The following is a 144,179-nucleotide window of genomic DNA, read 5'->3' on the forward strand; positions in this document are numbered from 1 at the left end:
CTACCCCAACACTTCAGTAACATGTGGGAGATATTGCCGGAATTTCAGCCATCAGATTAATATTGGACCCCCACGTGCTAAATTGTAAAAGAATCCTCTTCACAGTATGCCATCCTGTCCAGTGCCCTGCACTCTTATTAGGCAGATTTAATGGGCCAAAATGTACTTATCTGCCAACAAATTCTACGTTTCTTGTAGCCTGTTCTTCACCAACAATCTGAGGACCACGGATGCTGTTACTTAGAAGCTTGGTCTATTTCTTGGTTACAGTTGTTTAGACATGTCAAGACAAATGAAGAGGTTTAGTAAAATAAGCAGAATCCACAGGAATGATTTTAATATGTAAAAAAAATAGAACAAAAATTTCTTAACAGGCTAAACATTAGACTTTTACAAGGGTTGTGTCCTAGGAGACCTGCATGAAATTTTACCTGTTAGCGGGGGAACACAATCAGTAAGCAAAACAGACTGGTCCTGGTGGAGATAGTCTTTGAAAGAAAACTGACAGATGGATTAACCCCACTAACCTGAATAATAAGTGGGATAAGTGGGGTGGTGCGAACAGGACCCAGGGGACAGTGTCAGAGGTGCAGATAGTCTTCAGACCCGCCTCCAGTGCAGTTAAGAGTTCATTAGCATATTGCAAGATTGCGCTATATCTTTGGAAAAGCTGAACAAATTGGAGTAAGGAATACAATGTTTTACTTCGGATCATCCACACTAACCACCTGTATATTCAGTTTAGTGAAGTTCATTCGTTTGTCAGTTTCCCTTTAAAATGGTTTAAAAGGAAAAAAATAAAAAATAAACTTTATTCAGCACTAGTGATGTCCTGATACTGCTGATACAAGTACTTGCACTCGTGCAAATGTTCCCCATACTCACAGATATGCTCGGAGGCCTTTTAATCATCCTCTCCATTATCCAGAGCGGTGCAGGACATGTCACACAATGAAATTATGTCATCAAGCAGTCTGCAGCAGTAGGTCCTGCACCACAAAAAAGAGCAGAGGATGCAGATGCTTCAGCACAGGAGGTTCCCTATCTACCTGACTACTGTAGGCTTCTACCTAAAAGGGGGACTCCCTACCTACCTATCTTCTGGAGGGGTTCTACCTAATAGGGTGGATTCTCTACCTACTGGGGGCTTCTACCTAATTTGGAATTCCCTACCTTCCTATCTTATAGGGCTTCTACCTAATAGGGGGGGGGAATTCCCTCCCTGTCTACTTATCTCAATTATGAATGTCAGCGAGGGCCTCCCTACTCACTCCTTAATTCACCACACGTGAGGTCTACCGCCTAGACTGCTACGTTGGGGGTCACGTCAAGTGCTCATGACTTACTGCAGACAAAAGCTGTCATTTGCCATACATGCAGGAAGAGACCACCAAGGCCGGCAGGGAAGTGGCAGCGGCACTGGGACAGTGGTGCAAATAAAAGTTTATTCTCCCCCCCCCCTCCTTTTTTTGGCTAGTTCCGGTTTGTGCTTAATGAATTGAGTAATACAGTTTTTAAAAATTCCAACAACTATTTTTGCACTTATGGAAACTTCTGACTGTTCTAACTCTATCTTTGTAAAAGTAGTGTAAGTGTGCATAAACAACCATTTCTCCTCTGGGAGGTCAGCACATTCACAGGCTGTCTTTAGGATTGGTGGACTTCCATGATCAGACCTGTATGACAATTAATTGCCTTTTTTTTTTATTACAGTACAACCCCTTTAAGGGAATGCAGTAAAATGCATGCCATCCAGAACCTATTGAATGAAACAGGTGACAAATAATAAAGCATTTCACGTTATGTGATGGGAAGATCTCTCCATTAATTCTTTTTTCATCCAACATAGTGTCCAGTGGCATTCAATATAGATCATCCATCCATAATAGTTGTTGATTTCACAGAATTCAAGTGTTTCTTTATATGTGGCTTGTGCAAAGCAACAGTGATGGAAATAGCACAAGACAAGTTCTGTTATTTCATCGAGGACAGATCTATACACAAGACTTATCCTCATGATACCATTGAGTTTGGCTGTGTATGAATGCACCCAGGACAACAATGTAAGGAGTCATGAATGAACAAGTCGCACTCCACACAGAAGACGCAGTCACATACTGTACAGATGTAAACCTGCAGAAGAATAAAAGCAAAAACACACATTTTAGTAAAGAGACCCTATACATAGAACTCAGTGATACAAATATACAGGGAAATAAATTGTCATGCATGTAACTGGGACAGTCTTTTAGTAATCCTGCAGAAAATACAAGGTTTACTTCCAGTTCCATTTTCAACTGAGGACATGACTTTGCAAATGAGGCAGGGCAAAAGTCAAAATCACAATCCACATCAAAGTGCCACTGTATAAGTAAATAAGAATATGGACATTGATGTGGTTGGTAATTTAAATCTGCTCAGTGTTCCATTTTATTGTACTTCATAAAGACTTACTTGCTGATCATTCAGTTCTCCATCACAGCCTCGACAATACCTTAGAAAAAAGTGAAAAAGAATAATAACTGCTATGCAATATGAAGAGATCTCGGCGGGTCCAAGTGCTGGGGCCCCCTGCACGGGTCCCAGCAGTAGGCTGGAAGGGGCGTGCCGACTGACACGCCCCTCCATGAACCTCATAGAGATACATGGAGGGGGTGTGGGGATCGGATGTCCTGTGGGGATCGAATGTCAGCTTCCGGCAAACTGCCGAGGCCCCGTGCAGGAGAAGTTAGGAGTACAGTGCTCATTTATATTTAAAAGGAGATAAGTTTATAGGTAGGGGGGGAGGAGGGGGTAACACTGCTGGGACCCCAACCAATCATGGACCCCACCAGAATGGAGGTCTCTTGTTGTCCTAGGTAGTGGAGCAGCAACGTGCATGCTTAGCCTCCGCTCCATTCACTCTTTATAAGACTTCCAAACATAAGAGTGTTCACTGCTTGGCTACACTTGAAGTCTAATAGTAAATGAATGGAGCAGCGGCTAAACATGCACACTGTTGCTCCATTCATTTATGGGACAATGGACCACAGAGGTTGGACTCTCACCATTCAGATAAATATACCCCTATCATAATAGATGATTACTTTTAATACTGGAATAGCCCATTTACATGTGTACCTCTTCTTCATTAACCTGTAATACAATGCTGCCCATTCTAAGAAAATATTTCCTTTATTTTCTAAAATACTATAGCACAGAATGCATAAAGTAAAGAAACAGAGACAGTAAAAGGAGCTCTGCAATACAGCGTGCAGTGTATGACTGCAAAATCATGGGATGAAGTAAATGATTATCTGGAAATTAGAAGTGATATTACAATCTCTGAAAATATGAATGTGTGTGTGAGTGTATGTACAATAGGTGATTCAAGACTTCACAAGTTTAACTAAAACATGTATGCAAAAGATAACATATGATGCATGGTGGCTGCAATCTCATATGCAAAAAGTGCTAATACAATTCATAACCATCATTACTCAGTCATAGCTTTACTGGGACAGTATCACAGTGTGAGGAGCAATGCATATGAACACAGTTCTCTGATACAAGCTTATCAGTGATATCATAATCGAAAAATTTTGAATAAAGCTACGATTGAGTCGACATGAAGAATCGTGATTAGTAGCATTAATTGCATATTGTATAAATGAAGCATTGTATAGTTTGTTTGGATAAGAATTAGAAAGCTGGTGGGCTTTAGTAACAAACTGGCTGGAGGTCATGGTGCACTACTGCTGCCATCAGCTGTGCTTTATCCGTCACTATGGACACAGTGGGGGGAGATTCATCAAGTTGCACAGTTGCCCATAGCAACCAATCAGACTACTTCTATCATTTTCCAGAGGCCCTTCCAATACTGAAAGAAGCAATCTGATTGGTTGCTATGGGGAAATCGGCAACTTTTCCTCTGCACAGGTTTTGATTAATCTCCCCCAGTCTGTTCTGACAAACATGCTGGGGGCGGGATTTATCTAAACCTGTGCAGAGGAAAAGTTGTCGAGTTGCCCGTAGCAACCAATCAGATGGCTTCTTTCATTTTTGAAAAAGCCTCTGAAAAACAATAGAAGCAATCAGATTGGTTGCTATGGGCAACTCAGAAACTTTTATGTGGTACATATACTACTACATCAAATACATATAAGAATGATTTCGGAGATTAAGAAAACAAATTACCTCTCCCCTTCATATTCTGCTAGGGTAACTTCTTTAAAAGCATCCAAAGGAAACAAGTGATGATATGAACGAGCCAGGTGAGGAGCAGACACTAATGTAAGGCCTACAAAAGAAACAATGCATAGGTAACTGGCCAAAACATCCATGACACAACAATCAGATATTTTGGATTTTCAGTGTGAATGCTGCAGTACATTCAGTTCCGAAAGCTGTGTGCGCGCTGCGGGGGTTGGCCACGCCCCATTGTGACATCAGGTCACACCCCCTCAATACAAGTCTATGGGAGGGGGGGCGTGATGGCTGCCACGTCCCCTCCCATAGACTTGTATTGATGGGGCGTGGCCTAACAGGACGAGGGGCGTGACCGACCTACGCAGCGCACACAGCGTTCAGAACTAAATGTTCCAAATGCAGCTGGAAGGCTGGCCAGTGGAGTACCCCTTTATAGTGTCCATCACATGACCAGCACAGGGTTTTACCCACTTGAAGTAAATAATGAAGGTTCCTACTGAAAGACTGCAAGTAGAGATCATGAAAACTGGAAGAATCGGATTTGTTTAGAAAAATTGTTTATCATTGTGAATAATTTTAAAAAGTTAATTCACATCTTATAAAGGGATAGCATATGGTTAGCCATCACTGTATGATCAGTAGGAGTCCAAACTCTAGTCCTAAGAATGAAGGGTATTTTAGGATTCTATGCTGGTAGAGTGATGGTACCCCTTCAGTGTTTAGCCCAGCAGCCCTAATCAACTGAATGGGGCCATTCACAGATGGGGGGCTGCAAGTGCTCCTGTATAAGGAAAAACTCACAAGGATGCAGCACTACAACAGTGTTTCCCAACCAGGGTGCCTCCAGCTGTTGCAAAACTACAACTCCCAGCATGCCCGGACAGCCAACGGCTGTCCGGGCAAGCTGGGAGTTGTAGTTTTGCAACAGCTGGAGGTACCCTGGTTGGGAAACACTGCACTCCAAGAAGTGCTATGTCTCCTTCACTCTCACAGTGGCAAGACCCCACTCATTATAATGTAACGGCATATCCTAGTGGTATGGTATCACTTTATGAGACCTGAATACCCCCTTTTACAAACCTCTAACTCTTAAATTATTGTACTAAATTGTAGGGGTAGAGGGAACTGCTCTACGCCTACATATTATTAAAGGGTACCTCTCATCAAATAAACTTTTGATATATTTTAGATTAATGAATGTTGAATAACTTTCCAATAGCATTTTAATGAAAAATATGCTTCTTTTTATTGTATTTTTCCCGATCAGTCCTGTCAGCAAGCATTTCTGACTCATGCTGGAGTCCTAAACACTCAGAGCTGCCAGCCTGCTTTGTTCACAGCCAAACAGGCTGTGAACAAAGCAGGCTGGCAGCTCTGAGTGTTCTCCTTTGTGAACAAAGCAGAATGGCAGCTCGTAGTGTTTAGGACTCCAGCATGAGTCTGAAATGCTTGCTGCCAGGACTGGTAGGGAGACCCCTAGTGGTCATTTCTTCAAAGTGGAAAATTAAATAGAAAGAAGCATATTTTTTAATAACATGCAATTGTGAAGTTATTCTGCATACATTAATCTATAATATATCAAAAGTTTTTTTGATGAGAGGTACCCTAGCTCCAAGGAAGTGATGCCGTGTTTGAACTGGTAATTCTCTTCGCTGAAAAAGAAAAATGAATCAAATAAAGGTATACTTACGGCAAACTTTGCATTCCACAGGAAGTTCAGAGTATTTGGCTTTGCACTGAGGGCAGAAATAGCCACCAAGGGTGAGGCCTGGTTCACTGTTACTATCCAGGTGCCTAGACCAAAGCATTTTAAAATATATTCATCTATAAATATGCATCATTTACTATAAAGAACCAGAGAAGATCACAGCACAGTCTTGGCGGCTGAATATGGGGTTGGTAGTTGTATATATTGAGCCCAGCATTTTGTTACCTACAAAAAGATGCTTTGCTGAGTATCTGACGTCCTGTTATAGCATGTTTCAAGCAAAGTGTCAGGTAAATTTTACACAATTTCTAAAAAAATACACTGTGGGTGCATCAACAAATAAGTATATTAATGGCCCATACAAAAAATATGGAGAAAAACTGTTCCATGTTAACCCCCCCCCCTCCCCCCCAAAGGACGAGGGGGCACTCCCTCCGTCTGGAGAAGAAAAATTTTTGTCCCAAGGGGCGACACGCCTTCTTTACCGTGAGATCTGTGAACTTATGGAACAGTCTACCTCAGGAACTGGTCACAGCAGGAACAATTAACAGCTTTAAAACAGGATTAGATACATTCCTGGAACAAAATAACATTAATGCTTATAAAGAAATATAAAATCCCATCCCTTCCCCAATATCGCGCCACACCCCTACCCTTCAATTCCATGGTTGAACTTGATGGACATATGTCTTTTTTTGACCGTACTAACTATGTAACTATGTAACAACAGAGAGAAATTCTGAGTAAATTAATTTATTCTTACTTTTTCTTTTTTAAAAGGGGTATACCGGTGGAAAACATATATATATTTTTTAAATCAACTGGTACCAGAACGTTAAACAGATTTGTAAATTACTTCTATTAAAAAATCTTCACCTTTCCAGTACTTTTAACCCCTTCAGGACGGAGCCCATTTTGGCCTTAAGGACCGGAGCGTTTTTTGCACATCTGACCACTGTCACTTTAAACATTAATAACTCTGGAATGCTTTTAGTTATCATTCTGATTCCAAGATTGTTTTTTCGTGACATATTCTACTTTAACATAGTGGTAAATTTTTGTCGATACTTGCATCCTTTCTTGGTGAAAAACCCGTAAATTTTATGAAAAATTTGAAAATTTTGCATTTTTCTAACTTTGAAGCTCTCTGCTTGTAAGGAAAATGGATATTACGAATACATTTTTTTTTGGTTCACATATACAATATGTCTACTTTATGTTTGCATCATAAAATTGACGTGTTTTTACTTTTGGAAGGCACCAGAGGGCTTCAACGGTCAGCAGCAATTTTCCGATTTTTCACAAAATTTTCAAACTCAGTATTTTTCAGGGACCAGTTCAGGTTTGAAGTGGATTTGAAGGGTCTTCATATTAGAAATACCCCATAAATGACCCCATTATAAAAACTACACCCCCAAAAGTATTCAAAATGACATTCAGTCAGCGTTTTAACCCTTTAGGTGTTTCACAGGAATAGAAGCAAAGTGAAGGAGAAAATTCACAATCTTCATTTTTTACACTCACATGTTCTTGCAGACCCAATTTTTGAATTTTTACAAGGGGTAAAAGGACAAAATGTTTACTTGTATTTGTAGCCCAATTTCTCTCGACTAAGCACATACCTCATATGTCTATGTAAAGTGTTCGGCGGGCGCAGTAGAGGGCTCAGAAGGGAAGGAGCGACAAGGGGATTTTGGAGAGTACGTTTTTCTGAAATGGTTTTTGGGGGGCATGTTACCTTTAGGAAGCCCTTATGGTGCCAGAACAGCAAAAAAAAAACACATGGCATACCATTTTGGAAACTAGACCCCTCGGGGAATGTAACATGGGATAAAGTGAACCTTAATACCCCACAGGTGTTTCACGACTTTTGCAAATGTAAAAAAAAAAAAAAAAAATTTACCTAAAATGCTTGTTTTCCCCAAAAAATTTTATTTTTAAAAAGGGTAATAGCAGAAAATACCCCTAAAAATTTGAAGCCCAATTTCTCCCGATTCAGAAAACACCCCATATGGGGGTGAAAAGTGCTCTGCTAGCGCACTACAGGTCTCGGAAGAGAAGGAGTCACATTTGGCTTTTTGAACGCAAATTTTTCTCTGGGGGCATGCCGCATTTAGGAAGCCCCTATGGTGCCAGGACAGCAAAAAAAAACCCACATGGCATACCATTTTGGAAACTAGACCCCTCGGGGAACGTAACAAGGGGTTAAGTGAACCTTTATACCCCACAGGTGTTTCACGACTTTTGCATATGTAAAAAAAAAAAAATTACCTAAATTTTACCTAAAATGCTTGTTTTCCCAAAAATTTTACATTTTTAAAAAGGGTAAAAGCAGAAAATACCCCCCAAAATTTGTAACACAATTTCTCCCGAGTACGGCGATACCCCATATGTGACCTTAAACTGTTGCCTTGAAATACGACAGGGCTCCAAAGTGAGAGCGCCATGCGCATTTGAGGCCTAAATTAGGGATTGCATAGGGGTGGACATAGGGGTATTCTACACCAGTGATTCCCAAACAGGGTGCCTCCAGCTGTTGCAAAACTCCCAGCATGCCTGGACAGTCAACGGCTGTCCGACAATACTGGGAGTTGTTTTGCAACAGCTGGAGGCTCCGTTCTGGAAACAGTGGCGTACCAGACGTTTTTCATTTTTATTGGGGAGGGGAGGGGGGCTGTGTAGGGGTATGTGTATACGTAGTGTTTTTTACTTTTTATTTTATTTTTTGTGTTAGTGTAGTGTAGTGTTTTTAGGGTACAGTCACACGGACGGGGGTTCACAGTAGTTTCTCGCTGGCAATTTGAGCTGCAGCAGAAAGTTTGCGGCAGCTCAAACTTGCAGCCAGATACTTACTGTAATCCTCCGCCCATGTGAGTGTACTCTGTACGTTCACATTGGGGGGGGGACATCCAGCTGTTGCATAACTACAACTCCCAGCATGCCCGTTGGCTGTCTGTGACTGCTGAGAGTTGCAGTTTTGCAACAGCTGTAGGCACACTGGTTATGTATCACTGAGTTTGTGACCTAACTCAGTGTTTCACAACCAGTGTGCCTCCAGCTGTTGCAAAACTACAACTCCCAGCATGTACGGTGCATGGTGTACGGTGACTGCTGAGAGTTGTAGTTTGCAACAGCTGGAGGCACACCGGTCGTGAAACACTGAGTTAGGTAAAAAAAAACTCTAAGTTTCACAACCAGTGTGCCTTCAGCTGTTGCAAAACTACAACTCTCAGCAGTCACCGACAGCCAACGGGCATGCTGGGAGTTGTAGTTATGCAACCAGCAGATGCACCACTACAACTCCCAGCATGCACTTTAGCTGTTTGTGCAAGCTGGGAGTTGTAGTTATACAACAGCTGAAGGTACACTTTTCCATAGAAAGAATGTGCCTCCAGCTGTTGCAAAACCATAAGTCCCAGCATGCCCATAAGGGAATGCTGGGAGTTGTGGTGGTCTGCCTCCTGCTGTTGCATAACTACAGCTCCCAGCATGCCCTTTTTGCATGCTGGGAGCTGTTGCTAAGCAACAGCAGGAGGCTGTCACTCACCTCCAACGATCCTCGCCGCACAGGTCAGTCCCTCGTCGTCTCCGCCGCCGCAGCTGCTCCTGGGGCCCCGATCCCAACAGGGGCGCCGGGGATCGGGGTCCCCAGCACCCGGGGTGCACGTCCCGCACCCGCTCACGTCCTCCGGAAGAGGGGCGGAGCGGGTGCGGGAGTGACACCCGCAGCAGGCGCCCTGATTGGTCGGCCGGTAATCCGGCCGACGAATCAGGGTGATCGTGAGGTGGCACCAGTGCCACCTCACCCCTGCAGGCTCTGGCTGTTCGGGGCCGTCAGAGACGGCCCCGAACAGCCAGTAATTCCGGGTCACCGGGTCACTGGAGACCCGATTGACCCGGAATCGCCGCAGATCGCTGGACTGAATTGTCCAGCGATCTGCGGTGATCGCCGACATGGGGGGGCATAATGACCCCCCTGGGCGATATGCCGGGATGCCTGCTGAACGATTTCAGCAGGCATCCGGCTCCGGTCCCCAACCGGCTAGCGGTGGGGGCCGGAATTCCCACGGGCGTATGGATACGCCCTCGGTCCTTAAGGACTCGGGATGCAGGGCGTATCCATAAGCCCTATGTCCTGAAGAGGTTAAGCAGATGTATGCTACAGAGGAAAATATTTATTTTTTTCATTTCTTTTTTGTCTTGTCCACAGTGCTCTCTGCTGACACCTGATGCCCGTATCAGGAACTGTCCAGAGCAGGAGAAAATCCTCACAGCAAACCTATGCTGCTTTGGACAGTTCCTGATACGGACAGAGGTGTCAGTAGAGAGCACTGTGGACAAGACAAAAAAAATTCAAAAAGAAAATAATTTCCTCTGTAGCATACAACTGCTAAAAAGTACTGGAAGGGTAAAGATTTTTTAATAGAAGTAATTTACAAATCTGTTTAACTTTCTGGCACCAGTTGACTTGTTTTCCACTGGAGTACCCCTTTAAGTAGGGTGAGGATATATACTTACGCCATGCTAAATGAAGGCTTTGCATCTTGATCAGAGAGAGAACACACTGTATGCTGAGGGAAGCCTGGTATAAAAGAAAATAATTCTATTAGATCCATGTTTAGGTACGTACTCAGAACACTGTGTTCAGTACAGTGGTGATTGTAGGACAGACATTGATAGTATACTGATAAGAATAATCTCTGTGACCTCCGCTGATGGCTAGAAAGAGGTAACAGTGTGGCTAGGAATGCACAATGCCACTTTGCCTCATAGCCCATTTTCACCTTAAGGACCAGGCCAATTTTATTTTTGCGTTTTCGTTTTTTTCTCCTCGCCTTCTAAAATCCATAACTCTTTTATATTTCCATCTACAGACCCATATAAGGGCTTGTTTTTTGCATGACCATTTGTACTTTGCAATGAAACCTCTCATTTTACCATAAAATGTACGGCCATTACATTTTACATCGCGGATGTCGGCCATTACTGGCTGGTCCCCGGCTGCTGATAGCAGCCAGAACCTGCCGTGTATGACACGAGCATCGCTCTGATGCTCGCGGCCATACACAGGACGCAAATGTACATCCTGGTGCGCGAAGTACCGCCAAACCAGGATGTACATTTACGTCCATGGTCATTAAGGGGTACTTCCCTGGAATTTTTTATTTATTATTATTATTTTTAATTTTATCAACTAGTGCCAGAAAGTTAAACAGATTTGTAAATGACTGCTATTTAAAAATCTTAATCCTTCCAGTACTTATCAGATGCTATATGCTCCAGAGGAAGCTCTTTTCTTTTTGAATTTCCTTTCTGCCTGACCACAGTGCTCTCTACTGACACTTCTGTCCATTTTAGGAACTGTCCAGAGCAAGATAGGTTTGCTATGGGGATTTGTTCCTACTCTGGACAGTTCCTAAAATGGACAGAGGTGTCAGCAAAGAGCACTGTGGTCAGACAGAAACGAAATTCCAAAAGAAAAGAACTTCAAATTCAGGAACATACAGCAGCTGATAAGTACTGGAAGGATTAAGATTTTTAAATAGAAGTAATTTAGAAATCTGTTTAACTTTCTGGCACCAGTTGATTTAAAAAATGCTTTCCAGTGGAGAACCCCTTTAAAGTCCAGCGTTAGTCTACCACCTGTTCTGCAAAGATCGGTATGGAGAGAGAAGCAGCTTTTGCTGGGGGGGGGGGGGACAGTTACCGTTGTACGTGCAAGTTCCGTGCACGGGCCCTGTTCATCAGAAAAGGGATTTTGCTAAGAATTTGTGCACAGAACTATGCCATTAATATTTAGGCAACGTGAAATTTCTATATATACTGTTACAATTTCTTTTTAGGATAATAAACCATATCTATACATTATACAGATTTAGACAGAATTAGACAGATTTCCTAATTGGTCTGGTAAGGTTATGAGGCTACCACTAGGGGGCAATCTGTAACTAGTTTTATACATACCAGTATGACTCCCCCCTAGTGCAGCGTTTCCCAACAAGGGTGCCTCAAGCAGTTGCAAAACTACAACTCTCAGCATGCCCGGACAGCCAAAGGCTGTCCGGGCATGATGAGAGTTGTAGTTTTGCAACAGCTGGAGGCACCCGGGTTGGGGACAAACTACCTCAGCGTTAATAGCTGATAGTCCAGACAAGTATGCATGTAAATGAAGAAGAAACTATAACTTATAAAATAGAAAGCTGTAATATAAAGCTCACTCCCTCTTGAGAGCTGACAACTACACAGTGAAAATGGAAGCAAGAATGACTTCTTATATACACTGATTTAGTTCATTCAATGCTTGCAGGCCAATAATATATAGTATATTGCTTAGTAAGGAGAAGTATTAGTAGACACATACCCATGCGTATAAGGGAGCACTCAGAGCCGTTACTTGCTGGAGGACTGACATGGTGCATCAGAAGCTCTTTATAGTGACTCTCATCCAAAATGACATTATAAGCTCCTGTTACATAAACCATAAAAGTTATTGTACACCTGCAGTTTCACCAATTATAATCCAGGGTGCAAATATTTGAACAGAATTAGGATAATATTACAAGTTACAGATACATAGAATGTGTCGGCCATTTGGCCCATCTAGTCTGCTCAATATGACTAGTCCCTGGCCCTATGGTTTATGAAGGATAGCCTTATGCCTTTCCCATGCATGTTCATAAACTCCTTCAATGTATTTGCAGCTACCACTTCGACAGGAAGGCTATTCCAAGTCATAAGAAGGAAATGTGACTAATAAAAAGATATATATATACATACATATACACACACACACACATTATATCCACTATGGTTGAAAATTAAAAAAGTACTCGAGGGAATGGGAATTAATGGAGAAGTTTGACAAGGTCTTAAAATAAAATTGCATGTAAAATAAATAAATCTAAAAAAAATAAAAATATATATCGTATTTATCGGGGTATACCACGCACCGGCCTATAACACGCACCCTCATTTTACCAAGGATATTTGGGTAAAAAAAGTTTTTTACCCAAATATCCATGGTAAAATGAGGGTGCGTGTGTGTGCGTGTATACCCCGATACACCCCCAGGAAAGGCAGTGGGAGAGAGGCCGTCGGTGCCCGCTTCTCTCCCCCTGCCTTTCCTGAGGTCTAGAGTCCTGCTGCCGGCCCTTCTCTCCCCCTGGCTATTGGCGCCGGCAATGGGGCGCCGGCACCGATAGTCAGGGGGACAGAACGGGCAGCGGCGCCGATAGCCAGGGGAGGGAAGGGCCGGCAGCAGCGCTCTAGACCCCAGGGCAGGCAGGGGGAGAGAAGCCGGCAGCGATGGCCTCTCTCCCCCTGCCTTTCCTGGGGGTGTATCGGCGTATAACACGCACATAGACTTTAGGCTAAAAATTTTAGCCTAAAAAGTGCGTGTTATACGCCGATAAATACGATATATATATATATATATATATATATATATATATATATATACACACACACACACACACAGACATGGCCGTAAATGTTGGCACCCCTGACATTTTTCAAGAAAATGAAGTATTTCTCACAGAAAAGGATTGCAGTAACACATGTTTTTCTATACAAATGTTTATTCCCTTTGTGTGTATTGGAACTAAACTAAAAAAAGGAAGGAAAAAAAGCAAACTGGACATAATGTCACATCAAACTCCAAAAATGGGCTGGACAAAATTATTGGCACCCTTTCAAAATTGTGGAAAAATAAGATTGTTTCAAGCATGTGATGCTCCATTAAACTCACCTGGGGCAAGTAACAGGTGTGGGCAATATAAAAATCACACCTGAAAGCAGATAAAAAGGAGAGAAGTTCACTTAGTCTTTGAATTGTGTGTCTGTGCCACACTAAGCATGGACAACAGAAAGAGGAGAAGAGAACTGTCTGAGGACTTGAGAACCAAAATTGTGGAAGAATATCATCAATCTCAAGGTTACAAGTCCATCTCCAGAGATCTAGATTTGCCTTTGTCCACAGTGCGCAACATTATCAAGAAGTTTGCAACCCATGACACTGTAGCTAATCTCCCTGGGGGTGGACGGAAGAGAAAAATTGATGAAAGGTGTCAACGCAGGATGGTGGATAAGCAGCCCCAAACAAGTTCCAAAGATACACACGCCCCCTGACGAAGCAACAGGGCGAAAACGTGCGTTTGGGGCTGAGGTGAGGTATCTCATTACAGGGTGCACAGTCTGTTATTTACTATTGTATTGCAACTTTGCCTGTATTTTGTGACCTACTAGTGCTTCTACATTCTGCATTTCTACTAACCTTATAGCCATTCCTGCTGATATGCACTATGTCCTACTAATGATTATATCTGTGCCCCATATCCATGGATAGCATCTCTTTGAGTATACCCCTAATTTTTTCTGTTCTGATATTTGCTTGCCTTTTAATACTGTATGTCTATTTTATATATATATATATATATATATATATATATATATATATATATATATATATATATATATTCAATAAAGATTGCATATGTACTTTCTATTTCATGATTACCTTGTGGCCTATTTATTTGGTGGTGATTATTGTGGTGGCCAAGGGTAACTAACTCTAGAGCCTGATTGTGTTTGGTGATTATTTAAGTTCCAAAGATATTAAAGCTGTCCTGCAGGCTCAAGGAGCATCAGTGTCAGCGCAAATTTTCCGTTGACATTTAAATGAAAATGAAACACTATGGCAGGAGACCCAGGAGGACCCCACTCCTGACACAGAGACATAAAAAAGCAAGACTACATTTTGCCAAAATGAACTTGAGTAAGCCAAAATCCTTCTGGGAAAACGTCTGGTGGACAGATGAGACAAAGATAGAGCTTTTTGGTAAAGCACATCATTCTACTGTTTACTGAAAATGGAATGAGGCCTACAAAGAAAAGAACACAGTACCTACAGTGAAATATGGTGGAGGTTCAATGATGTTTTGGGGTTGTTTTGCTGCCTCTGGCACTGGGGGCCTTGAATCTGTGCAAGGATGAGGATTACCAACGGATTTTGGGTCTCACTGTACAGCCCAGTGTCAGAAAGCTGGGTTTGTGTCTGATATCTTGGGTCTTCCAACAGGACAATAACCCCAAACATAGGTCAAAAAGCACCCAGAAATGGATGGCAACAAAGTGCTGGAGAGTTCTGTAGTGGCCAGCAATGAGTCCAGATCTAAATACCATTGAATACCTGTGGAGAGATCTTAAAATTGCTGTTGGGAAAAAGGCGCCTTCCAATAAGAGAGACCTGGAGCAGTTTACAAAGGAAGAGTGGTCCAACATTCCGGCTGAGAGGTGTAAGAAGCTTATTGATGTTTATAGGAAGCGACTGATTTCAGTTACTTTTTTCCAAAGGGTGTGCAACCAAATATTATGTTAAAGGGGTATTCCAGGAAAAAACTTTTTTATATATATCAACTGGCTCCAGAAAGTTAAAGAGATTTGTAAATTACTTCTATTAAAAAATTGTATTCCCTTCAGTACTTATGAGCTTCTGAAGTTAAGATTGTTCTTTTCTGTCTAAGTGCTCTCTGATGACACCTGTCTCGGGAAACGCCCAGTTTAGAAGAGATTTGCTATGGGGATTTGCTTTTAAACTGGGCGTTTCCCGAGACAGGTGTCATCAGAGAGGACTTAGACAGAAAAGAACAACCTTAACTTCAGAAGCTCATAAGTACTGAAAGGAGTAAGATTTTTTAACCCCTTAAGGACACATGACGTACTGGAACGTCATGTGTCCACTCCCGATCTATAACGCGGGGCCACGGCGTGGCCCCGCGTCATAGCGGGTCGGGCCCGGCCTCTAACAACGGCCGGGACCCGTGGCTAATAGCGCGCGGCATTGATCGCTGTGCCGCGCGCTATTAACCCTTTAGACGCGGCGTTCAAAGTTGAACGCCGCGTCTAAAGTGAAACCGAAAGCATCCCGGCTAGCTCAGTGGGCTGTTCGGGATAGCCGCGGTGAAATCGCGGCATCCCGAACAGCTGACAGGACAGCGGGAGGGCCCCTACCTGCCTCCTCGCTGTCCGATCGCCGAATGACTGCTCAGTGCCTGAGATCCAGGCATGAGCAGTCATCCGGCAGAATCGTTGATCACTGGTTTCTTATGAGAAACCAGTGATCAACATAGAAGATCAGTGTGTGCAGTGTTATAGGTCCCTATGGGACCTATAACACTGCAAAAAAAAAGTGAAAAAAAAAAGTGAATAAAGATCATTTAACTCCTCCCCTATTAAAAGTTTGAATCACCCCCCTTTTCCAATAAAAAAAAAAACACAGTGTAAATAAAAATAAAAATAAACATATGTGGTATCACCGCGTGCGGAAATGTCCGAATTATAAAAATATATCATTAATTAAACCGCTCGGTCAATGGCGTGCGCGCAAAAAAATTCCAAAGTCCAAAATAGTGCATTTTTGGTCACTTTTTATATCATTTAAAAATGAATAAAAAGTGATCAATAAGTCCTATCAATGCAAAAATGGTACCGTTAAAAACTTCAGATCACGGCGCAAAAAATGAGCCCTCATACCGCCCCATACACGGAAAAATAAAAAAGTTATAGGGGTCAGAAGATGACAATTTTAAACGTATTAATTTTCCTGCATGTAGTTATGATTTTTTCCAGAAGTCCGACAAAATCAAACCTATATAAGTAGGGTATCATTTTAATCGTATGGACCTACAGAATACATATCAGGTGTCATTTTTACCGAAAAATGTACTACGTAGAAACGGAAGCCCCCAAAAGTTACAAAACAGCGTTTTTTTTTTAAATTTTGTCGCACAATGATTTTTTTTCCCGCTTCACCATAGATTTTTGGGCAAAATGACTGACGTCATTACAAAGTAGAATTGGTGGCGCAAAAAATAAGCCATCATATGGATTTTTAGGTGTAAATTTGAAAGAGTTATGATTTTTTAAAGGCAAGGAGCAAAAAACGAAAATGCAAAAACGGAAAAACCTCCGGTCCTTAAGGGGTTAATAGAAGTAATTTACAAATCTGTTTAACTTTCTGGAGCCAGTTGATATATATATAAAAAAAAAGTTTTTTTCCTGGAATACCCCTTTAACCCCTTAAGGACCCAGACATTTTACACCTCAGGACCCGGCCATTTTTTGCAATTCTGACCACTGTCACTTTAAACATTAATAACTCTGGAATGCTTTTAGTTATCATTCTGATTCCGAGATTGTTTTTTCGTGACATATTCTACTTTAACATAGTGGTAAAATTTTGTGGTAACTTGCATCCTTTCTTGGTGAAAAATCCCAACATTTTATGAAAAATTTGAAAATTTTGCATTTTTTTAACTTTGAAGCTCTCTGCTTGTAAGGAAAATGGATATTCCAAATAAATTTTTTTTTTATTCACATATACAATATGTCTATTTTATGTTTGCATCATAAAATTTACGTGTTTTTACTTTTGGAAGTCACCAGAGGGCTTCAAAGTTCAGCAGCAATTTTCCAATTTTTCACAAAATTTCCAAACTCACAATTTTTCATGGACCAGTTCAGGTTTGAAGTGGATTTGAAGGGTCTTCATATTAGAAATTCCCCACAAATTACCCCATTATAAAAACTGCACCCCCCAGAGTATTCAAAATGACATTCAGTCCGCGTTTTAACCCTTTAGGTGTTTCACAGGAATAACAGCAAAGTGAAGGAGAAAATTCACAATCTCCATTTTTTACACTCGCATGTTCTTGTAGACCCAATTTTTGAATTTTTACAAGGGGAAAAAGGAGAAAATGTATACTTATATTTGTAGCCCAATTTCTCTCGAGTAAGCACATACCTCATATGTCTATGTAAAGTGTTCGGCGGGCGCAGTAGAGGGCTCAGAAGCGAAGGAGCGACAAGGGGATTTCGGAGAGTACGTTTTTTTGAAATGGTTTTGGGAGGCATGTTGCATTTAGGAAGCCCCTATGGTGCCAGAACAGCAAAAATCCCCCACATGGCATACCATTTTGGAAACTAGACCCCTTGAGGTACGTAACAAGGAATAAAGTGAGCCTTAATACCCCACAGGGGTTTCACGACTTTTGCATATGTAAAAAAATAAAAATAAAATTTCACTAAAATGTGTGTTTCCCCCCAAATTTCACATTTTTGCAAGGGTTAATAGCAGAAAATACCCCCCAAACATTGTAACCCCATCTCTTCTGAGTATGGAGGTATCCCATAAGTTGACCTGAGGTGTACTATGAGTGAACTACAATGCTCAGAAGAGAAGGAGTCATATTTGGCTTTTTGAGAGCAAATTTTGCTCGGGGGCATGTCGCATTTAGGAAGCCCCTATGGTGCCAGGACAGCAAAAAAAAAAACACATGGCATACCATTTTGGAAACTAGACCCCTTGTGGAACGTAACAAGAAATAAAGTGAGCCTTAATACCCCACAGGGGTTTCACGACTTTTGCATACGTAAAAAAAAAATAATAAAAAAAATAACTAAAATGTGTGTTTCCCCCCAAATTTCACATTTTTACAAGGGTTAATAGCAGAAAATACCCCCCAAAATTTGTAACCACATCTCTTCTGAGTATGGAGGTACCCCATAAGTTGACCTGAAGTGCACTACGGGCGAACTACAATGCTCAGAAGAGAAGGAGTCATATTTGGCTTTTTGAGAGCAAATTTTGTTCGGGGGGCATGTCGCATTTAGGAAGCCCATATGGTGCCAGGACAGCAAAATAACCCCCACATGGCATACCATTTTGGAAACTAGACCCCTTGAGGAACGTAACAAGGCATAAAATGAGCATTTACCCCCCACTGGTGTCTGTCAAATCTTTGGAACAGTGGGCTGTACAACATTTTTAATTTGCACAGCCCACTGTTCCAAAGATCTGTCAGACACCAGTGGGGTGTAAATTCTCACTGCACCCCTCATTACATTCCGTGAGTGGTCTAGTTTCCGAAATGGGGTCACATGTGGGGTTTTTTTTTTTTTTGCGTTTGTCAAAACCGCTGTAACAATCAGCCACCCCTGTGCAAATCACCTCAAATGTACATGGTGCACTCTCCCTTCTGGGCCTTGTTGTGCGCCCCCAGAGCACTTTGTGCCCACAAATGGGGTATCTCCGTAGTCGGGAGAAATTGTGTTACAAATTTTGTGGGGCTTTTTTCCCCTTTACCTCTTGTCAAAATGAAAAGTATAGGGCAACACCAGCATGTTAGTGTAAAAAGTTTATTTTTTTTACACTAACATGCTGGTGTAGACCCCAACTTCACCTTTTCATAAGGGGTGAAAGGAGAAAAAGACCCCCAAGATTTGTAAGGCAATTTCTCCCGAGTACGGCGATACCCCATATGTGGCCCTAAACTGTTGCCCTGAAATACGACAGGGCTCCAAAGTGAGAGCGCCATGTGCATTTGAGGCCTGAATTAGGGATTTGCATAGGGGTGGACATAGGGGTATTCTACGCCAGTGATTCCCAAACAGGGTGCCTCCAGCTGTTGTAAAACTCCCAGCATGCCTGGACAGTCAACGGCTGTCTGGCAATACTGGGAGTTGTTGTTTTGCAACAGCTGGAGGCTCCATTTTGGAAAGAGTGGCGTACCAGACGTTTTTCATTTTTATTGGGGAGGGAGGGGGGCTGTGTAGGGGTATGTGTATATGTAGTGTTTTTTACTTTTTATTTTATTTTTTGTTAGTGTAGTGTAGTGTTTTTAGGGTACAGTCACACGGGCGGGGGGATTACAGCGAGTTTGAGCTGCCGCGCAAAATTTGCTGCATCGCAAACTTGCAGCCCGATACTCACTGTAAGCCCCTGCCCATGTGAATGTACCCTGTACATTCACAGGGGGGGGGGACCTCCAGCTGTTGCAAAACTACAACTCCCAGCATGCCTGAGAATGTTTGGGAGTTGTGGTTTTGCAACAGCTGGAGGCACACGGGTTGGGAAACACTGAGTTAGGAAACAATGTTTCCCAACCAGTGTGCCTCCAGCTGTTGCAAAACCACAACTCCCAAACATTCTCAGGCATGCTGGGAGTAGTAGTTCGGCAACATCTTTAGAGCCAGATGTTGCCGAACTACAACTCCCAGCATGCTTGGAGTTGTAGTTTTGCAACATCTGGAGGACTACAGTTTGCAGACCACTAATACAGTGGTTCCCAATCTGTGCCCTTCCAGATGTTGCAAAACTACAACTCCCAGTATGCCAAAACTGTCCAGGCATGCTGGGAGTTGTAGTTCTGCAACATCTGAAGGGCCAGATGTTACAGAACTACAACTCCCAGCATGCCTGGACAGTAAGGGCATGCTGAGGATGTGTAGTTTTGCAACATCTGGAAGGGCACAGTGGTCTCCAAACTGTGTACCTCCAGATGTTGCAAAACTGCAACTCCCAGCATGCCCAGACGCCAAGGGCTGTCTGGGCATGCTGGGAGTTGTAGTTTACAGGGTCCTATTACAGCAATGCATGTCGCTTTACGGCGACGTGCATTGCTGTAAAGGGCCCGACCGCGGCTGAAGATCTACTCACCTGTCGCCGCCGCCGCCGCCGCCGTCTTCATCGTCTGGATCCGGGTCTTCAGGGACGAGGTAAGTACCGGGGCCGGTCCCCAGCACTCCCCCGTCCCCCGCCGCGTCCTCCGGTCTTCCTCCCGTCCTCTCCGGACTTTCAGGGGCCGGGCAGGACGGGAGGAAGTAACCGCCCCCCCTCCTGCGATTGGTCGGTTAACTAACCGACAGATCGCAGGGGATCGGAGGAGGTGGCCGGCTTGCCACCTCGCTCCGATACTCCAGCATGGTCCTGGTTGTCTGCAACAGCCGGGATCATGCGAAATTACCGGGCGGTCGGGTCCCAGAGACCCGATCAGCCCGGTATCGCCGCAGATCGCAAGGGCGATTTCCCTTGCGATTTGCGGCGATCATGGCCCCCCTCGGCGTTTGCCCTGGATGCCTGCTGAAGGATTTCAGCAGGCATCCAGTTCCGATCTCTGCCCGGCGAGCGGCAGAGACCGGAAAACGCCATGACGTATGCATACGTCATGGGTCCTTAAGACCCAGGGTGTGAAGACGTATGCATACGTCATGGGTCCTGAACAGGTTAAGGATGCCAATAATTTTGTCCAGACCATTTTTTGGAGTTTGGTGTGACATTATGTCCAATTTGCTTTTACTCCTCCCTTTTTTGGTTTCGTTCCAATACACACAAAGGGAATAAACATGTGTATAGCAAAACATGTGTTACTACAATCCTTTTCTGTGAGAAATACTTCAATTTCTAGAAAAATTTCAGGGGTGGCCAACATTTACGCCCATGACTGTGTGTGTGTGTGTGTGTGTGTGTGTGTGTATATGTATATATATATATATATATATATATATATATATATATATATATATATAATAAAAATCAAATTTTGTCTTTTGCCTCAGACGTGCCTGATCAACCCCAGTTAAAGCTAGTTCAGGTGACACATTTAAGAGGCAAGAAATCCGAAAGAAATCTGTGTCTGAAATCTATTTATTTTTTTTAACACAGATTTTGATGCAAATTTACACATTCATTTACAACGAGAACATCTGCAACGATTCCATGCACAAATGTGAAAATAAGGGACACCGAATAATTTTTTTCAGTGCTGAAAAAAAAAAGCCACAAAGCACAGATTTTTTACATTTCTCATTTAAGGCAATAAAAGATGGATTCCCATGAGGAAACACGCTGATTGGGATGTGGAAACCAGCACAGATGGCATCAAAATCTGCATGGTTTCCATCCATGTGAACATGTCCACTTATCTACTTAGTTGTCGTAGCTGATATGTAAAAAATATTTTTGACAACATATGTGGAGATTAATTCACAAGCATCTTATGACTATCTTCACTGAGGTAAGAAATACACAATAGGAATTCTCAGGATTGGTGCCTACTTAGCGGTAAACAGTGGGATATGAAGGCTACTCGGGGCAAAAGCTACATTTTCAGTTTTTGACTAATGTTTCATATTAATAAAATAAATTTACCAAATAACAGAAAAATGTACAAATATACTATTTTAGAATTAGGCAATATCTCACCTCCAGTCTCCTTAGTAAGCACAGTGCAGACTCGCACCTCTGCAGAAAGCCCGATAACAGACACCCTGATTTTGCTGGCTTTTAGGGACTGCCAGTGAAAGAAGAAAAGAAATACATGAACTAGCTGTAGTGCAGATTACTGGATCTAATATTGAATGGAATAACTCATATCACATACCTTAATAATGTCATATATATTGGATGGATCACATGTTGTCAGGCTGCTAAAAATCACCAAGATTTCACGACTTGTGTGTCCAGGCATGTGTCTGAATACAAATTTATATAAAAATTATCAAATTATTACATAGTTTTCTACAAAAATAGAAGCCAATTACAATAGCAGAATAAACAATCTATTAGAAAACAAACATCATTAAAATCAGACATAGAAGATAAGGCACCAAGGTACACATACACAAAATGGGGGTAAGGATGGTAGCTGATATATTATGGAGTACAGGATGACAATATTGATACAATGGATATACAGTGTGAACAGACGCTGATAGAAGCAGCACTCACAGGGGAAAATCCAGATAGTATCTTGCACACACTGGTAAATGATCACGATATAAAACAGAGATAGAGAAATAGGCAATACTGAGTACTAACAAAACCTCACATAGGCCACATTATAAAAGATTCCTGCCATGCATCCTGCCTGAATCCACCTCACTTCCTTACCCCAAACGTATGTTTTCGCTACTGCTTCATCAGGAGGGAGTTGTAAATGCATATCAAAAATAACCAGCAATAATCCTACAAAGTTGAAACTGCCAAGGGCTATTTCTAGTACCAGAATGCATAAAGATACATTACTCTGTTTCTGGAATCCACAAATTTCTGTTTCTGTGATCCCTCACTTACATGTACTTTTAATGAACAGCTAATTTCTTGTCTTTTTAAAATTGGCTAGTGGCAGGAAATTGCATTAAAAAACATAAATGTACTCAACACTCCCCCCAGGCAGAAGTGCTGTGATGATGTCCCCATACAATGAACAGGTGACGCCGCTGCCACCCACTGGCTTCAGAAGTCATGTGCAGTATATGCTGGAAGAAACCACTGAGGCCAGTATTTCACTGCAGCTTCACCTACATTGTACAGTACATCACTAGTGAACTTCCAGCAATTGATTCCAGGATCTGAGGAATAGTCTTTTTTTTCCACCACATTACCTACCTGCAGCTGACGTAAATGAACATCCTGGATTTGGCGGTACTTTGCGCACTAGGACGTACATTTACGTCCTGTGTATGGCCGCGAGTATCGGAGCGATGCTCGCGTCATACACGGCAAGTTCCGGCTGCTATCAGTAGCCGGGGACCTGCCGGTAATGGCCGACATCCGGTAAAGGCCAAAAATGCTGCTTTTTTATTTTATTGCCAAAAATTTTTTATAAAAAATGATCTAAAAGTTTAATATATGCAATTGTGGTAATGATAAAAAGAACAGATGACAGCGCTAAAAAATTGCCCTCATACCGCCCTATATACAGAAAAAAGTTATAGGTGGTGAAAATAGGGCGATTTTAGATTACTGATTTTGTACAAAAAGTTTTAGATTTTTTTTAAGCGGTACAAAAACATAAAAGTATCTAGCCATGGGTATCATTTTAATTGTATTGACCCACAGAATAAAGAACACATGTAATTTTTACCATAAAGTGTACAGTGTGAAAACAAAAGCCTCCAAAATGTGCAAAATTGAGATTTTTAGTAAAATTTACTCCCTAAAAAAATATATTTTTTGGGGGTTCGCCGTACATTTTATGGTAAAATGAGAGGTTTCATTACAAAGTACAATTGGTCATGCAAAAAACAAGCCCTTATATGGGTCTGTAGATGGAAATATAAAAGAGTTATGGATTTTAGAAGGTGAGGAGGAAAAAACGAACACGCAAGGTCAAAATGGGCTTGGTCCTTAAGGGGTTAATTGGGTTACAAAATGCATCCAAACAAAGACACCAGTCAATAAGGCATAAGAAGAGAAAAATAAAAAATAAATCAGAAAGACACTTGACCATTTTTGTATTGAATAGTACCTGTCCAACAAACATACCTGCCCCATCCACTTCCAGTGCAGTTATACATAGAAGTAGCATCAAAGGCAAAAGTAAGTCAATAACAAGAAAGGTTGATCTAGCTAAAGCCTGAAATGTTCAACCTTTTAACTAAGGAGAACGACTACTCCTTCCTCAGTTTGGAGACTGTCAGCGCATCTTTGTCAGCGCTATTTTCGGGGTGATATGTGGGAGATTTATCAAAACCTGTGAAGAGGAAAAGTTGCCCAGTTGCCCATAGCAGCCAATCAGATCGCTTCTTTCATTTATAAAAAAGGCCTTTGAAAAATAAAAGAAGCGATCTAATTGGTCACTATGGGCAACTGCACTGCTGTTCCTCTACACAGGTTTTGAACAGTCTCCCCCGTGTCTCTTTTTCTAGTAGCACCATTCAGCTATTTTCTTTTTTAGCTTAAAAAGTAACGGATACTGACTTTAGTGTCTGCAGCGCAAGGTTGAGAGAATTGTACAGGGAAGGCTCGCCACTGCAGGTCATGTCTACGGCTTTCTTCAGTGCTGCTATATGCTGCCTGGGGTTACCTGTGGGAATTGAAAGAAGAAAAAATGTGCAGCTTATTGAAAAGTGCAAAGAATAAGTCCAATATCAAACATAATTTCATTGTTGATGTAATGTTTGTTCCTTGGACCGCCAATATATACTTCCGAAAGAAGGCTGCAACACATCTCACTGTAAAGGAAACCGGTCCTCAGAGGGAAGCCCTAATGATGTACCTGTCCATAAAAGCAGAGTTACCAAATATGGACAGTTACATCATCAGACTTTCCCTGGGAATAACAGTGAAGGGATTTCCATGCATTTCTGCCTTAGGAAGTTTCACTATTATTGGTCACTAGCAGAGTACCCAATGTTGCCCGGTCTTTCTACCAAAACCTTGTGGGAGAGAAAAATACAACAATGACATTCTTGTCCTCATATCTCCTCCTTATATCCCATCCTCCACACTGAAAATTCTCTGCACCTGTGGCAGGATGGTTAAAAGGACAGTGAAATGACTGACGCTTCCCAAAGTATCTAAGAGATACTAGTGGGGGATTTCATACTTTATCTGGATCGGTCACTAGTATCTATATGGTTAATGATGTATCTGTTTGTTAACCTAGTTACTATGCAATTCAATACTTCATTTTTTCAGTAAACTGATGTAAACCACTTAGTAGAAGGTCACAAGTACAATCGTCTAGCCTCTGCATATTTTCTACAGTGGATTTTGCTATTCATTGAAGTCAATGGGTAGCAAAATCATAGAAAATCAGCAGCTAAATACACACGTCTGAAAATCCAACTATACATTAACCCCTTGTTGCACGGCAGGGTTATGAAGTGAGCTCAGGAGCTGAGCTCGCATCATACCTGCTATCAGCAGCCAGGACCCGTGGCTAATGCCGGACATTGGCCCTCATTTACTTAGAAAATCGGGTTGTAAGTCTATCTTGCTTTCTTACCAGACTGCTTTTTTCCCCTGGTATTTATTATTATGTCGCATCCTGTTTGTCGCACGTGGGTTTTGTTGGTTTTGGTTTCCAACTCCTCTGAGTTGTCGGGAAAAAATCCACAACAATTCAACAAATTCGGGTTGGAAACCTTTATAAATACGTGGGAAAGCTCAGAAATGTCGGGTTACGCCCCTTTTCGGGTTTGGGAGAATCCACATCGGGTCCGTCGGGTAAAAAATGTTGCATCGTGTTGCAGACTTGTGCACAATGTCTGCGACATGTCGCAGACAAAGATGCGCCAGAAAAAAACGACAAAAAAAGTCGGGTTTAGAATAGTAAATGAGGGCCTTTAACTCTGATCATTACCTTCAACTTTGATCGCCGCATCTAAAGTGAAAGTGAAAGCTTCCTGGCAGCTCAGTCAGACTGATTGGGACCACCGCCGTGAAACCGCAGTGTCCCGATCAGCTAGGACACACGAGGAGGGTCCCTTACCTGCCTCCTCCACGTCCGTTTGCTGAATGACTGCTCCGTACCAGAGATCCAGGCAGGAGCAGTCAAGCGGCGATAACACTGATCAATGCTATGCTATGTCAATTCATTGATCAGTGCCTGCAATGTGTATAATGCATGTTATAGTCCCCTATTGGGGGTATAACACTGCGAAAAAAAAAAAGTTAAAGATGATTTAACCCCTTCCCTAATAAAAGTCAGAATCACCCCCGTTTCCCATAAAAAAAAAAAAAAACAGAGTAAATAAATATAAACATATGTGGTATCGCCGCATATGTAAATGTCTGAACTATAAAAATGTCGTTAATAAAACCACATGGTCAATGGCGTAAGCGCAAAAAAAAAAATCCAAAATAGCGCATTATTTTTAAACGTATTTATTTTCGTGCATGTAGTAATGATTTTAATCATATGGGGGAGATTTATCAAAACCTGTGCAGAGGAAAAGTTGCCCAGTTGCTCATAGCAACCAATCAGATTGCTTCTTTCATTTTTCACAGGCCTTCCTAAAAATGAAAGAAGCGAGCTAATTGGTTGCTATGGGCAACTGGGCAAGTTTTCCTCTGCACAGGTTTTGATAAATCTCCCCCATGGACCTACAGAATAAAGATAAGGTGTAATTTTTACCGAAAAATGTACTGCGTAAAAACGGAAGCCCCCAAAAGTTACAAAATGACATTTTTTCTTCAATTTTGTAGCACAATGATTATTTTTTTTGCTTCGCCATAGATTTTTGGGTAAAATGACTGACGTCATTAGAAAGTAGAATTTGTGGCGCAAAAAATAAGCCATCACATGGATTTTTAGGTGCAAAATTGAAAGGGTTGATTTTTAAAAAGGTAAGGTAGAAAAAACGAAAGTGCAAGAACGGAAAAACACTGTTGGGGAGATTTATCAAAATCTGTCCAGAGGAAAAGTTGCCCAGTTGCCCATAGCAACCAATCAGATCACTTCTTTCATTTTGCAGAGGCCTTGTTAAAAATTTAAGAAGCAATCTGATTGGTTGCTATGGGCAACTGGGCAACTTTTCCTCTGCACAGGTTTTGATAAATCTCCCCTTATGTCCTTAAGGAGTTAAAAAGGTTGTCTGCTTCTAGAAAACTATTTTGCTGGAAGGCTTCCCAAGAATTAACCAATTATAGACTGTCACACTGCAGAAACTTTCAGCAATTTGCAGTAATTTGCGAGGGAACATGGTGGCAAGAGTTCAAAAATAATCATGGTTTTATTTAGGCAACCTGTCAGTATGTTATGGAACATGGAAAAAACTGGAGCACTCAGAAGAATCCCCCGCAAACATGGTGATAACATTTAGGGGTAGATTTTGCAAAACCTGTGCAGAGGAAAAGTTCACCAATCAGACTTCTTTCAATTTTAAAAAGGCTTAGCAAAATAAAAGAAGCAATCTTATTGGTTTCTATGGGCAACAGTGAACTTTTCCTCTGCACCTGTTTTGATAAATCTCCCCACAGACTCTATGCTGATGTTGGCCTTTGTTGAATTTGGACCACGATGCTGCAAAGCAAAAATGACAACCACTGAGCCACTGCTCAATTTTCCTAAACGAGCTTGGTATTGTGCTTCCTTACAGGGGTACTCCGCTGCTCAGCGTTTGGAACAAACTGTTCTGAACGCTGGAGCCGGCGGCTCGTGACATCATAGCCCTGCCCCCTCATGATGTCACGCCCCCTCCCATAAACTTGCATTTAGGGGGCAGGGCATGACATTGTGATGGGGCGGGGCTATGACGTAACGAGCTCCCGGTACCGGCTCCAGCGTTCAGAACAGTTTGTTCCAAATGCTGAGCAGCGGAGTACCCCTTTAAATCGAAGGTCTCTACATATAACATGTGATCATAGCAGGTAAAAAGGGATACGGTAATTTTTTATATATATATACACATACACACTCACACACACATATATACATACACATACTAGCTGATGCAGGTTCCAAAGTGGGGAGCAGAATGGAGGCCAGAAGAAGCGCCTCACTGGTGTGAAAAGGCTGTTGCATGTCCACGCTTCCCCTCTCGGCTTCCACGCTTCATCTATCTGATATTATTCATGTCAAGAAGACTAATAAATTAATTCCCTTAAAGACCTGGTGCATGCTTCACTGTATTCCTTTCTCCACTTCAGTATTTATTGATACCTACTATGGGCAGTTGTTCAGCACCGCTACCTATAGTGATTCCACCAAGCCTGATCCACAGGCAGTCATACTCGCAGCTCCAGAGTTGTTTTGCATGCCCTGGTTTATGCGCTGTGCCTCGGAGTTCTCTGCCTTTTTGCTGCTAATATGGTATTTGACTCTGGGTTTTCAAAATCTGACAACTCCTAAACATTTTAGCCAGCACCATAACAATCCAAGAGGATAAAATATAAATAGATCTTACCAGCAAGCTCGGTCAGCTTTTCAGCTCTTTTATTTCTAGTGACAAGAAGTCCAACCTAAATTAAATTTAAAAAAAAAAGTTAAAAACAACAAACATGAAAGCCAGGGGTCAAGTCCTGGGAAAAAAAGTGTGGGAACTCAGCCAAAATGTCCACTTAAAGGGGTACTCCGCCCCTAGACATCTTATCCCCTATCCAAAGGATAAGGGATAAGATGTTTCATTGCAGGGGGCCCGCCGATGGGGACCCCCGCATTTTCCCTGCTGCACCCGGCATTCTTTTTGAGCGTTGGGTGCAGTGCCAGAGGCTCATGACGTCACGGCCACAGCACCTCAATGCAAGTCTATGGGAGGGGGCATAACGGCCGTCATGCCCCTCCCATAGACTTGCATTGAGGGGGCATTGCCGTGATGTCACCAGCCTCTGCCCCCCTTCGCCAGTCATTCGGCATGGAGCGAAGTTCACTCAATGCACCGGATGTCTGAGGTGCCACAGCCAAGATCGCGGGGGTCCCCAGTGGCGGGATCCCCGCGATTAGACATCTTATCCCCTTTCCTTTGGATAGGGGATAAGATGTCTTGGGGCGGAGTACCCCTTTAAGGGCTGCAGGACTCCAAATGCTTTCTTTATACATGCCTGACCATTATAAGTGTTATACAAACGACATTTATTCTGTGTTAGGATTGCTGAGCAGCCACGTTAACACATTCTGGTGTGCTCACAACGCTGCACACTTCGCAGAAGGAATTACTCTTTCATAACAGATAGCATTTGCTTTTACCATCTCTTTTATACATAAAACAATTGCATATACAGTTGAAAAAAGTTCTGAAAATAAATAAATACCGTAGGTGCAAAAAAATAAAAATAAAATAAATTTATGGAATGAACCAGATAATACAGAATGGAAACCAATATAATAAATATCACATGGGAAGCTAAACAATAGAGTAATTGAATAAAGAAAAACAAAAAGGTATTGAATATATGAAGTATTCAAGTGACTGTTCTTCGTTATTAAAGGGGTATTCCAGGCCAAAACTTTTTTTTTATATATCAACTGGCTCCGGAAAGTTAAACAGATTTGAAAATTACTTCTATTAAAAAATCTTAATCCTTCCAATAGTTATTAGCTTCTGAAGTTGAGTTGTTGTTTTCTGTCTCACTGCTGTCTGATGACTCACGTCCCGGGAGCTGTGCAGTTCCTATGGGGATATTCTCCCATCATGCACAGCTCCCGGGACGTGACATCATCATTGAGCAGTTAGACACAAAACTTCAGAAGCTAATAACTACTGGAAGGATTAAGATTTTTTTAATAGAAGTAATTTACAAATCTGTTTAACTTTCCGGAGCCAGTTGATATATATATATATATATATATAAAAAAAAGGTTTCGCCAGGAATACCCTTTTAACCTTCAACAATTATGCAAAAAAAAACACCACAATTAGGTTAAGGGCATTACACACCTGACTTATAGGGTTTTGATCAAAGTATTCATCCACAAAATATTCCAGCAACTAAAAAAAAAATATAGAAATAAAGAAACTACTATATTGTAAAAACAGTATTATTATATTATTGCACAGCATGTACCATTGGTACCCAAAAGACCACCCTGACTTATAATGGGGTTGGTTGTGGGTTCAGACATATTGATGGGAAGAAGAGCATTACATATTGTTCTATTCTTCCCATTGAATTTGACAGAAGCTACAACACATACAAGTGTGAGCACAGACTTAGGCTAGGTTTCCACTTGTTTTGTTTTTTGACAAAAACGCCAATAAAAACGCCCATTCTGCCGCATGGCGTTTTATTTGTGAAAAAACGCTGAGGCCAGATGTTAGCTGCAAGTCAATAATAAACTGCAAAATGCCAAATCTACTTGGCGTTTTTCAGTTTGGCGTTTTTGAGCTCCTTGGCAGTTTTAAAAAAACGACCTCTTGTCGAGACTTTGGCGTTTTTTCGGGAAAATCTTGGCGTTTTTCTCCCATAGAAGTCTATGGGAGTGAAAAAACACCAAGAAAAACGCCATGTGGGTTTTAAATTTGGCATTTTTTCAGGCGGTTTTTATTCTCTTTTGGACTTTAGCTATTCAAAAAAGTGTTGGAGATACATTTTTTATTAAAATTTAGCAGGGTACCATTAAAAAATAATAATAAAAAAGATACAGTAGTGATGGAAAAAAATTGTATTTAACGAAATGTATCTTTTTTATAACAAAATTTTTATAAATTTTTAAACAGGGATCAATTTATGTGCACGGGTAGGGCACTAAAAATGTAGCAGACAATAATAAAAATGCAGTGTGTGTGTATGTTTCACTTTTTATTTCATTTTTACATTTTTTAGGTAGTACTACTACTCCCAGCATGGAACACACTGTTCCATGATAGGAGTAGTAGTTACCTGTACTAATTGACAGATCGCCGGGGTCCCTTGCGATCCTTCTGTATAATGTATAGATGCGGCCGGGCCACTCTTCTATGGTGCCCTGCACTGCCGTATATATATACAGTACACATATCCATATTTCCCGCAGAGAGCTGTGATTGGTCAGATGGTTCCAGCCAATCCCAACTCTGTGGGAAATAGGAATGTGTGTATATATACGGCAGTGCAGGGGACCATAGAAGAGCAGCCACCTGTATCTATACATTATACAGGAGGATCGCAGCGGGTGTCAGAAGTTACACTCGCTGCGATCTGTCTATTAATGCAGGTACTACAGCTCCCAGCATGGAGCAGAGTGTGCTCCATGTTGGGAGTAGTAGTACCTGCAGTAAGGGACAGATCACACCGGATGTCACTCCTCCTGACACCCGCTACGATCCTCCTGATGTGACTGTCGGGATCAGCTGTTCTCAGGGCTACAGAGCCAGGAGATCAGCTGATCCTGAGCAGTATATATACACACCGTATACATACTGCCCAGCAAGAATTTACAGTGAGCCTGCAATGTGTATACAGTATTCACATTGCTGGCTCACTTAACCAATTGCTGAGCTGTGCGCTAAGCCAGCCCGGCAAGGAAAGAGTTAACTTACACTGCTGGACAGTGTAGGTTAACCCTTTGGGCGGTATACACTATATACAGCTATCTATAGATAGCTGTATATAGTGTATACAGAAGATGGAGAAGTCCCCTTACCTCCATCCAGTCCCCGCATGACCGTGTAGCTCCGCCCCCTGGTGATGATGTAATTAGGGGCGGAGCTACAGACAGGATTCAGGCTAGCCTGAAGCTCTGTTCACATTGTCCGTTGTGAATAATGGGAACAGACCCTTCTGCCAGTGTCTACCCAGACAGGGAGACTCCAGCTGTTGTTACACTACAACTCCCAGCATGCCCAGACAGCCAAAGGCTGTCTGGGCATGCTGGGAGTTGTAGTTTTGCACCAATTGGAGGTTCACTGTTTAGGTAGACATTGCATTATGGGCGCTCTCCCCTGCAGAGAGCGCAAAAAATGTCCTAACCTATTTTTTTTTTGTGTTTTTTTCTTTCTTCTCGTTTCAGATCCGTGTATGCAGAGGATTACGACGGATTTGATGGATTACCACGGATGAACAGGATTTTTTATATTTTAATAAAATGGTTAACGAGGGCTGTGGGGGAGTGTTTTTTAAAATAAAATAATTTTTCCAATGTGTTGTGTTTTCTTTTTTATTGAATTTTCAGGCTTAGTTATGGAGGCTGTCTAATAGACAGAATCCATGACTAAGCTGGGGCTTAGCGCTAACCCCCAATTACCACCCTGGTACCCACCACCACAGGGGTGCCAGGAAGAGCCGGTACCAACAGGCCCGGAGCATCAAAAGTGGCACTCCTGGGCCTAGGCGGTAACAGGCTAGCATTATTTAGGCTGGGGTGGGCCAGTAACAATGGTCCTCGCCCACCCTGGTAACGTCAGGCTGTTGCTGCTTGGTTGGTATCTGGCTGATGCTGAAAATAGGGGGAACCCTATGCGTTTTTTTTTTTGTTTTGTTTTTTTATTTATGGAAAAAAAAAACGCATAGGGTTCCCTGTATATCAGTATCAGCACGATACCAACAAAGCAGCAACAGCCTGAAGTTACCAGAGTGGGCGAGGACCATTGTTACTGGCCCTCCCCAGCCTAAATAACGCCATCCTGTTACCGCCTAGGCCCAGGAGCGCCACTTTTGACACTCGGGGCCTGTTGGTACCGGCTCTTCCTGGCACCCCTGTGGCGGTGGGTACCAGGGTAATAATTGGGGGTTAGCGCCAGCTGTTTTTGGGGCTAATGCTAAGCCCTGACTTAGTAATGGATTCCGTCTATTAGACAGCCTCAATAACTAAGCCTGAATATTCAAATAAAAAAATTCACAACACATTGGAAAAATTATTTTATTTAAAAAAAACTCTCCCACAGCCCTCTTTAACCATTTTATTAAAATGTAAAAAATAAAGTTCATCTGTCGTAATCCTCTGCATAAACGGATCTGAAACAAGAAGGAAAAAAAAAAAAAAAACACAAAAAAAAATAGGTTAGGACATTTTTTGCACTCTTTGCAGGGGAGAGCGCCCATAATGCAATGTCTACCTAAACAGTGAGCCTCCAATTGGTGCAAAACTACAACTCCCAGCATGCCGAGACAGCCTTTGGCTTGGAGTTGTAGTTTAGCAACAGCTGGAGTCTCCCTGTCTGGGTAGACACTGGCAGAAGGGTCTGTTCCCATTATCCAAAACGGACAATGTGAACAGAGCTTCAGACTAGCCTGAATATGTCGTCCCAAGGGGGCGGAGCTACACAGACCGGCGGTGACAGAAACGAGGGAGGTAAGTGGACCTCCTGTTCTGTATACACTATATACAGCTATCTATAGATAGCTGTATATTCTGTATACCGCCCAAAGGGGCTATAGGAGTAGGGAGTCCTGTCAGTCTGGTGACAGGATTCCCGGCGCCTGTATAGTATATACGGGTACACTATGCCCCCTTGTATACTATACTGCCGGGGAGGTGAATAGTGATGCTGTACATCACTCCTCATCTCCTTACACTCTGTGGACCGGGCGCTCAGCATCTGACGCACAGAGTGGTACCTGAAGGCAGTGAAAAACTGCAACAAGGGACAAATTTGGCTGTTTCCACACACCAGGAAAAACGCCAGAAAAACTGCCAAAACTCAGGAGAAACCTGTGGCAGTTTTTCTGGCGTTTTTGCTGGCGTTTTTTTAGGTGTACAAAAAAAAACAAGTGGAAACCTAGCCTTAAAGGGGTATTCCAGGAATTTTTTTATTTGACTATGCTACAAGGGCTGTAAAGTTAGTGTAGTTCATAATATAGTGGCGTAACCTGTGTGTGACTGGTTTCTCACAATTCTTCTGTGATTTCCACCCCAATATTTATTTTTAAAACAGCATACAAAATTACTCATGCTGCGGGATTTCACAGGCTGCAGTGTGTCGAGATTAGGGATCGAGCGATTATCGGTATGGCCGATATTATCGGCCGATAATCACGATTTTGGGCATTATCGGTATCGGCAATTACCTTGCCGATAAGCCGATAACGCCCCGCCCCCTCCGCGACCGCCCGACCCGCCGCACCGCGAACGCCCCCCCCCCCCCAGACCCGCCGCACCGCGTCGCACCCCCCACCGTAGTGCTGGGCGGTATACAAGTATGGATTTTTGCCCATACCGCTATACCGGTCGGGCCCCTCCCCCACCCTCCGAGTCAATAAAAAAAAAAAATAATAAATAAACTTACCCGTAATGGGGGTGGTCCGGGCCATCCATCCTTCCTTCTTGTAGTGTCCGGCGCCATTCCGGGTGGAGGGTGAACCGGTCCATAGACGCTGCATAGACGCCGCTACGCCGTGACGTCAGGTGCGTCACTGCGCAGCGGCGTCTATGCTGCGCTACTAGGCCGGAGCCTGCCCGGAGTGGAGAAGATGACCCCCGGAGAAGAAAGGACAGCTCGGACCGGTGCACCCTCCACCCGGAATGGCGCCGGACACTACAGGAAGGATGGATGGATGGCCCGGACCACCCTGACAGGTAGGGGAGAGAAGCGGGTGGTGGCGCCGGCGGCCTATGGCACCGCAAAAGCCACTGCAGTGCATTGATTTAAAGCGCCCGCTTTAAATCAATGACCTGCAGCGGTGTCGAGGGGGGATAAATAGCCGATAACTTATACCGGAATATCGGTATAAGTTATCGGTTATCGGCCCTAACCTCCACCGATTATCGTTATCGGCCCTAAAAAAACGATATCGGTCGATCCCTAGTCGAGACCCGACATCACTAGTCAGGTGATCAGAGGGAGCCTGTCCTGCTTCAATTTTGCAAGAGCTGTAGGCCCCCTGGTTAGAAAACATTGTGTTTCAATGGATGGGGTGGCTGATGTGTGGGAGGAAGGAAAGTGACCTCAAACTTTCAAGCATGGAACTGCGGGATGTGTCGTTTAGAGAACAAAATCCAACAGGCGATACCCAATTCTGGCAGGTAAGTACTAAAATCCCCTTATGGTGGATAACCACTTTAATTGTTGAGCTAACCCATACAATGTATTTAGCAGATATTGAATATTTAAGTTTTTAATTTTCATAAATTTTTTTTTTTTTGCAGCTGATTTTTGTCATAATCTGCAAAAACGCACTTAAAAGGGGTACTCTGCTGGCAAACATTTTTTCTTTTTTTTTAACTAACTGGTGCCAGAACATTAAACAGATTTGTAAATTATACAAAAAAGAAGGTTGCAGCAGCACTCTTAGAGGCTCTTAGCGCACTTTTTGATCAAAAAGTGTCCCCCATCCATCACGCGGAGGTGGCCTAATTTCGGATCGGACCCTAACAATCATTTCACTCAACTCTGCTGGGCATATGGCCTCTGACTGGATGACATGCTGGGCCCTCTATCAATTTATAAACCCTCCTGTGAAACAGGGAGGGGTGCACAGCTACAGAGGGTGCCACTGCCCCTAAACTAAAATGAGGCCACCTCCGCGTGGTGCATGGGGGACACGTTTTGAGCAAAAAGTGCGCTAAGAGACTCCATTTTTTGACCAAGAGTGCTGCTGCAACCTTCTTTTTTTGTATACTCAGTATTTGCCACAGCAGCATGCACCCATGTATTAGATAGTTGTGCTGGCTATTCTTCTCGTTTTTGCTGTGCAATTTAGGGGGAGTGGCACCCTCTGTAGCCGTGCACCCCTCCCTGTTCACAGGAGGTTTTTTAAATTGATAGAGGATCCAACATGTCACCCAGTCAGAGGCTATATGCCCAGCAGAGGTGAGTGAAATGAGTGTTAGGGTCCCATCCGAAATGAGGCCACCTCCGCGTGGTGGATGGCGGACACGTTTTGATCAAAAAGTGCGCTAAGAGCCTCCATTTTTTGACCAAGAGTGCTGCTGCAACCTTCTTTTTTGTATAATTTACAAATCTCTTTAACGTTCTGGCACCAGTTGATTTAAAAATATAAATAAATAATGTTTTCCAGTGGAGTACCCCTTTTAAGTGCATTTTTGCAGATTATGTCAAAAATCGGCTGCAAAAAAAAAATAATAATAATTTGAAAATTAACTGTCAACCAGATCCATATCTCAAGTACAACAACAAGTGGACAGAATTTAGTAAGTTACCACTCTTTGGACTCCTGGTCACTCACTCTATAACCAGGAGGGTTTTGATACCAGAGGACACCCTTAGAGGGTTTGTTGTGTCCATACCTGGATGGATCAGAGCTGTTCTGGCAACACAAGACAGAGGACGTGGGATTGCAACCAAGAAAGCATGTGCTATGGTGAAAGAACCACACAAAAATTAAGTCCTCACAAGCAGTTTATTCACAAGTGCTTTACAAAGGTTGTATTGGTAAAAGTGCAAAAGTTGCACTTGTAAATAAAATGCTTGTGAGGACTTAAAAGGGGTACCCCTTTAATTTTTGTGTGGTGCTGTAACCATAACACATTCTGCCTTGGTTGCCATCCCATACCTGTCATCATAACACATTCTGCCTTGGTTGCCATCCCATACCTGTCACCATAACACATTCTGCCTTGGTTGCCATCCCATACCTGTCACCATAACACATTCTGCCTTGGTTGCCATCCCATACCTGTCACCATAACACATTCTGCCTTGGTTACCATCCCATACCTGTCACCATAACACATTCTGCCTTGGTTGCCATCCCATACCTGTCACCATAACACATTCTGCCTTGGTTGCCATCCCATACCTGTCACCATAACACATACTACCTTGGTTGCCATCCCATACCTGTCAGCATAACACATTCTGCCTTGGTTGCCATCCCATACCTGTCACCATAACACATTCTACCTTGGTTGCCATCCCATACCTGACAGCATAACACATTCTGCCTTGGTTGCCATCCCATACCTGTCACCATAACACATTCTACCTTGGTTGCCATCCCATACCTGTCACCATAACACATTCTACCTTGGTTGCCATCCCATACCTGTCACCATAACACATTCTGCCTTGGTTTATGTACATGGTGGATATAAGATGGACCAAACCCGCTCAGGAGATGAACAAATGAGACACCCTATAAAAGGTGCTGCTCTTACCTGAAAATTGTATTGCAGTGCAAAAGGGATCTATATAATTCAGGTATTTTTTGGGTTATGGCTGTCTGGTGTATATGGATGATTAATATGAAAAAATATTCATTAAGATTGCTTTCCTGATGAAAAACAGATATTGTATGCCAAAATACAATAAACAGATGTGTATGCTTACTTTTAAAGTGCTAATAAGTCTGTTGGGTTTTAGGTCTTGATCATCCATTGTTCTGGATCCGTCAATTATCACAAACATGTGACGCATCTAGCAAGAAAATCTGCATTAGAATACAAACAGTGCTTTATTTACTTAAAAGTCTGGATTCAAAATCCACCTAGTTCATGCTCACCATTCCCAGGCGGACCTGTCCATGATGTTCAAACACTCTGTAATATCAAGTACACAATGCATATTAAAATAAACACTAAACACCGCTTTTACAGTCACTGGTATAGTGCTATCATATACAGTATCACACTAATCACTGTGCCAAAAAAGGTGTATGCCATCTACTTTTCACTCTTGTACTGCAGTGGATGATGCAGATGCTCTTCATTCAAAGTAATTTAAAGGGGTAGTCCAGCATTTTTTTTCTAATTATTATGGCTGTGCGGCTGGGTCAAAATAGAAAAAAAACTATACTTACCTTGTCCCCTATTTTTTCAATTTTTAACCTGGCCCAAGCACTATATAATTATTTTTTTTTTTAAATCACCGGAAAACCCCTTTAACCCCTTTACTCAATAGCCTGTTTTGACCTTTATGACCAAGGCAAATTTTTAAAATCTGACATGCGTCCACTGATTTGGTAATAACTTTGGAATGCTTTCACTTATGAAAGCGATTCTGAGATAGTTTTTTCGTCACATTGTACTTTACATTAGTGGTAAATTTTGATTGATATATTTAGTGTTTTTAGTAAAAAAAAAAAAAATTCTAGATTTTACATTTTCTGCTTGTACAATAAATATAGTCATGCCGCACCAAATGAATGATTAATTCACATCTACAATATGTCTCCTTTATGTTCCCATCATTTGATAAACATTATTTTACTTTTTTAGAATGTGAGGGTTATAAGTTTAGCAGCAATTTTTCAGATTTTCAAGAAAATTGCAAAATCTGATTTTTCAGGGACCAGTTCAGTTCTGAAGTGGAATTGAGGGGCCTGTATGTTAGATACCCACATAAATCACCCCATTTTATAAACTGCACCCATTAAAGTAGTCAGAATGACAATAAAAGAAGTTTATTAACCCTTTAGGCGTTTCACAGAAATAAAAGCAAGTGGAGGTGGAATTTTAAAATTGTATTTTTATGTAGATTTTTCATTTTAATCAATTTTTTTTTGTAACACAGTAGGTGTTGACAAAAATACAACTCAAGTTTTATTTGCCAAATTCTGACGTATTTAGAAATATCTCATATGTGGCCTTTGTGCGCTACGTGTCTCTAACACAGGCCTCAGACATGAAGTCGTGCTATGTGGATTTTGGGGCATCCTTTTAGTTAAGGATATTTTGTTGGTATCATAAAATTACAGGAGCCTTGGGGTGCAAAAATATTTTTGGGAGACAAGTTGACACTTTCATTGGTACCATTCTGGGGTACATGTGACACTGATCATTTTATATAAAATTTTTTATGAGGTGGTATACATAAAAAAAAAAAATCTATTCTGCGGTTGTTTTTTTTTTTTTTTTTTTTTTTAGGTTGTTCGTCATGTGGTATAAATGACATGTTAACGTTACACTGCAGGGGGATACGATTATGGCAATACCAAATTTATATACTTTTTTATATTTTAGTTCATTTATGGCAGAAAAACTTTTTTAATCATATTTGTAAGTCGCCGTATTCTGTGAGCTGTAACTTTTTTATTTTTTCACTGACGCAATTGTGTGAGGACTCTTTTTTTGCGGGACATGTTGATGTATTTGGGGGACCGCTGCGCTGGCTTCAGGGAGGCTCGGCTGTGCAGCACAGCTGAGCTCAATAAAATGTCACAGTGTCCGGCGGAGCTGTGACAGTTTATTTCCATCAGGTACATGTACGTAGTGATGCGGGAAGTCATCCCTAATCACCACGTACATGTACCTGATTTTGCGTAAAACGGTTAAAGTTTATAACTTTTATATTTGTAGAGTTAACAAAATACTCCAAGAAAAAAAGCCATAGTTCTCTATGGACACATGCACACAGAATATAACTACAGATGCAGAGATGCCGGCTGTGTGAACACCCTCTGTTTATGTCAACAGGGCCTCAATAATAAGCTGAGATTGGTTAAAAGGGGTATTCCAGGATTTTTTTTTATTTGACTATGCTACAGGGGCTGTAAAGTTAGTGTAGTTCATAATATAGTGTCTTTACCTGTGTGTGACAGTTTTCTCACAATTCTTATGTGATTTTCACCCCAATATTTATTTTTAACAGCATACAAAATGACTGCTGTCTCGGAATTTTCCCAGCTTGCAATGCGGCTAAGACCTGACTCACTAGTCAGCTGATGACAGGGGGCCTGTCTGCTTCAATGGGTGGAGGGATCGCTTGGTGGGAGAGAGAGCAATCCACAACTAATGCAACAGCTGTAGGCACCCTGATTGAAAACCACAGGTCTTTGAATGGATGCAGCTCATTTATGTTTCAGTGGGTGGGGTGGCTGATGTGTGGGAGGGAGGAAAATGGAATTGTGGGATTTGTAGTCAAAAAAAGAAAAGTCAAACCGGAAATACAAGTTCACAAACAGCTAGCCACAGTGTTATGGTAATCTCATGACAGCCATTTAGCCCCAAGACCAGCGCAGATCCTTCCTAAGCATGACCATTACTGCCAGCCAGGTACATACTAAAATCACCTCATGGTGGATAACCCCTTTAAAAATAGTACTTGTCACTAAGTAAGCTTTTTTTTTAACTCAGACTATGTTCCCTAACTACACCTAACACCCCCCCCCCCCCCCCCCAGGGCCCCCTTTAGACATAAATTTTTAAGAGCTTTAGAAAGCTCTTTTTCTTACCTATTTTCATGCTCACATAGTGTGAGCTGCTGGCAGTAGGATGTGGGTGTGCCCCAGCAGGTGCTACGTCACTGAAGCCTGCTTGGGGGGGGGCCCACTTCCACATTCACTTCACGCTGGCAGAGTCTGGACCAATAAGGAGCAGCGGAGTAAGAAGCTGCAGGCTGGGAGAAGGTGAGAACTTCTTCCACAGCTCTGTAACCTGTCCCTGTCACCTGTCTCCAGCTGGCGGGCCATGTCCGGAGCATCTGCGGGCACAGCACTCACTCCCGCCTGTCTGATTGACAGGAAGGGAGCAGCGCTGTGCTCCTCACGTGTCCCGGCTGCAGCCTGAGATTTTAGACTCAGGCCAGCATGAGTCCGAAATCTATAACAGACTATCGGCCGGTTCATGTAGGAAGACCCCTAGTGGTGGGTTTCTAAAATGAAATTAAACATGAAAATATAAAAAAAAATAATTATAACATAATTAGGAACTTGTTAAGAATGCCTTACTGTGCAACATATTAAAACTTTTTTTCATGACAGGTACTCTTTAATGTTAGGTGTAGCAATCATTATATTTTACATTAGCATTGCATCTGAGCTGAGTCTTCTGGAAGGCAAACCCCTCTATCTCATTCATCGGCTCTAAGGTACAATACATACAATCATGCCTGACTGGGAGGGTGCGACCAGCACGACTAGAAGAGGCTGCATCTACTCCTCCTCCATGACTAGTTACAGGTCATTAGCATATTGCACAGGGAACAATTTATCAAGCTGTCTTATAGTAAGTTTCGCTTTGTTGCCCATAGCAACAGAGCAGTATGTAATTGGTTGCTATGGACAAAAAAAAAAAAAGAGAATGCTAAATAAAAATAGTTAAATATATCTCCCTCAGTGCCAGAATGTTGTTCTCTACACTTAGAAGGTCCTGGAGTAGTTTGTGGAGCACTATGGATCTGGCAAGTTCACTTCAAGCTACAGAACCAGCCTGTACATCTGTACCACATTATTGAATGAGGGCATGAGGCAATTCACAATGGCTGCAATGTCACAGAGTGTAGTAAAAAAGGACGTTTATTACACTGATGAGTACCATATCCTATGTCACAGGTTCCCTTGCTATGAAATCAACCATTACCTTTTCCTTTTATCCTTGAACAGAATATCATCAATTGTAGCCTTCAGTGATCCAGATTCATCTTCTTTGAGAACCTCCCTGAAGTAGACAAATATGTCAATTGTAAAAAAAATTTTGCAAAAGTAGATATGGTCTGGCACCCTGCACTTCTGGAGGGCTTTGCTACTACGCGGGACTATATGCACATATTAATGGTATTTTGGTGGTGCTCTATTGTGGAAATGTAGATATCACAAAGGCATATGTTAGAGAAAAAGTTAAAACAATAGCGACTCACCAATACCAGTAAATTTAGTCTTTATTCATGCGATTTTCATGTGCCAACCTAAACACTGAGGCGGGGAGCTGCAGAGACGTTTTAGCAGGAGCGAGGAGTCAGCGCGATAGCTGTTTCCTACGTCATCACGTACTTCATCAGGCGTCAGAGACGCCTGATGAAGTACGTGATGACGTAGGAAACAGCTGTCGCGTTGACTCCTCGCTCCTGTTAAAACTTCTCTGCAGCTCCCCGCCTCAGTGTTTAGGTTGATGCATGAATAAAGACTGAATTTACCGGTATTGGTGAGCCAATTGTTTCAACTTTTTTCTCCAACATATGCCTGTAAAAAATTTATGACACAAATAAAAAAAAGAAAACAATTCTGTGAACATCTTACCAAGTTCTCTCATAGCCACCTTCCCATCTCTTAGTTTTTTCTGGTTCTTCATCCATTTTGGCCAAGAAAATGCTGTTGACTTCACTAGGAGAAAAACTTCTGAGCTTGAGTATTTTGTCTGGGCATTAGTATGTTACTAAATCAAAGTGAGCGCTACAAAGGAAAATGAATACAGGTTATTACTTAAGGAGAGGGAACATCATAGCATTTGTTTACCAGCAAGAAAAAAAAATATTTATGGGTTCATCTATAAAACACTAGACCTGCTGAAATAATCAGGACTGGGGACAGCCCCAATGACTTGAAGTCCTATAGGGCACTAGCCCTACTGGGGGCATGTACAGGGCACTAGCCATGCTGGGTTTCTCTATAGAGAACTAGACTTGCTGTAACAATCAGAACTCAAACCGGCCCAATGTCGTGGAGCCCTGTAAAGCACTAGACATGCTGAGTTTGTCTATAGAGCAATAGACCTGCTGTAACAATCAGGGCTGGGAATTGGCACTTAAATTAAACAGGCGATCTTGGCAGAGATGCTGTGTAAACTTTTTATTTCTCAAGGTACAGTGGTAACAAGAGCAATATAAGTTACAGAGGTGCAGGACAACGCGTTTCTAGAGGGGAGTCCTCTCTTCGTCAGATCCATTTATTTAGTGTAAGTTGCAAGTATTTATACCGTGTGGGGGCTTCAAACTTTTCAAATTTTCCCCGTGACCTCAGCTATAAATGCTGAGGGCTTCCGCAGGGTATATCTATAACATTAAGAAATGTTCCCCATTGAAACCAATAGACCTATTTAGGTCTATGGCAGAGCTGGCAGGCATCACGTTGAAGTTGAGCAGCTTTAGGTCTGGCTAAGTCTTGCATGGGAGACCAGAGGAACGCGGTGTTTGAATGGTGTTGCGAGTGTATATTTAACTCTGAGTTACAGCAAAGGTCAATAGGTTAACTAGATAATAGTTGAGATGGAAATAATTAATGTACTTTGTGGTTACATTAGAACAGTCCACGGGCTTAGGTGCAGATCGCAGCAGGTCATTATCCAGAGACCCGCTGCAATCTGCATTTATTAAGTTAACAAGCCATATACACTGTCATAATTCATAATCCCCGCCGCCGGGAGAGGGGAGCTCTGATTGGTGAAAAGCTTTTCACCAATCATAGGTTAACTAGATAATGGTTGAGATGGAAGTAATTCATGTACTTTGTGGTTACTAGGGATGTCCCGATACCATTTTTTTTTTTTTTACGACCGAGTACGAGTACCGATACTTCAATTCAAGTACTCGCCGATACCAAGTACGAGTACTTTTATTTTTAAGGGAATCTGACAGCAGGGTGATGCGGTTTCTGACGCTGTTTACCATACTGATATGTGGGTCCTTGTTGTGTACAATGGGGGCGGCTGCTGTAGTATGAGCCAAGATTTCTCTCTTCTCCATTGGGCAGAACAGGGAATTTGCACTGGCTGTGAAACCGATGACCACATGGTGAGCAGCGGTAGAAACCGGGTCACCTGCATCTACCTATAAATTGAAGTTAGAGCAGGTGACTCTGCTGTAAGATTGCCTTTAATAGTAGGGAGTATCCCCCTTTAGACATTAGCAGGGCCCCCTTTATACATTAGCAGGGCCCCCCCTTTAGATGTTAGCAGCCCCCTCCTCCTTTAGACATTAGCAGCCCCCCTCCCCCCTTTAGACAGCAGGCCCCCCTTTAGACATTAGCAGGCCCCCCCTTTAGACAGCAGGACCCCCCCTTTAGACAGCAGGACCCCCCTTTAGACATTAGCTGCCCCCTCCCCCCTTTAGACAGCAGGGCCCCCTTTAGACTTTAGCAGGGCCTCCTTTAGACGTTAGCAGCCCCCCCCCCCCCCCTTTAGACGTTAGCAGCCCCCCCGGTAGACATTGGCAGGGCCCCTCCCCCCCGGTAGACATTGGCAGGGCCCCCCCTGGTAGACATTGGCAGGGCCCCCCCCCGGTAGACATTAGCAGGGCCCCCCCTTGTAGACATTAGCAGGGCCCCCCCTTGTAGACATTAGCAGGGCCCCCCCTTGTAGACATTAGCAGGGCCCCCCCCTTGTAGACATTAGCAGGGCCCCCCCTTGTAGACATTAGCAGGGCCCCCCCTTGTAGACATTAGCAGGGCCCCCCCTTGTAGACATTAGCAGGGCCCCCCTTGTAGACATTAGCAGGTCCCCCCCTTGTAGTCATTAGCAGGGCCCCCCCTTGTAGACATTAGCAGGGCCCCCCCTTGTAGACATTAGCAGGGCCCCCCCTTGTAGACATTAGCAGGGCCCCCCCTTGTAGACATTAGCAGGGCCCCCCCTTGTAGACATTAGCAGGGCCCCCCCTGTAGACATTAGCAGGGCCCCCCCCTGTAGACATTAGCAGGGCCCCCCCTGTAGACATTAGCAGGGCCCCCCCCCTGTAGTCATTAGCAGGGCCCCCCCCTGTAGTCATTAGCAGGGCCCCCCCCCTGTAGACATTAGCAGGGCCCCCCCCTGTAGTCATTAGCAGGGCCCCCCCCCTGTAGACATTAGCAGGCCCCCCCCCCCCCCCCCTGTAGACATTAGCAGGGCCCCCCCTGTAGACCTTAGCAGGGCCCCCCCCTGTAGACATTAGCAGGGCCCCCCCTGTAGACATAAGCAGGGACCCCCCTTTAGAAAGCTAGCAGGGACCCCCCTTTAGAAAGCTAGCAGGGACCCCCCTTTAGACATTAGTAGGACCCCCCTGTAGACCGCAGCCCTCACCCTTGTAGACAGCTCACCTGGAGCCGTCTGTCCTCTGTCGGCTGCTGCCGCTCCGCTGCTCCGTCCTCTCCCGTCGAATCATGGCGATCTATGGTGGAGCATGTGACATACACGTCACTCTGTTTCCTTCGTAGCGTTACGCTGGGCGCAGGGGAGGAGGAGTGACATGTGTGTCACATGCTCCTCCATCGATCGCCATGATGCAGACGGGAGAACCGGTAGTGAAGATCACAGAAAGCTTCAAGACACAGTTTTCTTCACTACACCAGGCAGCGGAGCGCCAACAGGTATCGGACATGGTATCGGGGACATTGAACGAGTCCCCGATACCATGGAAATGGCCAGTATCGGCCCAGATACCGATACTAGTAATCACATCCACACTTGTGGTTGCATTAGAACGTTCAGTTAATTGTGATTGACAGGTGTGGGAAGTTATTCATAGACTTGTGGCAACAGTAGATTAAAGTAATAAGGGCAGGTTTAGAAGTGATGGAGTTGTAGTGATTTTATTTGACCAGTAGGGGCCATTGTTGTATAAGTGAAATAGTGTGTTTAAATGGGTTTGTGTTGTATTGTGATGGGTATGGGAGGTGGAATATGTAAAGATGTTTTCCATTTTTGTTCTTCGGACGGGAATTTTAGGAATACTACTCCCATCATGGACAGACTATGCCCATGATGGAAGTTATAGTCCATGGGCTTAGGTGCAGATCGCAGCAGGTCATTATCCAGAGACATCAGCATTTATTAACTGTAAAAGCCAGCGGCACATGCGGCTCCACTGCGCTGCCCGCCGGCTCCTGTATACTCTGTCATAATTCATAATCCCCGCCGCCGGGAGAGGGGAGCTCTGATTGGTTAAAAGCTTTTAACCAATCAGAGCTCCCGTGTTCCGGCGGCGGGGATTATGAATTATGACACCGTATACAGTATTCCCCATCGGGAGCGCAGTGGAGCTGCATGTGCCGCTGGCTTTTACAGTTAGTAAATGCTGATCGCAGCACGTCTCTGGATAATGTCCTGCTGCGATCTGCACCTAAGCCCATGGACTATAACTCCCATCATGGACGGAGTCTGTCCATGATGGGAGTAGTAGTCCTAAAATGTGTGTTGGTCCCCCATGTCCCTCGCTGCGCTGTGAAGTATACTTTACAGATAGCGCTGCAAGGGACATATGTATGCGCTCGCTGGGGGTGGGGGGGTGGGGGGACACATATAAGCACTGCTGGGGGCAATATATATAGGTAGTGTAGCGGGGGGCTATATATATGTAGCGCAGCGGGGAGTGTTAGTTAAAGTGGGTGTTAATGTCCTTTTCTGCAGACGTATGCCCTTTCTGTAAGCCAGGTTGGACCTGGAATACATATGTGACTTTTAAACGGAGATGCAACTTTTTTTCTTCGTAAATAGGGACTATCGCATTTGATAAATACATGACCACTGCAAAGCACAAAAAGAAAATTTTATATGTGAGTAGATTTCAGAAATGTGCGTTGGGATGAGCAAAAATCTAAAAATCGCAGCATGTATAGAAAAGTCGTACGTGCGCAAGTATGTGCAACTTTTTTATGCAAAAAAAAAAATCTACTACAGAGCTTGAAAAATCAACTTCTATAAGATTAATAGGATTAGTCTGAAAGAGCACAGCTGCTTAGATTGCATCATATATTGTTGGGGGCATACAAAACGTTTTAAACCTGAGTGGGGGTGCTTTAAAAAATAAATAGCAAATAAACAACTCCCCTACTCTGATGGCTTTTGGTCCTGCTGCCTCTAAGTTTTCAGAAGGAAGACAGCAGGACTGACAGCTAAACATGTTTTTTTTTTTTTTTTTTTTAACCCCTTCATGACCCAGCCCATTTTCACCTTCATGACCTGGGCATTTTTTGAAAATCTGACCACTGTCACTTTAAACATTAATAACTTTGGAATGCTTTTACTTATCATTCTGATTCCGAGATTGTTTTTTCGTGACATATTCTACTTTATTTTATCGGTAAAATTTCACTGATATTTGTATCCTTTCTTGGTAAAAAATCTAAAAATTTCATGAAAATTTTGAAAATTTAGCATTTTTCTAACTTTGAAAGTCTCTGCTTGAAAGGAAAATGGATATTCCAAATAAATTACATATTGATTCACATATACAATATGTCTACTTTGTGTTTGCATTAAAAAATTGACAAGTTTTTACTTTTGGAAGACATCAGAGGGCTTCAAAGTTCCGCAGCAATTTTCCAATTTTTCTCAAGATTTTCAAAATCTTAATTTTTCAGGGCCCAGTTCAGGTTGGAAGTGGATTTTAAGGATCTTCATATTAGAAATACCCCATAAATGACCCCATTATAAAAACTGCACCCCCCAAAGTATTCAAAATGACATTCAGTAAGTGTTTTAACCCTTTAGGTGTTTCACAGGAATAGCAGCAAAGTGAAGGAGAAAATTCTAAATCTTCATTTTTTACACTCGCATTTTCTTGTAGACCCAATTTTTTAATTTTTACAAGGGGTAAAAGGAGAGAAATCACCCTAAAATTTGTAACCCAATTTCTCTCGAGTAAGGAAATACCTCATATGCGTATGTAAAATGTTCGGTGGGCGCAGTAGAGGGCTCAGAAGGGAAGGAGCGACAATGGGATTTTGGAGAGTGAGTTTTTCTGAAAGGGTTTTTGGGGGGCATGTCCCATTTAGGAAGCCCCTATGGTGCCAGAACAGTGGACCCCCCCACATGTGACCCCATTTTGGAAACTATACCCCTCATGGAATGTAATAAGGGGTGCAGTGAGCATTTACACCCCACTGGCGTTTGACAGATATTTGAAACGGTGGACTGTGCAAATCAAAAATTTTATTTTTCATTTTCACAGACCACTGTTCCAAAAATCTGTCATACACCAGTGGGGTGTAAATGCTCACTGCACCCCTTATTACATTCCGTGAGGGGTGTAGTTTCCAAAATGGGGTCACATATGGATATTTATTGTTTTGTGTTTGTCAGAACTGCTGTAACAATCAGCCACCCTTGTGCAAATCGCCTCAAATGTACATGGTGCACTCTCCCTTCTGGGCCTTGTTGTGCGCCCCCAGAGCACTTTGCGCCCACATATGGGGTATCTCCGTACTCAGGAGAAATTGCGTTACAAATTTAGAGGGTCTTTTTTCCCTTTTATCTCTTGTGAAAATGAAAAGTATAGGGCAACACCAGCATGTCAGTGTAAAAAATTTATTTTTTTACACTAACATGCTGGTGTAGACCCCAACTTCACCTTTTCATAAGGGGTTAAAGAAGAAAAAGCCCCCCAAAATTTGTAAGGCAATTTCTCCCGAGTACGGCGATACCCCATATGTGGCCCTAAACTGTTGCCCTGAAATACGACAGGGCTCCAAAGTGAGAGCGCCATGCGCATTTGAGGCCTGAATTAGGGATTTGCATAGGGGTGGACATAGGGGTATTCTACGCCAGTGATTCCCAAACAGGGTGCCTCCAGCTGTTGCAAAACTCCCAGCATGCCTGGACAGTCAATGGCTGTCCGGCAATACTGGGAGTTATTATTTTGCAACAGCTGGAGGCTCCGTTTTGGAAACAGTAGCGTACCAGACGTTTTTCATTTTTTGGGGGGAGGGGGGCTGTGTAGGGGTATGTGTATATGTAGTGTTTTTTACTTTTTATTTTAGGTTAGTGTTAGTGTAGTGTAGTGTTTTTAGGGTACAGTCACATGGGCAGAGGTTCACAGCAAGTTTGCCGCTGGAAGTTTGAGCTGCAGCGCAAAATTTGCGCCATCTCAAACTTGCGGCACTCCGCCCATGTGAGTGTACCCTGTACATTCACATTGGGGGGAGGGGGCAAACATCCAGCTGTTGCAAACTCCGAGCATGCCCTTTGGCTGTCCGTGCATGCTGGGAGTTGTAGTTTTGCAACAGCTGGAGGAACACTGGTTTGGAAACACTAAGTTAAGTAATAAACTTTCAAGTGTTTTGCAACCAAACTTAGTGTTTCCAAACCAGTGTGCCTCCAGCTGTTGCAAAACTACAACTCCCAGCATGCATGGTCTGTCAGTGCATGCTGGGAGTTATAGTTTTGCAACAATTGCAACAGCTGAAGGCACTGAGGTAGGAAACGGACAATGTTTCCCAACTAGTGTGCCTCCAGATGTTGCAAAACTACAACTCCCAGCATGCCCAGACTGCCAAGGCATGCTGGAAGTTGTAGTTCGGCAATATCTGAAGGATCAGATGTTGCTGAACTACAACTTCCAGCATGCTTGGGCAGTCTGGGCATGCTGGGAGTTGTAGTTTTGCAACATCTGGAGGTCCACAGTTTGGAGACCACTGTATAATGGTCTCCAATCTGTGCTCTTCCAGATGTTAGAGAACTACAACTCCCAGCATGCCTGGACAGACTGAGCATGCTGAGATTTGTAGTTTTGCAACATCTGGAAGAGCACAGATTGGAGACCATTATACAGTGGTCTCCAAACTGTGGACCTCCAGATGTTGCAAAACTACAACTCCCAGCATGCCCAGAAAGCCAAAGGCTGTCTGGGCATGCTGGGAGTTGCAGTTTTGAAACTCTCAGAGGCAGCAGTGAGATCGCTTTACGGCGATCTCACTGCTGCCAATGAAGATGCCGCACTGCTGCCGGAAACTCACCTCCGGGACGCAGCGCAGCCGGGACCGCACGGAGGAAGCCGGGACCGCACGGAGGACGCCGGGACCGCTCGGGACACCGCTCCGACGGGTAAGTGACGCCGGGGGACGGGTCAGGGACACTTAGCAGAGCGGTGTGTGTCCCGATCCCCGTGATCGGGACTCACACACCGCGCTGCTAAGTATTTTCATAGCGAAACGCTGCTATCAGCTAGTCAGATTTGACCAGCTGATAGCAGCGATCGCTGGGGGGGGTGGGGGACGAAACCCCCCGTGGTCGCATGGTAAGATGGCTGGCTATCAGTGATAGCCACCATCTTTCCGGGCGCTGCGGGATGCCGCGAGTAGCGGCAGTAATATCCATGACGTACCTGTATGTCATGGGTCGGGAACACCTTGCCACCCATGACGTACAGGTATGTCATAGGTCGGGAAGGGGTTAAACACCCTTAACCCAAGTGTAAAACTTTTTGAATGACAGGTTTTAATAAATCTCCCCCAAGGAGTTTTCCTGTGTAGAGAGGAATAGTGATGCAGTTGCCCATAGCAACCAATCAGATCGCTTCTTTCATTTTTAACAAGACCTCTGTAAGAAGCTATCTAATAGGTTACGATGGGCACCGCTCTTCCTCTACACAGATTTTGATAAATCTCCCCACCTAAGTGTACATTCACATGTACCACCTCTGCCACTTATTTTACACTGTGGGAAATCGGCTGCATAGTTTGCTCCCATTGACCTCAAATTCACAATAGTGGTGTACTCGCCAATTTTCTGGGGGCCCACTGACATTAATGGGTAGCAGAATCTGCAGCGGATATCCCACCGTGTGAGTACAAACTTGGGGTCTATTCACACATACAGTATCCTGTGCATATTTGATGCACAGGATTTGAAGCAGGATCGTGCACAAAAATGTATCACTTATCAAAAAGGATAGGGGTTAAAGGGGTATTCCAAGAAAAAAAAAAACTTTTTTTTATATCAACTGGCTCCAGAAAGTTAAACAGATTTGTAAATTATACAAAAGGTGGAGAGGCTCTTGTGGAAAGTTTCACAAATGACCTGGGCAGCTCAAACTGGCACTTGTACCTAAGGTGTCTGCAAAAGGCTACTAAATGAAAAAGATAATTGAGGCTCAAGGTCTATAGATAAAGTACACACTTGTTTATTGATCATAAAATATTCATTATTAAATATCAAACTGACAATCCGGGATCACAGGGCCCTTGTGTATCCACAGAGTCAGAGAGATTTCAGATTAATAAAGTATATCATATAAAATAATAAAATATATAAGACCACTCTAAATACAATAAATAATATATAATTGATAATAAACAATATATTATATTATATATAGCAGCTTCTTCAGATAGGCACTCCAAATATCAATTTATGTGCCATAGAGCTATTAATCAATGTCCATTAAAGTGCAGTTGCAGTCATAGAAAAATCACAGTTCCTCACACTGATTGTGTCCTTTGCACTGTAACAATTTTGTAAGTTATGTGTCAATCAGGTTTCCCCACATCAAAGATCGCCGGTGCAACAATGTTCCTCAATGAAACAATATCAGGATACTGTGTTTGCTCAGTCATATAATACACCTTGACATGCTCATTTCTAGGATATTACTATATTTTATTTTCATGTCTTACTGCTGTTTTCTATTGGCGTTTTTTATTGGTACTTTTATTGATATCTTATTACTATATCTTACTAATATTTTTATAGATTTACTGATTTATCTTAGTATGTTGTATATAATTTATATTAGAATTTATTGTAGCCCAATTAGATATTTTTAAATTATTGAGGTATACACTATTTAATAATTATATTAAATACTATTATCAGACATCTATCCCTTTTAGGAAGGATTAACACATTTATTTATATATAATCTCTATTTATACATATGTGTTTTTTACCATATTATTCTTCAGGATTTATTCATATTTATATTTAATTTATTCATGTGTACAATTTTATATCAATATAATTTAGTATTAATATAATCTTTATATTATTATTTTCCAACACAGTGCTCTTTTTGGAATCCATTTTTATTCCATTTTTTATTCTTATTTTTAGATATTTCAATTTTTTTTATATAGATATATATTATATATTATTTTTTATTTTTATATACATATTTTTTATATACATAGATCTTATACAGATATTTTAATGGGTTTTTATATAGACATCTATAAACTTTACTATAAGTTCCTGTTGAGTAAGTGTTCCCCTTTATTTGGTTCACTGAAAATTGTCATTCATAAATTAAGACCTACTATAATGTTTACTTTTTTGTGTGATATCATTATTGGGAGGGGCAGAGTATAACCATATATAATTAACCAACTCAGACCCCCAGCACCTATATACTTAAGCTGCTGAAGAAAGCACCTAGTGGGTGCTGAAACGCGTCCAGCGACCCCCCCTTAGAGAATATAAGACCACCTATATGCCTATTACTATCTGCAGTCCATAGAAATCACATACAGAGACTTGCCTCCTGAACGTGCCGTCCGAGACTAGGAACGCGCACTATCTCCACGAGGACGCCACTCAGGAGCATCTGCTTGTGGAAGCGCTGCAGCCCCTGAGAACATTGCCCACCATCCGAAAGCTCCGCAGAATTGGGAGTTGGCCGAGATTCCAGCGGTGCGCTCTCCGGCCAGAGAGTGGGTACAGACGGCTGCTACACATCGTCTCCAGCAAGCACTGAGCGGTCACTACAACATCTTCATCCCACATCTAGATTGGTGAGAGAACTCCAATATTTTTCTATGCGCATAGTTTAAATCAATTGCCGGCATTTATTATTTTAACCAGCGCTATTTGACTGAGCAAACACAGTATCCTGATATTGTTACATTGAGGAAAATTGTTGCACTGGCGATCTTTGATGTGGGGAAACCTGATTGACACATAACTGTTACATAATTGTTACAGTGCAAAGGACACACAATAAGTGTGAGGAACTGTGATTTTTCTATGACTGCAACTGCACTTTAATGGACATTGATTAATAGCTCTATGGCACATAAATTGATATTTGGAGTGCCTATCTGAAGAAGCTGCTATATATAATATAATATATTGTTTATTATCAATTATATATTATTTATTGTATTTAGAGTGGTCTTATATATTTTATTATTTTATATGATATATACTTTATTAATCTGAAATCTCTCTGACTCTGTGGATACACAAGGGCCCTGTGATCCCGGATTGTCAGTTTGATATTTAATAATGAATATTTTATGATCAATAAACAAGTGTGTACTTTATCTATAGACCTTGAGCCTCAATTATCTTTTTTATTTAGTAGATTTGTAAATTAGTGTGAATTCAAGTAGAAAACAGACATGTCGCACATCTACATATTGCATTTTGATCTAATTGCTTCTCATCATAAATTCAAAAACAGGTTGTTAGTATACATTTTGATCAAAAAGTACAAGCCCGCTCGCCACTTCACGGCCACCTATTTAGAGTGGGTCCCTAATGTCCCTAGCATAAAATGGCGTAGCACTGGGCAGTGACCGCCACCGCATCAGTGCCCACAGGGGAAACGACCCACTGGCAGAGCGGCCCCAATGCCACTCAAACCAGTCTCTGGGTCGCACCTCCCTACAGACACTGCGCCACGGCAGCAACGGACGCCGCACAGCACCACACCAGTGTGAACAGGGTGTAAAAGCTCACTTACCATGAGCTCCCAGTCAGACTGGGAGACTGCTAGGAATGAAAAAGGCCCATTTGAAAATTACTTCTATAAAAAAAACTTAATCCTTTCAATAATTATCAGCTGCTGAAGTTGAGTTGTTGTTTTCTGTCTGGCAACAGCGCTCTCTGCTGACAGCTCTGCTTGTCTCGGGAACTGCACAGAGTAGAAGAGGTTTGCTATGGGGATTTGCTTCTCAACTGGGCAGTTCCTGAGACACATGTCATCAGAGAGCACTTAGACAGAAAAGAACAACTCAACTTCAGCAGCTCATAAGTACTGAAAGGATTAAGATTTTTTTTCTAATAGAAGTAATTTACAAATCTGTTTAACTTTCTGGAGCCAGTTGATATTTAAAAAAAAAAAAAAAAAAGTTTTCTCCTGGATAACCCCTTTAAAGGGTACTCTGCCCCTAGACATCCAAAGGATAGTGGATAAGATGTCTGATCGCAGGGGTCCTGCCTTTGGATAACATAAGATGTCTAGGGGCAGAGTACCCCTTTAAGTGGTTATCCAGGATTACGGAGAAAAAAACAGTACCACACCTGTTCTTAGGTTGTGTTTAGTACTGCAGCTCAGTTCTATTAAAGTGAATAGAGCAAATTGTAATACAACACACAACCTGAGGACAGGTGAGGTGCTGTTTTTTTTTGGGGGGGGGGGAACAAAAACAAAAACCCTTGAATTTTTGTATCCATACAAACATCACGTCTACAGCGCTAGGCGGCTACGGGAAGCAGACGGTCAGCAGAAACCGGCGCTCCTGATACCGGAGGCTACAGACAGCTCTAATAAAGTCAGTATTCTCTGCTATGTTACAATAGACATTGGAAATAAATGCACATAGCACTTCTTTTATGACCAGGTGCCCTAACCTAATAGACTAGATAAGTATTCACCAACCAGGGTTGCAAAACTACAACTCCCAGCATGCCCGGACAGCCAAAGGCTGTCCGGGCATGCTGGGAGATGTAGTTTTGAAACAGCTGGAGGCACACTGGTTCGTCAACCCTGGACTATATATATATAACCCCTTTATTGCATCAAAACCTCTTCTCTCTACACCCACAGTATAAAGGCCAACCCTGTATTAGGAACACATACACATTGTGCGTTCAACTCAATGTTTAGTCACCAAATGCTAAAAGGTACAGTAACAATGCTTGGCTAAGAGAGCCCTGCTCTTCCTCACAGCGCTGCTACTCATGACATCACGTCTTATAATGATGACGTCACGAGCACACTACTATCCACAGATCCCCCTGGCCTCCCATATAAACACACTGCACATACCGTACACACAGATACCCGGCACTGCCGCCGCGAGCCTGTCACTTCCACGTGCGTGCAACCAAACAAGACTCCCCCCGGAAACAATAGAGTCGAACACGCGTTCCGGGCTTACGGCTCGCTCTTGTTAGTTTCTGCTGCCAAAATACATTATTGAAGCGTCAAATAGGGTCATTTCTCGCCCCCAAAATGAGTAGAGGCCATGGACTAAGAGCACAGTTCTCCACCCTGTGGACTCTCTGGGTTTTTCAAAACTACGGCATGATGGGAGTTGTAGTTTTGCTAAAGAGCCACAAGGTTGGAAAACACTGCCCTGGATCCTCAGCATAAAATCAAATTGAAGGAGATTTATCAAAACTTGTGTAGAAGAAGAGTTGTGCAGTTGCCCATAGCAACCAGATTGTTTCTTTTATTTTTCACAAGCCTCTTTGAAAATGAAAGAAGTGATCTGATTGGTTGCTAAGGGCAACTGCACCACTCTTCCTCTACACAAGTTTTGATAAAACTTCTCCATGGTGTCTATATAGGGGGAGATTTATCAAAACCTGTCCAGAGGAAAAGTTGCCCAGTTGCCCATAGCAACCAATCAGATCGCTTCTTTCATTTTTCACAGGCCTTGTTAGGAATGTAAGAAGCAAGCTGATTGGTTGCTATGGGCAACTGGGCAACTTTGACTCTGCACAGGTTTTGATAAATCTCCCCCATAGTGTCTATATCAGTGTTTCCCAACCTGAGTTCCTCCAGCTGTTGCATAACTACAACTCCCATCATGCCATGATGAAACAGCTGGAGAGTCACAGGTTAAGGCACAGTTTTCCAACCAGTGTGTCTCCAGCTGTTGCAAAACTACAACTCCCAGCATGCCCGGACAGCCTTTGGAGGAAAAGACCAACTGGTCCATGTAGTCCGCCCTTCTATAACTTTCTATATTGTTTCTTTCCTGGGCTAGGACTTAACAGCGACTTTGACTGCAATATAGATTGTGTGACCAAAGACCACCATGTCACACTGGTTGCTCCATGTCACCTCGCCATTAGTGTTGAGCGGCATAGGCCATATTCGAATTCGCGAATATTCGCGAATATATGGACGAATATTCGTCATATTCGCGAATATTCGCATATTCGTAATGTTCTCTTTTTATTTTCGCATATGCGAATATTCGCGTATGCGAAAATTCACATATGCGAATATTCGTGTATGCGAAAATTAACATATGCGAAAATTTGCATATACAAAAATTAACATAAGCTAAAATTCGCATATGCGAAACCTATCATATGCAAATTTTCGCATATGCGGAAATTCGCACACCAGTCTCACACAGTAGTATTAGAGCCTTCTTACACCACATAAGCTGGAAGCAGAGAGGGATGATCACTGTGATGTGTACTGTGAGAAAAAAAAAAAAAAAAAAAAACGAATATTCGTAATTACGAATATATAGCGCTATATTCGCGAATATTCGCGAATTCGCGAATATGCAATATTCGCGAATAAAATTCGAATTGCGAATATTCGCGAGCAACACTACTCGCCATTAAAAAGTACCTCTCTTCACATTTTTTTTATATATATTATAGTTTAATGTATACAGAATAACTTTCTAATTGCATGTTAGTAAAAAAAAATTAGCTTCTTTCTATTTAATTTCCACTTTGAAGAAATGACCACTAGGGTTCTCCCTACCAGTCCTGGCAGCAAGCATTTCAGACTCATGCTGGAGTCCTAAACACTACGAGCTGCCATTCTGCTTTGTTCACAAAGGAGAACACTCAGAGCTGCCAGCCTGCTTTGTTCACAGCCTGTTTGGCTGTGAACAAAGCAGGCTTGCAGCTCTGAGTGTTTAGGACTCCAACATGAGTCTGAAATGCTTGCTGCCAGGACTGGTAGGGAGACCCCTAGTGGTCATTTTTTCAAAGTGTAAAATTAAATAGAAAGAAGCATATTTTTTAATAACATGCAATTGTAAAGTTATTCTGCAAACAAGAATCTATAATATATCAAAAGTTTTTTTTGATGAGAGGTACCCTTTAAGCTATGTTCACACGGTGGAATTTGCAAGGCAGAACCCATCCCATTGGGATTTCACTCAGAAATGCATTGTGTTCTATTGAGACAGCACATTTTCGAGTGGGCCTAATGTCTGTGGAATATGCAAATGTGCGGAATTTCCGCACATTTTCCGCCGTTTGAACATAGCCTTACCAGTTTCCATTTTTTGTATTTTTTCTCCCTGCCCTCGACTGCCCGTAGATTTTTTTTTATTTTTCAGAGGGCTTGTTTCTTGTAGGACAAGTTGTCCTCTTTTACAGCATCCTTTATTTAAAGGGGTACTCCGGGGGAAAACTTTTTTTTTTTAATCAACTGGTGCCAGAGAGTTAAACAGATTTGAAAATTACTTCTATTAACCCCTTAAGGACCGGGGGTTTTTCCGTTTTTGCATTTTCGTTTTTTTCTCCTTGCCTTTAAAAAATCATAACTCTTTCAAATTTGCACCTAAAAATCGATATGATGGCTTATTTTTTGTGCCACCAATTCTACTTTGTAATGATATCAGTCATTTTGCCCAAAAATCTATGGTGAAGCGGGAAAAAAAATCATTGTGCGACAAAATTGGAAAACAAAACGCCGTTTTGTAACTTTTGGGGGCTTCCGTTTCTACGTAGTAAATTTTTCGGTAAAAATGACACCTGATATGTACTCTGTAGGTCCATACGATTAAAATGATACCCTACTCATATAGGTTTGATTTTGTTGGACTTCTGGAAAAAATCATAACTACATGCAGGAAAATTAATACGTTTAAAATTGTCATCTTCTGACCCCTATAAATTTTTTATTTTTCCGTGTATGGGGCGGTATGAGGGCTCATTTTTTGCGCCGTGATCTGAAGTTTTTAACAGTACCATTTTTGCATTGATAGGACTTATTGATCACTTTTTATTCATTTTTAAATGATATAAAAAGTGACCAAAAATGCACTATTTTGGACTTTGGAATTTTTTTGCGTGCACGCCATTGACCGAGCGGTTTAATTAATGATATATTTTTATAATTCGGACATTTCCGCACGCGGTGATACCATATATGTTTATTTTTTATTTTTATTTACACTGTGTTTTTTTTTATTGGAAAAGGGGGGTGATTCAAACTTTTAATAGGGGAGGAGTTAAATGATCTTTATTCACTTTTTTTTTTTCACTTTTTTTTTGCAGTGTTATAGGTCCCATAGGGACCTATAACACTGCACACACTGATCTTCTATGTTGATCACTGGTTTCTTATAAGAAACCAGTGATCGATGATTCTGCCGCATGACTGCTCATGCCTGGATCTCAGGCACTGAGCAGTCATTCAGCGATTGGACAGCGAGGAGGCAGGAAGGGGCCCTCCCGCTGTCCTGTCAGCTGTTCAGGATGCCGCGATTAGCCGCGGCTATCCCGAACAGCCCGACTGAGCTAGTCGGGAACTTTCACTTTCACTTTTAGCCGCGCGGCTCAGCTCTGAGCGCGCGGCTAAAGGGTTAATAGCGCGCAACGCCGCGATCGGCGCTCCGCGCTATTAGAGGCGGGTCCCGGCTTCACTATGACGCCGGGCCCGCCGTGATATGACGCGGGGTTACTGTGTAACCCCGTGTTATATCAGAAGAGCAGGACCAAGGACGTACCGGTACGTCCTTGGTCCTTTAGGGGTTAAAAAATCTTAACCCTTCCAGTACTTATTAGCTGCTGAATATCTCTGCTGACATCACGAGCACAGTGCTCTCTGCTGACATCTCTGTCCATTTTAGGACCTGTCCAGAGCAGCGTATGTTTTCTATGGGGATTTTCTCCTACTCTGGACAGTTCTTAAAATGGACAAAGATGTCAGCAGAGAGCTCTATATTCCAAAAAGAAAGGAATTTCCCCTGTAGTATTCAGCAGCTAATAAGTACTGGAAGGATTAAGATTTTTTAATGGAAGTAATTTACAAATCTGTTTAACTTTCTGGCACCAGTTGATAAAAAAAAAAAAGTTTTCCACCGGAGTATCCCTTTAATCATATAATCTATTGAGAAGCCCCCACCCCAAAAAAAAAAAAAGAAAAATTATATATATATATATATATATATATATATATATATCTATATATATATATATATGTATATATATCTCGCTTCCCTGTAGCAACCGGTATTGTGGTGCCTAGTGTCCGTAACCCTTCTGTAGTATGGCGGCGGGGTGTGACTTGAAGCTGCAGGACTTGACTTGAGGCTGCAGGACTTGACTTGAGGCTGCAGGACTTGACTTGAGGCTGCAGGACTTGACTTGAGGCTGCAGGACTTGACTTGAGGCTGCAGGACTTGACTTGAGGCTGCAGGACTTGACTTGAAGCTGCAGGACTTGAGGCCGCCACTGCTCACTATAGGCACAACTTGACTGGACTGGACCTCACCACACAAAGAGAGCAGAGCTCAAAGAGAGCGAAGCTAGCTCCACCCCGGGCTTATATGGGGAGACTAGCAGGAACTCCATAGGTCACCTTTGGGTCAGTTGGTCACTAGTACCTCCTGGGTAACAATCACATGGTACATTTATTAAAGGTACAATACACAATATAATACATAACCTATTTACATGGGGGAAACAACTGCAGGGGGCACTGGGGACACTGAGGGACACTGCCTGACAGGGCAGGGAAGGTACGGGGAAACACCATCCTGTACTGGGCCACCACACTTCCCTTCCTGGTTCTGGGGGCAAATACTGTACATTGTCACTTAGCCAACCACTGACTGAGGCGGGACCACTGTGGCCAGTGATTGTCAGTGCAGCATGTCTCACGCCAACCCCATTATCCAATCTCTGTTGAATTTTCCTTCCTGGTGCTGGGGTTGGCAAGAGACATGGCGCTCAGCCAATCACCAGCAATCATGAGCGACAATGTGACATATTAACCCCCAGCACCAGGAAGTGAGCAAAAGGGGACCAAGGAAGATAAGTACCGTTTTTCTATTTTTATTTTTTTATGAAGGCTGTCTGGGGATATTTAAAAATCAATAAATACATGTTACCAAAGTACCTTTTACAGGAATACAAAAGTTACAATTTTTGTTTAGTTTCATCTTTAAAATAAATAAACAAATATGTATACATATAGCTTTCTGATCCATTCTGACCCTTATACCTTTTTTTCATCTACAGAGCTGTGTGAGGGCTCATGATGTTTTTTGCACCATGAGCTATAGTCCGTATAAATCTTCCATCACTTATAAACCCCTGTTATTATGGAGACACGTTGACCAAAAAGCAGAAATTCTGCCATTGGATTGATTTTTTTTTTTTGCTCTGACACTATTCATCATGCAGGAAAAATAATGTTCTATTTTAATTGTAAAGACATTCCTGCATATCCCGATGCTATTACTAATGTATTGCAGTGTACTGTCATTTTAGCATTCTCCTACTACACTCTGCTGCTGGCAGGATGTGATAGGAGTACTGTTATGGCAGGCAGAGGGAGTGGGGGGGCCAATGGGTGCGAAAAAGTAACCCCTTCTTCCGCCCCACTTCTGTCTAACTGCCTAGATGCTACTGACCACAACATTTAGGGGGTTAAACAACTGGGATTGGAGACATCTCTGTAATTCTGTGATTACCTGTAACCATCATCTCCATCCCCTCTTTCCCTTTTTTCCTCCATACTATACAGTTTAAGTTCTTTCCTGATATGTTTTATGCTTAAGACCTTTCACCAATTTTGTAGCTCATCTTTGGACCTGTTTTTTTTTTTCAATATCTTTTTTTGTGGATAAGGACTCCAGTACTGAACATAATATTTCAGATGTGGTCTTACTAGAGCTCTATACAATGGGATCACAATCTCCCTCTTCCTACTGGTTATACCTCTAGCTATGCAGGCAAGCACTTGACTTGCTTTCTTTACCGCCTGGCTGCACTACTGAGTTTTTGTGAGGCTGTGAGAAATTCCCTAAATCCTTCTTTTCTGAAGTTCTGGATCTGTCAGGAGTATTATCAAGACTATGTTTACACCACACAGAGTTCAGGCTGCTCTAAGAACCTTGAGAATTCTAGAATTACAAATCACTGTGTAAGGCCCTGTTCACACTGCGAAGAATCTGCATTTAATTTCCTTGTGGAAGTTTGATTTGCACTGCATGCTTATTGATTTCAATGGGTTTTGTGGTGCCCAGTTTACACGTCGGACGTTTAGCAACTGAACTTCCAACAAGGATTCAGAATCCAGCAGAAGATTGAACATATTCAGTCCTCCGACAAAACCCAACAGTAGGTGCACTCATGCCCTAATACACTGCCCTACATCCCTACATGCTTACATTGGAAGAGATCCCGGAGAAGTATCAGAGCTTGTAATGGGGCTTTTATGATCCTGGAGCTCCTGCCCTTCCCTCTTTGCTGTGGCTGTGCACACATTTCCTGCCCTATCTGGATGTCCCGGGCTGTGCAAGTTCTCCCACTTAAAAAGAGAAGAGAGGCCTGTAATTTTCATCATAGGTATACCTCAAATATGAGAGACATAATGAGAAAAAAAAATCCATAAAATCACATTGTCTGATTTTTAAAGAATTTATTTGCAAATTATAGTGGAACATAAGTATATAGTCACCTACAAACAAGCAAGATTTCTGGCTCTCACAGACCTGTAACTTCTTCTTTAAGAGTCTCCTCTGTCCTCCACTTGTTACCTGTATTTAATGTCACCTGTTTGAACTTGTTATCAGTATAAAAGACACCTGTCCACAACCTCAAACAGTCACACTCTGAACTCCACTATGGCCAAGACCAAAGAGCTGTCCAAGGACACCAGAAACAAAATTGTAGACATGCACCAGGCTGGGAAAACTGAATCTGCAATAGGCAAGCAGCTTGGTGTGAAGAAATCAACTGTGGGAGCAATTATTAGAAAATGGAAGACATACAAGACCACTGATAATCTCCCTTGATCTCACCCCGTGGTGTCAAAATGATCACAAGAACGGTGAGCAAAAATCCAAGAACCACATGGGGGGGATCTAGTGAATGACCTGCAGAGAGCTGGGACCAAAATAACAAAGGCTACCATCAGTAACACACTACACCGCCAGAGATTCAAATCATGCAGTGTCAGAAGTGTCCCCCTGCGTAAGCCAGTACATGTCCGGGCCTGTCTGAAGTTTGCTAGAGAGCATCTGGATGATCCAGAAGAGGATTGGGAGAATGTCATATAGTCAGTAGAAACCAAAGTAGAACTTTTTGGTAAAAAAAATAATAAATCGTTGTGATTGGAAGAGAAAGAATGCTGAGTTGCATCCAAAGAACACCATACCTACTGTGAAGCATGGGGGTGGAAACATCATGCTTTGGGGCTGTTTTTCTGCAAATGGACCAGGACGACTGATCCGTTTAAGAGAAAAGAATGAATGGGGCCATGTATCGGGAGATTTTGAGTGAAAACCTCCTTCCATCAGCAAGGGCATTGAAGATGAAATGTGGCTGGGTCTTTCAGCATGACAATGATTCCAAACACACCGGCCGGGCAACGAAAGAGTGGCTTCGTAAGAAGCATTTCAAGGTCCTGGAGTGGCCTAGCCAGTCTCCAAATCTCAATCTCCTAGAAAACCTTTGGAGGGAGTTGAAAGTCTGTGTTGCCCAGCGACAGCCCCAAAACATCACTGCTCTAGAGGAGATTTACATGGAAGAATGGGCTAAATTCCAGCAACAGTGTATGAAAACCTTGTGAAGACTTACAGAAAACGTTTGACCTCTGTCATTGCCAACAAAGGGTATATAACAAAGTATTGAGATGAACTTTTGTTATTGACTAAATACTTATTTTTCACCACAATTTGCTAATAAGTTCTTTAAAAATCAGACAATGGGATTTTATGGATTTTTTTTTCTCATTATGTCTCTAATAGTTGAGGTATACCTATGATGAAAATTACAGGCCTCTCTCATCTTTTTAAGTGGGAGAACATGCACAATTGGTGGCTGACTAAATACTTTTTTGCCCCACTGTAAGCATTGATCCTGCCTCATTTTAGCTCTAGTACCACAGAGTAGAAAGGGCACAGATTTAACAGTAATTCAGTGAGGAAAATTTTCCTGCAGAATTCTGTAGTGTGAACATACAGATCTGTAGTTAGCTTTTTTTCATCCCAATGCAAGAGCAGAAAATTGTGCCCCCTTAGCCCCTCCAACATACAGTCCTATGTAAAAATCCATCACCCCCTCCAACATACAGTCCTAGGTAAAAATACATCACTCCATCCCCTTAGCCCTTCCAATATACAGTCTCATATAAAAAAAAAATATATCACCCCATTTCCCCTTAGTCCCTCCAACATACAGTCCTATGTATAAATACATCACCCCCTACAACATACAGTCCTATGCAAAAATATGTTATTCCTCCTCACCTCAACAGCCCAGCCTCCGACCTTGTCAGTAGTAGTAGGAGGACTAGTTGCTAGCTATGAAGTGCTGCCTTTTCTGCTGCCCACTTGCATCATATTCGTTTCATTTTTTCGCCAAAAATCCATATTATTTTTCTTCCTTCTTTTCCTCCTCAATTCCTCATCATTTCTTTGTCAAAGCAGATGTGGAGCAGAATTTTAAAGTGCAAAGGCACGATTCCCCACAGAATCATTGTCAAAGAATTGAAACATCATTTATTAAAAGTGTTCCAGGATGACCATTGTAAGGTAAAGGCATTGTAACTTAAAGGGGTTATCCAGGAAAAAACTTTTTTAATATATTAACTGGCTCCAGAAAGTTAAACAGATTTGTAAATGGCTTCTATTAAAAAATCTTAATCCTTTTGGTACTTATGAACTGCTAAAGTTGAGTTGTTCTTTTCTGTCCAAGTGCTCTCTGATGACACCTGTCTCAGGAACTGTCCAGAATAGAAGCAAATCCCCATAGCAAACCTCTTCTACGCTGTGCAGTTCCAGAGCACTGTTGCCAGACAGAAAATAATAACTCAACTTCAGCAACTGATAATTATTGGAAGGATTAAGATTTTTAATAGAAGTAATTTACAAATCTGTTTAACTTTCTGGAGCCAATTGATATATTAAAAAAAAGAATTTCTGAGCGGAATTTGGTGGAGTCCCATTGTTTGCAATTGGATTCTACTGCACTGTGCACACAGCAGAATTTCAGCTAACAAACATTGGGCAATGTAGGTACAAAGACCTTTTTTTTACATCTAATGCCCTAAGTGATGGTGCCTGCAGAAGTAACTAGAGATGAGCGAACTTACAGTAAATTCGATTCGTAACGAACTTCTCGGCTCGGCAGTTGATGACTTATCCTGCATAAATTAGTTCAGCTTTCAGGTGCTCCCGTGGGCTGGAAAAGGTGGATATAGTCCTAGAAGACTCTTTCCTAGGACTGTATCCACCTTTTCCAGCCCACCGGAGCACCTGAAAGCTGAACTAATTTATGCAGGAAAAGTCATCAACTGCCGAGCCGAGAAGTCCGTGATGAATCGAATTTACTGTAAGTTCCCTCCTCTCTAGAAGTAACCATGGGGACTCTCAAAATAAACAATAATAATAACTGCTGGAAGCTGTAAATCACTTTCTATGTAAAAGACATTAACTTCCTCAAAGTCCTGTACAGTACAAAGTGTAACAGAAACCCCTCCCTGATACCAGTATAGGACATATAGAACCGCATTGTGCTGTAGAGGCGGCACTAGACAGACAGTGCACTCTTTTCACTAATACAGGTGTTTTACAGTACCAGTGAAAAGACTGTGCTGATCTTCTTTCAACATGATGCTGAATGTGGTTTCCAATTACAATGGCCTAGAAAAGATCATTGTATGGTGTAAATATTGTAACCTGAGGCCATTGTAACTTGACCACTATGGGGGACATTTATCAAGGGATTTAGAGCTCTTTTTTTGCTTACAAAATAGTCGCACTAGCGTCTAAGCAAATTTGTGTGCGACTTTTAGCTGTAAGCAAAAATCTACACAAGAGCTTACGAAAGTGAATTTCATTTTTCACTTTGCAGTGGTCAGGGATATATCAAGGAAAGTCGCACAAAAAGTCGCAACCCCTCCAAAACACCGTAAATGTAAGCCAGCCCGGACCTGGCTTCCAAAACGGCTTTGGAGAGCAAATTTTTATATTTCCCGCTGGAGTCTGGGCTCTTTTTAACTTACCACAGTGCTGCAGAGTTTTTCTATCCACTCTTGTAATTTCACATTTTACGCTGGGTCCCGTGACTGGCTGGGACCGTGCAGCCAATCACGGGACCCGGCGGTAAATTTGATATTACATTATGGGATAGAAAATCTCTGCGGCACTGTGGTAAGTTAAAAAGAGCCCAGGCTGGCTTCACTGCAGCTGCCCAGGACTCCGTCATGTATTATGGCTGCATGCCGTAGTAAGGAGCCCAGGGTGGCATAACTCTGCAGCCGCCCAGGACTCCGTCATATATTATTCCTGCGGTGCCGTGGTAAGGAGCCCAGGCTGGCATAACTCTGCAGCCGCCCAGGACTCCGTCATATATTATTCCTGCGGTGCCGTGGTAAGGAGCCCAGGCTGGCATAACTCTGCAGCCGCCCAGGACTCCGTGATATATTATCCCTGCGGCGCCATGGTAACGAGCCCGGGCTGGCATAACTCTGCAGCCAACCGGGACTCCCGCAGCCGGGCGGGGAGATGTGCAGGAGCCATCCCTGCCATCCCTCAGCACTGCTGTACACACTGAGAGATGGCAGGGTCTGCTCCTGCACATTTCCCCGTCCACCTGTGGGAGTCCCGGGCGACTGTAGTTTTATGTCAGCCCGTGCTCCCTTTGCTACGGGACCTGGAGGGAAATATGAAATTACAGTAATTTTCTTATCACCCCCGGGAGCGCTTACCGCACCATTCCCTGGCTTGCACTACTACAACTCCCAGCATGCCTTTACAGTAAGGGAATGCTGGAAGTTGTAATTGTGCGGCGGGGGCAGGTGGCAAGCTTGTCAGCTGTCACGCCCCCTCCCATAGGCTTGCGTTGAGGGGGCGGAGCATGATGTCACATGGGGGCGGAGCCGTGACGTCACAATGCTCCGGCCCCGTGATCGACAGTAATCAGACCCGCAGCGAACATGCTCCTGGGACTGATTTTAACGCAGTGCGGCACGCAAGATCACAGGGGTCCCCAGCGGCGGGACTCCCGCGATCAGGCATCTTATCCCCTATCCTTTGGATAGGGGATAAGATGTCTAAGCACCGGAGTACCCCTTTAAGGCCAAAATGGACTGAGTCCTTAAGGGGTTAAAGGAGTAGTCCTGTCCTGAAAAACTTATCCCCTATCCTAAGGATAGGGGATAAGTTTCAGATCGCAGGTGGTCCAACCATTGGGGCCCAGCAGCCCGCGGGATGGGGGCGTGTTGACCACCGCACAAAGCGGCGTTGAGGGGGTGTGTCGGCCATCGGCCATCGCTTTGTGCCATGGTCAACATGCGATCTCTGGCCAGCTAGCCAGGGCCCCATACAGGAGATCGTGGGGGTCCCCAGCGTTCTGAAACTTAGGGCTTGTGGGGGAGTGTTTTTTTTTTGGAATAAAAAGTTTTTTATTTACTTGACAGGCTTAGTAGTGGAAGCTGTCTTATAGACGGAATCCATTACTAAGCCAGGCTTAGCGTTAGCCACAAAATCAGGTAGCGCTAACCCCCAATTGTTACCCCGGTACCCACCGCCACAGGGGTGCTGGAACCAACAGGCCCGGAGCATCAAAAATGTCACTCCTGGGCCTAGGTGGTAACAGGCTGGTGTTATTTAGGATAGGGAATGGTCCTTGCCCACCCTGTTAACATCAGGCTGTTGCTGTTTGGTTGGTATCTGGCTGAGAATAAAAGTAGGGGGAACCCTATGCTTTTTCTTTCTTTAATGTTTAATTATTTATGCAAAGAAAAAAACAATGTGTGGGGCTCCCCATATTTTCATTCTCAGGCAAATACCAACCAAGCAGCAACAGCCTGATGTTACCAGGGTGGGCAAGGACCATTGATACTGGCCCCCCTCAGCCGAAATAACACCAGCCTGTTACAGCCTAGGCCATTTTTGACGCTCCAGTGCTGTTGGTCCCGACTCTTCCCGGCACTCCTGTGGTACCAGGGTAACAATTGGTGGTTAGCCCTAGCTATTTTTGTGGCTAATGCTAAGCCCGGCTTAGTAATGGATTCCGTCTATAAGACAGCTTCCACTACTAAGCCTGTCAAGTAAATAAAAAAATTTAAAAAACACATGTTTAAAAAAAATGTATTCCTAAATAACACTCCCCCCACAAGCCCTCATTAACCATTTTATTAACATTGAACCAAAAATGTATATCACACATTTTTTTCAAAGCTGCAAGGTGGTGTTCTGAAGTCATTTATTGGTTTTTGCTTATGTGTGCTAAAAAAGAAATTCTAAAGCTAAAATTCAAAAGCGATGATGTATTGTTTTTTTTTTTTTTTTTTTGCTTCTGTAAGCCAAATTTATCAATCCCCTGTGATAGTATGATAAATATGTCCCACATAAGCAAAAAAAAAGACTAAAGAACTCGTTTACCTAAGCAACAATGATAAATGTCCCCTTATGTATGTCCCAAGCAATTATTTGCTAGTAGATTAGAGCAGGTATGTGGATGCATGTCATGACTGTGTATGTCAAGCTACATTCACACAACATACTTTATTAGTTTTTCTGGATTTCAGAGGCAAGTACAGTAAAGTGCAATGCAAGTAAATGGGATTATAATAAGCCACATTAACAAGCAATATAAAAATTGGACTGGAATGTAGTCATTGGAATTTTAATTTATTTATTTTTTGCAATGGATTCAATTCATTTACATACAAAAAATAATAAAATAAACACTCTACTCATACTGCATAAAATGCTTCCAGGAAGTTCCTGGTGTATATGTTAAACAGATAGCTCCCACAGATACAATACAGCACCCTTAAAAACTTTTGACATGTCACAGACACATTGTAAAAGTGTCCTCTTCTGGCTCCTTCAGTCAACAAGTTATTTATGTACACAGGATCTCCTTTTCATTCTTTTCCCTATTACACAATTTTCCCTATACTCTCAACAACGTTGAAGACCCCACCAGATTGTCATTTTGAGAAATCCTTAGGCCGGTTAGTATAGCACCGATGACAAGGCCTCACTCCAAGCACTTAGATCAATAGGGTTTCCTATTGTAATGTGAATTCACACTGATCCACAGAAAACTTATCCCCTTAAAGGACAACTGTAGTGCAAGACTTATATATTGCTGTGCCCGGGCCTCAAAAATAAACAAAATAAACTTTAACATACCTTCCTACCTGCCCCGTTTGTCCGGCACATGCCTCACAGTCCAGCGGTGCTAACCTCATTCAACTTCCTAGGGACGGGGATGCCGCACAGCCGTTGGCGTATCACCGACCGCAGCGATGTCTTGCCCCGGCCGTTGATATGCTGAGTGCACTGTCATCTAAGGAGCTCTGGCCGGCTTCTTACATGACAGTGCGCTCAGCCTATCACCGGCCGGGGCGGGACATCGCTGCGGCCGGTGATACGCCAACGGCTCTGTGGCGTCACCCCCTGTCCCCAGAAATTTGAATGAGGTTAACACCGCTGGACCGTGAGGCCTGTGCAGGACCAACGGGGGCAGGTAGGAAGGTATGTTAAAGTTTATTTTGTTTATTTTTGAGGCCCGGGCACACGAATATATAAAAGTCTTGCACTACAGTTGTCCTCTAACTATGAACGGGCAGGGTCACATATAAAGAGTCTTTCTGGGTGTATATAAATAAGTGTACTTTCGAATTATGACTCAGATTAGCCAAGATAAATATATCTTCTTTATGATATAATTTAATGTTCAATACATGAAAGTAAAAAGGGAGTTAATCTGAGCAAAATGAAGGTATGTCAAGAATGTGAACTACCCACATATAAAAGCAAAGCACACAGTCTACAGCTCTGGGAACTGTAAGACAAGGTTTCTATTGTCTAGAGTGAAACAGAACTAGTATCATACTGGTAGTGTATGATTTCTATGCAAATGGAAATATAGCTTCCCTCTCTTCACCTGGAGTACAGGTATAGTGTAGCAACTATGCCCCCAAATAATGGGTCTCTCAGTGTTGGAACTCCCACTATAAACCATTTATGGCAAGTCCTATGGATATGCAGTGCCTTGCAAAAGTATTCACCCCCCTGACTTTTTCGTATTTTGATGCCTCACAACCTGGAATGAACATGGATTGTTTGAGGATTTTGATAATTTAATTTACAGAACATACCCACAACTTTGATTTATTTTATTTTATTTATTGTGAAGCAAAAAACAAATAGGACAAAATAACAGAAAAAGTCAATGTGCATAACTATTCACCCCCCTAAAGTCAACACTTTGTAGAGCCACCTTTTACAGCAATCACAGCTCCAAGTTGCTTTGGATAAGTCTCTATGGGGGAGATTTATCAAAACCTGTGTAGATGAAGATTGGTGCAGTTGCCCATAGAAACCAATCAGCTCTATTCTTTCATTTTTAAAGAGGGCTGTGAAAATGAAAGCAGCGATCTGATTGGTTGCTCTGGGCAACTGCACCGCTCTTCATCTACACAGGTTTTGATAAATCTAAGCCTAAAACCGGCCCTGTCTTAGGGGTAAGAAACTGATGACCATTGCGCTTAAAGCCCCTGAGAATCCACTCCATGGTGCACAGCTATTTCTCTTTCACTCCTTTTCAAATGTGGGATCAGAGCTGGGCTGTTTGCCAGGAGTACGTACACAGAGACCTCCTTCCTTAGTTGCCTGTGCAATCACAGCACATGACCTACTCTATGCCATAACATAGTGCTGGTGAAAGTGCACTGTACTGTGCTGGTCTAATGATTGACACAGAACACTACTATAGGCACTGATTTTGCAATGTGATTAGACATTAAAAGGTGTACTCCGGTGGAAATTATTATTATTATTTTTTTTTAATCAACTGGTGCCAGTAAGTTAAACAGATTTGTAAATTATTAGTTGCTGAAAACTACAGAGGAAATTATTTTCCTTTTTGGAACACAGTGCTGTCTGCTGACATCATGACCACAGTGCTCTCTGCTGACATCTCTGTCCAATTTAGGAACTGTCCAGAGCAGCATATGTTTGCTAGGGTTTTTTTCTTCTACTCTGGACAGTTCTTAAAATGGACAGAGGTGTCAGCAGAGAGCACTGTGCTCGTGATTCAGCAGACAGCACTGTGTTCCAAAAAGGAAAAGAATTTCCTCTTTAGTATTCAGCTAAAAAGTACTAGAAGGATTAAGATTTTTTAATAGAAGTAGTTTACAAATCTGAACAGTAGAAAGAAACCGCACTCACCCGTCAGTTGTGCACCAACACTTTATTCCATGAGAACCATGAGCGTGAACACAGGGTAGCAGGAAACCGGCAGGAACGCCAGGGACACACACACGTGTAGTTACAGCTGTTTCACGGGATTCAGCCCGCTTCGTCAGACTCCACCCTCTGATGACGCCTCGCAGGTTAAATACTCACCTACGTCGTCGTCATCAGGTGGGCGTATACACACAGGTAAGAAAAATCTAAAATCAATAATATCATTAAAAACAATACTCTATGACAATGAACATGTTGATATAACAAATATAAGGACACGTCAGCACAAAATTCAAAGAAAAACACTAAAGTCAAGTTTATCATTCAGCCCAAGCTGTCCCTGGGCGTCCGTACGTAAAATTAACTCCGCCTCTGCCCGTAATAACATTTTCTTTCTGTCTATGCCTTCTCGAGGTAGAATTCTTTTTATCCCAAAAAACCTTAGGGCTGCAGGATCATTATTGTGGGCAGTTTTAAGATGGTCTAGCACTCTGGGACAACGTTTACCGGAACGAACGGAATAGAGATGCTCTCTAAATCTGATATGCAGCGCTCTGATGATGCTACCTATATAGTAGCGCCCACAGTCGCAATGCATACAGTAGACAATGAAATTCCTTTTACAATTAATGAACTTTCACTCTAATTTGTACACCACCTATGACAAAGGTTTTTCCTATTTTCATTTGGGGACACCATTTGCAATTGCCACATCGGAAATTGCCATTTACAGTAGAATTGCTGAGCCAGCCTGTACTCTCTTGTGCAGAGAATTTACTGCTGGTCAGCAAGACAGACAAATTAGGGACCCTTTTGTATGCAATTAGGGGTTTACTGTTGAAGTGTTTTGAGAGCAAGGGATCATTTTGAACTAGATACCAATTTTTATGGATACTTTGATTTTTTCCGCCATAGGACTATGGGTAAAAGTGAAGCAGAATCTCTGATTTTCACTGTTATCCCCCTGTCTGTTTCTTTTTTCAGATGTGCCACTATTCCGCAGCAAAGTGCTTCTCTCTTGTCTATTAGCCCTATCATAGGCTGTCTTCAGGACATAGGGCGGATACCCTCTCTCCAGAAGACGCAAGGTGAGCTCTTGAGCCTGTTTCTCAAAGCTGTCCTGTGTATCATTTATCCTTCGCAGGCGGAGGAACTGTCCATATGGTATGGTGGTCTTCACATGATGTGGGTGGTAGCTGTTATAGTGTAACAGGGAGTTACCCGCTGTGGGTTTGCGGTAACCCTCTGTACATAGTCTCCCATTAAATCCCATTAACCTCTTTAGGACATAGGACGTTCTGGAACGTCCCCGCTACCTGGGCTTTAATGCCCAAGGACGTTAGAGAACGTCCTGTTCTATTTCCGGTCTCTGCCGCGCCGGGCAGAGATCGGAACTGCATGTCTGCTGAAATCTTTCATGAGGCATGCCGTGCAAATGCCGAGGGGGGTCCCACAACCCCCGCATGTCGGCGATCACAGAAAATCGCTTGTCAATTCAGACATGCGATTTTCTGCTATCCCGGGCTGATCGGGTCTCTGGTGATCCGATCACCCGGAAAATAGGGATGCTCGGACCTGCAGGGTAGGAGTGAAGTCGCAATGCTGCGATCTCCTCCCATCCCCTGCCATTGGTCAGAACTGATTCTGACCAATGGCAGAGCAGGACGGTGGGTTGCCATGGAAACCCCCCGTTCTGCCCACCCCTGGATGTCAGGCAGAACGGGGGGAGAACATGGAGGCCGGTACCTGGAGGAGAAGACTCGTGGGGCCCGGCAATCATTGCAGATATTCACCGGAGATCCCGGCTCAAGTAGGGAATCGACGGTGGGGGGGGGGGGGGAGAAATGAAACTGAAAGTAAAGTGATTTTTACTGTGGCAACCACTAGGAAGGCCGAACTGCAACTCCCAGCATGCCCAGACAGCCAAAGGCTGTCTGGGCATGCTGGGAGTTGTAGTTTTGCAACATCTGGAGGGTCACAGTTTGGGGACCACTGTTACAGTGGTGCCCAAACTGTAGCCCTCCAGATGTTGCCAAACTACAACTCTCAGCATGCCTAGACTGCCCAGGCATGCTGGAAGTTGTAGTTCTGTAACATCTGTCCCTTCAGATTTTGCAATTTTCATGAAATTTTTGAAAATTGCTGCTCTACTTTGAAAAATAAAATGTATTTGGAATATCCATTTTCCTTACAAGCAGAGAGCTTCAAAGTTAGAAAAATGCTAAATTTTCAAAATTTTCATGAAATTTTGGAATTTTTCACAAAAAAAGGATGCACGTAACGCCGAAAATTTACAACCAAAATAAAGTAGAATATGTCACGAAAAAACAATCTCAGAATCAGAATATTCGGTTAAAGCATCTTAGAGTTATTAATGCTTAAAGTGACGGTGGTCAGATGTGCAAAAAACGCTCTGGTCCTAAGGTGTAAAATGGCCTGGTCCTTAAATGGGCACTGTCATGAAGTAAAAAAATTGATATGTTGTAGTACTTAAGTACTACAACATATCTCTAATATACTTTAATTAAAAAAAGGGATTTTAAACAAGTTTAAAATCACTTTTAAATTCGGCCACTAGGGTTCGCCCTCCTAGTGGCCGAATGCATTCAGCAGTGACGTCACCACTGAATTTCGACTCATTTCAGCCTGGCAATGAGTCGAAATTCAGGCACTGCTGTGCTCGCTCCCGCCTGTCAATCAAACAGGAAAGAGCGAGCACGCTGATAGCTGGGGCTGCGCGCATTGGCCAGCTCCACTGGCCTCGCGCGCGGCCCCGCCCGCCCCCGTTACCCGACCCTGCGAGGGAGAACAATCTGACGATCGAGGGACAGAGGAGACCTGTCCCACCGAGAGAAAATTGCCAGTTGAAGAGGGTGGTAAAGAAACTGGGCAAAGGGTACGGCCTCCATAGATGCCACCATCCGACCCAGGACTTCCATACAAGTGTGGATGGAGACTAAGACCTGGGTCCGAATGGAGCGGACCCCCGACAGAAGTGCCAGACGTTTGTCCGGCAGGAGGCAAATTCGGGCAGAGGCTGTGTAGAAGCGAAGTCCCAAGAAGGTTAGAGACTGGGAAGGATAGAGGACTTGTCCCGGTTGATCATCCACCCGAAGCGATCCAGAGTGTGGAGAGTGATGTCCACATTCTCCAGAGTCTGGGCTCTGGTTGGAGCCTTGATGAGAAGGTCGTCCAGGTAGGGTATCTGAAGACTCAATGGAAGAGTCAGACGAGGCACCCCTAGTACGCTTGTGAGAGCGTGAAGTATGTGGAGACGAGGAGCAGGCCCTCTCAGAGGCCCTGCGCAGGGTAGACCCCTTCAAGGCGGACCCCACTTCCCGGGAAGCCTCAGCCACCGAACGGGAGACTTGGGTCAAGTCAGCCATATACTGGGTCAGGGAAGAAACCCAGGCTGGTGGAGCGGCTGAATCCACCGGAACCGAAAGGGCATCAGGGGGTACCAGGGGGTCTGGGGGAGCAGTGGAGCAGGCAGGGCAAGTGGGTTCAGTAGAGCCAGGCATCTTGGTATTACAGTGCTTACAGACAAAATAAGTCACTCACGTTCCAGGTTTCTGTTTGGAGGGAGGAACAGCTCTGGGTACGGACATTATGAGAAAAAAGACAGGAACTTTCTCACCCTAGTCTGTGACCCTTGGCAGCTGCAGTGAGGAGAACTCGGCTCCATGCAGCTAGAGTGTAAGAAACAGGCCAGCCAATAGTAGAGAGGGGCGTGCCTGAAGCAGAGGCACTAACTAATTGGCCCCTTCTAACTGAAAATCGCACCCACGGCGCTGATTGGAGGCTACTTTGCGCCTCTGAAGAGCTCCGACAGCCCTGTGGGCGGAGCTATAGACTGGCCGAGAAGAAGCTGTAATGGCGCCCGCTCCTTGTCCAGAGCACACATGTCAGCCGCCTATGCGCTCGGGGGGAATAGAGCGGGCGGCCTATATGCCGGCAGAGACTGCCGGAGAAAGTGAAAGTAAGCCGGCGCTCAGAGCGCCCGGCCCATACAAGCGCCGCGGCTGTCAGCCGCATATAAGGCGCTGCGGTCATAGTCGCAAGTAACCACACACACACACAGTGTAAAACAGATTGAATTCGAGTAGAATACAGACATAGCGCACATCTACAATCTTGTATAATGATCTGATTGCTTCTCAGCACAATATCAAAAACGAACAGGTTGTTAGTATACATTTTTGATCAAAAAGTACAAGCCCACTCGCCACGTCAAGGCCACCTATTCAGAGTGGGTCCCTAACGTCCCTAGCATAAAATGGCGTGGCACCGGGCGGCGACCACCACCGCCACGACACAGGTGCCCACGGGGGGGGAGCGACCCACTGGCAGAGCGGCCCCAATGCCTCTCAAACCAGTCTATAGGCCGCACCCGCCCGCAGACACAGCAGCAACGGACGCCACCCCACACCACACCAGTGTGAACAAGGTGTAATGGCTCACTTACCTTGCTCTCCCAGTCAGACTGGGAGGCTGCTAGGAGTGAAATGGCCCTAGTGTGGCTAATTACCACCTATATAGGTTTGGACTGAGGGGGTGGAGAAGAGTGCAGCACATGTTCAAAAAAAAATAAAAAATAAAAAAAGAAAGGATAGAAATCACAATATGAATTCGAGTAGAATACAGACATCTACAATCTTGTATAATGATCTGATTGCTTCTCAGCACAATATCAAAAACTAACAGGTTGTTAGTATACATTTTTGATCAAAAAGTACAAGCCCACTCACCACGTCAAGGCCACCTATTCAGAGTGGGTCCCTAACGTCCCTAGCATAAAATGGCGTAGCACCGGGCGGCGACCACCACCGCCGCGACACAGGTGCCCACGGGGGGGGAGCGACCCACTGGCAGAGCGGCCCCAATGCCTCTCAAACCAGTCTATAGGCCGCACCCGCCCGCAGACACAGCGCCACGGCAGCGACGGACGCCGCCCCGCACCACACCAGTGTGAACAAGGTGGCCTTGACGTGACGAGTGGGCTTGTACTTTTTGATCAAAAATCTATACTACCAACCTGTTAGTTTTTGATATTTTGCTGAGAAGCAATCAGATCATTATACAAGATCATTATACAAGATTGTAGATGTGCAACATGTCTGTTTTCTACCCGAATAAAACATAGATTACATGCCCCCTAAGATGTCACTGCTCCCCCAGAATAAAAGTCCAGCCCCTGTATAAGCCAGCCCCATAACCTGAAAAGGTGGGCCAAAAACAGGGGGTCTCCAGAGGTTGCAAGTCCACACCTAAGGAGAAAAGGGGAAAGTACTTACCTCAGTCAGAAGAACTTACCTATTGGAGTCTTCAGTGAAGTCTTCAGTCAGCTTTTGTCACCTGCATCACGCCTGGCTGCTATGCGCGAGTGAGGCGAGCAGGAAAATAGGGGGACCCGGACCCATGAGGTTCCAACCCAGGCGCTGACCGTTGGCGAGGGGGGGTGAACAGCGCATATACGCAATGTCTGTGCCCCCTTACTCGCAATGGGGAAAGAGGGAACCGGAGTCCCTGAGTCCCCACCTGAAAACAGGAAAGAAAAAGGAATAAAAAACTAACATGTCCCTATACTAGGAAAAGGTCTTCAAAATAGGGGATTTTAAACATACTAATTTGGTTAAAAAGTTTGCAATTTTTTTTTCCAGCGCAACAGTAATAGAAATGTACGTTATCATGGGTATCATTTTAATCGTATTGACCCAAAGAATAAAGAACACATGTCATTTTTATCGTAAATTGTACGGCGTGAAAACAAAACCTTCCAAAATTAGCAAAATTGCGGTTTTCTTTTTAATTTCACCATACAAATAGTATTTTTTTGGTTGCGCCATACATTTAATGGTAAAGTGAATGGCGGCATTACAACGGACAACTGGTCGCGCAAAAAACAAGACCTCATACTAGTCTGTGGATAAACATATAAAAGTGTTGGAAAAAATGTTTTTTTCTTTTTTAAATCAACTGGTGCCAGAAAGTTAAACATATTTGTAAAATTACTTCTATTAAAAAAATCTTAATCCTTCCAGTACTTATAAGCTGCTGAATGCTACAGAGGAAATTCCTTTCTTTTTGGAACACTGATGACATCACGACCACAGTGCTCTCTGCTGACATCTCTGTCCATTTTAGCAACCATGCATAGCAGATGTATGCTAAGGGCAGCATGGTGGCTCAGTGGTTAGCACTGCTGCCTTGCAGTGCTGAGGCCTTGGGTTCAAATCCCACTAAGGACTACAATAAATAAAGACTTATTATTATTATAACATTAGCAGAGAGCAATGTGTTCGTGATGTCATCAGAGAGCATTCCAAAAAGAAAATAATTTCCTCTGTAGTATTCAGCAGCTAATAAATACAGGAAGGATTAAGATTTTTTAATAGAATTAATTTACAAATATGTTTAACTTTCTGGCACCAGTTGATTTAAAAACCGGAGTACCCCTTTAACCCCTTAAGGACCCAGCCAATTTTCACTGTAGGACCCGGCCATTTTTTGCAAATCCGACCACTTTCATTTTAAGCATTAATAACTCTGTGATGCTTTTACCTTTCATTCTGATTCCGAGATTGTTTTTTCGTGACATATTCTACTTTACGTTAGTGGTAAAGTTTTGTCGATACTTGCATCGTTTCTTGGTGAAAAATTCCAAAATTTGATGAAAAAATTTAAAATGTAGCATTTTCTTTTTACTTTGAAGCTCTCTGCTTATAAGGAAAATGAATATTCCAAATAAATTATTATATTGATTCACATATACAACATGTCTACTTTATGATTGCATCATCAAGTTGACGAGTTTTTACTTTTGGAAGACATCAGAGGGCTTCAAAGTTCAGCAGCAATTTTCCAATTTTTCACAAAATTTTCAAAATCAAAATTTTGCAGGGACCAGTTCTGTTTTGAAGTGGATTTGAAGGGCTTTCATATTAGAAATGCCCCACAAATGACCCCATTATAAAAACTGCACCCCCCCCCCCCAAAGTATTCAAAATGACATTCAAAAGGTTTGTTAACCCTTTAGGTGTTTCACAGGAATAGCAGCAAATTGAAGGAGAAAATTCAAAATCTTCATTTTTTACACTGGCATGTTCTTGTAGACCCAGTTTTTGAATTTTTACAAGGGGTAAAAGGAGAGAAATCTTCCTAAAATGTGTAGCCCAATTTCTCTAGTGTAAGGAAATACCTCATATGTGTATGTCAAGTGTACGGCGGGCGCAGTACAGGGCTCAAAATGAAAGGAGCAACAATGGGATTTTGGAGAGTGAGTTTTTCTGAAATGGTTTTTGTGGGGCATGTCGCATTTAGGAAGCCCCTATGGTGCCAGAACAGCAAAAAAAAAAAACACATGGCATACTATTTTGGAAACTACACCACTCAAGGCACGTAACAAGGGGTCCAGTGAGCCTTAATACCCCACAGGTGTTTGACGACTTTTTGTTAAAGTTGGATGTGTAAATGATTTATTCATTTTTTTCCACTAAAATGCTAGTTTTCCCCAAAATTTTAAATTTTTACAAGGGATAATAGGACAAAATGCCCCCCAAAATTTGTAACCCCATCTCTTCTGAGTATGGAAATACCCCAAGTGTGGACGTCAAGTGCTCTGCTGGCACACTACAATGCTCAGAAGAGAAGGAGTCACATTTGGCTTTTGAAAAGCGAATTTTGCTGAAATGTCGCATTTAGGAAGCCCCTATGGTGCCAGAACAGCAAAAAAAAAAAACACATGGCATACTATTTTAGAAACTACACCCCTCAAGGAACACATTAAGGGGTACAGTGAGCCTTAAAACCTCACAGGTGTTTGACGACTTTTTGCTAAAGTCGGATGTGTAAATGAAGAAAAAAAAATTTTCACTAAATTGCTGGTTTTCCCCCACATTTTATATTTTTACAAGGGGTAATAGGAGAAAATGACCCCCAAAATTTGTAACCCCATTTCTTCTAAGTATGGAAATACCCAATGTGTGGACATCAAGTGATCTGCTGGCGCACTACAATGCTCAGAAGAGAAGGAGCACCATTGAGCTTTTGAAGACAGAATTTGGTTGGAATAGAAGCCGGGGGCCGTGTGCGTTTACAAAGCCCCCCCGTGGGGCCAGAACAGTGGACTCCCCCCCCCCCACGTGACCCCATTTTGGAAACTACACCCCCCCACAGAATTTAATAAGGGGTGCAGTGAGTATTTACACCCCACTGGCGTATGACAGATCTTTGAAACAGTGGGCTGTGCAAATGAAAAATTACATTTTTCATTTTCACGGACCACTGTTCCAAAAATCTGTCAGACACCTGTGGGGCGTAAATGCTCACTGTACCCCTTATTACATTACGTGAGGGGTGTAGTTTCCAAAAATGGGTCATATGTGGAGGGGGGTCCATTGTTCTGGCTCTATGGGGGCTTTGTAAACACACGTAGCCTTCAATTCCGGACAAATTTTATCTTCAAAATCCCAATGGTGCTCCTTCTCTTCTGAGCATTGTAGTTCGCCCGCCGAGCACTTTGCATCCACACATGGGGTATTTTCTTACTCAGAAAAAATGGGGTTACAAAATTTGGGGGGCTTTTTTCCTATGTTTCCTTGTGAAAATGAAAAATTTTGGGTAACACCAGCATTTTTGTGAATTTTTTTTTTCCATCCAACTTTAACCCCTTAAGGACCAGGCCATTTTACACCTTAGGACCAGAGCGTTTTTTACACATCTGACCACTGTCACTTTAAACACTAATAACTCTGGAATGCTTTTAGTTATCATTCTGATTCCAAGATTGTTTTTTCGTGGCATATTCTACTTTAACATAGTGGAAAAATTTTGTGGTAACTTGCATCCTTTCTTGGTGAAAAATCCCAAAATTTGATGAAAAATTTGAACATTTTGCATTTTTCTAACTTTGAAGCTTTCTGCTTGTAAGGAAAATGTATATTCAAAATAATTTATTTTTTCATTCACATTTCCAATATGTTTTTACTTTTGGAAGACACCAGAGGGCTTCAAAGTTCAGCAGCAATTTTCCAATTTTTCACAAAATTTTGAAACTCGCTTTTTTTCAGGGACCAGTTCAGGTTTGAAGTGGATTGGAAGAGTCTTCATATTAGAAATACCCCACAAATGACCCCATTATAAAAACTACACCCCCCAAAGTATTCAAAATGACATTCAGTAAGTGTTTTAACCCTTTAGGTGTTTCACAGGAATAGCAGCAAAGTGAAGGAGAAAATTCACAATCTTCATTTTTTACACTCGCACGTTCTTGTAAACCCAATTTTTGATTTTTTCTAAGGGGTAAAAGGAGAAAATGTATACTTTCATTTGTAGCCCAATTTCTCTCGAGTAAGGACATACCTCAGGTGTCTATGTAAATTGTTCGGCGGGCGCAGTAGAGGGCTCAGAAGCGAAGGAGCGGAAAGGGGATTTTGGAGAGTACGTTTTTCAGAAATGGTTTTTGGGGGGCATGTTGCATTTAGGAAGCCTCTATGGTGCCAGAACAGCAAAAAAAAAACAAAAAACACATGGCATACCATTTTGGAAACTAGACCCCTTGGGGAACGTAACAAGGAATAAAGTGAGCCTTAATACCCCACAGGGGTTTCACGACTTTGGCATATGTAAAAAAAAAAAAATTTTCACTAAAATGTGTGTTTCCCCCCAAATTTCAAATTTTTGCAAGGGTTAATAGCAGAAAATACCCCCCAAAATTTGTAACCCCATCTCTTCTGAGTATGGAGGTACCCCATAAGTTGACCTGAAGTGCACTACGGGCAAACTACAATGCTCAGAAGAGGAGGAGCACCATTGAGCTTTTGGAAAGAGAATTCGTTTGGAATGGTAGTCAGGGGCCATGTGCATTTACAAAGCCCCCCGTGGTGCCAGAACAGTGGACCCCCCCCCCCACATGTGACCCTATTTTGGAAACTACACCCCTCACAGAATTTAATAATTGGTGCAGTGAGCATTTACACCCACTGGCGTTTGACAGATCTTTGGAACAGTGGGCTGTGCAAATGGAAAATAAAATTTTTCATTTTTACGGATCACTGTTCCAAAAATCTGTCAGACACCTGTGGGGCGTAAATGCTCACTGTACCCCTTATTACATCACATGAGGGGTGTAGTTTCCAAAATGGGGTCACATATGGGGGGGGGGGGGGGGTCCATTGTTCTGGTACCATGGGGGCTTTGTAAACACAAGTGGCCTTCAATTCCGGACAAATTTTCTCTTCAAAATCCCAATGGCGCTCCTTCTCTTCTGAGCATTGTAGTGCTGTAGTGCACCCATAGAGCACTTTACATCCACATACGTGGTATGTTCTTACTCAGAAGAAATGGGGTTACAAATTTTGGGGGGCTTTTTTTATTTTCCCTTGTGAAAATGAAAAACTTAGGGTGACACCAGCATTTTAGTGAAAAATTTATTTTTTCATTTTCCCATCCAACTTTAATGAAAATTTGTCAAACACCTGTGGGGTGTTCAGGCTCACTATACCCCTTGTTACGTTCCGTGAGGGGTGTCGTTTCCAAAATGGGGTCACATGTGGGTATTTATTTTTTTGGGTTTATGTCAGGACCGCTGTAAAATCAGCCACCCCTGTGCAAATCACCAATTTAGGCCTCAAATGTACATGGTGCGCTCTCAGTCCTGAGCCTTGTTGTGCGTCCGCAGAGCATTTTACGCCCACATATGGGGTATTTCCGTACCCAGGAGAAATTGCATTACAAATTTTGGGGGTCTTTTCCTTTTACCTCCCTTGAAAATAAAAAGTAAAGGACAACACCAGCATGTTAGTGTAAAAAAATTTTTTTTTTTACACTAACAGGCTGCTGTAGACCCCCAACTTTTCTTTTTCATAAGGGGTAAAAGGAAAAAAAAGCCCCCAAAATTAGTAGTGCAATTTCTCCCGAGTACGGAGATACCCCATATGTGGCACTAAACTGTTTCCTTGATATACGACAGGGCTCTGAAATGAGAGAGCGCCATACACATTTGAGGACTAAATTAGGGATTGTACAGGGGTGGACATAGGGGTATTCTTCACCCGTGATTCCCAAACAGGGTGCCTCCAGCTGTTGCTAAACTCCCAGCATGCCTGGACAGTCAGTGGCTGTCCGGAAATGCTGGGAGTTGTTCTTTTGCAACAGCTGGAGGCTCCGTTTTGGAAACACTGCCGTACAATACGTTTTTTATTTTTATTGGGGGGACAGTGTAAAAGGGGTGTATATGTAGTGTTTTACCCGTTATTACGTGGTAGTGTAGTGTTTTTAGGGTACGTTCACACTGGCGGAGGTTTACAGTGAATTTACCGCTAGAAATTTGCACTGCCGCGAAAAATTTGCTGCAGCTCATACTTGAAGCAGGAAACCTACTGTAAACCTGTCCGTGTGAATGTACCCTGTACGTTCACATGGGGGGGGGGGGGGGGGGGGGCAAACCTCCAGCTGTTTCAAAACTACAACTCCCAGCATGTACTGACAGACCGTGCATGCTGGGAGTTGTACTTTTGCAACAGCTGGAGGCACACTGGTTGGAAAACCTTCTGTTAGGTTCTGTTACCTAAGTCAGTATTTTCCAACCAGTGTGCCTCCAGCTGTTGCAAAACTTCAACTCCAAGCATGTACTGATCGCCGAAAGGCATGCTGGGAGATGTAGTTATGCAACAGCTGGAGGTACACAACTACAACTCCCAGCATGCAGAGACAGCTGTTTTGGCATGCTGGGAGTTGCAGTTTTGCAACATCTGGAGAGCTATAGTTTAGAGACCACTGCACAGTGGTCTCCAAACTGTGGACCTCCAGATGTTGCAAAACTACAACTCCCAGCATGCCCAGACAGCAAACAGCTGTGTGGGCATGCTAAGAGTTGTAGTTTTGCAAGATCTGGAGGTGCACAGTATAGAGATCACTGTGCAGTGGTCTCAAACTGTAGACCTCCAGCTGTTGCAAAACTGCAACTCCCAGCATGCCTAAACAGCTCTCTGGGCATGCTGGGAGTTGTAGTTTTGCAACATCTGGAGGGTTACAGTTTAGAGATCACTATAGTGGTCTCAGACTGTAGCCCTTCAGATGTTGCTAAGTAACTCACCGGCTTCCGTCGGATCCAGGGAGCCGTCCTCTTCTTCCGCTGATCGTCTCCCGCTGCCGACAGGTAAGTGGATCTTCGGCGCCAGTCCCTGTCGGTTTCCCCCTCCAACCCCGCCTATTGTGGGTGAGCAGAACGGGGAAACCGAAAGTAAACCCCTCCGCCCCCGATCTGCTATTGATGGTCGCGTCTAGACCACCAATAGCAGAGATAGGAGGGGTGGCACCTCTGCCACCTCACTCCTATCGCTACAGGGGGATCGTGGGTGTCTAGGACATCCGCGATCCCCTTTATTTTCCGGGTCACTATAGACCCGTATGACCCGGAATAGCCGCAAATCGCAAGTGTGAATTCACTTGCGATTTGCGGCGATCGCCAACATGGGGGGGGGGGGGGGGTCTGATGACCCCCCCCCCCCCCCCCCCTGGGCATTTGCACGGGGTGCCTGCTGATAAACATCAGCAGTCACACCGGCCCGGTCCCCGCCCAGCGGGGACCGAAATTCCCACGGGCGTACAGGTACGCCCTTGGTCCTTAAGTACCAGGGAGCAAAGGCGTACCTGTACGCCCTTGGTTCTTAAGGGGTTATGAAAATTCATCAAACACCTGTGGGGTGTAAAGGCTCACTATACCCCTTGTTACTTTCCGTGAGGGGTGTAGTTTCCAAAATGGGGTCACATGTGGGTATTTATCTTTTTGCGTTTATGTCAGAACCGCTGTAAAATCAGCCACCCCTGTGCAAATCACCAATTTAGGCCTCAAATGTACATAGTGCACTCACTCTTGAGCCTTGTTATGCGCCCGCAGAGCATAATACGCCCACATATGGGGTATTTCCGTACTCCGGAGAAATTGCGTTACAAATTTTGGGGGTCTTTTTTTTCTCCTTTTAACACTTGTGAAAATAAAAAGTAAAAGACAACAACACCAGCATGTTAGTGTAAAATTTAACATTTTTTTTTTTTTTTTTACACTGACAGGCTGATTTAGCCCCCAACTTTTCCTTTTCATAAGGGGTAAAAGGAGAAAAATTTGTAACGCAATTTCTCCTGAGTACAGAGATACCTCATATGTGGCCCTAAACTGTTTCCTTGAAATACGACAGGGCTCTGAAGTGAGAGAGCGCCATACGCATTTGAGGACTAAATTAGGGATTGCATAGGGGTGGACATAGGGGTATTCTACACCAGTGATTCCCAAACAGGGTGTCTCCAGCTGTTGCTAAACTCCCAGCATGCCTGGACAGTCAGTGGCTGTCCGGAAATGCTGGGTGTTGTTTTGCAACAGCTGGAGGCTCCGTTTTGGAAACACTGCCGTACAATACATTTTTCATTTTTATTGGGGGGGGGGGGGGGGGGACAGTGTAAGGGGGTGTTTATGTAGTGTTTTACCCTTTATTATGTGTGTTAGTGTAGTGTTTTTAGGTTACATTCACATGGGTGCAGGTTTACAGTCAGCTTCCCGCTAGAAATTTGCACTGCCGCGAAAAATTTGCTGCAGCTCATACTTGAAGCAGGAAACCTACTGTAAACCTGTCCGTGTGAATGTACCCTGTACGTTCACATTGGGGGGGGGGGGGGGAGAGGGGGGTACAAACCTCCAGCTGTTTCAAAACTACAACTCCCAGCATGTACTGATCGCCGAAGGGCATGCTGGGAGATCTAGTTATGCAACAGCTGGAGGGATCGCAACTACAACTCCCAGCATGCCGAGACAGCTGTTTCGGCATGCTGGGATTTGCAGTTTTGCAACATCTGGAGGGCTACAGATAGAGACCACTGCACTGTGATCTCCAAACTGTGGACCTCCAGATGTTGCAAAACTACAAATCCCAGCATGCACAGACAGCAAACAGCGATGTGGGCATGCTAGGAGTTGTAGTTTTGCAAGATCTAGAGTGCTACAGTATAGAGATCACTGTGCAGTGGTCTCTAAACTGTAGAACTCCAGCTGTTGCAAAACTGCATCTCCCACCATGCTCAGCAGCTGTCTGGGCATGCTGGGAGTTGTAGTTTTGCAACATCTGGAGGGCTACAGTCTGAGACTGTAGCCCTCTAGATGTTGCTAGGCAACTTACCGGCTTCCGTCGGATCCAGGGAGCCATCCTCTTCTGCTGCACGACATCGCCGCCCGCGCCGATCACCGCCGCCGATCCCGTCCCGCAGCTTCCACCGATGGGTAAGTGGATCTTCGGCGTTCGGTCCCCGTCATTTCCCCGTTCCGCCCCGCCTATTGTGGGTGGGCTGAACGGGGAAAACAAAAACGATCTGCTATTGGTGGTCGCGTCTAGACCACCAATAGCAGAGATAGGAGGGGTGGCACCTCTGCCATCTCACTCCTATCGCTACAGGAAGATCGTGGGGGTATTAGACAACCGCGATCCCCCTTATATTCCGGGTCACCATAGACCCGTATGACCCGGAATCGGCACAAATCGCAAGTGTGAATTCACTTGCGATTTGCGCCGATCGCCGACATGGGGGGGTGGTCTAATGACCCCCCTGGGCATTTGCACGGGGTGCCTGCTGATCGATATCGGCAATGACCGAAATTCCCCACGGGCGTACAGGTACGCCCTGGGTCCTTAAGACCCAGGTACAGAAGGCGTATCCATACGCCCTAGGTCCTGTACGGGTTAAGGCCCAAATGGGCTGCGTCCTTAAGGGGTTAACTCATGTTCCTACATCGGCCTTGCGCTCTTCCTTGGGATGGGAACGTCTGAGAGCAGTCCGCCGATCAGCATTGTGCTGATAATTCATTCCCGAGGGGGAGGGGCCAAACCGGTATTGCAGTATGGGGAAAAAATTCATATCGTGCAGGACAAAAATTTCGGTATTCGGTATGACCCGGTATACTGCCCAGCCCTACTACAGATACTGACCAGGTCAGAAAATTCGCTTTTTTTCCCCCTTTTACAATAGATATACACATGCAGTTTACTAAACCTGAATGGAGCCTCCAGAAATCTAGGCACGTTACAGAAACATGGAATAGATCGAATAAAATGGAAAAATAAACCTTTAGTTGGGGTGGCCATATTCCTTCTCCCCTAACCGGAGATTATTCTATTCATTCTGCCCAGTTAACAGAACAAAGTGAGAGCCAATTGGAGGGGGTGGGGGAAGAAACACACAAAAGATACAGGTTTATCCTAAGCAAGATTTCAGAAAACCATTTATTAACAGTCACAGTACAAGTAAAATATTCATCCATCTAACCTGTCCAATACCCCACTACTACAGGTAAATGTTAAAAATAGAGATGAGTGAACGTAGTGTGATTCGATTCATCACAAACTTCTCGGCTCGGCAGTTGCTGACTTTAGCCTGCATAAATGAGTTCAGCTTTCAGGGGCTCCGGTGGGCTGGAGACTCTCTCCTAGGACTGTATCCACCGGAGCACCTGAAAGCTGAACTTATTTATACAGGCTAAAGTCAGCAACTGCCGAGCGGAGAAGTTCATGACGAATCGAATTACTGTAAGTTTGTTCATCTCTAGTTAAAAACATAAGGAAACACAATCATATTGTCCATCTGCTTGTAGGCTTGCTACACTTTTTCCAAACAGGAACATTACATACAAAAAAATATATATACAGTTATTCACAGGAAATTACCTAAAATCTTCTACAAAATGACATGTGAATATAAAAATCTTTAGCAGAGTTTTTTGTGTTACTTTTTATTAACAATTCATTGTTCAGTGTTTGTAGTTCACATATATTGAGATTAAAAAAAAAAAAAAAAAAAAGCTGCGCTTGAAGGGGTTTTCCCAATTATACAGTAAAAAAAAAAAAAAAAAAAACACTGTACTTATCCTTGAACTTGGTAGCATTCCAGTGGAGGCACAAAACACAGGTGTTTAGGGATGTTGCAGCCAGTCTCTGGCCTCAGTGATCTCTTCCTGAACAATACATAGGGATGTTGTCACAGCACTACCAACAGGGACACTGGACCATGCCAGTCCCAGTGTTTAGGGAATTTTTATTTTTTATATATATAATTGGATAAGTCTCCCCTTTAAAAGTTTTTTTAATGAGATGAGAAAATCACCGCCCCTGACGGCGGTGTGAAAGAGCCACTAATCTCACACAAACCCTTGGAGACAGAGTGGCAGCATTGTATATTTAGAAGTTAGTAGCCTTCTTACTTACCTATGAACAAGCTAATTTAATACTCCACTGGTTTATTTTGCAGTATTTACTAATAAAATCAATAAAAATCAGTTTTACACTCTGTTGAATAGGAGACAGCTGACTGGATAACTGATATGCTATAAAATATAACAAATACAGAAATAAGAGATTTACAAAAGCTTACTGCCATGGCTGTATCTTTATCAATTTTCAAAATAAAACCTAATATGAAAAATCATTTACCAAGATCTTGTACAAAAAAACAAATGAGCGAAACACACGACTGGATTTGAGGAGTTTGATATAAAAAAAACAACAACAAAAAAAAAAACACAAAAAGTCCCAGCAGATTTTTTGGTGCAAATCGCATTCTTTAGGGGTGGATGTAGGATTTCAAAATCAGGATAAATGTGCATAACAATACATTATATTAAGCACAACAACAATGCTTGTAGCGTTACAATCTGAAAAATTTTGAATGTACATCTACACAGTTTTAGCCCCTTTTTTAGAAAAATTACAGTGCAGCACTGTGCAGGATTTGTTTTGAATTTGTTGCTGGAATACCTTCACCAAGTGACTGTTCTCCCGGCCGCACATAACTGTGCATTAGGAGACTGAGCTTCCTGCTCCAACACAAGACCCAGCGCCATAGAATTACATTACTCTGGGTCTTGCACACATGCGTTATGCAATAGGTCTACAGACTAGCTTATTGGAGTGTAAATTGCCTCAATTCAGACCAAGGCTGTTTATAAACAAGACACACAGGTGGATTTATCATTGTTGCGTGACAAGTATGTGTTTGCAATTAAAAAAAAAAAAAAAAAAGACTAAACTTTTACTCCACCTGTGCCGCTTTTCTTAAAAAGGTGGGCAGGTTTTAGCAGAGGACGTAGTATCCCAGCTGCCCAAAGAGGATTCAACTTAAAAGGGTATTCCGGCTTTAGACATTTTATCCCCTATCCTTTGGATAAGGAGGTGTGATCTCGGGTGGCCCCCCCGCGATCTCCCAGCAGCACCAGCATTATGTGCGAAGCTACTTCTCCAGGCTCGGAAACCGTACATTTTTGGCATTGGAGATGTGACGTAATGACACGCCCCTCCCATAGACCTGAATGTAGGGGGTTGTGACGCGACGAGGGGGACGTGGTGTTAAGTCACGTCTCCAGTTCCAGAAACTTGCGGTTTCCGAGCCTGGAGATGCAGTTCCGCACATAGTGTGGGTGCTGCAGGGAGATCATGGGGGGGGCAGACCCCCTGCGATCTGATATCTTATCCCCTATCCTTTGGATAGGAGATAAAATGTCTAAAACCAGAATACCCCTTTAACTAAATTCAAAATCTACTCCAGTTCATAGTCTGGTGCATGAACACAAAGAAAGATGCACCAAATTTTTCAACATTTATGCCTTTTAATAAACCGGACACATCTTACCCCTGAGGACTTTAAATTAACACCATTGTGTAATTCACCAGTCTTACTAAATCATCCCCCATTGTGCTTCTAGTGACCAGAAGTGTCTGTAGCCAAAACCTGTTGAAAAATATCTTTGCAATTTACAGATGCCTACCATGTCTTCTAGGAAATGGAAGGATCTGACTCTCACAGTGTCAGTGACATTTCAAGGTCAAAAGAAAAAGTGCCAGTGAATGTTCTGTCAGGAAGACCTCAGATACTGGGAAGGCCAGCAGTAAAATTTAGGTATAAAAAGGACTAGTACTTGCATTAAAAAAAAACACACACATTATCCTTAAACACCATATAAATATAAACTTATGTACATTTTAAAACTTGGGGGTTGGGGATATACATCAGTTAGAAAAGCATGAAAAACACAACCATATTAACTATGTAGTTGCTGGTGACCTCTTCTGAAAGTCAAAACGTGGGAAAGTTCTTGTTATGTTCCCAGATCTTGGAATCATGTTGCTTTTATTTGCTCCTGTCATAGTCGCTAACCATGTTCTTGATGTGGTTCAGTTTGGTTTTTAGCTGCTTGCAGTGTTTCCTCTTGTTCTTGTAATCGAAAGACTGCAAAAAAGAAAAATACATATATTTTAAAAAATCAGACAATATAAAAATTAAAAGAACACAAGGTTTCCTATTTGTTGAAAGGGTTGCCATTTCTAAAGACACTTGTGACATATCCCCCAAATATGCAGTTTACAGAGGTATGACTGTTCCATGGATTGGCAGGTGTCACAGTAACCTTCGCCTGTCAGTTCTTTACTTGCTGCTGCATAGAGGATAGTCACCGACTAATGGCCATCCAAAGCTGAAGTGACAGAACTTTCCTAAGGCTAGTGTCACACATTGCATTTTTTGTATCCGTTTTACATTCAAGTTTTTTGAGCCCAAACCAGGAGTGAATTCAAATGGAATGGGAAATATAAACAAAGGATGTAAACTTCTCCTTCCTGTTGGATCCAATTCTCGCTTTGGCTCCAAAAAACAAATGGCAGTTTTGCCAAATGTGCTGTGTGTGAAACGAACTTAATGCAGCCTCCATTTCATTTCATGATCAGAGGATGGACCATTGCAGATTGGTGGCATATTGGAGAATACATCTCCAATGTCTGATGCAATGCAACTAGTACACTAATATAAGAGCTGCACATTTCAATATTTCATTGATGGGGCTTGCAAATTCAACATGACCAGGATAGACCAGTGCTTGACCTCTGATTTTGTGAGTTTGCAAAAGAGCTTATCAATATGCTCTGGTCCATGGACACTAAACAAAAAATAAAAACTTGATTGCTACTCCTCCAATGGGGACTTTCAGTTACTTGGGAACATCACCAAATTCTCTGTATAAAACAAAGTTAACAAATGTGCTAAAAGGTTTGATCACTTTATGTAAACCCTGTAATCCCAACAACAGGGGATTGACTATAACAAAATGTTCATGATAAAAATAAATATATCTATCTCAAATAATATGGTTCTTTACAGGGAAAGGAGCTCTTAGAAGGCAAGGAGGAAGAAACTAGAACTGGCCCAATCATTAAGGAGTTAAAGCTATACAAAATGGTTACCGATTTAATATCCTTTAAGCGATTATATTCATCAGCAATAGCCTGGAAGGAATAAGAAAGACAGAACATGAGTGCTAAAGTTCTTACAACAGTATACATAGTATCAGTCATTTCACATTCCCATGCTTCTTCAAAGCCATCATGCGCACTAAGATGCACTTATGTTTTTTTGTTCGTCCGGCACTCTAGGGTGACATGCTGTAATATGAAGGGCTTCAGATACTTGTCCTACTGTTCGCACCACTTTTTGCATTAGACCTGACATTGCATTGTTGCATGTCTGAAGGTGGAGCACATTATTAGAAGGTGTTACAGGAAAAGCTCATATAGTATATGATTGAGCCATGAACCAAAACTTAAAAGCTCGAAGTGAGTCAACGATTAATTTGTATTTTTATACATATAGTATATAAATGTTTTAATTGCAAACTAATAAAGATGGAGTTTTTAACTACTACTTAGAGCTGGAGAACTATTCCAGTCTTTCACAAGGAAATGTGCCAACTAATAGGTATATTCCTTGTTTGAGATTTATCTCTAGTGGTTTTCCACTCTGGCTCTGAATGGGAGACTCCCTGATTTATGATGGTTGTACTAATAATAGTTCATATGAAAAGGAGTTGTCTTAAAGTGTGGCAAATCAGTACACACGTGCACATAAAACTACTCAACTCTGCTATGAGCAGACGTCCTAGAGAGAGTGATTGGAGTGGTGGCCAACCACACCAAGGGACCTCCGTTCTCATGATGGGTGAGGGGTCTTAGCAGTCACACCCTCCCCAATCAGCTAGTTGCTGCCTATCCTGTGCAAATGTAATAACCCCTTTAATGTATGACTGACATGCAAAGGGGAAGGGGGAGTACTTTAATGAATATGTAATTTCGCCATAATCACAGATGCTCCAAAAACTGAAGGATCCAGGAGAAAAGTATCCTTCAATGTAAACTATTCCTATCAACACATAATATAAACAGACCTTGTATGACTGGCTGCCTTCTGGGTGTTCATCCAGCTCTTGATCAAGCTGAGCCAAGGATTTGGAGACATCTTCCAGCTCTGCTTGTAACTTCTTGTATTCCTGCAGATTGGCATCAAACTCTCGTTTGTACTCTTGCCTCTGCTGGTCTGATGTGATGGGAGGGTATTCACTGGATAAAGAGACAGACAAGTTTGTTTGCTAAAATCCAGGAAAAGCAGGAGAGCCATAGAGAAGACCAGAGACCTATACTTGACTAACTGGTCCAGTTCTGGTTCCCAGGCTTCAGGGTGGGAGCCAACACTGTAGGATGTTATTCTATTCTTCTGGCTCCCACACTGAAGAAATGTTATAGAGATAATATACAGTATGTCAAGATCTATTATGATCAGACTAAAAGATATGGGCAATTATATAGTCAGTTCTAGCCAATGAAAATCCTATACTGTCCATTTAGTTTACCTTTCCCAGTCATCATCCTCCAGTTCTTCAGCAGACTCTCCTCCTGTTGTATAATCCGTGTCATAGTCATTGGGAGATTTTCTGGGTCTACCTGGCCGTTTTTTTCGTGGCGCTTTCTTGCTGGCTTCAGAGCTGCTGCTGTAAACATTTGGTGAATAGCCAGATTCATTTTTCACTGGGTACACCTCCTCTTGGATTCTGATGAAGAAAAAAAATATATATATATTTAAAAACAAAAACACATAGGGGAAATGCAATTATAATTTACATCTTGTTTTTAGCCATTTCATCTTTATTTGCATTTGATTTTTATATGTACTGTACTAGGTTTAGGTCAGTTTACAATACAGAGTGTTACAGGATATAAATCCTAATCTAAAACCTTTGCTACCCATGATCTATTGTGCAATGTCAATTGTGGTTTTGCAATAACAGATTAGTTAGACTTTGTGAGAAGATGCAGACAAAACAAGCCATATGCAATCTTTACACGCATGGACACTGTGCCTAGATATCGCTGTTCATTCCTGAATAAAATAGACAATAGGCATGTTGTTGTCCCTGCTATAAAAGTGTACAGAATATAAAAAAAAAAACAACACACAAGAATGATGAAACTTGTTTCATAATAGAGCCTATATGTTAATAGTGAAATGCTAGAGCAACTACTGATCAGCACTCAGAGCTGCCAGAGAGCTGAAAAAAGGTGCTCATACCTTTAGACAAATGTTGGCTAAACCAGCTGACTACAGCATGTCCAGCCAACTGTCTTAAAGGGGTATTCCAGGCAAAACCTTTTTTAATATATCAACTGGCTCCGGAAAGTTAAACAGATTTGTAAATTACTTAGATTAAAAAATCTTAATCCTTCCAATAGTTATTAGCTTCTGAAGTTTTCTGTCTAACTGCTCAATGATGATGTCACATCCCGGGAGCTGTGCATGATGGGAGAATATCCCCCCCCCCCCACAAATGATCTTGGGGGGGAGAGAAGAGTTGGACAAGTTTGATTTCAAATGCCCGAGAACATCCCATGGTTCATAGAGGGATAAACCAAAGCCAGAAATATTTTGCTGTGGCTTATCCCTCCCCTCTGTAAAGAGGACCCATTTATGTTCAGTCATGCCGAATGTTTGTGTGGATGGAGAGGTCAGAGAGGGACAGCTGGATCATTCCTGCTAATTCCACCATTTGTTTGCCGAACATCTTTTTTACACAGAGAGATGTGAGGACGAGGAATAAGGATTTTTTTGTTTTTTTTATCCTGTCAAAATTGTGCAATCAGCCAACAAGTGATTGCTGAACACTGGGCAATTATACAGGGCAATATCATACAGGCCTATTATACAGGGCAAAAGCCTTTTCGGCTGATAAGCGCATTGCATAAGAGCCTTGTTTTTAAGAAATACTGTTAAGGGCTATAGCACCCTTTGTTATAGTTATTGGGCCACTTAATATATATATGTCCTTATTGTAAATCCAGTGAGTGGGCCCTTTCTTTTGTAGAGCCTGGAAAACATTTTTATCATCATCATTCTATCACTCCAGGATTTTTTTAGTTCTAACAGTTCCTATAGGAAATCTAATGTAAACAAACAGCAGCATTAATGTCACTCTAAATACCATGGCCCAGAGTTATCAATCTATGGGAGAGGAAAAACTGGAGAGATTTGCTAATAGCAACAAACCAATTGCAGTTCAGCTTTCATTTTACCAGTGCACCATTAAGATACGAAAGCTGAGCAGTGATTGGTTGCTATTGGTAAACCACTTTTTCTTTTACTGAGCGATACATATGGGCCTATAGGTCATATAGTTGTGTCAACACTACCAAAATAAAATACAAAACCATATACACTTCAAAGTCACTTCACATGTATTCAAGATTCCATGTGCAAAAACTATAGTAAATAAATATTTACACTAGCGTCTGCTTTGTCTAATAGCATCTGTGTTTTCTCTCTGCAGCTTCTGGCCTCATACCCTATGCTAAAGCTGCACTAGAACTGAGTAGCACATGCTTGGCGGCATGCAATTTAGCTATATAATGTAGTAGTAGTAGTAGTAGTAGTAGTAGAGGGAGCCAGCACTATGATTCTGGAGCCCAAAAGCCGCTGCCATTTACATTGACAACCCCGTCCTTTAACCACAAACTCACCGCCCCAACAAACACTGCGCTACTGACTTTAGAAGATCTGCTTCTGCATTCAGGCAGTTTCTGGCCAAGTTTATTACGTCAGTAAGGACATCACAGAGCTTCTCTCAGATGGCGGGGAGGTATGCAGAGAAGACGTCAGAGTCTTCTCTCCCCGCCTGATTATACAAATCACTGGTAGCAGTGATATAATAGGTAGATTTCATTAGTTCATTATCAGTAGGATTATCAGTACCATCATGTATAGTATTGTACCCCAGATAATACTGAACGCAAGTGTGCATGTGTCCCTGACTGTACTAAGCATACTGAAGACAAAAACACACACACACACACACACACACACACCAACCAAAAACACCTTACTTCCCCCCTTCTTTTGCACATAGGCACGAGGAGGGAGGTGTGAGGTCAGAAGCAGGGGAGAGGCCAAATTTGCAGCAGCCAAGTTGCAGGTTGCTCGCTTTCTCCACATGCTCATGTTAGCTCCCTCTGCTGGTCAACAGCTGGAAATATGAAAGATAAAAAATTAAAAAAAAAAGCCTTCATATTTCCTGACAAGTGTAAAAAATAATTTAAAAAATAAACAAAAACATTTTATGGCTCTATGTACACGTAATATTTTTCTGAGTGGATTGTTCAATTGCAATATTGGAAGATTAATGCAATATTAGACCAACAATAAGAGAAAGTACATTTCAGTTAACTCTTTGACCACCATGCTCAACACAATGCAATTTTTAATAAATACCTGCTTCAAAGCTACAGGAGTTACAAGATACAAATAGAAATAAGACTCACTGGTGTGACCTGAAGCTGTGCTCTGAATAAGCTTGAAGACCATTCACACTTCTATGCTCCATAATAGATCCATTGACCTTCTCGTTGTATTCAGACATGGCCGGTACCTGCTCAGGATCGGATGTCACATTCTTCACCTGTTTTCAAGGAAATTAGTTAAGAATACAATCAAGGACAAGGAAAACATTTAAGATTCATATAACCACTAACCAAAAAGTATATACTTGGACAAATTCCCTACGCCTGATAAAAACATGCTGCTGGTAACAAGTGGGTCTTTTGTATGGTGCCTGTGTAAACTCCAACTAGAAGGCCACTAAAATAGTCAACCTGGTCTCTGACATCTAAGGCCTCATTCACATTGCCGTCGGACGAAAAAAAAATACTGTAAAATTACCAGGTCACTGACAGACCCTATGTAAGTGAATGGGTCCGTCATGACCCGGTAGTAGCCACTTGCATCCGACCCGTTTCAGAGTCAGACAGACTAAAAAAACAAAAAACAAAAAACCCTGATCGTTCCCTTAACGGATGCAAATGGATGTGTGAACCTAGCTTTAAATGGGCACCGTCATTAAACATGATTTTTTATATTTGATTCCTTATGCCAAATAACCAACCTTTGTAATTGGCTTCCATTAAAAAACAAAAAAAGTTTTGTTAGTTTTTTTGCTGTATACTTCTGGCCATCAGGAGTCTCCCTTCTTGGCCAGAGCCTGAGGTCTTCTATTCATCACAGCACTGCAACTATGTGAGGACAGAAGTGGCCCCCCAGCAGGCTTAATTGATTTCATGCCTGCTAGGAAACACCCACTTTCTCCTGCTGGGAGATTGCACTATGTGAGCAAGAAGGAAGGTAAGATACATAGCTTTTTAAAGCTCATTTAATTTTTTTTAATTTTAATTTTTTTTTTAAGGGTGGGAGGAGTGTTCGGAAACCAATTTTTAAAACTAACTCAGGCTATTTGGTGACATGTACTCTTTTACATTAGAAGATCCCAAAGGTTGGTTTGATTTAGGAGAGCAAATCTTATGCACTGAAAAGACAACATTTATCTTCCTAGTTTGCATATTGACAGAAAGCAACACTTCAGATTGGATATATGTAAAATGTTGTGTAGATAAATGCCTGTGTATGTATGTACTGTAAAATTCCAAAATACAGTATCGAATCCAGAAAGCATGATATTTACCACAGCATATATCTACCACAGAACATGGTTATAAATCTGGCACAAGACTTGAAACATAACAGGGATAATACCAGGAAGGACTTTGGACATTATTCCAGAAAGTTCTCTACGGAGTGTTATTTAGAATTTAAGGCAGTCTGATAATTTGAGAACTGTTGTTGCTGAAATAAAGGGAATCTGTTACCATCATTAAGTTCGTGATAGATTTCTGCATTGTGCCAGTCTCTTCCTCCCATTTACACTTTAGTTGCCGCGCTCATGTCATGCTGTAAGGAAGGAGTCCTTGTATTTCCTTTGCCTCTAACAGATTTCACAAATACTGCAGACTTCTTCCTCCCAGCACCATGTGAACGCTGCAAATAAATTTGTACATTTCCCTAACAGGCATAGAACAAAAACAAATCTGTATGTTATGCTGCCATTAGAGAGGACGTTATATAGGTGATGACAGATTCCTTTTGATTGAATTTAACAGCATTAATAGTCAACCCATTAACAATGAAAGAGGAAGGATACAGGAGTTCCACAATAGGGACAGTAAAAAAAAACTAAAAAATTACAATGCACATTTACACAATAAAACAGCTGCAAACTGACTGTATGTAGACACAGAAATCAAGAAACCGATGTAACCAAATGCATAACTGAAGCAAAAGCAGAATCTATACATCTATAATACTGAACAGCTTCATTAAATAAAAATACAAAAATCATTGATCATATTGACATGACATTTTAAACTAGAACTTTGCAACCACTTTAATATAGAAGGAAAAATAAAAAAAAACTCTTCTTTTGCACTCTCATACAAAAAGGTGAAGTCCAGGGCTTTAAAATTTTACAAAAATATACTCTTCCCCTGATCCCCCGCAGCCCCCATTCAGTCAGGTTCTGAACCCCTAGCCTGTTTCTGGGATGCGTCATCCCCACCGGAACTGCCACGCTCCACAAAATCACTTCCCAAGGTGGGACATTGCTGTAGCTAGAGACTGGCTGAGCAGGGAAGGACGCATCAAAAGGAACAAGCAAGCAACAGTGAAGAGTGGGGACCAGGAGCGGTCCAAATCGCATCTGCAGGGGACTACTTTTTGTTTGTATGTTTTTTTTTTATGCCCCAGCTATCTATAAAAAAAATAAAAATAAAAAATAAAATAAAAACCTTTAACATGACAGACATCCTTCTATGCCTACAAGTTATGATATCTGAACAAGAGCGTTTTGAACAAACTCATCACTTCCTGGTAAGATAATCATATCAGTTATTACTTGACATGATAAGATTTAAACTTACTATTGGCTTGGAAATAAGGAGTAGAAACAGGTTTATCAGCAGATTTTTCATATACTTAGCAACAGACAACACTTCAGAGTTTCTCTTTACACCCCCTGCTGCATTCTTTAAATGTACTGGATACATTTTAACTGAGCAACAGATACCATTGGTAACATTTTTCATAGTTTATCACTGTAGCAAATACTTAGCGGTTTTTGTTGCTCAAGGTCTCCTGTCCCTCACACGTGCAATTTCCAAATGTTGCTGCCAATTCTAATGACTTCTACGTCAGCACAATAAAGATTAACAGGAGCTTTGTCTTTTTTATTTTTTTTATTTCCTGCCTTCATGTTGACAATTATGGCTTAAAATTTATAAAAGGAATTTATAAAACGACAACTCCTAAAAGTAAGTGAGTCTTTAAATCAGTCTGGGTTTTCAGGTACCCCAACCCTGAGACTTCATAGATAATAGAAAAAAGTAAAAAAATAAAAAAATAAAATAAAATTAACTGAATCAGTCATGGATTAAGTAGAAGTGCTGCTGACTGGTAACTACGATGTATATAGTTCCCAGCTGGAAGATACTTCTAGTCTAAAGATGCATTAAAGTCACTGGTGGAACACAAAGACAGAAGGCAGCAGTCTTCTGCGTAAAGCCAGAACAAACAAGCTGACAATGTAATGAAACTCCAGGCCCCTCCCAGAAACTGCAAGCTCTCATTACAAACACTTCTCTGTCATGAGACATCACACATCACGTTACATCACCAACAGAGAGCAACTCAAACACGCTTATCTACCAGCACATCTATATGGGGAATGTTCACCTCTGCCCCAGGATACGGACACTGTACCTGCACGCAGATATAGAGCTACCATCAGTGGATAAGGAAACAAAACTGAAGCTGCAGTAAGGCATCCCACGTATAAACATGTAAAGTAACCATCCAGTTTAATTAAATCAGAGGTGAAAGTTCTCTGTGGCTGCTTCCATAAACCATGTAGACAAGAAAGTCAACCGATAAGCTACATATATGGCTAAATTCACCCTTTTCTATGGTTTTACAAGCCACCTATTAACACAAATTTATGAACATGAATGGACAAGCTCCCCTTGCTGCGGAACTAGCCATGACCTTATATGTCCTATCAATTTTTAAAGTGATAAAACATCATTTCCTCCAATGGCAAAAAAAAAAAAAAAAAAAAATTATAAAGACACTAGAGTAACTAGGACATGTGGTACTGGTTAACCTAAGGCAGGATAATAGTTGAATTCATAATGGTCACCAATATATAGCTGTTACAGGCCTACTGTCTACTGATGTTTATCATAACCATTAATGGGATTGTTCTTTAGGAACACTAACATCAGAAGACCAGATTTTATAGGTTCTTATATCAGTTCAGAAAAATGTTAAAATGTCGCTGTATGAGGTTTATACATTTTTACTCACAAAACATCCAATAGCCTTACCAATTAGCACACTTTCAAATATAGATTACATTTTATACACTATGCTGTCAGCCATAAAATACCACTTCTAAAGTAGTCCAACATAGCCATCCAAAAGGTGTCACTGTGCTAGCCATAAATATTGGCACCCCTGAAATTTTTCTAGAAAATTAAGTATTTCTTACAGAAAAGGATTGCAGTAACACATTTTGCTAGACACATGTTTATTCCCTTTTGTATATTGGAACTAAACCCCCCCAAAAAAGGGAGAAAAAAAGCAAATTGGACATAATGTCACACCACACTACAAAAAAATGGGCTGGACAAAATTATTGGCACACTTAGCTTAATATTTGGTTGCACACCCTTTGGAAAAAAGTTAACTGAAATCAGTGGCTTCCTATAAACCATCAATAAGCTTCTCTCAGCCGGAATGTTGGACCACTCTTCCTTTGCAAACTGCTTCAGGTCTCTTATTAGAAGGGCACCTTTTCCCAACAGCAATTTTAAGATCTCTCCACAGATGTTCAAATGGGATTTAGATCTGGACTCATTGCTGGCCACTTCAGAACTCTCCAGCGCTTTGTTGCCATCCATTTCTGGGTGCTTTTTGATGTATATTTGGGGTCAATGTCCTACTGGAAGACCCAAGATCTTGGACACAAACCCAGCTTTCTGACACTGGGCTGTACAGTGCGACCCAAAATTATTTTGTAATCCTTAGATTTCATGATGCCTTGCACACATTCAAGGCACCTAGTGCCAGAGGCAGCAAAACAACCCCAAAACATCATTGAACATCCACCATATTTTACTGTAGGTACAGTGTTCTTTTCTTTGTGGGTCTCATTCTGTTTTTGGTAAAACAGTAGAATGATGTGCTTTACTAAAAAGCTCTATCTTGGTCTCATCTGTCCAAAAAGATATTTTCCCAGAAGGATTTTGGCTTACTCAAGTTCATTTTGGAAAAATGTAGTCTTGCTTATTTTTTTTTATTTTTTTTTTAGGTCTCTGTGTTAGAAGTGGGGTCCTTCTGGGTCTCCTGCCATAGCGTTTCATTTCATTTAAATGTCGATGGATAGTTCGTGCTGACACTGATGCTCCCTGAGCCTGCAGGACAGCTTGAATATCTTTGGAACTTGTTTGGGGCTGCTTATCCACCATCCGGACTATCCTGCGTTGACGCCTGACAATTTCTCTCTTCAGTCCATGCCAGGGAGATCAACAATTTTGCAACCCATGGCACTGTAGCTAATGTTGCACACTGTGGACAAAGGCAAATCTAGATCTCTGGAGATGGACTTGTAACCTTGAGATTCATATATTTCCACAATTTTCATTCTCAAGTCCTCAGACAGTTCTCTTCTCCTCTTTCTGGGTTCCATGCTTAGTGTGGCACACTCAGACACACAATGCAAATAATAAGTGAACTTTTCTCCTTTTTATCTGCTTTCAGGTGTGATTTTTATATTGCCCACACCTGTTACTTGCCCCAGGTGAGTTTAAAGGAGCATCACCTGCATAAAAATCTTATTTTTCCACAATTTTGAAAAGGTGACAATAATTTTGCCCAGACCATTTTTTGGAGGAGTTTGGTGTGCCATTATGTCCAATTTGCTTTATTCCCTCCCTTTTTTTGGCTTAGTTCCAATACACACAAAGGAAATAAACATGTATACAGCAAAACGTGTTACAGAAAAGGACTGCAGTGAGAAATACTTCATTTTCTAGAAAAATTTCAGGAATGCCAACATTTCCAGCCATGGCTGTATCATGCCCTGTATTGCAACAAATAGGGCATGCTATAGATATAAACAAAAAAATAAAACTAATTAATGCAGTCGATTTTTTAAAGGTGGTTTATGAATACCCTATTAACTAGCCTCAAATTGTAATTTGTATATTTGTTCCAACACCTTCTGACAATATTTTATTAACCTAGAAGGAGATTTATCATTCTTTTCAAATGTATGGCTTTTATATGCCAATTTTTTTTACTTACATGCGACCTATCAAATAGTCGCACGACCTTGATAAATTGCACGTAAGCAAAACCTGGGAAACCCGCTTAGGCTGGGTCCACACTACGTTTTGTCCCATACGGGAGCGCATACGGCAGGGGCGAGCTAAAACCTCACGCTCCCGTATGTGACCGTATGCGCTCCCGTATGTCATTCATTTCAATGAGCCGACCGGAGTGAAACGTTCGGTCCGGTCGGCTCATTTTTGCGCCGTATGCGCTTTTACAACCGGACCTAAAACCGTGGTCAACCACGGTTTTAGGTCCGGTTGTAAAAGCGCATACGGCGCAAAAATGAGCCGACCGGACCGAACGTTTCACTCCGGTCGGCTCATTGAAGTGAATGGCATACGGGAGCGCATACGGTCACATACGGGAGCGCGAGGTTTTAGCTCGCCCCTGCCGTATGCGCTCCCGTATGGGACAAAACGTAGTGTGGACCCAGCCTTACAGAAGCATTTTTTAAAGCAGAAAAGTTTTCCCTTATGTCTATAGCTGAAGTTCTTTATCTACCCTTTATTACCAGTAGCGTTGCTAGAGTGACGGGGAGGGGGGCGTACCGCATTGGGTGACACCCTGACTGGCACTAAATAGCTACAGTACAACTAGGGCTGGGCGGTTTGACCAAATGTGTGTATCACTGTATTTTTTGTAACTTTTGGCGGTTCCATGGTATATAAAACGGTATATTAATTTTCAGCCCAGCGCTGCGCTGTCCCCATTGGGGTAAATACTCGCATATCGCCCGCAAGCGCTGCCCTCCTTGTCCTCCTGTTTGTTGCGGCAGCAGGCGCTGACACTCTATACTGTGCGGTATCCCTATGCCCGGGCTGCATAAGGTAAACAAAAACCTTTAACGCACGTTCCGACGTCGGCCTTACGCTGGGGACGAGAACGTCGGACAGCCGTCAGCCTATCACCGGCCGCAGCAATGTTCCGCCTCTGTCGGTGATAGGCAGAGCCCACTGTCATGTAAGAAGCCGGCTTCTTACATGACAGTGGGCTCAGCCCATCGCCGGCTGAGGCGGAACATCGCTGCGGCCGGTGATAGGCTGACGGCTGTCCGACGCTCCCGTCCCCAGGAAGCAGGTGAGGCCGCTACCGGACCAACAGGAGGAGAGTTAAAGTTTATCTTGTTTATTTTTTGCAGCCCGGGCATAGGGATACCGCACAGCATAGAGTGTCAGCGCCAGCAACAAACAGGAGGACGAGGAGGGCAGTGCCTGCGGGAGATATGTGAGTATTTACCCCGATTGCGACAGCGTAGCGCTGGGCTGATAATTAGGGGGGGGGGGGGCAGATATGATTAGTTCCCAGATGTGGGGACAGCGCAGCGCTGGGCTGATTCATTCATTCTAGGGGGAGGGGGTTAAAATTCATATTGTACAGCACAAAAATGTCAGCATTCGGTATGAACCGGTATACCGCCCAGCCCTAACTACAACTATCCCGTAACAACCCACCCACCGTCCTTAGAAATAAAAAAAATATTAAATACATACTATGCCGCACCAACAGGCACATAAACAATAGCGAGGACCACCCAAAAAAAAAGAAAAAATGTAAAAAAAAGCTCGGTACGTTATTCACCCCAAAATGTATTGCTATGGATGTTTCTTTTTTTAAGGAAAAATTTTAGTGCCACGTATGTGTTATTTACATGATTTGTAAAAATTCTTACACAATTATTTTGTGCCTTATTCTATTTTAACACAACATTAATTTTAAAATGTAGTGGGTACGCCAGAATGAACATGTCCTAAAATTATCAAGGTGTGCAGTAGGGATCGACCGATTTTTAAAAAATTTTTTGTGCCGATACTCTGTGGAGGTTAGGGCCGATAGCCGATAATTTATACCGATATTCCGGTATAAGTTAACAGCTATTTATCCCCCCCCGGCTACACCGTTGCAGATCATTGATTTAAAAAGCAGGTGCTTTAAATCAATGAACTGCAGTGGCTTTTGCGGTGCCAGAGACGGCCACCGCCCCTCGCTTCTCTCCCCCTGCCTGTCCAGGGGTCCTGAGTGCGCACCGCCCTGGCCAGAGACAGCCGCCGCTGCCCCATTGCCTTCCCCATTCCCGGTTTTATAATGACCTGTTCCCGAGGTCTGCGCTACTTCTGGCTCCGGCGCCGTCATCCTGACCTCTCACTGTGCAGACTGACTGTGACGTCGCGTTGAGGACGTCACTCGGCACAGCGTAACACAAGATGCTGCAGGAGCCAGAAATAGCGTGGACCCCGGGAACAGGGGTAATTATAAAACCGGGGATGGGGGGAGGCAATGGGGCAGCGGCATTATCGGTAAGGTAATTATTTCTATAATTAACATTAATTTAGTAGCTTTGTTTCATGGCACAGAACAAGAACAGTTGTTAAAGTGGGTGTTAATGTCCTTTTCTGCGGACGTATGCACTTTCTGTAAGCCAGGTTGGACCTGGAATACATATGTGACTTAAATGGAGATGCATCTTTCTTTCTTCATAAATACAACTATTGCATTTGATAAAATACATGATCACAGCAGAGTAAAAAATAAAATAAAATTACTACGTGAGCAGATTTCTGAAATGTGCTTTGGAATAAGTAAAAATCAAAAAGTCGCAGCATGTATAGAAAAGTCGCACATGCCCAAGTACGTGAGACTTTTTTTTTTAAGCAAAAAAATATATAATAATCTAATACGGAGCTTGATAAATATCTTTCATATTATTTAACCAGTTATGTGCAATCCAGAACAAGAAAGACTCTAGAGAAACCAATTTGAATTCAGCTTTAGTCAACTTTCAGTATCAACTTGTGTAAATACATCTCAATATCCACTCAAACACAAAGAATGAACGTCTGTCTGCATTCTACTGGTAGCTGTAATAATACCGCTACACGGCAAGCACAAAGGACTGCACGTATTTTAAAGAGGTTTTCAGGCAGGATAATTTTTTTTTTAATTTTGGAAACCGGTCACATTGAAAACGCAGTCCAATCTGCAGGCAGCGAGGTGTGGAAAAGGTTATTCATGTAAATCTTTGCTTATTCTAGCCCTACCTGTCTCACTTAGAACCACTCACATGACAACTATCTGTGTACAAGTGTGTATCTAGAGAGATCTGTCAATCACTGAGTAGGGTCTAGAACGAGCAGAGATTAAAACTGTACTTGTTACCAATTAAATTCAATATATTATAGATTAACCTATTTGAATGGGTTTCCTAATATACTTAACATTTTGTAACTGTGTTAAATTAACCCCTAAAAGTCTGGCCACCAGGGGTCCTCCTTCTGGTCCTGCTTGCAGAATGTCTATTGCAGCAGCCTGGCAAAGAAAAGTCAGGAGATGCAGGTGGGACCTCAGCTGAGCACAGAGTAGAGAGCAGAATATTTCAGCTCCCTTTTCCTTTGAGCTGAGTTAAACAGAAAAGCAGGGTATCCCAACCAGGATGCCTCCAGCTGTTGCAAAACTGCTGGATATTTCTGCTTTCTTTTGCAGCTGCTGGGCAGATCTTAACACACAGAAGATCAGACCTGAGGGGGGGGGGGGGGGGGGGAGAAATTGAGGCCTCAGCCAATCACAGTCCATCTCACACTGAACTGCTGAAGGCTGCATGTTCAGAAGTTCTCCCCTGCAGGGCTTCAGATGGTGTCACACCTGCTGAGGAATGTATTTTTTCAGTCTGTTGAGCTCAGCGAGAGCGAGTAGAATATACAGTATCAAGGTAGAAAATTGGGGGGGGGGGGGGGAAGGAAAGGTAGGTGGTGGACTATAGGGGGAGTGAACTGGGAGGATTAAATAATTCATCAAGATCATGACAGGTACTCTTTAAACAAATAAAGGACAAGTTATCCTTAACCCTTTGCATAAACCTAGCAATCTGCTCAGCTCCTCCTGCTTTCTAACATGGCCTTTTTTGGAAAACTGCCACTGCGATGCCAGAAGTGTATTCAAAAGGAATGGGAAATATAAAAGGAAGGACTTCTCCTTCCTACTGGATCTACATCTCAGTGTGGCTCAAAAACTGCATGGACAGTTTTCCAAAAAATGCCAGAAAAAGCTATTTCATTTTTTTTACATTAATGGGGGCAGCCACCTTGCCCCAGTTTCTCCTCATTTAACTGCTTTTAGAAAAAGATGCTTTAAAAGCAGCAAACAGGGACTAAAAGGAAACATCAATGTTGAGCTGACACATTGACTTCTATGTTGGAGTGTTCTAGGCATGCTCTTTGACCTGTGTAGAGGTCATTGTACAGGAAGGGACACAGACGAGAGCGGTGACCATGACCTCTTATGGATGTAACCCTATTTTCCACTGCAGTTTTTCCATTTTACAATCAATTTTTTTGTTAAAATCGTTTTGAAATCTTGCAGCTTTCATTTTGCCAGCTAAGCATAATAAGCTCATACTTTATAGGAAGTATTAGCATATTATAAGGCTTAGCTTGCAAAGTGAAAGCTGTAAGATTGCAGAATGATTTTAAAATCTAGATGGCGAAATTGAAAATTTTCAGGGACAAAAAAATAAAAAAAAAAAACACAGCAACAAATTTTCTAATACCTTAAATATAAAAACTATTTATGCAATTCTGAGAGGATCCACTCTACAGCTTAGCCAAATGCTATAACAGATTATCAGCTTGCATAAATGTTCTGTGAGAAGTATTATTGGCTCCTTAAAATCTTTTAGGGTAGAGTCACACAGTCAATTTGCAGTGTATTTGACGCTGTGGATGCCCTGCCGGCAGTCAGAACGACTGCAGAGTGAGCTACCTGCTCCCTGTAGCCAGCAGGCAGTCACGAGCTGACGCACAGAGCTATCCGGCCACAGCAGGGAGTTCGCTCTGCGAATGTCAACCGCGCACCCGCAGGGTCAAATACGCTGTGGATGCACTGTGTGTGACCCTACCCTTAAAAAGGGGGTTTGTTCTGCTCTTACCCATTCCTCCACGTTAGGATCTCCCTCTTCCGCAGTCTTATCTTTTTTCCATAAAATGTTCTGCTTCCCATAGTTGTTGATCTTCCTCCTTGTTTTCACAGCAAAGAATATGATAATGGCAAATGCTACAACTATAAGGAACCCCAGGACAATGGCAATAGCCTAGGAAGAGAAAATCCATTTTAAATTCTTGTTTATTTTACATTTCCCCTTACAAGATAACATGTATCATGGACCCAGAAAATATAAGATAATGACATTTTATGCAGCGAATCCCATTTTCAACTCACGATCTTTGTGACAAGGTCAGTATGCATTAGCCAAATTGTTTGGTGTAAAATACTGACATACATGTATGAGGTTATGTCTAGTAAGAGATACATCAAAAATATTATGTAACGTTAGATGACCCTTCGATGGCCTAAGTATTTAGCAATTTTGCCATGCAGAGCTGAAGGTTAAATCTGATCATGGGCGACATCTACATAGAGTTTGAGGAAACCCACACAAAAAAGAAAATTCCAGCAGCATAATAGTCATTCTATAAGATTGGATCAGCAAGTATGTGAATGTGAAGTTAGAAAATATCTTGAAAATGCAAAACAATTGAAGCAGCTGCAACATCCGCATTCACTATCCAACTCTACCATACTGTAACCAGCAAGATGTTAAATTTACCAAGAATGATTTGCTTTGGACTTGATAAAAGGGAGGAATCCCATAAGCTTGTCTCTACAAAGTTTGGTTAGTCCAATAAAAAGGTATTACAAGATTCTGCAACATTTTTTGATTTTGCATCTGCATCACTGGACTAATACAGCTACTCAAACTATATATACACAAGTCATGGCTGTAAATGTTGGCACCCCTGAAATTTTTCTAGAAAATAGAGTATTTCTCACAGAAAAGGATAACACATGTTTTGCTATACACGTTTATTCCCTTTGTGTGTATTGGAACTAAATCAAAAAAGGAGGGAAAAAAAAGCAAATTGGGCATAATGTCACACCAAACTCCAAAAATGGTCTGGACAAAATTATAGGCACTCTTACCTTAATATTTGGTTGCACACCCTTTGGAAAAAAATAACTGAAATCATTTGCTTCCTATAACCATCAATAAGCTTCTTACACCTCTCAGCCGGAATATTGAACCACTCTTCCTTTGCAAACTGCTCCAGGTCTCTCTTATTGGAAGGGCGCCTTTTCCCAACAGAATTTTAAGAAGTCTCCACAGGTGTTCAATGGGATTTAGATCTGGACTCATTGCTGGCCACTTCAGAACTCTCCAGCGCTTTGCTGCCATCCATTTCTGGGTGCTTTTTGACCTATGTTTGGGGTCATTGTCCTGCTGGAAGACCCAAGATCTCAGACACAAACCCAGCTTTCTGACACTGGGCTGTACAGTGTGACCCAAAATCCGTTGGTAATCCTCAGATTTCATGATGCCTTGCACACATTCAAGGCACCCAGTGCCAGAGGCAGCAAAACAACCCCAAAACATCATTGAACCTCCACCATATTTCACTGTAGGTACTGTTTTCTTTTCTTTGTAGGCCTCATTCCGTTTTCGGTAAACCGTAGAATGATGTGCTTTACCAAAAAGCTCTATCTTTGTCTCATCTGTCCACAAGACGTTTTCCCAGAAGGATTTTGGCTTACTCAAGCTCATTTTGGCAAAATGTAGTCTTGCTTTTTCATGTCTGTGTCAGCAGTGGGGTCCTCCTGGGTCTCCTCCCATAGCATTTCATTTAAATGTCAACGGATCATTTGCACTGACAGTGACGCTCCCTGAGCCTGAAGGACAGCTTGAATATCTTTGGAACTTGTTTGGTGCTGCTTATCCACCATTCGGACTATCCTGCGTTGACACCTTTCATAAATTTTTCTCTTCCGTCCACGCCCAGGGAGATTAGCTACAGTGCCATGGGTTGCAAACTTCTTTATAATATTGCGCACTCCAGACAAAGGCAAATCTAGATCTCTGGAGATGGACTTGTAGCCTTGAGAATGTTGATATTTTTCCACAATTTTGGTTCTCAAGTCCTCAGACAGTTCTCTTCTCTTTCTGTTGTCCATGCTTAGTGTGGCACACACACACACAGACACACAATACAAAGACTAAGTGAACTTCTCTCCTTTTTATCTGCTTTCAGGTGTGATTTTTATATTGCCCACACCTGTTACTTGCCCGGGGTGAGTTTAAAAGGGGTTGTCCGCTGCCCTGCCTTTCGGAGCTCCGCTTGCAGCGTCCGGAAGTTCCTTACTCCGAATGCTGTGTGCGGGCTTCCATGTTCGCGGCCTCCCCCTCGTGACGTTGAGGGGGAGAGTCTGACGTCACGAGGGGGCGGCCACGAACACGGAAGCCTGCACACAGCATTCGGAGTAATGAACTTCCGGGCGCTGCAAGCGGAGCTCCGAAAGGCAGGGCAGCGGATAACCCCTTTAAAAGGAGCATCACATGCTTGAAACAATCTTATTTTTCCACAACTTTGAAAGGGTACCAATAATTTTGTCCAGACCATTTTTGGAGTTTGGTGTGACATTATGTCCCGTTTGCTTTTTTCCTCCTTTTTTGGTTTAGTTCCAATACACACAAAGGGCATAAACATTTGTATAGCAAAACATCCTCTGTGAGAAATACTTCATTTTCATGAAAAATTTCAGGGGTGCCAACATTTACGGCCATTACTGTGTGTGATATATATATATTATATATTTATATATTAATTACACATATATACATACACTACTAATAAGCTTTGCATACTGGAGGAAATATCTAATTCAACATATAAAAGACAAATATTCTTACCTCTTGTGGTTCTACCACACAGTAATGGTAGAGATATTGATTAACAAACACTCCAGTAGTTACAGGAGAATAGAACTGGCTACATAGCGATACAATCTGGTTGTAGAAAGCTGATCCAGATGCTTGAGCGACAGGATTCACAGCCATGATATAGACAATTGTAGCGATGAAGATCAATCCTCCCAGGATTCCGCTGACAATCATGACAATCAGGTAGAATCTCCTAGTGGTAGACATATCTGTCCTTGTTGTGGTCATTACAAATATTACCATACCACAAATAAAGCAAAATGCAGCCATGGCAAGAATGAACCCTTTCGCTGCACGGGGATCAGTATAGTTTCCTCCATAACCAAAGCCATAGCCCATCTGAGATGTTCCGAAACCATAGCCATTGTATGCACCAGAATAACCCCCAGAATACCCCATGCCATATCCCATAGAATTTCCACTGATATCCAGGTCCCATGGTAACGTGGAGGCTACACATGCAAAGATTCCTACACACATGACAACAATGAGGATGGCCATTATCTTGATGACTCCTGGTGGAGAACTCCATTTGTAGAAGTGCTGGATTTCATCCTCTGCATAATAGGAATATGCAGGCTGAGAGGGCATCTTCCCCCCGTACATGTCTTGACTGGGGGCATAGAGAGATGGTTTGCTGTAAGAAAGTGAATATTGAATTAACAGGAAAAGAACAAAATGTTTTCAAAGTTGCTGAAAAACTCATTGAATCCATGGCACATTAAGGCCCATTTCACACTACAGGTATTATCCTGGCAAAAAAAGTCTGAAAACGTCCGTCAAAAAATCCCATTCATGTCAATGGGATTTTTTGAACATCCTTTTGCATCAGGTACATCTGTTTTTACTAATGTCAGTTATTTTTGCCGGCACAAAAGATGGTGCATGCACTAATTTTGGTCCGGCAAAAAAATAAAAATTGTAAAAAAAACGAACGTTAAACATTTAAGTGTATGGGAACTGGATGTTCAAAAAAAATAAAAAATAACATCCGTTATCAGTTATTGTTAGGTTTTTTAACATCAGTTTTTTGTACAGAGCATGCCCAATACAGCTTTACAAATATAAAAGAAAAAACTGGATTTAACTGGTTATAATGGATGATAACGGATGAACAACATCAGGTTTTTAATTTAAGAAAGAAAAACAAACATTAAAATTAATGGATGATGGTCATCTGGTATTGCATCCTTTTTTTCCCCCCTTTTTCATCCGTTATTGTAAAATAATGGCAGTAAAAAAGCAGGATGATACCTGTAATGTGAAAGGGGCCTAAATGAGCTGTGATATCTGGAGTTCAATGCTCCCCTGTATGAGCAGGTCATTTGTAAGCTTTTATTTTTTACTAGTCTACTTTTGTTAAAAAGCACAGCGATCATTCTGATCACAATCTAGGCACTACGCGCTGGAACCATTTTCTGCCACACAGCTACATAAAATGTCTACCTCAGTCCCACTAACCTGTGCAGCCTAATAAATAAATAATGTGTGGATCATGAAACATTTGTTCTCCAGTGCAGCACGGTTGACATGACAAAAACAAAACGACTGCCAAAAGAAACCCTAGACTACAGAAAGCTGAGATGTTGAACCAGTCTGAATGTCCTTTTATATTTTTAAGGTTCACTAGATTTAAAAGTTAAAATTTCGGACATCAAATCACATACATATAAACATAATATATAATCTATACACACACATACACTATATTTATGGGGGCAGGATCCATGTGATCTACCGTATACATTCTTCTAAGTAAACCAATAGAAAGACAATAATGCAGACACCATCACCCCAAGCTGAGCATCTCTTAACAGAAAACAATAATCCATATTGTACAGACTGTATGGGCACAGCATAACGCCAAGTTTTTGTCTGCAAATCTTATGTACACTGCCTTTTTTATTCTTTGGAACAAATCCCAACAAGTTTGACACAAACCTAAACACCCTATCAGTAAAAGGTATAAACAATGTTCCTTAACAAGACAATGGTTGGGCTGTGTTCACACCATTGTTAAGGAGCGCTGTCACATGTGCTGATAATGGGCCTGGGACAGAGGTAGTCACACCGGACATCCCCATTCAGCTATGGCTCCATTAGATATCTGTTATTTTGCATGATTTTAGTGGACAAAAAACACAGAAAAAAAAATAATCCTGCATGTCTATGCTACAATCCTAATGCTAATGTGAACATAGCCTTATTTCCAGGATTCAATATCAAAGTGTACAATATAAAGCCCCAAAACCTACTGATACAAGAACAAGCTCTAGGACGGAAAACTACCTGTGCATGGTCACACTTCTCATTCACTACAGACTAGACTGTTTCCTAGATCTAGTTTGCCTAACTTATCAGTGTTTACATGGTAAAGCAGCAAAGTTCATACTTACTACTCATCTGGTCGATAAGGTGGCGGACTTTCAAACGGCCTGGAAGACATTTCGGCAAGCAGGGAGGATGGTCACAGAAGGAACCTGGGTTACAGAAAAACATTAGTAAGTGACAAGTTATATTCAACCAAATGCTCAAGACTGTAAAGCACAGAAGATATGTGGAGGTTGTCTCAAATCCCAAAGTGCAGGAGGTTTATAACTTCAGGATAGTGGGTGGAGACATGCAATCATTGCCTTTATCTGTTCCCATTGTGTGCCCAGAACCAGTATGATTTAGATACAGCAAGAAATTACATTTTTAAACTATTCCCCCCCCCCTCTTTTTCTATACTTGGGGGTTTCAGGGTTCTACAGTGCAAACAACGCTCATTTTATGAAATACACAACCCCATTTTGGACGCATAGTCAGCAATAGGAAGAAAAATTACTTGTATGACCTGTGATGAGACTGCAGCATAGAAATAAGGTAAAACCTCTTCGAGAAGACCCCCACAAAGCTGCATTAAGAAGTGGCCTATGGGGGTTGTCTTCACAAAGAAAATGGACACTCTGCATAGGAAGCTTTATGCTCATCCCCTGCACCTTAAACATATTGGCTATTAAATACAGGTTCAATTAAACATACAGGATATTCAGGAGGCTCAATGATGAAAAATAGAGGAACAAAAAGTAACGTGTTCTTATCCTAAGGACAATCTGAAAGGTCTACTTAACTTTGTTTTTCAGTGTATGGCCAACAATGGCCTTAGTATGCTGCGATCTCTGTGTAGTATTTAGAAACAAATGATAAGTCTAACAATGTTATAAACACACAGCACCACTATTGTTCCAAGTAATAAGTATAAGCTCCTTGTGACTTGGAAATTACTACCTCTCCAAAATTAGACCGTACCTTCAGACTGAATCCGGGTTGTAATAAAAAGCCATTTTAATTTTCCAAATTAAGTAAAATTTCATGGGATTTAACTAAAACATTATTAAAGGCTTACAGAATGTTATTGTTATTTTCCACATATTTAATGAAATGCTAAATGAAAACAAGGCATTTAAAAACAAAAAAAAGGTGTGGCCTTCACCGAACAAGAACACGCTAGCAACAGACTACAAGAAAAGCACACACAATGTCAATAACCTGTATCTCCATCCACCTATATTCACTGATAAGCCATTACATTACAGCTATGTTAAAACAGTATATAAATTGCTGCAAAATAGTTATAAATCCTACATTGAACCAATGTTTATACCCATTTTAAAGTATTTTTTTTTTGTTTAAATTTTAGTGTGTGAACCCAGTCTAATACTATGTAGGCGCCCAAACAGCATTTAGAAAGCTGCAAGGTATTGTTAGATTAACCAGAGTCTTTTGGAAGTGCTAAGGACAAGGCAAGAAAATCTAATCGTCTAAATTTTTTCCCTACAACTGCATATAGGTACTAACATAACATGGCAGTGTAGCTAAGGAGTCAACCTCTTCTCAGCTTGTTAGGATTATTAAAGGGGTATGCCAGAAAAAAAAAAAATGTATATCAACTGGCTCCAGAAAGTTAAACAGATTTGTAAATTACTTATATTAAAAAAATCTTAATCCTTCCAATAATTATCAGCTGCTGAAGATGAGTTATTCTTTTCTGTCTGGCAACAGTGCTCTCTGCTTGTCTCGGGAACTGCACAAAAGTAGAATAGGTTTGCTATGGGGATTTTCTTCTACTCTGGACAGTTCCCGAGACAAGTGTTACCAGAGAGCACTTACACAGAAAAGAACAACTCAACTTCAGCAGCTCATAAGTACTGAAAGGATAAAGATTTTTTAATAGAAGTAATTTACAAATCTGTTTAACTTTCTGGAGCCAGTTAATACATAAACATAAAAAAGTTTGTACAGTACAGCAGACTCTACTGAGCAGGTGATATGGCTGCCGGTGATTGGAGATAAAGGATCCCAGTCTCCTGTTCAGAAGGGAAACCACTGTAGTAGGAACTATGACAATGCAGAGGAAGTGCTTCAAATTTGGCCAAAGCTTTTAAAAATGTTCTCCCTGCTGATGCCTCCTCTTTCCAGGTAAGAAATGATGGTGCCTCTTTTGGTGGGGTAAACTCCTATTACCTAGGATTATGCTTGGATTCAACGCTTAGGGTAAATAGGCAAAAGATTATGGGGGAAATTTATCAAAACCTGTGTAGAGGAAGAATGTTGCAGTTGCCCATAGCAACCAGATTGCTTTTATTTTTCACAGGCCTCTTTAAAAATTCAAGAAGCAGTCTCATTGGTTCCTATAGGCAACTGTACCTCTCTCTCGTCAGGCTTTGATAAATCTCCCCCAATGTTTTCTTTAGCAGTCCAGAATGGTCTTTAGGCAGGTATGCAGATAATATCCAGGTAGCCACATTAAACCCCAGCTGCTTACATAAGTAGGCAACTTCTTTGGACTGGTAAGGCTTTAAGGCTATATTCACAACTATATCGGAGTCTCAGTTTGGGGCCTCAGTCGCAGAACCTGTTCAAATAACTCGACAACAAAAACACTCAGTGTTCTGGCCCTAAAAAGGAATCTGTGACATAGCTCTGCTGCAAATATTAACCTAGTCTTATGCATATGTGCTGAGTTAAGAACACAAGACCTCCATTAACCCCTTAAGGACCATGGACGTGCGCGTACGTCTAAGCTCCCTGGTAGTTAAGGACCAAGTTACGGCCGTGGGAATTTCGGTCCCTGCTGCGGGCCGGGCGGGGACCGGACATGGGTGATTACTTATATCGATCAGCAGTCACTACACGCAAGTGCCCAGGGGGGGTCATCATGTACCCCCCCCCCCCATGTCGGCGATCGCACGGGCGATTTGCACGATTCTGGGTCATACGGGTCTATGGTGACCCGGAATATAAGGGGGATCGGGGTAGTCCAAGACACCCACGATCCCCCTGAAGGGATAGTAGTGAGGTGGCAGGGGTGCCACCCCTCCTATCCCTGCGATTGGTCGTCTATAAGCGATGACCAATAGCAGATCAGGGGTGGGGTTAAAGGGGTATTCCAGGGAAAAAAAAATTTTATATCTATAAACTGGCTCCAGAAAGTTAAACAGATTTGTAAATTACTTCTATTAAAAAAATCTTAATCCTTTCAGTACTTATGAGCTTCTGAAGTTAAGGTTGTTCTTTTCTGTCTAAGTGCTCTCTGATGACACCTGTCTCGGGGAAACGCCCAGTTTAGAAGAGGTTTGCTAAGGGGATTTGCTTCTAAACTGGGTGTTTCCCCTAGACAGGTGTCATCAGAGAGCACTTAGACAGAAAAGAACAACCTTAACTTCAGAAGTTCATAAGTACTGAAAGGATTAAGATTTTTTTAATAGAAGTAATTTACAAATCTGTTTAACTTTCTGGAGCCAGTTGATATATAAAAAAAAAAAAAGTTTTTTCCCGGAATACCCCTTTAACTTTCGGTTTCCCCGTTCTGCCCACCCACAATAGGCGGGGCAGAACGGGGAAACCGAAGGGGACCGGCACCGAAGTCCACTTACCACAGCGGAGGTGACGATCAGCGGTGGGGATCGGTGGCAGCAGAGGACGGCGATCTGGCTCCCTGGATCCTACGGAAGCCGGCGAGTGGTCTAGCAACATCTGGAGGGCTACAGTTTGAGACCACTATACAGTGGTCTCTAAACTGTAGCCCTCTAAATGTTGCAAGACTACAACTCCCAGTATGGCCAGACAGCTGGTGGTTTTCTAAATGTGACATGCCCCCCAAAAAACATTTCAGAAAAACTCACTCTCCAAAATTCCATTGTCGCTCCTTCCCTTCTGAGCCCTCTACTGAGCCCGCCGAACACTTGACATACACATATGAGGAGTTTCCTTACTCAAGAGAAATTGGGTTACAAATTTTGAGAGGATTTTTCTCCTTTTACCCCTTGTAAAAATTAAAAAACTGGGTCTACAAGAACATGCAAGTGCAAAAAAAATGAATATTTAGAATTTTCTCCTTCACTTTGCTGCTATTCCTGTGAAACACCTAAAAGGGTTAACACACTGAATGTCATTTTGACTACTTTGAGGAGTGCAGTTTCTATATTGGCGTCATTTATGGGGCATTTCTAATATGAAGGCCCTTCAAATCCACTTCAAAACAGAACTGGTCCCTGAAGAATTCTGATTTTGAAAATATTGTGAAAAATTGGAAAATTGCTGCTGAACTTTGAAGCCCTCTGATGTCTTCCAAAAGTAAAAACATGTCGGCTTTATGATGCAAACAAAGTAGACATATTGTATTTGTGAATCAATATATAATTTATTTGGAATGTCTATTTTCCTTAAAAGCAGAGAGCTTCAAAATTAAAAAATTTTTTTTAACATTTTCTATTTTTTCATCAAATTCATCAAGAAATTATGCAAGTGTCGACAAAATTTTACCACTAACAAAGTAGAATATGTCACGAAAAACAAATCTCGGAATCAGGATGAAAGGTAAAAGCATCCCAGAGTTATTAATGCTTAAAGTGACAGTGGTCAGATGTGCAAAAAACGCTCTGGTCCTACAGTGAAAATTGGCCTGGTCCTTAACCCCTTAAGGACGCAGGACGTAAATGTACGTCCTGGTGCGGTGGTACTTAACGCACCAGGGCGTACATTTACGTCCTGTGCATAACCGCGGGCATCGGAGCGATGCCCGTGTCATGCGCGGCTGATCCCGGCTGCTGATCGCAGCCAGGGACCCGCCGGCAATGGCCGACGCCCGCGATCTCGCGGGCGTCCTCCATTAACCCCTCAGGTGCCGGGATCAATACAAATCCCGGCATCTGCGGCAGTGCGCGATTTAAATGAACGATCGGATCACCCACAGCGCTGCTGCGGGGATCCGATCATTCAAAACGCCGCACAGAGGTCCCCTCACCTTCCTGCTTCCGGCATCTCCTGCTCTGGTCTGTGATCGAGCAGACCAGAACAGAAGATAGAACAGATCAGTGTTATTGGCTATGTCCTATACATAGAACAGATCAGTATTAGCAATCACGGTATTGCTATGAATAGTCCCCTATGGGGACTATTCAAGTGTAAAAAAAAAAAAAAATGTTAAAAAAATGTAAAAGTAAAAAAAAAAAAAAAAAAAAAAAAAAAAGTGAAAAATCCCCTCCCCCAATAAGTAAAACGTCCGTTTTTTCCTATTTTACCCCCAAAAAGCGTAAAAAAAATTTTTTATAGACATATTTGGTATCGCCGCGTGCGTAAATGTCCGAACTATTAAAATAAAATGTTAATGATCCCGTACGGTGAATGGCGTGAACGTAAAAAAAAAAAAGTCCAAAATTGCTACTTTTTAATAAATTTTTTTTCAAAAAAATTATAAAAAATGTATTCAAAGTTTTTTATATGCAAATGTGGTATCAAAAAAAAGTACAGATCATGGCGCAAAAAATGAGCCCTCACACCGCCGCTTATATGGAAAAAGAAAAAAAGTTATAGGTCATCAAGATAAAGGGATTATAAACGTACTAATTTGGTTAAAAAGTTTGTGATTTTTTTTTTTAAGCACAACAATAATATAAAAGTAGGTAATAATGGGTATCATTTTAATTGTATTGACCCTCAGAATAAAGAACACACATCATTTTTACCGTAAATTGTACGGCGTGAAAACGAAACCTTCCCAAATTAGCAAAATTGCGTTTTTCTTTTTAATTTCCCCACAAAAATAGTGTTTTTTGTTTGCGCCATACATTTTATGATATAATGAGTTATGTCATTACAAAGGACAACTGGTTGCGCAAAAATCAAGCCCTCATACTAGTCTGTGGATGAAAATATAAAAGAGTTATGATTTTTACAAGGCGAGGAGGAAAAAATGAAAACGTAAAAATTAAATTGTCTGAGTCCTTAAGGCCAAAATGGGCTGAGTCCTTAAGGGGTTAAAGGAGTACTCCCCTGGAACACTTTTGTTGTTAAATCAACTGGTGCCAGAAAGTTAAAACAGATTTGTAAATGACTTCTATTTAAAAATCTTAATCCTTATAGTACTTATTAGGGATGTAAGAAAAAAATCGATTCTCGCGATAATCGCGATTTTTTCATTTGCCGATACAGAATCGATTCAAAATATTTTTGAATCGATTCTTTTAGGGATGTGGAATTTTTATCTGCGGACGCCTGGAACAGCATGTCATGTCCTGGGCATCAGGAGATAAAAGTTCCACATTTGTGGAGCCGGGCAGGCCGGATCTGACACGGTGGCGCTCTGGGTGTATGGAGCGGGCTCCGACTCGTGCCCACTCCGTACTATGCGACCCCCGGCTGATTTCAGTAGCCGGGGGCCGCCGCTAATAGCCAGCATGCGGCAATCGCCGCGGCTGGCTATTAAAGGAGTATCCGGTGCACACTTTTCTCATGTTATCCCGTCCGGGCTGCAAAATAAAATAAAACGCACTTTATCTTACCTGCCAACGAGCCCCCGGAGCGCCGGTACAGGTGTTGGGTCCCCGGGCTGTATTCTTCTTACTTCCTGTTAGTCCGGCACGTCACATGGAGCTTCAGCCTATCACTGGCCGCAGCGATGTCCCGCCTCCGCTGGTGATAGGCTGAAGCTCCATGTGACGTGCCGGACTAACAGGAAGTAAGAAGAATACAGCCCGGGGACCCAACACCTGTACCGGAGCTCCGGGGGCTCGTTGGCAGGTAAGATAAAGTGCGTTTTATTTTAATTTTGCAGCCCGGACGGGATAACATGAGAAAAGTGAGCACCGGAGTACTAGATCGCCGCTGTCAAAGCTGACAGCGGCGTCTATTGGGATCTATGAATGCTCCCAGGTGGGCGATGTATCGGGATATATCGCGATGTATCGTCACCTAGACGGTATCGCGATATATCGGGATATATCGAATCGCCACACTGGTATCGCGATTCGAATCGAATCGCCAAATTCTTGGCGATTCACACCCCTAGTACTTATCAGCTTCTATTTGCTCCATGGGAAGTTATTTTTTTTAATTTCCTTTCTGTCTGACCACAGTGCTCTCTGCTGACATCTCTGTCCATTTTAGGAACTATCCAGAGTAGGAGCAAATCCCCATAGCAAACCTCTCCTGCTCAGGACAGTTCCTAAAATGGACAGAAATGTCAGCAGGGAGCACTGTGGTCAGACTGAAAAGGAAATTCAAAAAGAAAATAACTTCCTGTGGAGCAAATAGAAGCTGATAAGTACTAGATGGATTAAGATTTTTAAATAGAACTAACATACAAATCTGTAACTTTCTGACATCAGTTGATTTAAAAAAAAAATAATAATAATAAAAAATAAGAATAAAAATAAAGTTTTCCAGGGGAGTACCCCTTTAAATACTGCATTGCTTTATTGATGCATGCAATGCTTATATGTTTTGAAGACTGGGATGTAAAGGAGACTGAGCAGGCGCAGCAAGCATATTCTTCTACATACAGTAGTCAGATTTAGTAGAAACAACTTTACGACAAACTAAATCAAGAAGCTACAAAGCTGAAAACAGACATAACTAATAAAAAAAAAAATCTAGAAGTTCTGGTTGAAAGATAACATATAGGTGATTAACACTTTGCTTTAAACCTCCTCATGGTCAGATATAAGACAATAGGTCTATAAATAGTTTCATAAAGAAATATTAAGCTGCACACATGACATTCTTTGGCTGTATTTTGCTAAAGGAACACACCAAGGATCCTGCTGTGATCACCGGAGCCAAGTCTCTAAAGAGCTATGTGAATATTATCCTTGGAGGAAGAAGGAGAGGCCACCTTGCAGGGAGTTTTCCTCCATCAAATACTTTTCTGAGCCAACTTTCAGTCTGACATTGTTACTTGTAAATTCACAATTTTGCTACAGAGAGGCAAAATAATATTTTATCGTACATTAAGGCTGTACCATGCTGTATTTGTCAGCCAGCTCACAGTGATAAGTCCTCATCTCCCCCCATACACCATCATGAGATCAATGGGATTACCACCCAAAAGAAATTCCAGTACTTGGCCACAAACTCTGGAATTTTTACATTGACAACTCTATTGGAAGGTTTAAAAAGCTAGAAACACAATCTCAGAAAGGGTTTCATGAAAAACAAGTTTACATTTGAAAAAAAAAAAAAAAAAAAAAAAAAAAAAAAAAAAAAAAAAAGCAGGTACATGTGACTTGTAAACTTTACTGGGGTCATAAAATCCCTATTACAAGCTGCCAAGAGTTTCTATTGTGTAAGTTTAGTAAGAGGCTCTCACTACAGGACGTTCAGTACAAGGTCCATTTAAAGCAGTTTGAGCTTCTGTATACTGAGACACCAGTATATTTCAACTGCGATAGCTGGAAACAATGGTGGAGATTTATGAAAACTTGTGCGGAGGAGAAGCTGACCAGTTATCTATTACCAATCCGATCGCTTCTTTTATTTTAGAGGAAAAAAAAAAAAAAAGAAGCAACATAATTGGTTGTTATGGGCAACTGGTCAACTTTTCCTCTGCACAGATTTTAATAAATCTACTACCCAAATATGTAGGATCCTAGACAATGACCCTCATTTACTAATGCCTTTCCAAGTAGGTTTTTTAGGATTTGTCTATTGCATGCATTGGGAATGGCTCTTATTACAATATTTTGTAGGTTAATTTATAAAATGTTATATTTATTTATAATATTTATTTTTAACCTAAAATTTCTTTTATTTAAAAAGACAAACAAATTGACAATTATATATTAAATTACACTGCAACGCACGTGGGACAAAATTTCCCTAGTTACCAACAAAATAATAAATGAAGGAGGGAGAAAGGAAGGAGAAAAAAAATAAAACAGCATTTGAAAAACAACAAAACAAAAAGCCTACGCTCTTAGTAAATGAGGGCCAATGATTCGCAAAATAAATCATTATGTCTGTGGTAAAAAGATTACTAACTCCAGTCATTGAAAATTCATTCTATTATTGCCACTTACAGGTAGTCATCATGTGGATAGGATATTCTACCCTTTTATAAAGGTAATAGTGTATAATTGCAAGGGGGCTGGGGGTGACTACAATCAAAATGAGGCACATAAGTCTCCCATCAGATTGGTAGTTCCACAGACAGTTAATGGAAAGGCAGTGTGACTGCTGGGACTGGACAAATGTAATGTGTAAGGTGTCTCTCCCCCGACAGATAAAGCCATGTTGACTTAAAGAGTAGCTCCTACCATCCTATTTTTTTTTCTGTCCCTGCCTATTGCCAATCCATCCCTAACCCCCTCCCTTCTTTTAATTTTTTATTTTTACTATATTATAAATAACTTTTTTTCTGCCTGGTAGTGTGCTCACTACCAGGCAGACTTCCCCACCAGGCGCGACGTCACTGATGCCTGCTTGGGGGGGGGGGGACGACTTCCACCCTTAGTTTATCTACACAGGGTGCCTCCAGCTGTTTCACTACTACAACTCCCAGCTTGCCCTGACATCTATTGGCTGTGAGGGCATGCTGGAAGAACCCTGTGTGGATAAACTATAAGTTAGTGCCATGCGGCACTGCGGCGCTAGCCCGTTCCCTCCGTCAAACCCCCTCCCCGCCATACCCCGTCCCCTCCGTGACCTCACACCACGCCCCCTCCATTCATGTCTATGGGAGGGGGGTATAGCCTGTCACACCCCCTTCCACAGACATGAATGGAGGGGGCGTGGTGTGGTGTCATGTCACATCTCCAGTCTTGGAAACTCAGAAGTTTCCGACACTGGAGACGCAGCCCCACATACAATGTGGGTGCTGCATGGAGATCGCGGGGGTCCCAGTGGAGGGCCCCCCGCAAGCACACATTTTATCCCTTATTCTCTGGATGGGGGATGAAAGCTTAGATCCCGGAATACCACCTTTTTTTTATTTTTATTTTTTTTAAATGTATGTATGCTGGAATGAGTAATATGGGCCAAAACACCTTCCTATACCTTCTTCCTATACCTAGGGGATAAGATGTCTGATCGCAGGGGACAGGGGCAACCAAGAAAGATTAATTTCATTGTCCGATGCCCATGCAGTGTGTTCCACCATATGGCATCCAACTTGAGACACTGGATGAATGTAAACTGTCCTGTTTACATAAATGAGATCAGTTCTTCAATCAGTTTTTCTTAGCTTTTTTACAGCGCTCTAGGGAAACGGGGCCTAAATCAGTTGTTCATTGACATAATGCAGTAGAGCAGCATTTACAAATCATTATCTCTTCTGCTATTCCTATCTCAAGGAAGCATGGTCTAGGGGTGGGGGCTACAGCCTATATTTCCAGCTGAGATTTGTTACTTCGCTGCCTGTGCACATGTAGAGTATCTCTGAACAGGGAGAAATCCTTTTGCCATCCTTACTGTAGTGGTAAGAAAAAAAAAGCATTTGACTGTACAAGCCTTGTGGAGATCTGAACAAGTATGGCTTCTTTCCCACTGTTGTAAGCACACGGCAGTGTTACGGCCATCAGGGGAGCCCAGGGGGAATAGCGGGAGAAAAATCCATGCTTGTTTCGTTTTTTTCTCCCACTACAAAATAATGGGACCCGAAGAATCCAATTATAGTAAATGGGAGGCGTTATTGCCCGTTGTGCCCCTTACCGATAACGTCTGTTAAAGGCTGGGGGGGGGGAGCTTATCGGCCGTTTAAGCACAGGGCAGTATGGAAGCAGCCTATCGTTCACATGCTGTGAAAGTGTTTTTTCTACATAGAAATTGAACTATGGTGCAAATTTCCAGATCTGCAGCATGCCAATATTGGTTGTGGAGTTTCACTGCAATGTAGATAGGGTAGATGCACATATTTATGGACATCAACGGGTTTACTCAGGTTTTCTTTACTATAATTGTTGCAAAATTGTCGCAACTACAACTACGCGATTTTTCGTGCGACATTTTGACTGGAAAGCGAGAAAAGCAAGTTTTCCAAAAATTAACTACGTAGTAATAATTTTAAAATGGACTACGGGTAGTCAAGTATTTATTAACTGCGACAGTCGCAACTGCGCAAAAAAAAAGGGTTTAAAATGGACTAAAAACAGGGTTAAAAATGGACTAAATTTACTCCAGCTCAAACATGGAGCAGAAAAAGCTACTACCAAAGTAAAAAAGGAAAAATTGCTTACGTGAAAGAGAATTATCAAGAGGCTGAAACCAGTTGATAAATAAGTCACACATAAGCAAAAAAAAAAAAGTAAGGAAAAAATTACTAAAAAAAAGGAATTCATAAGCAAACAGTGATAAATGTCCCTCATTGTGAATACCTAGCAAGAACAGTTTCACCTATGTGACAGTGGACCAGTGGAGGCATTATGACAAGAAACCCTTTTCACTTGTCTCTATGTGAGAAAGCCTACAAAATGGCAAGTGGACACTTTTTCTATGCAGTGTTGGCTGTCCTTAAAAGGTGTGCCTGTTGCTTAAAAAAAATATTTTTTAAAAAGAAAAAAATATTTTTGATCAGTCAGGGTCTGAGTATTCAGACCGTGACCAATTTTTAGAACAAGTGGGAAGAAATATGCAGCTGACCAAGACAATCCCATAACTTACATTGCAAGTTTATGCCACTTGGCGCACTTTTTTCCTCCCAGCTATTTGCCGTGGATACTATTGCGTTTATGCCGATTTTATGGCTGCAAAAAAGGCGCATCAGGGCACAGTGTTGTTGCGCCTTTTTGATATATGCTCTTTTTTTAATGCCGACTGTGAAATCTAGCTGTGGGCACTTTCTGAAGCGGTGGACGATATTTATTATTTTCGCCTTTTGGCGAAAGGTAAAAAAAAAAAAAAAAAAAAAAAAAAAAAAAAGGTGCATCGTCCCATAAACAAGCCACAAACTCATTCCATGTTGAGGCAACTTTTTCATTGTGGCTGATGCCAGCGAAATCAGAAGGTTAAAGTGCAACTGTCACCACCGTACAGGTAGGGAGGTGCAGCTACCATTGCATAGAGGAGAATGTGCAGTAAATGCGGGTGCTTTTACTCGCATTCGCCGCGGTCTGTAAAGGAAAATTCTTACTTTATTCTGATGCTTACATTTTTTTTTTTTAAATCAGGTTTTTAACCCCAGTACAAAAAACAGATGTTAAAAAACCTGACAATAACGTATGTTTATTTTGAACATCCGGTTCCCATAGACTTCAATTTTAACGTCCGGTTTTTCACCTTTTTTTTTTTGCCGGACCAAAAAAAATTGCGCTTGCTGACATGCCTGATGCAAAAGGAATTTTTTTTAAATCCATTGTAACGTTTTCAGAATTTTTTGAGTAATAACGGAGGGTTTTTTATTTATTTATTTATTTTTTTACAGGACAACACCTGTAGTGTGAAAGGGACCTAAGAGACGTCAAGTGACCACTTCAAGAAAACAACATGGCCGTCACAAGACCAGTTTTACCAAACCTCAAACATAGCCACACTCCTGAGAGACCATCAGGCAGGTGGTGAGCGAGACAAAGCAACTCCATCTGTTCCATTCCCCCTAAGGCGAAGTTTCCATTTGTTTTTGTGGAAATTTTTGGAATACTGCCAGTGCAGTTTGAGCCAAAGCCAGAAGTGTATTTATAAGGAATAGGACATATAAAGGAAGGACTTACACTTCTCCTCCCTTATGGATCCACTTCTGACTTTGGCTCAAAAACTGGCAGAAAAAAAAATTAAAAATAAGTGACAACTTAGCCTAAGTAACATTTTGTGAAATTTCTGCATTTATTGCAGATATTGCTGCATCTCCATCCCATTCTTGCCCCCCAAAAGCACGTTTTAGGGTGGGGGGGTGAACACAGAACCTTAGGGACTCCATAGAGGTTCCATGAAATAAACTCCAGAATTTTTACTGATCTACTGTTAATATTTGTATGTAAGACACATTAAAGAAGCCTAGAGAACCCTCAATGCTGGTGCAATCTTGTAGGAGTTTCATTGTATGGCAGTGGTCTCCAAACTGTGAACCTCCAGCTGGTGCAAAACTACAACTCCCAGCATGCCCGGACAGCCAACGGCTGTCCGGGCATGCTGGGAGTTGTAGTTTTGCACCACACAGTTTAAAGACCACTGTTGTAGGGTTAGGAACCATCAGAAGACTTCTATGGCAAGCACCAAACAAACAATAGGGCTATGGGGGGGTCTCTCCCTAAAAATAGGGATTTGTCCCCACTGGGATCATTTCATATACAAGCAGGAAAAAAAAAAAAAAAACACAACACACACCATAAAAAAAAAAAAAAAAAAATACAGTCAGTAATGTAAACAAGAGCTTAACAAGTATAATTAATATTAATAGTGTGTGAATGAATATATATATATATATATATATATATATATATATATATATATAATGTATCCAAAAATAGGAGACAAAACAAATATTTATAAATTGTAATAAATACACAACTATGACCCCCCCCCTTACACCCTATAAATCCGACCACACGGAATGCTGGTGCTTGTAGTTCCACAAGACACACAAAGTTCCAATCAATGGAGTAAGAGCAGGAGAGACCTCTCACCTGTCGGCGGCTGAAGGTCTCCTCAGTTTCCACACAAGGAAGGAACTATCCGCGTTTAGTTAGAACCCTTTCCCCAAGCAGTTTGTGCGTCTTGTGCCCCAGTCATGGAGCCCCACAGTAATAAGCCCGGCCTCTCTTCTCTCCGCGCCTCTCCCCTCCCCCAGCACCCCGGGGAGCCGGGCGTGGCAGCCGAGCTCATATACCTGTATCTCTGCACAACAGGTTTGACCACTCTCGGCAGGGAGCGGATTCTTGGCCGAGTAGTTTCTGCTGTGTGTGACTGGAGTCCTGTGCGCTGGCGGTTCAGGCTGTGAGGGACACGGCAGAGGTCGCAGCATAGGTGAGGGCAGGTGTAGGGGGCGCTGCAGGCGGCGGCCGCCTAAGGACTCCAGTGCACTGGGCTGAAGTAAAAAAGAATTATCCAGGAATAGGAAAACAGAACTTTTTATTTATTATTTCCAAAAACAGCACCACACCTGTCTTCAGGTTGTGTGTGGTATTGTGGCTCAGTTCCATTGAACTGAATGGAGGCAAGTTATAATAGAGCGGTGTGGTGCTGTTTTGGGGGGAAAAAAAATCATGATAGGTTTAGGATACGATCACACTACGTTTCTGCCCCCTTAAAGGGGTACTCCACTGCCCCAGCGTGGTGTGATGTCACGACCCCCCACAGCCCGTACCCAGCATTTGGAGCTAAATGTTCCAGACACTGGGGCAGTGGAGTACCCCTTTAATACGATCTGTTGGCTATTAACCCTTTAGATTGCTGCTGCTGTCAAAGCTGACAACTGTGTCTACAGGGACCTTTCGGGTGCGTTCACACGCTATTTGTTCTTGCAGGTTTTCCGCTGCGTATTTGAAAGTGGGCGGGCTCTTCTCGGCTGTCCGTAGCAGATTTTCCACGGCGGAATTTACGCTGCGGAAAATCCACCCCAGTCCCTACTGACTTCTGTGGGGCTTGTGGCAGATTTTTTGCAGCGTAAACTCCTCCGTGGAAAATCTACTGCGGACAACCGAGAAGAGCCCGTCCCCTTTCATATATGCAGTGGAAAACCCGCAAAAACAAATACCCTTAAACAGTCCCTGATGATCCAGTGGGGTGGATCGCGCCCCCCCCATTAACTCCTTCCATATTAAAAGTTGAAATCCCACCTTTTTCCAAATTTCATATAAAAAATATGTAAGCATAGTAAAAATAAACATAAATGGTATCGCCACGTGCGCAAATGTCCAAACAATAAAAATATAAAGTTAATTAAACTGTACAGTCAATGGCATATACATAAAATAACACAAGTCCAAAATTGATTACTTTTGGTCACTTTGTATACCCTAAAAAACTGTATAAATCAATAAAAACTACAAACCACGGCGTAAAATATGATGAGCCCTCCCACATCCCTGTATATGGGAAAATAATAGGGGTCAGAAGAGGACATTTTTATACAAACAATTTTTCGTGCAAAAAGTTATAATTTTTTAACAGAAGTAAAACAAAATCAAACCTATATAAAGTGGGTATCGTTTCAATCGTATGGACCAACAGAACAAAGAGAAGGTGTCATATTTACCGAAAAAAGTACTCCGTAGAATCGGAAGCCCCCAAATTATAAAATGGTGGTGGTGGGGGGTTCAATTTTGCCCCACAAATATTTTTTTTCTGGTTTTGCCGCAGATTTTGTGGTTAAATTATTTAAGTCATTACAAATTAAAATTAGTGGCGCAAAAAAACAGGCCCTCATATGGGTATGTAGGTGGAAAATTGAAAGTGTTATGATTTTGTAGAAGGTGAGGAGGAAAAAAACTAAAGTGCAAAAATGGTCCTTAAGGGGTTAAATACTTGTTTTATTCATGTCAGTGTAGAGTAGGAAGGAGAAGGAAACTGTGCCAAGTTTATAGAAAAGAGCCATTATCCGAAACTGGTGCAAATGTAGATTGCGCAGAAATTTGCACTATTGTTAAAAAAAAGGTCATAAAGGCTTCCAGAGACTTTTCCAAGTTTACTACATTGTTTCCCAACCAGGGTGCCTCCAGCTGTTGCCAAACTACAACTCACACCATGCCTTTTGCTTACTGGCTTACTACCTAGCTATACTATGGCTGGAAACACACTTGGCGTTCTGTCAAAAAATGGCAAAAAGAAGCCATATTCACTGGAAGGGTGTATATATATATATATATACATATATATTCTAGCTGAGTACCCGGCATTGCCCGATTTTTCCTTCCTAATCCTTGTTGGGGAGGAAAATCAACAAAGGAGGAAGCTTTTCACTTCATATCCCGTCCTCATATATTGTTGTCATATCCCAATCCCATATCCCGTTCTCATACCCCGACCTCCTATCTCGACCTCCTATCCCGACCTCCTTTCCTGTTCTCATATGCCAATCTCCTATCTCGACCTCCTATCCCGTCCTCCTATCACGTCCTCCTATCCCGACCTCCTATCCCAGCCTCCTTTCCCGTTCTCCTATATCTCGACCTCCTATCTCAACCTCCTATCCTGTCCTCCTATCCCATTCTCCTATCTCAACCTCCTATCCCGTCCTCCTTTCCCATTCTCCTATATCTCGACCTCCTATCCCGTCCTCATATCTCAACCTCCTATCTCAACCTCCTATATCGGCCTCCTATCCCGTCCTCCTATCTCGACCTCCTATCCCGTCCTCCTATCCCAACCTCCTTTCCTGTTCTCCTATCTTGACCTTCTATCCTGTCCTCCTATCCCGTCCTCCTTTCCCGTTCTCCTATATCTCGACCTCCTATCCTGTCCTCATATCTCAACCTCCTATGTCGACCTCCTATCCCGTCCTCCCTTCCCGTTATCCTATTTCGACCTCCTATCTCGACCTCCTATCCCGACCTCCTATCCAGTCCTGATATCCCATCCTCCTATCTCGTCCACCTATCTCGACCTGTAATATGTGTACCAGGTATTGAAATATCTCCAGCCGTACAGAAGTTATGTGAGAACATACATTTCCCATTGATTTGCTTGGGACTTTAAACAACAACCCTGACACTCACAAATGGGGGTGAGTAAGGGTTAAATTACCTATCCTATGTTTGTTGTTGACATAGAAGTAACATGTGGCCAAGTTTCCTGTTAATATCTTTAGCTGTTTGGACGTGATGCTGGAACATACACACATACAGCGTGTGTGTATAATTTATACACTGTTTAAAAAAATAAAGGGAACACAAACAACACAATGTAACTCCAAGTCAATGACACTTCTGTGAAATCACACTGTCCACTCAGGAAGCAACACTGATTCAACTCATGTCCTTGCCAGAGGTTTCCTGACTGCCATTAGGTACCGAGATGAGGTCCTCAGACCCCTTGTGAGACCATATGCTGGTGCAGTTGGCCCTGGGGTCCTCCTAATACAAGACAATGCTAGATCTCATGTGGCTGGAGTGTGTCAGTAGTCCCTGCAAGAGGAAGGCATTGATGCTATGGACTGATCTGCCCGTTCCCCAGACCTGAATCCGATTGAGCACATCTGGGACATCATGTCTCAACCAACGCCACGTTGCACCACAGACTGTCCAGGAGTTGGCAGATGCTTTAGTACAGGTCGGGGAGGACATCCCTCAGGAGACCATCCACCACCTCATCAGGAGAATGCCCAGGCATTGTAGGGAGGTCATACGGGCACGTGGAGGCCACACACACTATTGAGCCTCATTTTGACTTGTTTTAAGGACATTACATGAATGTTGGATCAGCCTGTAGTGGGGTTTTCCACTTTGATTTTGAGTGTGACTCCATATCCAGACCTCCATGGATTGATAAATTTGATTTCCATTGATCATTTTTGGTGATTTTGTTGTCAGCACATTCAACTATGTAAAGAGGAAAGTATTTCATACGATTAGTTCATTCATTCATTACTAGGATGTGCTATCTTAGCGTTCCTTTTATTATTTTGAGCAGTGTATATATACACACACATATATGTATGCCAAAAAATGCTGTGGCCAGATGTTAGTTGCGAGCCAGTAGGGAAATATGAAGGAATCTGCATACTATCACCAGCATGCTAACACAAGTCCACACACACAGACACACATAGCTGGAGCTAGTCTTTAGCTATGTATAGGAAATTATATTTATATAAAGGTACTGCAGAAGCTTCAAGGAACTCTATGTAAGCCCTATTATAGGGTGCTAGTTACACCTTTTTTCTTTTAGTAGGCATATATATCAATTTGGTTACACTGGCATTTTTATATATTTGCTATTTTGCTACTTTGTTCTGATCTGCCACTCATTGAACAACCAAGCAGGATTTGAGGATTTGATTTAAGGGCAAGTGTAGGTTAGTGCAGGGCAGGGGTCACCCTTTTAAAGGGTTACTCTGCCCCTAGACATCTTATCCCCTATCCAAGGATAGGGGATAAGATGTCTGATTGCTGCCCCCTCCCATAGACTTGCATTAACCCCTTAAGGACCCAGCCCAAATATACCTTAAGGACCCGGCCATTTTTTGAACATTGACCACTGTCACTTCAAGCATTAATAACACTGGGATGCCTTTCATTCTGATTTCGAGATTGTTTTTTCGTGACATATTCTACTTTATGTTACTGGTAAAATTTTGTTGATACTTGTATCATTTCTTGGTGAAAAATTCAAAAATTTGATGAAAAAATTGAAAATTTTGCATTTTTTTAAACTTTGAAGCTCTCTGCTTATAAGGAAAATGGATATTCCAAATAAATTATACATTGATTCACATATACAATATGTCTACTTTATGTTTGCATCGTAAAGTTGACATGTTTTTACTTTTGGAAGACATCAGAGGGCTTCAAAGTTCAGCAGCAATTTTCCAATTTTTCGCAAAATTTTCAAAATCGGAATTTTTCAGGGACCAGTTCAGTTATAAAGTGGATTTGAAGGGCCTTCATATTAGAAATACCCCACAAATGACCCAATTATAAAAACTGCACCCCTCAAAGTATCCAAAATGACATTCAGTAAGTGTGTTAACCCTTTAGGTGTTTCACAGGAATAGCAGCAAAGTGAAGGAGAAAATTCAAAATCTTCATTTTTTACACTCGCATGTTCTTGTAGACCCAGTTTTTGAATTTTTACAAGTGGTAATAGGAGAAAAAGCCCCCAAAATTTGTAACCCAATTTTTCTCAAGTAAGAGAAATGTGTATGTCAAGTGTTCGGCGGGCGCAGTAGAGGGCTCAGAAGGGAAGGAGCAACAATGGGATTTTGGAGAGTGAATTTTTCTGAACTGGTTTTTGGGGGGCATGTCACATTTAGGAAGCCCCTATGGTGCCAGAACAGCAGAAAACCCCACATGGCATACCATTTTGGAGACTACACCCCTTAAGGCATGTAACAAGGTGTCCAGTTAGCCTTAACACCCCACAGGTGTTTGACAACTTTTAGTTAAAATCGGATGTGTAAATGGAAAAAAAATTTTTTTCACTAAAGTGAAGTTTTTTCCCCAAATTTACCATTTTTACAAAGGGTAATGGGAGAAAATGCCCCCCCCCCCCCCCCCAAAAAAAAAATTGTAACACCATCTCTTCTAAGTATGGAAATACCCTATGTTAGGACGTAAAATGCTCTGCTGGCGAACTACAATGCTCAGAAGAGAAGGAGCCACATTTGGCTTTTTGAAAGCAACTTTTGCTGAAATGTTTTTTTGGGGGCATGTTGCATTTAGGAAGCCCCTGTGGTGCCAGAACAGCAAAAAAAAAAAACACATGGCATACTACTTTGGAAACTACACCCCTCAAGGAACGTAACAAGGCATACAGTGAGCCTTAACTACCCACAAGTGTTTGACGACTTTTTGTTAAAGTTGGATGTGTAAATGAAAAAAAAAATTATTTTTTACAAAAATGCTGTTTCCCTAAATTTAACATTTTTACAAGGGGTAATAGGAGAAAATGACCCCCAAAATTTGTAACCCCATTTCTTCTGAGTATGGAAATACCCCATGTGTGGACGTCAAGTGCTCTGCTGGCGAACTACAATGCTCAGAAGAGGAGGAGCGCCATTGAGCTTTTGGAAAGAGAATTTGTTTGGAATGGTAGTCAGGGGCCATGTGCATTTACAAAGCCCCCCTGTGGTGCCAGAACAGTGGACCCCCCCACATGTGACCCCATTTTGGAAACTACACCCCTCACAGAATTTAATAAGGGGTGCAGTGAGTACTTACACCCACTGGCGTTTGACAGATCTTTGGAACAGTGGGCTGTGCAAATGAAAAATTTAAGGTGTCACTGTCACTGTTCCACTGTCACTGACACCTCCTTCTCTTCTGAGCATTGTAGTTCGCCCGCAGAGCACGTTACATTCACATATGGGGTATGTTCTTACTCAGAATAGATGGGGTTACAAATTTTTTATTTTTTTTTTCCTATTTTCCCTTGTGAAAATGAAAAATTTTGGGTAACACCAGCATTTTAGTGAAAAAATTTTTTTTTTTTCATTTTCCCATCCAACTTTAATGAAAATTCGTCAAACACCTGGGGGTGTTAAGGCTCATTATACTCCTTGTCACATTCCGTGAGGGGTGTAGTTTCCAAAATGGGGTCACATGTGGGTATTTATTTTTTTGCGTTTATGTCAGAACCGCTGTAAAATCAGCCACCCCTGTGCAAATCACCAATTTAGGCCTCAAATGTTCATGGTGCGCTCTCACTCCTGAGCCTTGTTGTGCGTCCACAGAGCATTTTAAGCCCACATATGGGGTATTTCCGTACTCAGGAGAAATTGCGTTAGATATTTTGGGGGTCTTTTTTTCCTTTTACCGCTTGTGAAAATAAAAAGTATGGGGCAACACCAGCATGCTAGTGTAAATTTTTTTTTTAACACTAACAGGCTGGTGTAAACCCCAAATTTTCCTTTTCATAAGGGGTAAAAGGAGAAAAAGCCCCCCCAAAATTTGTAGTGCAATTTCTCCCGAGTACGGTAATACCCCATATGTGACCCTAAACTGTTTCCTTGAAATTCTATGCCTTCAGGGGGATCGTGGGTGTCTTAGACAACCGCGATCCCCCTTATATTCTGGGTCACCGGGTCACCATAGACCCGTATGACCTGGAATCGGCGCAAATCGCAAGCGTGAATTCACTTGCGATTTGCGCCGATCGCCGACAGGGGGGGGGGAGCATTTGCGCGGGGTGCCTGCTGATTGATATCAGCAGTCACCCCAGTTCGGTCCCCGCCCGGTGCGCGGCGGGGACGGAGATTCCCACGGTCCTTAAGTACCAGGACGTCAAGGCGTATCCATACGCCCTAGGTCCTTAAGTGGTTAAGGGGTGGGGTGTGACGTTATGAGAAGGCGGGGCTGTGACATCACGAACCGCTGTCCTCTGTATTGTGAGTCATCAGCCACGGAGCAAACTTAGCTCCAGCTGATGACTCGGGGGCTGCAGGAGAGATTGCGGGGGTTCCCAGCAGCGGGACCCCCACGATCAGACATCTTATCCCCTATCCTTGGATAGGGGATAAGATGTCTAGGGGCAAAGTACCCCTTTGTCCCAATTGTTCCCCAAGCGGGTAGGGCTAGTGCTGACTATGTTCAGATGGTGGAAGTTCCACAATTATGCACAAATTCCGTTCAGCAAAGTTTGCTGAATTGCGGCAGAATTTGGACGAAATTCTATGTTCTCAAAACACAGAATTCTGCAGAAATTCAAACCCCCATTGACTTCTGCTGCGGAATCACATTAAGGTCAATGGGCAGTAAATTTCAGCAGAATACTGAGTACTGGGAACGGGTCACCTTTATCAGAGTAGTTGAGAAGGAGTTGAGAGAATATGGTTCTCATTTATGTGGTTCATATTTGTTTGTCTGGATCGGAGGACGTTTTGTCACCTGTAACCTGCCAGGTTGTCTTTTTCATGTATATAATAATGGTACTCTTTATCATCTAACATTTACACTCCCTAATTATTCTTCTGGTGTCCCTCAGTTATAACATTTCTTAACTCCTTAAAGGGGTACTCCTCCCCTAGACATCTTATCCCCTATGCAAAGGATAGAGGATAAGATGTCTGATCGCGGGAGTCCAACCGCTGGGGACCCCCGTGATCTCGGCTGCAGCACCCCAGACATCCCCAGACACCCCAGACATCCAACTTCGCTCTGTGCCAGATGACTGGCGGGGCGGAGGCTCATGACATCACAACCCCTTGTCACGTCACGGCCATGCCCCTCAATGCAAGTCTATGGGAGGGGGCGTGACTGCCTCTCCTTTTACACCAAAATTGACAGTTTAGATCGGATTAAAGATGTAAATCTTTTTGCTCGTAAATTAGCCCTGAGAAATTGTCATCTACAGATGACACAGACTCTAGAGCACAGTTGCGACGGGATGAAGAAACTAGACATACACTTCATGAGTTACTGCTTGAAAATGAAGGTGTTGCCGCAGATTTCAAAGCATTATTTACTGATCTCTTATGACCCCACTATTCTCTCAATGTGCCAACATTGAGGCATTTGTTGCTCAAGCCACAGCTGATATAGAAGCTATTCGTCCTCAGAAGCATTTTATCAATTCTAACTTAACATTGGGAGAACGGCAGACTCTGGAGACTTTGAGATCGGACCAGTCCATAATCATAAAACCCTCCAACAAGGGGGGGGAGAACGTGGTGATTATGGACTGGTTTGACTATGTCTCCAGGAGAAGTATGAGACACTACTATCTGATCCTACAGGTGAATATCAGACCCAGTTCAAAATCTTATTGGCCAATGTCAGGGAACAGTCATTGATTTCTATAGATTAACTAAAATTTCTTTATAATTCACACCCCACTATTGCAGAGTTCTATGCGTTGCCCAAAACGCACAAAAATACTACATCAATTTGCGCGAGACCCATAGTCTCAGGGAATATTTGTCTCACGCAAGGGGCAAGCATCTACATAGATAAGGTGCTATCTCCCTTCGTGGTTACATTACCATCGTATTTAAAAGATACTAAAGATACTGTGTTAAAACTTAAAGATATTAAAGTAACAAGGACCACAATACTTACCAGCCTCAATGTTGAGAGTCTATACAGCAATATCCAGCATGACTTGGGTCTTACCGCTATCACACATTTTGTGAGCACCAAAAGCACCTTTTTATCTGGACACAATGCTTTTGTTGTTGATCTACTGAAATGTATTCTTTTTATCACCAAACACAAGGTACAGCTATGGGGTCTTCTTGTACACCTACTAAAGCAAATTTATTTTTAGGGTGGTGGGAGGACACAATTGTTTTTGTTGAAGCTTTAAGTCTTTTCACTGATCATATAACTTTCTTGGGGTCATTACATTGATGATGTCCTCATTCTTTGGGACGGAGATATCTCACTTTTCACTGATTTTGTTCATCTTCTCAATTCCAATGACATAGGAATGGTATTCACTAGCGAGATTGGAGGATCTTCTACAAATTTCTTGGACCTCCACATTTACATCGATGAGGATCTGAAAATTCAAATGAAGGTATATCGAAAACCTACATCTGCCAACTCATTGCTGCACTGGGGTAGTTGGCATCCTGATCGCCTGAAGGCCAGTATATACATAGGACAATATTTTCGGGCACGCCGCAAGTGCTCGGAGGACTTTTTTTCAGCGACAGATCTCAATGTAAACTATATGACTGAGCACAGCTTCTAATCGGCAGTTAGAAATCCTGCTCATCAAATCTGCGCAGGATCCTGTATGTGTGAAGGAGGTAAGTGTTGCTTTTCTATCAATGGCCCAAGCATGTCGATATGCCCTTTTAGGGTACGTTCACACATAAAGGATCCTGCACAGATTTGATGCGCAGGATCCTGTATGTGTGAACGTACTCTAAAAGTGCATATCAAGGTGCTCGGGCCATTGATAGCAAAGCAACACTTACCTCCTTGGATCAGAATGAACAATCAAACCGTATACAGGGTATAGGTTCCTACGATGGCTATACAATGGTTAAAATTATGGGTATCCTACGGAAACATTGGCACCTTCTTTCCACACATAGAGATCTTGTACCACTGATTGGAGATAGACCAAGCATTACATTTAGAAGAGGATCCAATTTACGGGATCTATTGGTCCACAGTCACTTGGAGACACCCAGTTCAAGAGGTACCTGGCTAAGCAATAAGGCTGTAGGTTCTTTCCCATGTGGTCACTGTTACTTCTGTGCTCATATCATCAAGAGTAAAGTATTCACCAACCCTATAGACTTCCGGACTTATGACATAAGTCAATTAATCAACTGCAGTAGCAGGAATGTCATTTATGTAGCTATGTGCTCATGTCCGAGGTTCTATGTGGGTAAGACTACTCGAGTTCAAAAGACGTATTTCACAACACTTGAGCTCTATTAGAACGAAAAAGGATACTCCCATATCCCGTCACATGCAACTGTCACACAATAGTAACACTAAAGAAATACGTTTTATAGGTCTGTGTCAATTACATCTGGGCCCGAGACGAGGTAACATTGATCAACAATTGTTGAGAGAAGAGGCCAGATGGATACATAGGTTAAAAAGTATGACTCTGTGGGGCCTCAATGAGAGCTTTTCTTTCACCGTTTTTCTTGATCCGCCATAAATATTTTTTCACCTTATTATTGTAAGTGGCAATTATTATCCCCTCCATAAGGTTTTCCCGTTATTTCCTTTAGGTTGTTCCTATAGAATATATTTAGTGTGTGTCATGACTCCATTATGTTTGGTTTTGATGAGGAAAGTAATATACACTGCTCAAAAAAATAAAGGGAACACTAAGATAACATATCCTAGATCTGAATGAATGAACTAATGGTATGAAATACTTTCGTCTTTACATAGTTGAATGTGCTGACAACAAAATCACACAAAAATTATCAATGGAAATCAAATTTATGAACCCATGGAGGTCTGGATATGGAGTCACACTCAAAATGAAAGTGGAAAACCACACTACAGGCTGATCCAACTTTGATGTAATGTCCATAAAACAAGTCAAAATGAGGCTCAGTAGTGTGTGTGGCCTCCACGTGCCCGTATGACCTCCCTACAATGCCTGGGCATGCTACTGATGAGGTGGCGGATGGTCTCCTGAGGGATGTCCTCCCAGACCTGGACTGAAGCATCCGCCAACCCCTGTACAATCTGTGGTGCAACGTGGCGTTCGTGGATGGAGCGAGACTTGATGTCCCAGATGTGCTCATACGGATTCAGGTCTGGGGAATGGGCGGGCCAGTCCGTAGCATCAATGCCTTCCTCTTGTAGGAACTGCTGACACTCCAACCACATGAGGTCTAGCATTGTCTTGCATTAGGAGGTACCCAGGGCCAACCACACCAGCATATGGTCTCACAATGGGTCTGAGGATCTCATCTCAGTACCTAATGACAGTCAGGCAAACTCTGCCAAGCACATGGAGGGCTGTGCGGACCCCCAAAGAAATGCCACCCTATACCATTACTCACCCACCACCAAACCGGTCATGCTGCAGGGTTGTTGCCCTCCTACGGCCTCCTCCATGTCTCCTGGTAGCGCCTCCATGCTCTGTACACTATGCTGACAGACACAGCAAACCTTCTTTCCACAGCTTGCATTGATGTGCCATCCTGGATGAGCTGCACTACCTGAGCCACTTGTGTGGGTTGTAGACTCCGCCTCATGCTACCACTAGAGTGAAAACACTGCCAGCATTCAAAAGTGACCAAAACATCAGACAGGAAACATAGGAACTGAGAAGTGGTCTTTGGTCACCACCTGCAGAACCATTCCTTTATTGGGGGGTGTCTTGTTAATTGCCTATATTTTACACCTGTTGTCTGTTCCATTTGCACAACAGCATGTGAAATTGATTGTCAATCAGTGTTGCTTCCTGAGTGGACAGTGTGATTTCACAGAAGTGTCATTGACTTGGAGTTACATTGTGTTGTTTATTTTTTTGAGCAGTGTAGAATCAAGGCCAATGACTACAATCTACAGTAAATAGCTGTGGAATGTCTTGACACTATATAAGTAAAGAAAAATGTTATCTTGTATATGTGCAAGAAATGAAGAGGTCTTCTGTGTGTACATATATACCAAATACATAGTAATACAAATGGCATAAATATTTAAATTTCCTAGATTTTTCTTTCTGTCTAAAGTACATGAATTGCTTTAGATTTCAGCAGTGTGTTTTGAGATACATTACATATGTACATATTCTTACATTTTAATAGCCTGTATATTTATAAGCGCATGTTTTTACAAGATAATCTCATAACTTGATGTTATCTGGACTGATAAGTACAGATCTGAACAGCAGTACAATGGTGTGTACATTACTTATCAAAAGTAAATTTATTGTGCAGTGGAGTTAATGTTTGGTATTTGCCTTCCTGATAAAAATAAAATTATACAGACTGTTGTGTATTTGAATACGAGCTCAATTCAAGCAGCTCCAAAAGCCATTAGACAGCAGTATATTTTAGAGTACTGGGACCACACAAAAATCATTATGGTGCAATTACATTTTTTTTTTTTTTTTATCCCAGCAAATATTCAGCATTTGGACATGACATAGCATTAAGTTTTGCCCCTCTAGGAGTCAGAATAGAGCTCCTATTGTCCAGAGAATTAATTTGGCCGAGGGGGGGGGGGGGGCACACTTTTTGGTCAGTGATTGGCACAGTGGGCATTTCCTAACTGTCAAGAGGTATGCATTAAGTCAGTATTTCCCAACCAGGGTGCCTCCAGGTGTTACAAAACTACAACTCCCAGCATGCCCGGACAGCCAAAGGCTGTCCGGGCATGCTGGGAGTTGTAGTTTTGCAACACCTGGAGGCACACTGGTTGGGAAACACTGCATTAAGTAATCGGCAGCATCACAGCTCAAAATTAACTCCATTAAAGGAGATGTCCGGTGCTCAATTTTCTTATTGTATCCGTTCCGGGCTGCAAACAAAAAAAAGAAAATAAGCTTTCTCTTTCCTGCCTACGCTCCCCCGGTGCTCCGGTACAGGCGTTCGGTCCCCAAGCTGTATTCTTCTTACTTCCTGTTAGCACGGCACGTCACACAGAGCTTCAGCCTATCACTGGCCGAGGCGGGACATCGCTGCGGCCGGTGATAGGTTGAAGCTCCGTGTGACGTGCCGGGCTAACAGGAAGTAAGAAGAATACAGCCCGGGGACCGAACACCGGTACTGAAGCACCGGGGGAGCCTAGGCAGGTAAGAGAAAATTTGTTTTCTTTTATTTTTCAGCCCGGAACGGATAAAATAAGAAAAGTGAGCACCGGACATCTCCTTTAATAGCTACTAGCAGAGCAATAAGGGGGCTACCTGGCACCCAGCAATCATGTGATAACTAAATCATTCAGCAGGCACCCCGGGACATCCCCAGGGGGGTTCTGAGACACCCCAACCCCCCCCCCCATGTCGGCAATCGTAGAAAATCGCATGTCAATTCAGACATGCGATTTTCTCCAATTCTGGGCTGATCGAGTCTCTGGCGACCCGATCACCCAGAAAATAGGGATGATCGGAGTTGTCAGTGACAGCCCCGATCAGCCTTAAGGGATAGGAGTGAGGTCACAGTGCTGCAATCTCCTCCTATCCCCTGCCATTAGTCAGAACTGAGTTCTGACCAATGGCAGCGCAGGAAAGGGGGTTGCCATGGAAACGCCCATTCTGCCCACCCCTGGATGTTGGGCAGAACGGGGGGAGAAGATGGAGTCCTGTACCTGAGAAGAAGATGCGTGGGGCCCGGCGATCATCGCAGACATCCAGCGGAGATCACGGCTCAGGTAGGGAATCATCGTGGGGGGGAGAAATGAAAGTGAAAGTAATGTGATCTTTACTGTGGCAGCCACTAGGAAGGCCGAATTGCAACTCCCAGCATGCCCAGACAGCCAAAGGCTGTCTGAGCATGGTGGGAGTTGTAGTTTTGCAACATCTGGAGGGTCACAGTTTGGTGACCACTGTTACAGTGGTGCCCAAACGGTAGCCCTCCAGATGTTGCCAAACTACAACTCTCAGCATGCCTAGACCACCCAGGCATGCTGGGAGTTGTAGTTCTGTAACATCTGTCCCTTCAGATTTTGCAATTTTCATGAAATTTTTGAAAATTGCTGCTCTACTTTGAAGCCCTCTAATTTTTAGAGTTATTAACGCTTAAAGTGACGGTGGTCAGAATTGCGAAAAAGGGCTCAGTCCTTAAGGGGTTAAGGACATTACATGAATGTTGGATCAGCCTGTAGTGTGGTTTTCCACTTTGATTTTGAGTGTGACTCCATATCCAGACCTCCATGGGTTGATAAATTTGATTTCCATTGATAATTTTTGTGTGATTTTGTTGTCAGCACATTCAACTATGTAAAGACGAAAGTACCGTATTTATCGGCGTATAACACGCACTTTTTAGGCTAAAATTTTTAGCCTAAAGTCTGTGTGGGTGTTATACGCCGATACACCCCCAGGAAAGGCAGGGGGAGAGAGGCCGTCGCTGCCCGCTTCTCTCCCCCTGCCTTTCCTGTGGTCTAGAGCGCTGCTGTCGGCCCTTTTCACCCCCTGGTTATCGGCGCCGCTGCCCGTTCTGTCCCCCTGACTATCGGTGCCAGCGCCGATAGCCAGGGGGAGAGAAGCGGCGCCGACAGCCAGGGGGAGAGAAGGGGCAGCGGCACCCATTGCCGGCGCCGCTGCCCCGTTGCCTCCCCCCATCCCCGGTGGCATAATTACCTGAGTCCGGTCCGCGCTGCTCCGCTGCTCCAGGCCTCCGTCGTGCGTCCCCGGCGTCATTGCTATGCGCTGAACAGCGCGGCGCATGACGTCAGAGCGCCGCGCCGTGCATAGTAACGACGCTGGGGACGCACGACGGAGGCCTGGAGCAGCGCGGACCGGACTCAGGTAATTATGCCACCGGGGATGGGGGGAGGCAACGGGGCAGCGGCGCCGGCAATGGGTGCCGCTGCCCCTTCTCTCCCCCTGGCTATCGGCGCCGGCACCGATAGTCAGGGGGACAGAACGGGCAGCGGCGCCGATAACCAGGGGGTGAGAAGGGCCGACAGCAGCGCTCTAGACCCCAGGAAAGGCAGGGGGAGAGAAGCGGGCAGCGACGGCCTCTCTCCCCCTGCCTTTCCTGGGGGTATATCGGGGTATACACGCGCACACACGCACCCTCATTTTGCCATGGATATTTGGGTAAAAAACTTTTTTTACCCAAATATCCGTGGTAAAATGAGGGTGCGTGTTATAGGCCGGTGCGTGGTATACCCCGATAAATACGGTATTTCATACGATTAGTTCATTCCTTCAGATCTAGGATGTGTTATCTTAGTGTTCCTTTTATTTTTTGTGCATTGTATATAAACATTGCTAGAAAAAAAAAAAAAAACTACCTTCCTTCTGGCTTTTCTCTCCTGCAATTGTATGATCTCCATGGGGGAGATTTATCAAAACCTGTGCAGAGGAAGAGTGGCGCTGTTGCCCATAGCAACCAATCAGATTGCTTCTTTCATTTTCCACAGGCCTCTAAAGAGGCCTGTGGAAAATGAAAGAAGCAATCTGATTGGTTGCTATGGGCAACTGCACCACTCTTCCTCTGCACAGGTTTTGATAAATCTCCCCACGTCTCTACAGAGTCTGTGGCTATATACACAGAATTGTCATTGCAGGGTCACACGTGGATCAGCCGGAAGCTGTTTGGCGATCTGCAGGTGGTTAAGATTGTGTACTTTGTTTTCTCTTCCCCACCCCCTCTGTACTCAATTTTGTATTACTCCATTAACAACAAGTTGGAGAGAACTGTAAATAAAAGGTGTTTTGCCCTGCTCTTCTGTCGGCATGTGACCTAACAGCATGGTTTTATGGATGGAATACTCATCTGACTACAGATAACAGGAGTCTGACAGAATCGTGAATGTACCTTTCTGTCTGAACAACCAATAGTACATCATGCAATTAAAACCTAGCACAAGATTAGTAAAGCAAACAAAGTGACTCAGTCTTTTAGTAGGCATAAATGCATACCTCCTTTATGCAATGCAAAGAAGGACACTTAGGTTTCGCCATTTTATTTTTAGCCATACCCTTAACTATGGGATGCCTGAGTACTAGTGCCCAGGTCATTGGTTCTGCAGGCCGTTTATGTGATTATAGAGCAGTTATATCCATTGACTCACAAGTGGTGTCTTCTAATTCGATTAGTTCTTTCTGCCATTTTTTTCTCCATCCAGCACAGACCGCCATGATTATTTCTTCCAACCACAGAAAAAGCTGGGTTCTACAGAACAAGCTGGGTGCCCTACAGTGCTTCTTTTTGTGTCCTACATATAGAGTGCCCCCAAACAGTAAATAGTATACCCTTTAGGCCCCACACAGTAAGTGACCCTCATAATGCCCACACAGTAAAATGAACCCCACTGTGCCCTCACATAGTTTTGTGCTCCCCCACTGTGTTCTGACAACAAAAAAATCAAAAATACCTTTCCCCAATCCTACAAAAAATCATGGCTTTCCCCCTTCCTGCAGAAGGCATCTAGGTGTAAGTGGTGCTGTGCAACTACCTACCACCTGTACCCAGAAATAATGCGCTCGGCTGTCACAACCTTTTGTAAGCCTTAGGGTGCGTTCACACGCTAGTAACTAGCAGCAGGTTTCCTGCTGCGGGAAACCCGCTGCGAGTTACGCTACGATTCATTTGAATGGGTCCGCGGACAGTCCGCAAATCTGACACTATTGCGGACTGTGTGTGGACCCATTTAAATCAATGGTAGCATAACTCGCAGCGGAAAATCCGCTGCTAGTAATAGCGTTTGAACGCACCCTTAGGCCCAAAGGACCCAGTGACTAACAATGGGAAATGAGGTGCAGGGAGTTGATGTCTCTTTGCTTTGCCACAGTTTTCAACTAAATCTCTTAAAGTAATTATCCAGGATTAGAAAAACAGCTGATTTCTTTTAAAAACAGCATCACATCTGTCCTCAGGTCGTGTCCTTAGGTTGAAGTGACCACAGCAAAGTTGTAATACCACACACACACAACCTAAGGACAGGGCTGGGGCTGTTTTTGAAAGAAACTAGCTCTGCTTTTCTATTACTGGATAACCTCTTTAACCCGTCCAGGACACAAGGCGTCCTGGGACTTAAGGACCCAGGGCGTACCTGTACGCCCTGGACATTTACGTTCACAGTCGATAACTGGGCGATGAACGGAACAGAATGCCTGCTGAAATCATTCAGAAGGCAACCTGTGCACACCCCTGGGGGGCCCCCATGTCCTCAATTCAGACCAACGATTTGCGGCGATTCTGGCTGAATCGGGTCTCTGGTGACCCAGAAAAAAAAGGGTGATCAGGGCTGCCTGAGACAGCCCCAATGACCCTTTAGCAGGAGTGAGGTGGCACTGGTGCAATCTCATGATGGTCCCGATTCGTTGGCCAGTGAATCAGGACTCCTGCTGTGGGTGTCACTAACTGCACCCGCTCCGCCCTTAGTCCGGGTGTCGGGAGGTGACACCAGCAGCGAGGGGCCCCGATCCCCGGCTGCGGAATCAGGGCCCCAGGACTAGCGGAGAGGAGAGTACAGCAGCAGGAGGAGGTAAGGCTTGCTGGGAGTTGTAGTTGTGCCTCCGGCTGTTGCATAATTACAACTCCCAGCATGCCCTTTGGCTGTGCATGCTAGGAGTTGTACTATACAACAGCAGGAGGCGAGTGCTGTGTACCTCCAGCTGTTGTATAATACAGCTCTCAGCATGCACATCTAAAGGGCATGCTGGGAGTTGTAGTTATGCAACAGCCAGAGGCACAACTACAACTCCCAGCATGCCCATTGGCTGTGTGCATGCTGGGTTGTGGTTATGCAACAGCTGGAGGCACATTTTTTGAATGAAAAAGTGTGCTTCCAGCTGTTGCATAACTACAACTCTCAGCATGCACAGACAGCCAAAGGTCATGTTGGGAGTTGTAGTTGTGCTTCCGGCTGTTGCAGAGCTATTACTCCCAGCATGCCTTTCAGCTATGAGTGCATGCTGAGCGTTTTAGTTTTGCAACAGCTGGCACATTGGTTGCGAAACATTAGGTTAGGGTTTGTTACCCTCCAGCTGTTGCAAAACTACAACTCCCAGCATGCACTGACAGACCGTGCATGCTGAGTGTTGTAGTTTTGCAATTGCTGGAGGTACACTGGTGCGGAAACACTGCAGTAATCTGTTACCTAACTCAGTGTTTCCAACCAGTGTGCACGGAGATGTAGTTTAGCAACAGCTGGATGTCTCTCTCCCCCCATGTGAGTGTACAGGGTACATTTACACGGGCAGGGGTTTTCAGCGAGTTTCCCACTGCAAGTTTGAGCTGCGACAAATTTTCCGCTGCAGCTCAAACTCCCAGCGGTAAACTTGCTGTGAACCCCCGCCCGTGTGAATGTACCCTAAAAACACTACACTACCACAAAATAAAGGATAAAACACTACATATACACACCCTTAACACAGGGTGTCTCCAGCTGTTGCAAAACAACAACTCCCAGTATTGCCGGACAGCCATCGACTGTCCAGGCATGCTGGGAGTTTTGCAACAGCTGGAGGCACCCTGTGTGGGGAACAAAGGGTATTTTAGTGGAGGAGGGAAATGCCATGCTTGCATCCGGGTCCACCCCTATGCAAATCCCCAATTCAGGCCTCAAATGCGCATGGTGCTCTCTCAATTCAGAGCCCTGTCGTATTTGAAGGCAATTGTTTAGGGCCACATATGGGGTATTTCCGTACTCGGGAGAAATTGCGTTACAAATTTTGGGAGGCTTTTTTACCTTTTATCTCTTTTGAAAAGGTAAAGTTGGGGTCTACACCAGCATGTTAGTGTAAAAAAATGTTGTTTACACTAACATGCTGGTGATTCCCCATACTTTTCATTTTCACAATAATAAGGTAAAAGGAAAAAAAGACCCCCAAATTTGTAATGCAATTTCACTTCAAAATTGAACTGGTCCTTGAAAAATTCAGATTTAGAAATGTTTATGAAAAATTGTAAAATTGCTGCTAAACTTTGAAGCCCTCTGATGTCTTCCAAAAGTAAAATTATGTCAACTTTATGATGCCAACATAAAGTAGACATATATGTGAATAAATATATAATTTATTTGGCAAGTTCATTTTCTTTACAAGCATAGGGGGAGATTTATCAAAACCTGTGCAAAGGAAAAGTTCCCCAGTTGCCCATAGCAACCAATCAGATCGCTTCTTTCATTTTGCAGAGGCCTTGTTAAAAATGAAAGCAGCGATTTGATTGGTTGCTATGGGCAACTGGGGAACTTTTCCTTTGCGCAGGTTTTGATAAATCTCCCCCATAGAGTTTTAAAGTTAGAAAAATGCATAATTTCTTGGTGAAAAATTCCAAAATTTCATGGAAAATTTGAAAATGTTGCAAGTATTGACGGAAATTTTCCACTAACAAAAGTAGAATGTCACGAAAAAACAATCTCGGAATCAAATTCATAAGGAAAAGCATCCAAGATTTATTAATGCTTAAAGTGACAGTGGTCAGATTTGCAAAAAATGCTCTGGTCCTTAATGTCATAAGGGCTTGGTCCTTAAGGGGTTAAGGATCCAGCTATAAGTGGCCTTAATAGGAACAAAGATTGGGCCAGGTGCCCCTAGCAGAATATGAGGCATACCTCATGTGACATTGCCTGAAATCTGGGACTGTCCCTCTGTCTCTAGGATAGTTGGGAGGTTTAATAAAATAAGAATCATCATTAATTCAAGGGTGCAGTTTTCCTCGATTGGGATTTCCCCGTTTGAAACAGAATGCAAAGTTGGTCTGGTGGTTCCGGCTAAAGATGAGCGAACTTACAGTAAATTCGATTCGTCACGAACTTCTCGGCTCGGCAGTTGATGACTTATCCTGCATAAATCAGTTCAGCTTTCAGGTGCTCCCGTGGGCTGGAAAAGGTGGATACATTCCTAGGAAAGAGTCTCCTTGGACTGTATCCACCTTTTCCAGCCCACCGGAGCACCGGAAAACTGAACTAATTTATGCAGGAAAAGTCAGCAACTGCCGAGCCGAGAAGTTCGTGACAAATCGAATTTACTGTAAGTTCGCTCATCTCTAGTTCTGGCTCATCCATGCATTACACGGTTTCCATTTATTTTATGGTTGACAGAATTTTAATGTTACAGACCAAACTCCAGAAACAGTGCACCGCAGCTCTACTTTATAATCACAAGGTATTCAATGTATTTTGTAAAATCTGTCCACTGTAGTGTGGAGACATTTCATATTAGTTGTCACCGTTAAAAAAAACATCAGAACATCCCTTGTCCTGGCTCATAAATGCTCAATTGAATTCTTACGTTGGGGTTTGCAGCCGTCATCCGTCTTTGCCAGACGAGTCGAGTCACAGCAGCCCTGCGGTGAGTGCGGGTACCCTGTCTTTTCTTTGCTAGCAAAAGCTGATTGATACCTATGTCAATGGTGCAGAATTGTGTTCAAATACAAGGTCTCTAGCTCAGCGTTTCCCAACCAGTGTGCCTCCAGCTGTTGCAAAACTACAACTCCCAGCCGTTGGCTGTCCGGGCATTCTGGGAGTTGTAGTTTTGTAACAGCTGGAGGCACACTGGTTAGGAAACACTGCTCTAGCTAACTGCTTGCTGACCAGTGGCCAACTATCCACATCCTGTTAAGAAGCCGATTTTCCTGTCAGGATCTAGAAAAAAAAAAAAAAAAGCCTGCAGAGAGGCAAGTCAAAACACACAGCTGCTAAAAGAAAGCCGTGCCCTTTTTGGCCACAAGTATACAATTAAAGAAAGAAAAAAAATTTTTTAAAAAAAATAAAATAAAATTAGTTCCCCATTATCTCTGATGAACTTCTATATGTACTATGTGTTGTAGAAAATCTAGACTTGTAATAATTCGGGCTCAGTGGTGTCTGCCAGGATAGCGAATTCGCAATAGTTGATTAAACACAGACAGACAGTCAGTGATCCAGCAACTGATTCCTTCTCCAGTATAGCAAAGAATCCCTGGGGAGGTCAGTGTTCAGTTTATTTATGTACACAACAAAGAGGGAGGGGTTACAGTAGCCACTCCCACATATACAGTATCAGGTGTCACACCTACAGCCACTGTCTTAAAGGCACTCCCACAGTGAACACAGACAAGTTACAATATGGTTACAACATTGTGCACTGAGGCCTGCACGTCACTGACCACCAACACATCTGCAGCTGTGCCAATAGCCAATAGCAACAAACCACACTGCACAACATTACACTCACCATGAAGGCAATGTGACAAACAAGAAAATATTTCCACGACACTATGAAACCTGCTTTGCACATTGACAGAAACAGAAAAATAATTGTGAAACTATTGTTGTACTAAGAAATTGGACGGTAGGGGTGCAAATGATTTCCAGTTCAGGATC

At 42.6% G+C, this 144,179-nt stretch overlaps 2 protein-coding genes across 10 annotated transcripts; both read right to left on the reverse strand.

Annotated features, from left to right (window-relative positions):
• Nucleotides 1-315: 315 nt before the first annotated feature.
• Nucleotides 316-54,554, reverse strand: GTF2H2 (general transcription factor IIH subunit 2). 5 transcript variants are annotated; one of them, XM_056539623.1, is made up of 16 exons: nucleotides 54,164-54,554; nucleotides 41,730-41,813; nucleotides 41,074-41,151; nucleotides 37,278-37,314; nucleotides 37,106-37,192; nucleotides 29,837-29,887; nucleotides 28,367-28,421; nucleotides 24,435-24,540; nucleotides 22,114-22,204; nucleotides 21,936-22,023; nucleotides 12,258-12,362; nucleotides 10,415-10,478; nucleotides 5,879-5,982; nucleotides 4,177-4,279; nucleotides 2,455-2,494; nucleotides 316-2,133 (listed from the first exon to the last, which is right to left on the reverse strand). In XM_056539623.1, the coding sequence occupies exons 2-16, from the start codon at nucleotides 41,783-41,785 to the stop codon at nucleotides 2,014-2,016; spliced, it is 1,185 nt and encodes a 394-aa protein (XP_056395598.1). In that variant the 5' UTR covers nucleotides 41,786-41,813; nucleotides 54,164-54,554; the 3' UTR covers nucleotides 316-2,013. The 5 variants fall into 5 exon arrangements, with proteins under 5 accessions (XP_056395598.1, XP_056395576.1, XP_056395591.1 ...); XM_056539601.1 differs by having other exon boundaries at nucleotides 41,730-41,882; nucleotides 54,164-54,552; XM_056539616.1 differs by lacking the exon at nucleotides 54,164-54,554 and adding an exon at nucleotides 54,006-54,112 and having other exon boundaries at nucleotides 41,730-41,882.
• A 32,233-nt stretch (nucleotides 54,555-86,787) lies between these two features.
• On the reverse strand, nucleotides 86,788-138,215 carry OCLN (occludin). 5 transcript variants are annotated; one of them, XM_056539591.1, is made up of 9 exons: nucleotides 138,159-138,215; nucleotides 109,320-109,403; nucleotides 106,894-107,560; nucleotides 104,080-104,241; nucleotides 93,206-93,342; nucleotides 90,250-90,447; nucleotides 89,788-89,959; nucleotides 88,811-88,852; nucleotides 86,788-87,803 (listed from the first exon to the last, which is right to left on the reverse strand). In XM_056539591.1, exons 2-9 carry the CDS (start codon nucleotides 109,367-109,369, stop codon nucleotides 87,705-87,707), a joined length of 1,527 nt encoding a protein of 508 aa, XP_056395566.1. In that variant the 5' UTR covers nucleotides 109,370-109,403; nucleotides 138,159-138,215; the 3' UTR covers nucleotides 86,788-87,704. The 5 variants fall into 5 exon arrangements, with proteins under 5 accessions (XP_056395566.1, XP_056395561.1, XP_056395537.1 ...); XM_056539586.1 differs by lacking the exon at nucleotides 138,159-138,215 and adding an exon at nucleotides 123,002-123,094; XM_056539562.1 differs by lacking the exon at nucleotides 138,159-138,215 and adding an exon at nucleotides 122,799-122,985.
• Between the last annotated feature and the right edge of the window lie 5,964 nt (nucleotides 138,216-144,179).

The sequence above is a fragment of the Hyla sarda genome, chromosome 1 (genome assembly GCF_029499605.1).
Source record: "Hyla sarda isolate aHylSar1 chromosome 1, aHylSar1.hap1, whole genome shotgun sequence".
Classification (NCBI taxonomy): domain Eukaryota; kingdom Metazoa; phylum Chordata; class Amphibia; order Anura; family Hylidae; genus Hyla; species Hyla sarda.

Bases quoted from the DNA above. Each gene is read 5' to 3' on its own strand.
- GTF2H2 (XM_056539623.1), bottom strand. From the start codon at position 41,785: ATGGATGAAGAACCAGAAAAAACTAAGAGATGGGAAGGTGGCTATGAG. The intron at 37,193-37,277 runs GTGAGCATGAAC...TTTTCTTGCTAG, and splicing joins GACAGGTCCGCCTGGGAATG to ATGCGTCACATGTTTGTGAT. The intron at 5,983-10,414 runs GTAAGTATATAT...GCTTTGGTCTAG, and splicing joins AAGCCTTCATTTAGCATGGC to GCACCTGGATAGTAACAGTG.
- OCLN (XM_056539591.1), bottom strand. From the start codon at position 109,369: ATGTCTTCCAGGCCGTTTGAAAGTCCGCCACCTTATCGACCAGATGAG. The intron at 90,448-93,205 runs GTGAGTCTTATT...TTTCTTCATCAG, and splicing joins CACAGCTTCAGGTCACACCA to AATCCAAGAGGAGGTGTACC. The intron at 87,804-88,810 runs GTAACCATTTTG...TCTTTTTTGCAG, and splicing joins GCTTAAAGGATATTAAATCG to TCTTTCGATTACAAGAACAA.